Below are 140423 nucleotides of genomic sequence, written 5' to 3' on the forward strand. Positions count from 1 at the left end.
ATACTCCAGAAACTAAGCCTCGTGGATGTTCCACCTAATGCTGATTTGTCCAGCCTCAAACATCTCCACCTTTTATCAGTTAGGTTTTCATACGACGAATCTGTGAAAACGCTTCTAAGCATATGTCCACGTCTTGAAGAATTGGTTGTGAGACGAAGCTCCTATACAAATGTGAAGATATTTGCCATCAATGTCCCTACGCTGAGGAGTTTGTCTGTCGATAATTCGTCTGGGAAATCTAGGCCTAAAGGTGTCCACGGGTTTGAGATTAATGCACCTTCTTTGAGGTGTTTTAGCATTAGGGATAGCTTCAGCAACTATTTACGGTTTAGAAATATGCCAAAGCTGGTCAAGTCTACTGTCAACGTTGTTTGTGACATTATGATATGAACCTTTTTAAATATGGTAGGTTAAGTTTTCTCTCAATCCTAATCTCTTTCAGGTATTAGAGTTATTTTTTGAAAATTATTTTCTTATTAACTGATTCAAACAAGTTTTACCTTCAAAAGTATACTATAAAGGTACAGTGAACCACATTATTATGTCAAGATCGAATCCAAAAAGACGAAAGTTACATTACAAATCTAGAAGAAAAGAGTAGAGTTAAGACGTAAAAGAGCTTCGTTTGTTTACTAAACGAAAGTTACATTACATTACATTACTTTCTTGTTAAGCTAATAAACAAAGACGTTCCATTACTAAAGCTAAACAAGAAAGTAACTTGCAAAAAGTAAGAACGATCTCAGGAAATCTCAACAACAAATATTGACAGAAAATGTATCAAGGACCGTTATTAAATCATTAGACTAGATTAACAAGTTTGCGAGGTGTCCGAAACTTCTAAGTTCTAACAATCAATTCCCGTAAGCTAAGAGTAGCTCATATGTTTTAATTAGATTTTTTTTTTATAAATCGAATTGTATAAGATGTTAGCTTTAATATTTGTCCTTTTTTGGTTGGTCATTGACGGACAAGTACGAGTTCGGGAATGGTTACACTCTCCGTTTTGGTATGAATTGAGTTTTGTGTTGGTTCGCTGCAATTACATATACTAACAATTCAGATTATCTCTATGCTGAAGCTCCCTTATCTTCTGCCTGATTTAACTCCTTTTAAAGAATTAGATGCAACTAGGATCCAACATTTGTAAGGCAAGCTAGATGCTTTTGACTATCCTGAATGGCTTGCTCCCCTTTCACGTCTTCAATCTCTAGCAAAAGAGGTATCCAATGGACCGGTGCCTTTGTACCAACAAAAAACTAACGCTGCGCCGTCTGTCTATTAAATTAAGTTCTCTATGCCGTTTTCCCTTTAAAAAACCAGCACACATGTAATACAAAACGGCACACATGTTTAAACTTTACTATTCTAAAAAAGCACTTTACCATTTCGCTCAAAAAATCTAGGGCTCAAAACTGAAAAGCCAATGGAGAAGCCGAAGAAGAAGGAGATTCGATCAATGAGTGAGTTTCCAGATGAATTGCTGTTGAAGATGCTAAATCTTCTTCCTACTAAAGACGCCGTGGCCACGAGCGTCTTATCAAAACGATGGATATCACTCTGGAAAGAGATGAACGCATTCAGGTACGACGGCGACACAGTAGGCAGAGTGTACTGGGGATTCGCACTGTTCATCACCAAGCTCTTAAACCTAGATAGCTTGGATCTCAAGATCAGCCCCTACTCTACGAACAAATACATCAACTATCTGGTCAACATCGCGGTCGCTCGATCTCTACGAAAGCTCAGAGTCGAAATGGTTTGCGGCTCCTTTGAGTTCCCCAAAAGCTTGTTTATTCACTCGAATCTCGAGACGGTTATACTCGAGAAGGTGACTCTGGAGGATCCTCCGCTCGATGCTCGCTTTGTTTGCCTCAAAAGTCTCCACCTTTTGTCGGTTAGATTCTCGAGCGACGAGTCTGTGGAAACGCTTTTGAGTAGATGTCCTGTTCTTGAAGATTTGGTGGTGAGGAGAAGCTCGTTTACTAATGTGATGGTGTTCACTATTGATGTGCCTACGCTTAGGAGTTTGTGTGTTGATAACTCTGTTGGAGAGTCTCGCCCTGAAGGTGTTCATGGGTTTGTTATTAGAACACCGTTATTGAGATGGTTCAGTATTAAGGATCGGTTTAGTAATTATTTACGGTTTGAAGATATGCCTGAGCTGGTTAAGGCGAGTGTTAGTGTTGTTTGTGAGTCCCAACCTGAACTGTTTCTTGGGTCTCTTGCCTCCACTCAGTATCTTTCTCTGTGTTCTCAGGTATACAAGAAAAAAAAATTGTCTTTTTAATTTTTGGTAAAATATCTAACTCTCTCTTCTCTGTGTTCTGCTTTGATTGCAGACTACGTATCCTCCTGACGGTACTTCCTTCCTCTCTCTTGAACACCTGGAGCTGTGTTCATGCTCTTCAGAGTGGTGGAATCTACTTACCCTTATACTCAATGATGCTCCGAGGCTTCGAGTTCTTAAGCTCAATTTGGTATGTGGTTTTCCTTTTCTTTTGTATTGTGTCTCCACTTTTATTGTATAAAAATCACTAACAGAATGTATGTTATCTCTATCCTATAGTTTCAGGAGCACTGTGTCCAACACGACGGGATGGTTTCATGGAACAAACCAAGTTTTGTTCCTGAATGTTTGTCATCTCATCTTGAGATCTTTGAGTGGAGACAGTACAAGGGCACAGAGACAGAGAGAGAAGCGGCAAAGTACATTCTAGCCAATGGGAGTCATCTAAAGAAGGCAGCTTTTTACTCAGAATCGGCAGAGAAGCAGGGGATGTTGAAGGAATTGGAATGTGTGGCCAGAGATTCTTGCACGTTTGTGTTTGAGTAAGCGCTTCAGCTGGTAATAACTTGGAATGATGTGTCTAATATTAAATTTAGAGAAGAATGATAACAAATGAATGTGGTAAATTAATTACCTTTTGATGCGATGTAATATCTAACCTTCCTTTTTCCTTAGCCTTCCCTGTAAAATAATAACTCGGAATGTTATGTCTTATTTCTTCTTCTTCTTCTTCTTCTTCTTCTATGGTTCTCTATCTTATATATCAACAAAATGAAAAAAATTACTTAAAGAATGATCACATTAATGGTAAAATGTTTTCTGCATGACCTTGATTAAGAGCCTGCGCCAGACTGGTTCAGTCTTGTAGGTGGTTCATCTTCCTTACACGGCAAGGGTGAGGATTTGATCAAGTCCTATTTATTTAGTATCATCATCACACAACAAACACTCTCTGCAGAATTTAGACCTTTCCTTGTTGGTCACAATCATCACACAACCAAAACACTTGTATTTGTCAGCCAGCCACTCATGTACTCCACCTCCAGTTCTTCAAAATTATTTAGTGTTGTCTTCTTCTTCCTTGTTCAGGTGCTTCATCAGAGTTTCAACCATTGAACTATACTTCATCACATATCTGTTGATATCAAGACACTTTGGAAGCTCAACAGAAGACTTGTGAAGCACGTCTTTGATATTACCGCACAGAGTTTCAGTTTCTGCGACGCACATGTATGGAGCTTAAAACAGATTGGTGGCGATTGACTCTGCTCTTGAGGTTTGATGTGGTTTCTTGTTCATGGACCAGCATGTCGGTACACACATACGAGAGTAATCGTTTTTATGGTTTTGTGAAACTACTTAGCGAACCGGTGTTGGATTGAGAACCTGGTTTATATTAAGTTAAAATAGAATTAAATTAAGAGATAGAACACCAATTCGGACCCAGTATACATGGTAGAGACTCGGCATGAAGAGAGAGTCCCACCAGGGTTCGAGCAAGATATTGGTACAGACCCGAGAGAAGGAAAATAAGTTTCGCTTCTCCCTCTGGCGCGAGTGATTTCGCGGGAGGTTGATTACAGAGGAGAGTTCTGATCAAACTGTTGCCTCTGTTCCCAGATCTTCCCTGAAGTGAATGATCTGTGGTCGGGATTCGCTATCCTAGACAATCATGCTGTCTGAGTTTGGTAGCTGATATAAGGTAATCTTAATTACCTTTCTTTTTTCTATTGCTTTTTTATTTATTGATTTAAACATCTGATATGAAAAATCGATATAATTCAACCTAAATTAAAAAAATGCTGACATTACAAAATTAACCCAAATTTTTGTTTGTAATGATATTCTATATACTTTTTACAACATTTATTTCAAGAAGAAACTGTGACGACCTAGTTGAATTCTCGCAATCCCTGTAAAGATCCGAAATATATATTACCAGATTCCGGTGAAGATCCTTCGTGTGAGAAACGTAAACTAAAGAAACCTTCACATTCTCCTCTTATCTATGATGTTCTCGACGCTTCATCAAATCTCCGGCCCTTAAACACGTAGAAACCTCAAGAAGAGATTGATTTTCCCCGTAATATATGTACTTTTATAAATATTAAATAAAATAAAATATGGTATTCTTGTTTCTTTCTCGCCAAGTTCCTTAAAAGGTTTGTGGAACACTGATGATGGTATCAAAAGGTTTGTGGCTTGTGTGATTTTTTCATATTTTAAATAAGTTATCAGTTGATAATTAATGACTTGTTTGATTATTTACAGAGCTTACGTTTATGTCATTGGGGAAGACGATGTGGAGAAGGTGCTCGAATTTAGTGGACGTTCTGTGGGAGGATTCAACATTGTAGTTACCGAGGTTTTGCCACACCAACCGATCATGATTGACTTCTCTCCCGAAAGTAAGTTAATTTGGTTCTTGATTCTTTTTTTTGAACACATTTGGTTCTTGATTTTATTTTATCAACTTTAAACGCCTTTCATTCGTTCATTCATTCATTCGTCTGTTTGTTTGTTTTAGGTAACATGTCTCTCTTCGTTCGCTTGGCTGAGGAGGAGAGGAAGGAGAAGGAGACTACAGAGTAAGAGAGATGAGGAGAAGACATATGCTCTTTTGTGCTTTTAACTTGTGATGTAATGCAACCTTCTTTCTTTTCTTTTGTGTGGATGTTAAATGTTTTCTTGTGTTTCCATGTCTACAATATAACCGAATAATCATCGCAACTTTCGCTGTCCAACTTGAAAATCATTGAAAAAAACGAAATATAAATCTCATCATACCATTTATTCTTTAGTCTACATCTTGCAAGGTATAATGTGTGCTGATTACTCTGCTATATCTCGTTACACCAATCGATGTTGAAATCTGTGATGTTCTGAGTCTGTTAGGAATTATGAAGTTGCATGCAGCTAATAAATCTTGGACTGACCCTCTTTATTTTGTTTTTTTACTAAAAATGGTATTGGGGGATGTCCTATTTTGAATGCCTGTCTTTTAGTTCATCAAAGTACCAATGAGTCTATAAACTGGTTAAGTATTCACTGAGGAAGTGTAAAAGTTATATTAAATAGGATCAATGTAGCCTGAACTCCCCCTGCTTTTAAGAAAAGGAAACAATCGTGCTATAGTGATGATTCATATTATCATCTGTCGCTTTGCACTAGGAGTTATGAATTTGTGATTGTATTTGCTTTAATTTTGAGTCCAATACAGTCTAAAACAGAGTATCTGCAAGTAATTTTCAACATAATCAAGTTTTTGGTGTTGGAAAAGGTTAAGCAAACTGGAATAGGATCAGTTGTTCGTGTAAACAAATTCTGAGACTCTTGTCATAGTATCTCTCATGCGTTAGATTGGTTTGTCCCTTTTTTCTTGATGGTGAAATTGTGGATGTTTGCAGGTTCTGGACAGAGGAGAGAAGATAGAACTTCTGGCTGACAAAACGGAGAACCTTCAGTTTTAAGCGGATAGTTTCCAAAGACAAGGGAGGCATTTTCCTACATACATTTTTGTCGAGATTACGTCGGAATGTCTTAGCAAAATCCTGATCGATTTTCTTCTGACTAGATAGATTCAACAAAATGAGTTCGCTTATAGGACATCCACACGCTTGACATCTGTTCCTTTTTTCACAGCAGACTCTCTTCTTACTGTGTTCTGGTTTTTTATCTCCTAATAGATTTGGATCAACGATCTGACTTACGCCTAATGCAATTCCTAACACAAATAGAAATATAATATTATTAAAAATTAAAATTTAAGATCTTGCGATATAGTACATGTTAGAAACTATCAAAAGATCTTGCGATATAGTACATGTTAGAAACACAAATAGAAATATAATATTATTAAAAATTAAAATTTAAGATCTTGCGATATAGTACATGGATAGATTGATCAATTTTCATGTTTATATAGAAAACACATTAGACCCGTATCCTCTCAACCCTAAGAAGAAAAAAGAAGCGCCGTAGTGAATCTCGCCTCCTGCTCCGATGGTCGGTGTCTCTCACCGCCGCCGGGAGCGGGCCCGTTTCGTCTATTATTTAGCTTCTACGGCTTTTAATCACGGCATTTTGAACGATTTTGAGGAGTACAGCTTCGGATCCGGGTTGAGAAATGGAGAGGATGCGACGACTCTTGCGTCTGATCCTTGAGCGTCTCTACTTGGATGGAGAATCGATCTGTACCGGTAGCTTCGGACTCTGAGCAGTGCTCGTGAGCTTGGCTGTCGGGTTACGGAACCTGTGAAGGTTGGTAGCCTCGTACGGTCGTAAGTTTCTCCTGTTTATGGCGGTACCCTCAACGTTTAGTGTCTGGTTATGTTTTAGTTCTTTGTCCTTTGTAGTTGTTGGTAGTTGCTTTTGTGAATCCGAGGCGTTTGACGGTTGGGGATCTTGTGGAGAAGAGGCCAGGTTCTGTCCTAATTGTCTGGCCTTGCTTGGGTCGTTTCACTAGGTTCAATCTCTTTCTGGTGCGCGGTGCAAGTCTAAACCGGCTCTGATGTGGGTTGCTACTTCTTCCAACGAATTTGGTGAAGCTAATCTCAGATGGGTCAACAATGGTTCTTCGTATCTGGCCTTCTTCTCAATGCCCTGTCGTCTATGTTAAGGGTTTCTTAAGCTATGTCTTGTCTTGAGTGATTTCTTTGAGATACTGGAGTACCTAGGTCAGGAGGCATTGATGGTGATGGCTTCGTTGGTTCTCCGGAATTACCTTGCCTTGCTCTCGCTAATGCCTCGACCTGTGCTTTTAATGTTGAATGGTTCAGTGTGAAGTTGCGATGTTGCGAAGTGGTGCTGTCTCTTGGTTTTAAACCGACGGGTTTCTCCGGATTTTTTGGTAAGAGATTGTGGAGCTTTAGCTCAATAGCGTTCGGTCTTTGAGTAGTTGTCTGCCAACCGTCTTCTTCGTCGGCTACTCAGGTTGGAGATCCGTTATCTCATGCTTCCATAAGTTGAAGCTTGGTATTGAGTGCCGGTTGCTCGTGGTTCCCGGATGGAACTTGTTTTGGAGCTTTACTCTAACCTCAAATAATTTGACCTTCAACGCCTTCCCGCTTATTCTAGCTTCGATCATCGTCTTGCTTCACATGCTTATTGGTTGTTTGTGTGCTCCAAATATCTCAGGGATCATTTGTTTCCTTTGTTTTTATTTATTTCTTGTTGTTTTAAACCTGGCTCCGAGTGGTATTGTTTACCTCGTCGGCTTATGCTTTCGAAAGGGTGTTTCACCTTTGTCGGCTCTGTGTACTTCAAAATTTAAGTGAATGAAAATCCAACAGATGACAAAAAAAAAAAAAAAAAAAAATCAAAAGAGTCTTTGGAGTTCGTATTGAATAATATACATATCTAAACATTGAATATGTTTGACATCACAAAATAAAGTTTCAACTCTTATTTACAAATTAAAAAATCCAAGTATTTAAAAATATAATAAAAATGAAAAGAACATTTATTGTCACATCTAAATTTTAAAATACTAATTTAAATCAAAAATAAAATTATACACATGGATCTAATAAGAATATAGTACTCTGTTAAGCGTTTTTGTGTTAAAAAAAACCTTGGGGAGGAAGTGAAATCGTGTGATTGGAACCATGACACGTGAGAAAAAACTCACCGTCCGATTGAAAATGTATCCGTTGCAGTACATATCGGTTGCGATTATACATAGGTAAAAGCGTATATATGAGGCAATGTTTCCTCATTTCTCTAGGGCTTTCTCCGAAAAAAAAAATCTCGTTCTCGAAATTTCTGGCGATAAACTCTTCTGTCAAATATTTTTACAACCAGAGAAGTTCACGACATTCTTAAAAACAGTAAGTTCTTCCTCGATTTCTCTTGATCGGTGAATTGATTTCGCTGGGTTTCGTTTATATCTTATTTAATTAGGGCTTGGTGCGATCGATTGGGTTTTCACGATTTTTGTTTTAGGGTTTCATGTTTCCTTAACCACTCCATTCTTTTTTTTTAATTGTTGTTGTAGCGATCCTGGAAAGCGCTTGAATCGGAGTGGAACAATCGTTGAAGGTAACGTCTCGTCTCTGTCTACGCAAATTGTTTTTGTTTTTCTGTGCGATCTGACAAGTTTGCGTTGAGATGACTGTAGCAATTGACATGATAACTTAGAACTTGATCTTGCTTTAGATTTGGGCCACTTGATGCTATGTTATGGACAGGATGTTATCTTCTATATCTTTGACTTGAAATTGCTTATATACATATGTTCTTTCTTGTGGCGATTTCTTATATATTCTTTGCACAAGAGGAGAATTACAGGTCTCTCTGTTTTTGTTTTACAGAATGTGGAGAAATCATCATTGACAGATTGAAGACAAGTGTGAATCTTCGAGTTGAACGTACGGCTTAAGAAGTAGCAACACGAAACAGATAAGTTCTTTGACTTCTTTTATGTTTTTGTTTTTTAGTTTTATCAAACTCCAAAAAGATCATAGGCAGACACTTATCTAATAGTGTTTCTGCCAGATTCTTATTTTTGGGAACATTGTCTCGAGTCCCTGTTGCAGTGAAAGCTTAGTCCCAAAGGAAATTTAATTAAATCCATCTCCTTAGAAACTGTTGGTTGGTAGTGCATGAATGTCTTAAGAGATGTTTGGGGATGGAAAGTAAAACACAACCTTAGTACCCACGGCTTTAACAAAACAACCATCAGCTTAAAAGAAATGTCTTTAGACAGAAAACAGCTATTTCTATAGCTACGAAAATTGATGGATGTATAAACGACCATCAGCTTACAAGATAGTCTTAAGACAAAGGCTATGAGTTGGTTTTGTACTTGTTGGATGGAAAATAACGACCACGAGTCATGAAAACCAAGTGTCCTGAGTCCCTGTTGCGTTAAAGCTTAGTCCCAAAGGAAATTTAAATCCATCTTCTTAGAAACTGTTGGTTGGTAGTGCATGAATGTCTTAAGATATGTTTGGGGAAGGAAAGTAAAACACAACCTTATTACCCACGGCTTTAACAAAACAACCATCGGCTTAAAAGAAATGTCTTTAGACAGAAAACAACTATTTCTGTAGCTATGAAAATTGATGGATGTATAAACGACCATCAGCTTACAAGATAGTCTTAAGACAAAGGCTATGAGTTGGTTTTGTACTTGTTGGATGGAAAATAACGACCACGAGTCATGAAAACCAAGTGTCCTGAGTCCCTGTTGCGTTAAAGCTTAGTCCCAAAGGAAATTTAAATCCATCTTCTTAGAAACTGTTGGTTGGTAGTGCATGAATGTCTTAAGATATGTTTGGGGAAGGAAAGTAAAACACAACCTTATTACCCACGGCTTTAACAAAACAACCATCGGCTTAAAAGAAATGTCTTTAGACAGAAAACAACTATTTCTGTAGCTATGAAAATTGATGGATGTATAAACGACCATCAGCTTACAAGATAGTCTTAAGACAAAGGCTATGAGTTGGTTTTGTACTTGTTGGATGGAAAATAACGACCACGAGTCATGAAAACCAAGTGTCCTGAGTCCCTGTTGCGTTAAAGCTTAGTCCCAAAGGAAATTTAAATCTCTTCTTAGAAACTGTTGGTTGGTAGTGCATGAATGTCTTAAGATATGTTTAGGGATGGAAAGTAAAACACAACCTTATTACCCACGGCTTTAACAAAACAACCATCGGCTTAAAAGAAATGTCTTTAGACAGAAAACAACTATTTCTGTAGCTATGAAAATTGATGGATGTATAAACGACCATCAGCTTACAAAATAGTCTTAAGACAAAGGCTATGAGTTGGTTTTGTACTTGTTGGATGGAAAATAACACACACCTTAGTAGTACCCACGGCTTTACAAAATACAACCCTTGGCTTAAGAAAAAAAAAGAGTCCTTTAGACAGAAAATGGCTATGTCTATAGCTATGAAACTTGATGGATGGATAAACGACCATCAGCTTACGAAATAGTCTTAAGACAAAGGCTATGAGAGTTGGTTTTGTACTTGTTGGATGGAATATAACACACACTTTAGTAGTACCCACGGCTTTACAAAACACAACCATCGGCTTAAGAAAAAAAAGAGTTTTTTAGACGGAAATGACTATTTCTATAGCTATGAAACTTGATGGATAGATAAACGACCATCAGCTTACAAAATAGTCTTAAGACAAAGGCTATGAGAGTTGGTTTTGTACTTGTTGGATGGAAAATAACACACACCTTAGTAGTACCCACGGCTTTACAAAACACAACCATCGGCTTAAAAAAAAGAGTTTTTTAGACTGAAAATGGCTATGTCTATAGCTATGAAAATTGATGGATGGATAAACGACCATCAGCTTACGAAATAGTCTTAAGACAAAGGCTATGGGAGTTGGTTTTGTACTTGTTGGATGGAATATAACACACACTTTAGTAGTACCCACAGCTTTACAAAACACAACCATCGGCTTAAGAAAAAAAAAAGAGTTTTTAGACAGAAAATGACTATTTCTATAGCTATGAAACTTGATGGATAGATAAACGACCATCAGCTTACAAAATAGTCTTAAGACAAAGGCTATGAGAGTTGGTTTTGTACTTGTTGGATGGAATATAACACACACTTTAGTAGTACCCAAGGCTTTACAAAACACAACCATCGGCTTAAGAAAAAAAAAGTTTTTTAGACAGAAAACAGCTATTTCTGTAGTTATGAAAATTGATGGATGTATAAACGACCATCAGCTTACAAAATAGTCTTAAGACAAAGGCTATGAAAGTTGGTTTTGTACTTGTTGGATGGAAAATAACGACCACAAGTCATGAAAACTAAGTGTCACGAGTCCCGTTGCGTGAACTTGTTGGATGGAAAATAACGACCACAAGTCATGAAAAGTAATGTCCCGAGTCCCGTTGGTATTGTACGGTTTGAGAGAAGTCTTCAGACAAAGACTCTAAATCTAAACCCCAGGTCCATTGCTTAACCACAGCTCTATGAGCAAGGGATACTTGAGGATGCAAAGTGTGAGAAAATTTAGTACCAACGGCTTATTAAAAGACAGAGTTTGTGAATGAAAATGTCTTCATCACGTACGTTAGTACCCACGGCTTATGAACAAGCTTTAAGACAGAGTTTGTAAAACTACCAACGGCTTAAAGACAACTGTTTAGACAGAGAATGTGATTGTAAGACAGTCTTTAGACATAGACTATTCATCACATTAGTACCCATGGCTTGCAAGAAAGTCTTTTGATAAAGACATTGTAAAACTACCACTCGCTTAAAAAAGACAACTGTTTAGACAGAAAATGTGATTGTAAAAAAGTCTTTAGATAGAGACTGTATTCATAACATAGTACCCACGGCTTGCAAATGACTGAATCTGTTTTTGAATACATCATCAGATTTGTACCCACGGCTTGCAAAAAAGGTCTTCAGGCAAAGACTGTTTTTGAATACATCATCAGATTTCTACCCACGGCTTTGAAAAAAAAGTTATAGACAAAGGCTATGAGATCGTCATAATGGCTTTAAAGAATCATCAACCGTTTCTTTCTTTTTTTACCACAAGTTATCAATTTTCTCAATCTCTGAACTTTTTTTTTCTTTCCAGGTGAAACCGAGTCATGTTCTTTTAGCTGTCAGACTCTTAAAGCTTCAGTTATCAAAGGTAACTTTCAAACCTATTTTTCTTTACTTATCTCTTGAATCACATATTCATTAATTTCTGGTATCCAGTGTTGAAGGTTGCAACATGGACGACACATATGAAGTCTAGAATCCTTGTAGTGGAGATGCATATCAACAGAAGGGTGCAGCCGAGCCAGCTCCTGCTACAGCAGGTACTTAAGCACCGTTTAGGAGAAACATACATGAAGTGAACTAGTTATATTTGTTTAGGTATGGGCTTCACAAACTGTTCATATCCTCATTGACGCTTGTTCAGGTATATGTTTACCTTCACTTTTTTCTCTTACAAAATTATATTATTACGCCCCATTTTAAGATTATATATGTTTTATTAAGCTAGCTCGACAACGTTTCTCTCACTGATTTAGCATCCATGAGATTCTATACACTGACTGCTAACAAATCCACTGATGAGCAAGTAGATTCTTTTTTAATATTGGAACATTACATTGTGTTTCAGTGTTTAATCTCTATTCTTAATTTGGTGCTTGTACGTATGAGAAGGTCTTTTAATTTTATAAAAGTTGATGTATCTTAAAGTCTCTGGTAGAGAAACGTAGGTGAGAAATTCCTGCAAACTGTGCTAGTAGTTTCTTTGAATCTTGAATGTTTTTTATTTGGGTCATGCGTTTAACCCTCATTTGTCAGTCTAAACATGTTAGAATCTTATATTTTTGGTGCTTGTATGTATTATATGATCTCTCATTTTATGAAATCTATGTATCTTAGATTCTCTGATAGATCAACATAAGTGAGAGATTACATCATGTTGTTGTGCGTAGTAGTTATGTTTGAATCTTTATGAATGTTTCTATTTTGTGTTATGATCTTAGCCCTCAGTGATAAATAACTCTAAACGGTGCTTTTATATCTTTAGTTTGGTGCTTTTATATATTTTAGAGTCTCTTGTAGATCAAACAGGCGAAACTCCTACAGATTGTGTGAGTAGTTTCATTGAATTTTGAATGTTCTCTGTTTTTGTGTTATGCTCCTCCTACTCTCATTGATCATACTAAACTGTGTTGTTATCTGTATGTTGCTTAGAGAAAGGTTATTATTCTAAATTAGTTTGGTGCTTCTGTGTATTATAAAGTATCTTGTTTCTTATAAAGTCACTTCTAGATCAACGTATATGAGAGAGACTCCTGCAGAATGTGGTCGTAGATTCCTTTTTTCTTGAATGGTTCTGTTTTGTGTTATACACTTAACCCTCACAGACCATTGTAAACATGTGAAATGACATCTTCACAACTCTGCATAGTAGGCTAATGATTACTGTGTTAGATTCTATAAATTGTATATGTTGAATTGAGCTTTTACAGTGATTGAAAATTTCTCGTTATCAAGTCTATATCTTTGTCTCCGAGTCTTGGCAACATTTCTGTCGATCAACACAAAGGCATTATATAAATTATATACGTTGACTTGAGCTTTTACAGTGATTGAAAATTCCTCTGTTATCACTATATCTTTGTCTGCAAGTCTTAGCAACATTTGTGTCGATCAACACAAAGGCATTAACATGATAAATCAAACATAATTTTTAGATGCATAGACATGCTTCTTCTGGTCCTCCACGGACACAAATGCAGCTTTCAAAAAATATTAGATTGTTAGTATGAACAGAGGAATGTATGAGTAAACTAAATATACCTAATGAAGAGACTCTTAGGTCCTTGAATCATATAGACACTTTAGAGTTCTACTTACCAAGATGGGTTCTTCATTTTTTCGAGTGTGCAAGTCCTTGATGGATGTTCTAGTGTATTTCTTTGATCAATGCAAGATAGCTTATTACATCAAACACAAAGAATCAATCAAAAGCATATTTGGAAGTATAAATCAATCAAATAAGCAAAATGAACAATCATATTAAGTTCAAGGCTCACCTTCCCTGGTTTGAATTGGATTTAAAATTTAGTTTCTTTGGGGTTTCTTTAAAACTTTTTTGCATCCCTTAAGAACAGAACAGCTTTGCAAACAGATTCTGGTTCAATAATCTTGCACCAAACCTTCATTCAAGCAATGATATTTACATTTTTAGCAAAAAAAAAAAAATTACTTACCAAGATCAAAGAAACGTTTATATGTTTTGATGAAGCCCAATAGTTTCTATCGTAGTTTTACCAAGATCAAATAAACGTTTATATGTTGTGATGAAACCCAATAGTTTCTATCGTAGTTTATAAGTCGAAATACATAAGACAAAACTTTATTTAGTTTAGTTAGTAGACATAATACTAATCTATGTTATGACTTGGTTTTGTGTTTCTATGTTTCAAGGTGACTGCCCATGTTATGAGCCGAAGTACAAGGAAGGAAAATCTGTTCTTGAACTGCGCGAGACCTTTCTTGATTTTTTTTTATCAAGCAAATTACATTACAAAGTTATTACATAAACAGAGGTTTAATCCCATATGTTCATATTTATTATGTATTTTTTTTTGCCAAAATGTGAATTTTCATATTAAATGATGCATGATTGTAAAGATACAATAAGTTTTAGATATTTCTAGAGGTTGCCTTGGCAAAAATAATAAAAACAAGGCTAGTTCTAGGCAGGGCTTCCAAGTTCATGAAAGTTGTTGCAGTTGTCACTCAAAAATAATAAAAACAAGGCTAGTTCTAGTATTATGTATTTTTGTTTGCAACAGGTAAAAAAGATTGAGGGTCAACATGACAGCAATGACTTCGTTTTCCAACAAATTTCACGAATTTAATGATTACATCATTCAGATGATTCTTAAGCATCTATCATTTTCTTCTCAGATTTCTTTTAAAATTTACATGTCTTCAACCTTAGCTTATTGTCTTTCTATGGTTCTGATCATAAGTATATTTAGTACCCGATGCGATAGCTTAGTTTGATAGGTTTTATTATCAATACTTTAATCTACTTTATCATTGAATATTAAGTACTCTCTCCGTTTTGAATTATTTGTCGTTCTAGAGTAAAGTTTTTGTTTTAAAATAAATATCGTTTTCAGTTTTCAAGTGCAAAATTTATTGACAATAATTTCTATTCTATTTTTCTATGGGTTGATATATGTAAACCAAGAACATAAATCTGTTTTTTCTTTTCCTTTTTGTTTTCTCCATTAAGAATGGAAAAGGGAAAAACTGAAAAACATATTCCTAATAGGATTTTACAATGTGAATTCAACTCTATAAAAACAAACACAATTATACCGATAGAGAGAGTAGAGTCGTGAATCTGTGATAAGGTTAGTTCTTTCACTAATTGGATTTAGGGTTTCTTCTTTGATTTTGATAATCTGGCTATTGTCAAAACAATGGATGATAAAATTCAAAAGAGAGATTTAATTTGTGAACTTCCAGATGAGTTGCTGTTGAAGATACTATCTTCGCTTCCTAGTAAAGATGCTGTAACCACGAGTGTCTTGTCGAAACGGTGGCAATCTCTTTGGAAGGAGATGAAGACATTCAGATATGATGAGGAACTTCGATGTGGTAATGCTAGAATTGCTTCTAAGTTTACGCTATTTATAAGTAGAAGATCAAGAGTAGAGATCTTGCAGCTCAAGCTGACCCCATGTTATGAAAAAACAATCATCAAACGTTTGGTTAGCAATGCCCTTGCTCGCTCTTTGAGAGAGCTGAGAATTGAGATGGTTTACAATTCATTTGAGTTGCCTGTAAGCTTGTTTTCCTGTCCACAACTTGAAACCTTAATACTCCAGAAACTAAGCCTCGTGGATGTTCCACGTTATGCTGATTTGGCCTGCCTCAAACGTCTCCACCTTTTATCTGTTAGGTTTTCATGCGACGAATCTGTGAAAACGCTTCTAAGCGTATGCCCACGTCTTGAAGAATTGGTTGTGAGACGAAGCTCTTATACAGATGTGAAGATATTTTCCATCAATGTCCCTACGCTGAGGAGTTTGTATGTCGATAATTCGTCTGGGAAATCTAGGCCTAAAGGTGTCCACGGGTTTGTGATCAATGCACCTTCTTTGAGGTGTTTTAGCATTAGGGATAGCTTCAGCAACTATTTACGGTTTAGAAATATGCCAAAGCTGGTCAAGTCTACTGTCAACGTTGTTTGTGACATTATGATATGAACCTTTTTAAATATGATAGGTTAAGTTTTTTCTCAATCCTAATCTCTTTCATGTATTAGAGTTATTTTTTGAAAATTATTTTCTTATTAACTGATTAATTCAAACAAGTTTTACCTTCAAAAGTATACTATAAATGTATAGCGAACCACATTATTATGTCAAGATCGAATCCAAAAAGACGAAAGTTACATTACAAATCTTGAAGAAAAGAGCTTCGTTTGTTTACTAAAGCTAAACAAGAAAGTAAATAGCAAAAAAAGTAAAAACGATGTAAGCTAATGAATAAAGACGTTCCATTACTAAAGCTAAACAAGAAAGTAACTTGCAAAAAGTAAAAAACGATCTCAGGAAATCTCAACAACAAATATTGACAGAAAATGTATTCAGGACCGTTATAGAACTTAAATCATTAGACTAGATTAACAAGTTTGCGAGGTAATCGAAACTTCTAAGTTCTAACAATCAATTCCCGTAAGCTAATATTAGCTCATATGTTTTAATTAGATTTTTTTTTTATAAATCGAATTGTATAAGATGGTAGCTTTAATATTTGTCCCTTTTTGGTTGGTCATTGATGGACAATTACGAGTTCGGGAATGGTTACAGTACTCTCCGTTTGGTATGATTGAGTTTTGTGTTGGTTCGCTGCAATTACATATACTAACAATTCAGATTATCTCTATGCTGAAGCTCCCTTATCTTCTGCCTGATTTAACTCCTTTTAGAGAATTAGATGCAATTAGGATCCAACATTTGTAAGGCAAGATGCTTTTGACTATCCTGAATGGCTTGCTCCCCTTTCACGTCTTCAATCTCTAGCAAAAGAGGTATCCAATGGACCGGTGCCTTTGTAAGCCAAAAAAAGATAACTTGGAAAACGAACGCATACTGAAAGTAAAGCTTGATGGAATGGCTCATTTGTTTGTCATATGAAACTTTGGCAGTACGATGTAAAAAATAAATATCAGATGCCCAAAAACTGACATGAGGAAGATATATATATATATATATATATATATATATATATATATATATATATATATGTGTGTGTATACCTGGTACGCGGCAGTAGCCGCACCGAAAGTGAAGTTCTCTGGAAATCCAGTTCGGTTGAAGGTAAGAGAATTGTCGCAATTGAAGGGTTCTTTAGCCTTGTATTCTGGATTGCATACAGTTTGGCTATTCGAAACGACAAAGAAAATGACAAGGAAGGCTAGAGAGTAGTGAGCTTTTCGAATTGCCATTGTTGAGAGACTTTGTAGTTTGTGTATGGCTAATTTGATGATGACTGGATGATGAACTTGGAGGGGTTTATATAGTAGGGTTTGAGTGCATGGGACTTGCTTGGAATTCAAGTAAACTTGTTACGTAAATAGACATTCCTTCAATTTGATCTTCCATGCATGTTCTCCACCTCACGCTGTCCTGTTTTCTAATAAAAGAAATTAATTTATCCCTAATAAACAAATAGAAAAATGGAGTTCTACGGCATGCATATCATATATTTCTCTTATATGTGAATAATACGCATAGAGCTCCACCAGATATATACATGTACATATATGCTTCAGAATATATGTTTCTTAACTAATATATTATTTTAACCGGATCTAAAACCGAGCCGAACCCGACCCGAAAAAGTAGTACCGAATCCGAATCAAAATTTATTAAATATCCAAACGGATTCAAAATTTTGGTATTTATAGAATCGAACCGAACCCGACCCGAACCAAAATATTTTGGGTACCCGAATATATCCGAAATAGATATATATACCTAAATATATTAATTATTTTTAGATTTAATGTATATTAAAAATATCCAAAATATATAAGATACTTTTTATTTTTCCAAAATACTTGAAAATATATACAAATAGTCAAAAATAAATGTCCAAAATAGCTAAACTATACTCAAAACACCAAAAATACATGAATAATATATTGATTCCAAATGTTCAAGCAAAACTAATTTATATGTTAAATTTAGGTAGTCAACATGAGTCTGTATGTTTGATGACAAAAATGTTAAATTTAGGTATTTTGACATTTGTTATTCAAATTAATTTATAATATATTATTTTATCTATAGATTTTTAAAAATTTAAAGTATATAATGAATTTTAAAATTTTAAAAATTAATTTAAATGGGTTATCTGATCCCGAACTGAACCCGCAAAAATCCGAATCGAACCCGAATCGAAATTTAAAAATATCCGAATGGAGCTGAAATCTTTGGCCCCGAAACCCGAATAGATCTGAACCGAATCCGAATAGATACCCGAATCTCACCCCTAACATCTATTGTACAATTCGAATTACAAGATCTCTTAACCAAGTTTGGATTCAGTTTACGTTAATGTATTTATAGAAAAAAGTGTAATTTATAGTACTCATAAATGCACCAATCTTTAATTTTCCTAAGGAAAATATGAATTGTCAAATACAAAACTTTAAACCCTATTCTAAGGGACAGTTTTAGTAATTAACGTTTAACTATTATCATAACATCTACTAACAAAATATTCTGGTTTATTGTAAATAAATATCTTGATCAAATTTATTGCTAAAGTTAATTTTTTTTGTTTTAGAATTAAGTTTCAATAGAAATAAGTGAATTAAAATGTAATATTATTTTTGTTTATTTTGAGAGTATATTTCAAAATTTTGCACCATCTGTTTTAATCATCTATAAAGATATACATTTGCAATAGGAAAAAAAATGTTCATGTGTATTTAATCATCTATAAGATATCGTTTTCACATATACAAAGAAATCAAATGATTTATAGTTGAATAAATTACTGAATTGATATGAGATAATAATAATAGTGTATTCAAAATACGTTTTAAACTGAGTTTCACGTATAATTATTTTTATTAAATTTTTAGATTTTTTATTTTGTTATTTATACTAATATGCTATAAGAATAATTGACACAATACATGTTATAATAAAATTTTCATATGATACACAACATATAATATATATGTATTAGTTTGAACAGGTGAAATACAAGTTCATTAATTTGATCGGCTGAAGTCTAAAAAGTTATAATATGAAACTTTTAACCAATTAGGCTGCTTTTATAAATGGTTGTCGATTTCTCTTTGAAAATGTTTTTTTTTATTGCGGAACTGGTTAAAAACTAACATAATTATCTATTATAATTTTGTATTTTATTTGTTTTTAGATGTAAAATTTAATTTAGTGTAATTTTATTATCTTAACTTTTAGCCAAAGTTTCTAATTGGTGTTATTATTACAAAAACTAAAATTAAAAATTTTAAAATTTAAATTATACTTTACAAAGAAACTATTAATTTTATAATATCATATAGTTTTCAATAATAAGAATATTATATTTTATCTATAACTTTATAATACTTTTTATTAATTTACTGATCAGCAGTTTAACTATGGTCGATCCATAGACATGTTAATATTGATGAATCAATTTTATTCATATGATATGTAATATTATTTCCGAAATAATATTTTTATTTAAGCCCTCATATTAAAACTTAAGGTGTACAAATTTGTTAAGATATTTGTTTAGATATTGCAGTAAAAGTATTGCACTATTTAAATATATTTTATTTGATAACTTAGTCAAATAGTATAATTAAATAATTTTCATATATTTGCTTATGTAGACAAATGTGTAAATTAATAATATATTTAAATGTTTAAATTAAACGTTTTCAAAACAAACATCAATTGAAGTCAACCCATTTTGAATTCAAAAACATACATCGAAATAACAGAAATGTTTTTTTTTTTCAAAAAAAAATAACAGAAATGTTGACGTATGATATGGTTTTGTTATGATTATGAAGTTGCTAAAGTATATGCAAGCTGTGATTTTTCTATCATCATTCCCGAAATCTCATCGAAGGAATAATTTTTCTATTATGGTGGTCAGAAAAATATTTTAAAATGATATGTTTTGGGAATATTTCTTAAATGATAATACAAATTTTTCATAACATATGTTTAAAATTGAATAGTAGTAGCATGAAATTGTAAATACTATTGAAAAAAGGCAGCTAAAAAAAATATTCTGTTTTAATAGTATAGATTACAGTTCAAACAGATCAGTTTAAACTCTAAAAGATCGTTTATGCTGACGACAAAAAACAATAATAACTGAATCAAAAAAGAAAATTAATAAATTAAAAATTATTTAGATAATATTATAAATTCTTAAAACCTAATATATATATATATATATATAGAATTCGACTAAAGCTACAAAATATTATATTCTCGAACACGTACCTCTCAACACTTAGATTAGAATTTAAATTTTATTTTTGTCAAATAACACAGAATAACACAAAACAAATATTTCTTGTAAGAAAAACACAAAAATATTTGAGGAATCGTAAAAGATACCATATTTATAACACCATTTTTTCATGTTTACATTAAGTGTTATAACTTATAACCTTCAATTTTAAAAAGAAAAGGATATTTATGGCCTTATGGATAATTAATCTGAACCTATGATTGAAAGGTTAGATATGGTTTAGTGTTTACTGTTTATAATTTAAGGTTTAGAACTGAGGCATGGGTTTAAAGTTTAGAGTTTAGGGTTTAAAGTTGAGAGGTGTGGTTTATGGTTTAGAGTCAAGGATTTTACCTTTAATTTTAAAAAGAGAAAAAAAAATTTATAACAAAAAAAATTATGATTAACTAATCTAAACTTAGGTTTGAGAAGTGGGATATGGTTTAGTGTTTAGTGTTTAGATTTTAGGGTATGGATTTGAGGGGTGGGGTTTAGTGTTTAGGGTTTAGAGTTGAGGGATAGAGCTTATGGTTTAGATTTGAGGGTTTAGGATTTAGGGTTCAGAATTTAGGGTTTGAATTTCGAAAAATATAATTCGAAAACATAAAAGAAAAATTATTGTGGAAGCTTCTCTAGTCCAATGGTTTGATTAAAAGTCATTTAATGTTTCTACATCCAAAGGTCTCGAGTTTAAACCCTAAAAATACCAAATTATACATATTATGAAAAAATATGTTATAATAGATTTTTAGCTTGGTGCATGAAATACCATCAAAACATGGATTTTATAAGACAGCTCGGAACAGTGCATTGTGAGATGTGAATTCTTATAAAAGTTGTAGAATTGTCCGCTGTTGAATCATCTATATAATATTCTCATAGTTGTAATAGCATAACTAATCAAACTTAAAAAATTATATTTTACCTTTTAGATAATAATTTATTATATATATATATAGAACAAGAGTATATAAATCTTTTGTGTTCTAGTAAATAGTATACTTTTAAAAATGTCTCTTAGTAATGATAAAAATGAATAATGGTACAAACAAAATGGTAAAAAAAATTCACCAAAATATTTACAATTTTTTAAAAATTGTTAGAATATAAAAAATTAATATTTTTTTTAACAAATTAACTTTATTATTAGATTGTTAAGAGAGTACACAAATACATATAACATAATAAAACAACAAATAATGCAAATAAAATAAAAATGAAAACATAAAACTTGAAGAAATAACTTATGATGATGATTTTCATCATAAGTTTTAATAGAGTCCGAACTCTATTGATTTGCTTGCGATCTTCACATCTCTGTCGCATTAACACTGGCTCTCTTTGTTGTATTACATTGGCTTCATTCCAGTTTAGATACATATATATTCTTTGGTTAAGAATCCAACATATTGATTCAACCATAAAAAATAATAATTGAAATAGCCAATTCTCAACGATTGTAAAGATATCGCCATACAACGTACAAAGAGATTATCTCTTCCATGTGTTGACGTCTCCTACAGGATTTCCACGATCTAGATACCAAATATATTGTATCAAAATATAAATCATGAAAGTTTCTTTCCTAGACATCAATATTTTTTGCACCGGTTTCCTGATCATCTTCAGCATCTTGAGTCCATGGCGGCTTTTTTGGTGGACGTTGTTTCCATAACAAATCAGAAAAGATTTGTTTCAAACATCGAATAGTTATCACACAACGATGATAACTACCTGAAACTAACACAAAACTAACAATATATGTTAGGTTTATTAGAGATATTATATTCCACATCGGAAATTCTAAGAAATATTAAGTAATATATAAAGGGTTAGGGTCAATCCACTAATTACCAATTAGTTTTAAGTTGGAAGCCCATAATTTAATCTGAATATAACATGGTATAAGAGCAAAGATCCTAAAATACTCTAAACCCCTAATTAATCTTAATCCTACCCGACTGGATTTATAGATCAAACTAACCATTTTTCGACCAGGTATAAATGTCGTAATTAACTCGCTCGACCGAGTATAACTGTCTTAAAATTTCGAGATTTCTGGCCGATAAGAGCTATCATCTCGAGGAAGAGTATTAGAGATATTATATCCCACATCGGAAATTCTAAAGAATATTAAGTAATATATAAAACGTTAGGGTCAATCCATTAATTACTAATTGGTTTTAAGTTGGAAATCCTAATTAACCAGGCTCTAATACCATATTAACCTATATGGACTTCACACACAGAGGCAGATCCACACTATAACTAGTGGGATCACTTGACACCACAAAAATATGATAAAATGTTGTTTTGTTAAAAGAAATTGTCAAAAATCTAGTGGGAAAATTGGTAAAGAGTATGGTGTTTGACACCACAAAGACCAGGGTTCGACGTCCCTTTCATATTTTCGATGTGGGACTTCTCTCCAGTAAGATTTGACAAAGACTCGGCATAAAGTGCCGGAAGAATTCTGATATAATCTTCATAGACTCCACTTCGATAGACGTAGGAATAAACCAGACAGGAACGAAAAACCATGCTTTTGTTTAAATATTACTCTCACAACCACTTTTGGAAACTTTTCTGTGGGATTATAAGAACGAAAAGGAAAATCGAAGAAGGGGGAGAGCCACCGACAAAATGCCGGTGACCCTTAAGTGCTGTTCGTTTGGTTGCCGCAGGTCCGGCGTCTGCGTCTGCGGCAATGATTTTCGCAGCAAGCTTGTTCGTTTCATTGACGCCGGTACGTGCGTCTGCGTCTGCGTCTAAACGCCAGGATTTGCGTCAGACGCCCAAAAATCCTGCGGCCGCGACTAATAACCAGCGTCTATTTAATCTATTTACTATTTTACCCTTAACCTAATTCACTAATTACAAAAATACCTAAGCTATTTTTGACGCAGACGCCTTATCTTCTCCATTGACGCCACTGCCTTTTCTTCTCCATCTCTCTCGAATCTCGATCTCAGACCTATCTCTCTCGATCTCAAACCAGCTCTCTCTCTCTCTCGAACCCAGCTGTCTCTCTCTCTCTCTCTCTCTCTCTCTCTCTCTCTCTCTCTCTCTCTCTCTCTCTCTCTCTCTCTCTCTCTCTCTCTCTCTCTCTCTCTCTCTCTCTCTCTCTCTCTCTCTCTCTCTCTCTCTCTCTCTCTCTCTCTCTCTCTCTCTCTCTCTCTCTCTCTCTCTCTCTCTCTCTCTCTCTCTCTCTCTCTCTCTCTCTCTCTCTCTCTCTCTCTCTCTCTCTCTCTCTCTCTCTCTCTCTCTCTCTCTCTCTCTCTCTCTCTCTCTCTCTCTCTCTCTCTCTCTCTCTCTCTCTCTCTCTCTCTCTCTCTCTCTCTCTCTCTCTCTCTCTCTCTCTCTCTCTCTCTCTCTCTCTCTCTCTCTCTCTCTCTCTCTCTCTCTCTCTCTCTCTCTCTCTCTCTCTCTCTCTCTCTCTCTCTCTCTCTCGTTCTCTCTCTCTTGAAGCTCATCTCATCTCACTCTCTCGTTTAGACTCAAAGTACACAATCATTTGTCTGCTTTTCTGAGTTGTTTGTAATGGAACATAGAAACTTACATGTGTGTTTGCTTTGTCTCAGGCTCTCTCAGGCTTCTCCATAGCTTTCTGTGTGTGTGTCTCAAGCTCTCCTAAGCTTTGTCTGTCTTTCACTGTCTTGTAAGGTAATCAGATGATTTTTTTTTTAAATTCAGGTTTGAGACTCTTGCTGTTTATTTATATCCTATGGCGATACTAATTGTTGTCAATGATGTTTTCAGGTCAACAACACAGATGCTGATGCGAAGATTCGAGTCAATCTCCGTGAGTGTTTGATCGTCTCTCGTAGGTGACTTGAGTTTGTTGTGACTTAGCTTATCTGTTTTTTTCTTTATCAGAGGCGCAAGGCAAAGAGAGTCAGGAAGGCCAAGGATGAGAAGAAGAGCTCTGCCTCTAACAACAAGCCCAAGCGTCCTCTTACTGCTTTCTTCATTTTCATGTAATCTTCATCCTTGCATAGTCGTCTTGTTTTGGTTTTGTTTGCTGGCGCTTATGTACTGAGATTAAGCTGGCATTGTCTGTCTATTTTGCAGGAATGATTTCCGCAAAACTTTCAAAGAAGAGAATCCTTCTTCTAACGTTAAGGATGTAAGTTGTAACAAAGTTTGTTACTTTACATGAATTGGTCGGCTAGTGTTTGTGATGATTTAAGTGACTATGCTTTCTACGTGATCGTAGGTCTAGGTCGTAACCAAGTTTGTTACTTTACATGATTAGTATGCTACTGGTGATGAAGGTTTAATAGTGTATGCTTTCTTATATTATTGTAGGTTGCAAAGCAGGGTGGTGAAAATGGAAGTCTTTGATCATTGCTCTGTCCTTTGCTTCTTCCCTTAGTTTCATGGTGATTTGCTTATTGTGATCTTACTCTGTATTCTTTTGATCATTTAGGAAAAGAAAGTTTATTTGGATAAGGCTGCTGAACTAAAGGCAGAGTACAACAAGTCACTGGAGAGCAGTGATGCCGATGAGGAAGTATGTGTTTCGTCATTAATTGTTTTGTATGTACATTTTTCTCACTATAACATGGAATCTTGAATCTTAAGTTGATATGATGACTTATTTAGGAAGAGGATGAGGAGAAGCAGTCAGATGATGATGCCGATGAAAAACAATCTGACGCGGCTGATGTGTCTAAGCAGTCGACATTTATCGTATTAAATCATGTTTTAGTTAATGATTTGATTTTTTTTTAAGACTTGTTGTAATATTTTTTTTATCAACCAACTTCTTATTTGTTTGAATTTCAAAAATTAGATTTTATCATATTTACTTCAGTATAATTTTTTTTAATATGATTGATTATGATTATAAAGTAGTTTGATGTATTATTTTTATTTTTATTTAGCTTATGATTTATGACATCAAATATTTTTATATTTGACCAAAAATTTATTACCAATTAAACATAATATTCTTATGGATGTAAATATATTTAAACTACATTTTATTTATTTAAAATATAATTTTACAAATTTTTAAAAATAAAATATGAATAAATGAAAATAGTCGCAGCGTCAACCAAACGAACAACTCAAAACAGCGTCATGCGTCGGCGTCTTGCGGCTGCGTCAATTTCCTGCGTCTTCAAAACGAACAATAATCGGCGTCAGCGTCGGCGTCAACCAAACGAACATCAGATAAACGAGTTTGACGCAGCCGCTGACGCCGACGCCGACGCTGACGCTGAAACCGGCGGCAACCAAACGAACAGGCCTTTAAACGATCAATGAAACTGGAAAAAAATATACAGACGATTGTTGTTGGAAATCACCCTTGGGAGAAAAAACGGTTACGTTGTTTTTTCACTCTCACGTTTCTTTATCTTGCCTTGCATATATACGTATCTTTCTTTTTTGCAACTTTTTTTCTATTTACTTTAAATTTAATATTTTCTTATATGTGAAAATTATATTTTTATATATATGGAAAATATCCGAACGGATTAAGATGTTCTTGTACGACTTTTCACTTTTTAAGCCATATATGAAAGCAATATAGAAAATGAAACAAAAGCATCTTCCTCAACCACTGTTTTCCATTTTCTCACAAACCAGAACTAAAACAAATCTCATGGTGTTAAAACGCAATAACCCATATGCATACGATTACACAACGTTGCAAACAACCAAACCTACTTAACCCATTAAAGAAGAAGAGTCTAAACACTCGCTGACTTACAGATAAAGAATCCCAAATACAGAGAGAGATGTGGAGACAACTCTAAATCATACAATCAGAAACGTCTTCTCGGGCTTCGTGACCTCCCCGACCTGCAAACCCCAATAACAACGATCAACGGTCAAATAACTTATGAAACTTACATACTGAAGTTAGAAAGACTTGATATGATATACACAAATATTAAACTCTAAATATATTAAAATTTTACACTCACTCACTCAATCATGTCAGTAACTAATTAGTAACCTTTGATACTTGTAAAAACTCGACTTCAAAATAGCAAACAAAGTGTACAACTTTGTTCTGAAATAGATTAGTGTACAAACCTCATGTTCCTTCTCCTGTAAGATCCAGCATTGTTTGGTCCATTGCTGAAGGCCCAGTCCACGCAGACATTCTTTGTCAGAATCTCAGCACCATTCATTGCCTTAATAGCATTCTGCGCTTCTTCACTCTTCTCATATTCAATCAAAGCATAGCCCTGAACAAGAAGCGAGTAAAAATTACTAAAACTTACATAATATATATTCGCAAAACAGTAATGCACTCTTCAGACTCTCACAAGTCTAATATCCATCATGACAAGATTCTAACATAGCAAAAAAAAATTCAGCTTTACTACTGCAAACCCTACTAAACTACCACCATTAGGAACAAAAGGAGAAACTCCAAACCTTGACAAATCCAGTACGGCGATCGAGATTGAGATGCAAACTCTTAATCTCCCCAAAATCACCAAAGGCATTAGATATATCATCCTCCTGTGCCTCCTCATGAACTCCAGTAACCAAAACAATCCACCCCTCAATGGCTAAACAAAAAACCAAGACAACAAAGCATCAACTTTACACTTTCTATTACTTACAAAAACTATGTTAACTTAAAATTTACATAGGTTAACTAACTGTCGACAACACAGCAAGTAACAAACTTTCTAGGTCAAATCGAAGTATAGAGAACACATCAAGTAACAAACTTTCTGGGTCAAATCGAATCCTAGCCACATGGGTACTTAGAAAAAACCCTAAAAACAAAAAACAAATCAATTGTACGCTTACATCGCTGGGGGCCAGGACCGCCATCGGAGCCGAGAGATTCGAAGTCGCGGGAGGAGAGGCGGCGCTGGCGATCGGAGTCTTTCTCCTCGCGAAACCCGCGGCCTTTGGTCTTCCTATTCGCCGATCCGTCGTCTGCTCCGGAGATAGCTGACCTAAGCCTCGGATGCGCGGCGCGTGGGGAGACATCGGCTGCTCCGAGGTCTTCGTCCATGAGGTCGTCCTCCTCTGGCTCGAAATCGAAGGCTTCAGCTTCTAAGTTCGCCATTTACTTCCGCCGCGGCCGCCGTCGTCGATGCGATGTGATGCCGATTCGAATCGAATCTCTTCCCGTTTTTTTCTATCTTAATTATTTCTGCCAGTGGTTTATGGGGATGTTAACTGGGCCTTTAGTGGGTTTGTATTGGGCCTTAACCTTTGATTTGTTTCGCTAATCTGTTTCAGAGATTTTGGGTCTTTCAGGACTAAAAGAAACTTTTAACGCAAGAAATACAGCTGATCATTATGATTATGATGGAATGGAACCCAAGGAAGCAGAGTGTGTGGTCTATGAAGATCAGAGATTCAGTGACAAGGCAGATGATGAAAGACTGGAGCAGAAAAAACTTGGAATAATTAACCTAGCATTGAATCTAGAGACTAGAGGCACCTGCTGTTATGATGGTGGAGAAGAATTTGGCAAAACAGATGAAAAAATAGAGTTTCTGCCTTGGCTAATTAATAGTCTCTAAACTATATGATCTGAGACAAAAACAACAATGTATTTAGTGTGATTTCTTTTGTTCTTTTGCTTATGTAGACACAAATCTCTATGATCTTTTAAGTTAGTGTGTGTCTAGCTAAGTATTGAAAAGATCTATTTGATGTGGAATTCGTATTGGTGATTAGGGAGAATCCTCAAGAATAAAGTTTCTGTTTAGCTAGTTTGTGTGTTGCATTCTGTTCTTAAACTTTTCCAAGGGGATCTCATGGAAACTAAACAACAGTGTCACACATTATCAGATCAATAGGTGTGATTTCTTTAGCTCTTTTGCATATGTAGCGAACTTATCAGACACAGAAAGCTTAACTTATTATTGTTGGAAAGAAACATCAAAATGAGGTATCAAGATGAGTTAACAAAATAATTATAGCTTTTGCATTAGGTGCAAGTAAACTTTGAGAGGTCACAATATTCCAAAACAATAAACTTCAAGTGGCTTCATAGCATCTATCTTATTAAAACAGAAACATCACAACTTCTTTTAGGCGGATTTTTAATATGGACCTCATATTTTAATTAAACACATCATCCCTTATATATTAAGCGTACCATAACCAACCTCATAATTTATCTTATTAAACGTATCATAACTAAATATGGCATCTATCTATGTTTGACCATATTCCATATATTATTCTAGGTCGATTTATGTATGAATACATTATCATACATACTATATCATATATTTTTAATAATATAAATTTGACCATTTCCATTATCCTACATCGGTCAATAGAATAATAATATTACCCTATACTGTTTCATTTATAGTATATACTATATATTATACACACAAACTATTCATTTTCATTGGCTATATTCATTGTATTAGTACAAATAATATTAGATAGATTAATTATAGACACATACATGAGATAGATGAACCAACTAATATCGAGTAATTTTTAATAGAATAGATTTAACATTTGAAATTTATTTAAACAGATGCCATAATAATATTTTGTCCAAAAAGGTCCATTTTTGAACACGGTTTCATATCACAAGTTCATCTCGGTTACATCTTTATTAGTAATTTTTTTTCATTTCAAACTGATCCAGCACAATATTTCGATTTTAAAGTTCATATATTTCTGTTAATAATTGTTATCTATATATATAATTCCGGTAATTTACAAAACAAAAACCTTAATTTTTACTTAACAATAAAATATTTTATAGAAAAAATCCTTCTCCAAGTCATATCAATTATGCCTAATATCTCGGTGACCATATTGTGTGATTTGGTATTTATTATAGATTAGACAATTGGATTAGGGAATATTTGCGTAGTATATTCGTAAAATAAACATCTGGATTCAAATCTGAAGTAAAATAAATTATATTGAAAATCTTTCTATTCTTATAGAAATTTCAATGTATATTTTTATTTACATAACAAAAACCAAAAAAAAATTACTTTGCAATAAAATCTTTTATGGAAAAACCCTTTCTCCAAGTCATGTCAATTATGCATAATACCTCGATGAACATCTCGCGTGATTTGGTATTTATTATAGATTACTTATATGTTTATCGAAATATTTGGGTAGTAAAGTTTGTTCCTTTGCATTAAAATTAAACTGCAATTACTGGTTTTCATAATCATCTTCCACATCCACGATCGGCTCCAAAAAAAAAACTATAACGAAACAAAGCACTTTTCGATTACTAAATAGTGTCAAACCATTAAGAAACAATTGGTTAATTCGCGTTAAAGTACTTCATTCATGGAAATAAAGACCAGTTTTGGGGGCGATACAAAATTAATTTCGTAATGTACAAAAAATAATCAAAACACAAGTTTTATAGCAAATTTTGTGTTACCATAAACAAAACACAATCCATACTTACAAATGAATAAAAACCCGCCCGACCGGGCGGGTCATGATCTAGTTTGTTTTAAAAGAAGAAATAATAACTTTGAATCAGTTTGCTCAAAAGAAAAGCTTTGAATCAGTTCCAAAATTCAAATCCCATTTTACCTTTCAGTTTTCCTAAAACGTGTCACTTTTATAAAATGACTATTTTAGTATGGAATGCTCATAAGAGATAAGAAACACATACTGCCAAACAATGAAGCATTTTAAAATGATTCTTTAGAATATAAATATTTTTATTTTTCTGTTTGTTCTCTTAATTGATCAATTAGTTTCTTTCTGTTGCACTCCAGCTCTAGGCACCATCATCTCTGCAATTAACGTTACTTCTTTCTTCAGAAGTTAAATCAAAGAAGAAAGAATAAAACTTTATCTTCCATCTTCGTCTTCAACAGAGAAAGAGAGAAGATGCTTCCACGTCAAAACCGTTCACCACCGTCTCCTCCAGACTCAAAGTCTCTGTCTTTGAGCGTTTCCTTCAAAGGGTGGAGGCTCCCGAACACAAAGTTCAAGTCTTGGGCCATCAAAATGTCTTCTCTACACAAACCCACATGGATACAAGCCGGGATTTTCGAAGCAGTAATGGCCTCTACCAAAGCATTCACCAAAGACACAGATCTCCTTCTATGCCTCGCCGAGAGATGGTGTCCAGACACCAACACTTTCGTCTTCCCTTGGGGCGAAGCAACCGTAACACTCGAAGACGTTTTGATGCTCCTAGGCTTCTCTGTTCTTGGCTCACCTGTTTTCACCGCTCTCGATGGTTCAGGAGAGAGGGTCAAGGAGGAGCTCGTGAAAGAGAGTCTTAAGATCAAGAAAGATAACAGCTTTGTGTTTGTGAGTCAACTAGAATGGATGAGGAGATTCATGAACAGTGGTGATGATGATGATGAGCTTGAGCATGTTGCTTTCCTTGCGTTGTGGTTAAGTTACTTTGTGTTTCCGTCTGGTTATTATCATGTAGATGAATCTGTTTTCTCGGTTGCTGTTCATGTAGCAAGAGGCACTAGGATTTCTCTTGCTCCTGCTGTTCTTGCTCACCTCTACGCGGAGCTTACTATCTTGAAACAACACATTAGAGAGTTCACGGTAGAGGACAAGATTGAACTGAAGGCATTGTTTAAGTTGGTTCAGGTTTGGACGTGGGAGAGGTTCAAGGAGCTGCAACCGGGAAGGCCTAACCAGGTGCTGCTCAGAGGTGAGCCAAGATTGAGTATTTGGTATGATGATGATTCGAGGGAAAAGAGGAGTAGCAATAATGTGAGGGAGGCTCTTGAGAAGTCGAAAGTGGAGAGCTTTGAGTGGCGTCCTTACACGAAAGCTTTGGAGAACTGGAGGTTTCCTCTGTTTTACCCTGAGGATGCAATGTGGGTTCCTGTTGATGCTGATCTTGACGATGAGTTCATCACTTTTGCTCGGTGCGTCAAGGTGTCTAAGCTCGTTGGGATTGATTGTGTGGAGGACTACTTTCCCAATAGAGTGGCTGCACAGTTCGGTTTGCTTCAGGATGTTGTTACTTGTCATGTGGAGAGGAAGAGCCTCTCGAAAGAAGCAGCTTGGGATGAGTACAACAAGCCTCTTGATGAGTTGACATTGTACATCCCTGCTCGTTGTGCAATACCTTGGTGGAAGAAGTCGTCTTCTGAGTGGTGGAAGAAGTTTTCTCTTAAGGAGAATCAAGCTGTTGAATCTTTGACACCAAGAAACATCATAGGTGATGATGATGATGATACATCTGATTCTGTTCCTTCAGGTTGTAAGAGATGGAAGTCAATGAAGCAACTTTATGAGGATGATGAAGATGATAGACTCACCATTGGTCAAGTAATGAGACTTGGAAAGAAGAATATAGCTACGTGCTCATCTGATGAAAACTACTCTTCAGATTCTCCAAGGGTACTGCTATTAAGTGAAGTGCTTAAAAAGTTGGGAGATGGGTTTCCTGAAAAACTCAAAAGATCTAGAACAAGGAGAAATGTGAGGTCAGAGATAAAGAAAGGAGATTGTGAAGGATTAGCTGCTTCAAGAGAAGTGTCACTTGTTGACTTGTTTGACAAGGAACTAGTGAAGAGGAAGAGTGAGTATTTGGGAAAGAAGCGAGCTCTTGAGGATGATAATGAGAGTGGTATGGATTGTTATGATAACGTTACCAATGCTGAGAAGATGAGAGTTGAAACTTTTGTAGCACCACGAGAAATCAAGCAAAAGAGGGAAGAAACAGAAGAAACCAGAAGCAAAGCAGGTGAGAACAACTCCCTAGATCCTCCTCTCTTGGAAACTGTAGTGTCACCACCAGAGACTAGGAAAAACTGTGATGATGAGGTTGATATAACTGGAATCAGTGGTGAGAAGAAGACTATGGTTGGTGATGGAACCAAGGAAACAAAGTGTTTGCTCCATGAAGATGGAGATAAGCAGAATAAGATGGAAGATGATGAACGATTGAAGCAAAGAAACAATGCAATAGAGGAGGTAGCATTAACACTAGAGGCACGTATGATGAAGGTAGAGAAGACTTTGGCAAAGATTAGAGAATGGAAAACCATAGAAATAAAGGGGGCCAAATATGGAGTTTCTGCTTAGAAACATACACAATAATGTTTAAGCAAAAAAACAAAAAAAAAAACAAAACGCAAATATGTCACACATTATCAATCTTTGGTGTGATTTCTTTTGCTCTCTTTGTAAAATCTTGAAAACTTTCTTATTAGACACAGATCTTTTTTTTTGATGTTTTGTGTGTTTGGTATGTACTTAACATCTCTAAAAAAACATCTAGAAATAAGGCGCTTTTGATATATATGACCTGTTAGGTTCGGTTTAGGTTGACTAAGTTCTATTTAATTAATTTGTTTCTAAATGGTTTAATCACATCGTATACAAAATGTGTTGGTTATAAAAATTGTTCTAATAAATTGATTTTATCTCAAACGATTTTCTTAAAATCCGATTTATATAGTTTAAACAGGTTCAAAAATCATTCTAAATTGGTCTAAACCATTCTAAATCAGTTTGGATTGATCTAAATTAGTATAAATCTGTTAAACTAATTAATAATGTTACAATGAATCCACAACTTTATCTAATTTCTTTTGTTTAGTTTTGATAATTTACCAAATTAATTTTATAATTAAATTCAAAAACTAAAATATTTTATATAAATAATTTAAATAACTCAAATAAACCTTGTAGTCACTAATCTTTTATAGAATGCTTAGTTGCCGCCTACCATCTCTTGAACATTGCAAAGTGTTAATAAAAGAGTTCTTGTATTACTTTCACAAGTTCGTATCATTTTTGAACATCCATCAAAACTGAGGTCCTTTCTGCAAATTTGTGCAACTTTGGGAGATTTAAATAGACACTTTTTAAGTTATGCCTAAGATTTAACTCAAAACGGCACCGTTACGCTTCTTTAAATGGACTTCCCTTCCTCCAAGCGTCCGGCGACAGCTCCGGGAGCGGAGTCAGTACAGTTCCGCCTCCTATGCCCCGCCTCACGCACCGGCGCAATAATCGGAAAAGGCGGCTCCGTGATCCGCCACCTCCAGTCCCTCACCGGTTCCAAAATCCGCGTCATCGACGACATCCCCGTCCCTTCCGAAGAGCGCGTCGTCTTGATCACCGCACCGAACGCAACAAAGAAGGACGATTCGTCAGACGCAGAAAACCCTAGCGCGGATCAGACGAAGCCGGAGACAGATAAACCCGACGAGGAAGCTCCTCCGCCGCCGCCGTCGTCTTTGGCTTTGGTTAGGGTTTTGGAGAGGATAGTGTTCGGCGACGAGGCCGCGAACGCGGAGGGAGGGAGTAGTGAGTTGGAGAAAGGGGAGTTGGAGGGTTTGTGTAGGGTTCTCGTGAGAGGCAATCAAGTTGATTACTTAATGAGTCAAGGAGGGATGATGATGCAGAGGATAAGGGATGATAGTGGAGCTAGTGTCAGGATCGCATCTACTGATCAGATCCCTCCTTGTGCTTTCCCTGGAGACGTTGTGATTCAGGTGATGATGAATGATTCTTGTAATGGCTAATTCAAAGTTTGAGTCTTTTAACTGATTTTGGTTATGGTGATGATGTTTCTTGTAATGACTAATTCAAAGTTTGAGTCTTTAACTGATTTTGGGTTATGTTTCTTTTTTTAAAAGATAAATGGAAAGTTTTCGAGTGTAAAGAAGGCGCTTTTGATGATTACTAGCTCTCTTCAAGAGAGTGGTGCACCTCCAACAACATGGGAGGAGTGTTCGTTTCCGCAGCCTGATTATCACTCTATGGAGTATCATCAGTGGGATTATCCTCCTAACCCAATGCCTGAAGACGTTGGACCCTTTAACAGACCCATTGTCGAAGAGGAGGTTGCGTTCAGGCTCTTGTGTCCGGCTGATAAAGTTGGGTGCTTGATAGGGAAAGGTGGAGCCGTGGTTCGCGCTTTGCAGAACGAGACTGGTGCGTCTATTAAGGTGTCGGATCCTACTCATGAGACAGAGGAGAGGATCGTTGTGATATCTGCACGAGAGGTAATGTGAAGGAATGTGGTTTTGTTGCGTTGTTGGTTGGTTTATTGTGGCTTTTTACGTTTGTTGTTGTAGAACTTGGAGAGACGGCACTCTCTTGCTCAAGATGCTGTGATGTGTGTGCATAACAGAATCGTTGAGATTGGATTTGAACCCAGCGCCGCAGTTGTTGCCAGGCTTCTTGTGCATTCACCGTTTATAGGACGTTTGTTGGGGAAAGGAGGTCATGTTATAAGTGAAATGAGGAGAGCGACTGGTGCTAGCATCCGTGTCTTTGCAAAAGATCAAGCTACCAAGTATGAATCTCAACATGATGAGATTGTGCAGGTAATCTCAGTATAGGTTGGATAAGTTTTTTCAACTCGACAGTAACTGACAATAGTTTGCTGCATTGTCAGATCATTGGGAATGTGAAGACTGTTCAAGATGCTTTGTTCCAAATAACAAGTAGGCTTCGGGAAGCGATGTTTCCTGGAAGGATTCCTTTTCCAGGAATGGGTGGTCCTCCACCTCCGCCGTTCATGGGTCCGTATCCAGAACCGCCTCCTCCTTTTGGACCGAGGCCATATCCAGCTTCTCCAGATCGTTACCATTCTCCAGGAGGACCATACCATGGTATTTTCATCAGATCCCAACTCCTGATCAACAGTTGATACATGCATCTATCTCAGCTCTTTATTAATGTATATGATTATACAGAGAGGCATTGTCATGGTCCTGGATTTGACAGGCCACCTTCCCCAATGTCTTGGACTCCACAGGTATGTAAAAACAATGTGTATGGTTATAGAGCAGATGGTTACATTTCTCTAACTTAATATTTCTTAATTACTAGCCACCTATCGATGGCCATCCCGGTGGTATGGTTCCTGATGTGAACCACGGGTTTGCTTTAAGAAATGAACCCATTGGAAGCGAGAATCTGCCAATGACAAGCGCAAATGTGGAGATTGTGGTTCCTCAAGCATACATAGGCCATGTCTATGGTGAGAACTGCAGTAACCTGAATTACATCAAGCAGGTACATTGTAACTCATCCCGATAATGTATGCGTGCATAGATAGAAGGACGATTTGTTTTGAAAGGAATCATCTAAATGTAACCGAAACAAAACAGGTAACAGGCGCAAACGTGGTTGTGCATGATCCAAAGGCAGGGACAACAGAGGGACTAGTAGTAGTCTCAGGGACATCAGACCAAGCTCACTTTGCTCAAAGCCTTCTTCATGCTTTCATTCTTTGCGGTCAAAGTTGATTGCTCTCTTTTTAAAATCAGAAGAAAACAGTACTAATTGTTGTTACAAATGTTGTTCTTTATCTATTATCCAAACTAATACAACAATATGCCTCAAACGTCGCTGTATTATATAATAAGATATATCAAATTCCAGTTATATTAACCCTTAATAATCCCACCAAACCGCCTCTGCCGTAACGTTATAGTTGGCTTACGCTGCTCATTCCGTGCCACGATCTTAAGCGGATGAGCTTCTGTGTTGAAAACCCACTCGTCTAATGAAATAACCGATGAAGGCGAAAAGAGAAGATAAAGATACTTGAGAGTCTCAGCTAAGAAGAAGCTTTGCATCTTGTTGTCTTTAGCACCTGTATTGACCTGAAATGAAGTAAGGAAACGTTTGAATAATAATGCAAAAGACTTTTTTTTTAAATATGGTAATGGGTTTTCTGATAAAGAAGAAACTTACATCCTTCAAGCCAACATATCCAGATTCTATACGTGAATTCTTCTCAAATGCTTGGAATATATTCCATCCCCACTCCTGATATGTCTTGTTCCCAGTTAACCGCCAGAGGTAAAACAGAGATTCAACAGTTTCTGGTCTTAGGATGTTCCAAGATGTTCCAACACTCATGTCCTGAAACAATCATAACGTTTGTGGGTTTGACAAACCAAACAGATGCGTGAAACAAAACCTGTTCTTTACCAACCTGTCCTGCATTGAAGAAATAGTTCTCTCCAGCAAGTTTTGTTGGTGTTGATTGGTAAAAGTTATAACAAGTCCATGCAAGCTGTAGTGAAATGAAGGGGGAAAGAGAGTAATAAGCAGACAACAAAACTTCACTAAAAGCTCTAATAAGAACATGTAAGATTCTAATGTACCTCTTCAGCAAGTGTTAGAAACTTTTTTTCTTCATCAGGACCATAACCTGATGCTCCTAAAGCTATCATTCCAGGAGCAAAGCATGCCAATTCATCCATCTGAATCATAACAAGAAAGAAACAATGTCAAACCTGCAAAACACTCAGACCCAAAGCATTAGATAGACTTTACCTTGTCATTAAAACTATTTCCATTCTTCTCACGTATATATGTAAATGATGAAGGTGTTGATTTCTTGATCAAGCTTAGTAAACCTTTCATTGATTTCTCCCACATTTCCCTGATTCATTGCCACAAGAAAGAACTCAAGTCTTAAATCAATATTTTTGCTAATATTGAAATACAGCATCTAGTTTTACTTACCTATAGAGCTTCACTTCCGAGGTTTTGTTCCCTTGCACCCAAACTTTTAGCAAATACTCATAAAAGCTACAAAACCAATATATTAGTAACTGTTTCAGAGCAGAAAACCAAACCGACATCTGGTAGAGGAAATTACCTGTCTCCCATGGCACCAAATGTTGTGGTGGAGTAGGATGGATTGCCATTATCAGGATTTATATAGATGGGGAGTAAACCATCTGCAGGGAAGTTTTTATTCAGTTCCGTTATAACCTTCTCTACCTGAGAGACATAAGTTAACAAACGAATCAATCTTTAGCAGCAAATGCTTTCTTCAGAATTGAAAACAGTACTAGGGCAGACATGTACCTTCTCCTGATATTTTGGGTCCCCTGTCCTCTGGGAAAGGGCGATAAATTCAAGTTGCTCAGTGCCAGAATCTGCAAGGATACTGGCTCCCTAGAAGATAAAATAAATCTAACAATTAGCTAAAACTGACAGGCCAAATCTACTCATTTAATGATACATATCTAAATCCAATCACACTTGGTACTTACTCTAAAGACACAGATAAGACATAAAGTATAAGAAACCATCACCATACAAGAACAAGAAATGCAGCCTGGGTTAAAGGCTTTAGAAGGATCTAAGATGATATAACTAAGTAATATTAGGACTCACCCCAGCCGCCCAAGAAGGGTTGTGAGCATTTCCACTCCTCAAGTTGATGATATTGTAAGGTATGCCTGTTGGAGTGTTCCATGCAGGTAATAACCTGTCTGCGATATCCTTAGCCTTATCGAGGAAAAGTTTGTCCCCTGAAAGATCGTACGTGCTGAGAAGTCCCCCTACAACTCTGGAAGAAAATAAAGAGAAAGAACATTAGAAGATGCAATAAATCAATAGCCCCCACATCTTATGTCAATCAAGAACCAACTAATAACAACAGATGATCTGACTCTTCCTATGACAGATACAGAAAACAACAAGCACAGTAAACCTGTTAAAGCAACCTTATGGTTGTCTCAAACATACTGGCGTCATAATCCTTGTCGAAATCCAATGAGGTTGCAACCCACCTGCAATTTAAAGAGAATAAGCAAATGAAGATGAGCAATTCAAACCTTTAACATTGAAGAGCCTGCAGCTAGATACTTACTCTCTGGCTTTCTGAAACTGATCATCAAGACCCATTATATAGAGTGTATCTAAAGAATCTATCACAGTTGCTCCGAGGCCACCAAAGCTATCAGTGCCATCTTTAGTCCGAGGCTGACAAATAAACAATGAATGAAACAAGAATCACTTCAGACCAAAATATTTTTTTGCAGAGCAAGGAAGAAAATGATCTCAACAACAGTGTTTGCAGTCCTATGGAAACTGTGGTAACTTCAGATAGCTTCACAGAAAAAGGCTCACAACAAAATTGAAATAGGAAACACCAAACTTAATGACTAGTTTAGATTTGTAGAGCACATTGTCACTAGATTATCTATTGAACAACATGTTGGATTACAATAAATTTATACCTGAAGCTCATCTTTTCCCCAAGCATACTTCTCATATGAGCTCCAAGCATGGATCATTGCCTCTTTTACTTTCTGCCTTCGCTCAATATCAACTGGATTTTCTGGAACATCCTTCTGAGTCATCAATGTCTTACCACTGCCAACACCTTTAAGCTCTTCTAACTAGCACAATATATTACTTCGTTAGCTAATCAGTTGAATTAAAACAAAAAAAAAGGGCAAATATAATGAGAGGGGGAAACATCAATTTTACCATCTGCTCCAGCCGTGAAACTTCTTCATTTAACTTATAAACTTCAACCTGAAAGAAAGACATAAACTTTGTTAAACAGAGCACAAGGATGATCACAAGAGAGTGTCATTCACTTCCTTGAAACAAAAACAAGGTACCATCGTCCCTATGAAGTGGTTCTAAAAACATAAGCTACTTTATATGCTCACCAACAACCTGTTATAAATAAAACTGTCTCTTAGACAGAGAGATTCGGACAAAAACATACCTCATGTTCTCTGGAGAGATTGATACGATCCCAAACCACCATAGAAACAGAGACGAACACGAAGAAAAGCAAAGCCAAACGCTTTGGCCTTCTGAGGTAATAAGCTGGATTCAGATATCTACATATCCCAGAACCAGTTATCGATCTACCTCTCGCCATCTCCACAAACACACTCAGCAGAAACAGAGACGAATTGGGAAGTCAGATTCCATGAAACAGAGGAAGGAAGAAGAAGAAAGCGTAAAGGTTTGAACTTTCGAATCCGAGAATGAGATAGAGATAGAGATAGAGATGAGCTTCCTTTTAAGAGAATCCAAGTTATTATAGATCCGATTCGAGCTTAGCTGGTTGACGAAGACGAAGAAAAGAAACAACAAGAGAACACCAGACGGAAAATAATAAATTGTTTATTTATAATTGGTCCCTTAGCTTTCCTTATTTATTGTTCTGATGATACATTAGTAAATCGAGTCTCTTTGGCCCTATTGGTTTACTTTAAAAGTCTCTGCTTCGGTTTCTATTCTTATGTTTGTTTTTTTTTAATTTATTTTGATATTTATCTTTTATAAAAAAATTATGTTTTTAGTTTATATAATTTAAATTTAAAATTGAAAAAAACTTTAGTATTCTAGATTTTTTTTGTCAAGTATTCTAGATTTTAAATATAATGTTTCTCTTACTTAAATATTAAAAATAATTATTAAAAAAGTATTTATTTATTGGTCCGGTCCATAAGCTTTCTTTGTTTAATCGTTTTACTGATAAATTAATAAATTGAGTCTCTTTGGCCCCCAATTGGTTTGTTTTTCACCGCTCTCTCTCTCTCTCTCTAATCGCCGGTGTTCCGGTTCTTCGTCTCAGTTCTCCTTTCTCAGGCGTTGTTCATCACTTCCGAGCTCCCCCAAGTTGTCATCTTTCACCGTTTCTCGTTCGCGCTTGTTGGGTCTTCGGACATCTTCATTCTGCTGCTCTGTCTTGTTGTTGCTCCCACACGAATAGGTACCAAGTGCTGACATAGTGAGATTGTGGAACTTGTTTGAAACGGTCTGTGTCAGGCTTAACACGTGTAAAATGTAGAGTCTTTGGTCGGATCTGATTGATCCAAGTTTAGGTTTAGGTTTTTTCTTAGGTTTCTGTACCGTTAATATAGGAAAGTTCCAGTTTTAGTAATGTAAGTTTGTTTTGATTTCAGAGTGAAATTGATGAAAAGCAAGCATGGATGATGATGAACTTCATGGAAGCAATGGTCGGATGCACATTGGAGAAGCTCAAGAATCAATGCATCATGATCTCCACTATGGACATCATGCTTTGCAATTGCAACACATCCACAATGGAAGCGGTATGATCGATGATGACCAAGCTGATGGTGGTGGTATGAGTGATGGAGTTGAAATAGACGGTCCTTCTCACCCTGGCAATATAACTGACAATCGTGGTGAAGTGGTTGACCGTGGTAGTGAACAAGGAGATCAATTGACTTTGTCCTTTCAGGGCCAAGTCTACGTTTTCGACAGTGTCTTGCCTGAAAAGGTGATTCAACTTGTCACTGAGTTGGTTCTTTAATCTGTTTTTGACCATAAGTGACACACTGCAGCATGTGTCTGATGCGTGACCGTCACTCGCTGCAGGTTCAAGCTGTGCTTCTATTACTGGGTGGACGCGAAGTACCTCAGGCACCACCTACAAGCTTAGGAGCACCTCATCAGAACAATAGAGTATTGGTAAGAGTTTGGTACCATTGTTAGTGCATGATTCGAGCTTGAAGCTTAGCTTTGGCACTCGTGTCTAGACCTCTCCCTGTTGCAGTATACTAGAAACTGCTTGAACTTTAAGCTTCCTTTTAAACCCTAGTCTTTAAGAGCGAGCGCCTTAACATAGTCTGCATCATTGCGTTACTAATTAGTCAATGTAACAGGGTCTACCTGGTACTCCTCAAAGGTTTAGTATGCCACAGCGGTTAGCTTCTTTACTCAGATTCCGAGAGAAACGAAAAGAGAGGAACTTTGATAAGAAGATTCGGTATACAGTTCGCAAGGAGGTAGCTTTGAGGTAACATTCAACAACTTGGTCCACTTATACATTTGTTTGAGTTTGCACCTTCATTGCATTTTTTAATGGTAAACAGGATGCAACGCAATAAAGGTCAGTTCACATCTGCCAAGTCCAACAATGGTGAAGCTGCATCTGATGGATCTAACTGGGGGACTAATGAAACATGGGATATAGAAGAAGGTAGCGAGGCTCAGAATCAAGAAACCTCGTAAGTTGATCAATGCTTTTAAATTAGTTATTAACTTAACGTAGAGAGGTTGTCATGAACTAGTATTTGTTCCTTGGAATGGTTCTGGAAACTGTAAGATGTCGGCACTGTGGAATTGGGGAGAAGTCAACTCCAATGATGAGGCGTGGACCTGAAGGGCCAAGAACACTTTGCAATGCATGTGGACTTATGTGGGCAAACAAGGCAAGCTAATACTTGCTGCTTAACTGATCAACTCTCTCTCTTACTTGCTCATCTTGTAGCGCTTTTAGTTCATTGATGTTTCTGTCTAATGACAACACTTGGAATGTTTAGGGTGCTCTTAGAGATTTATCCAGAGGATCTCCTCAAACAGCCCAAAATCTTGCGATAAATAAGAATGAAGTAAGCAGAGATCTTTTGTTTTGACCAAATATATTTTTTTGCTTACAGTTTTGTCACAAGACATATGGATCTGTCTTTGCAGGATGCAAATCTTGAGGCTGGTCAGATGATGGTAACAGTAGCCAATGACATAAGCAACTCACAGTGAGAACACTTTCTCTTAAACGCAGAGAAAGATCTCAACAGAGTCTTTTATCATTTCCTTTTAGAGAATCTGATTCGATTTAGGTTTATCCGGATTTGATCAGTGAACAATGTAATATAGGTGATAATGATCTGCCGTGTTTGGTTATCTTTTTCTGATTCAGAATGCTTCTTGGTAAACTGTTGTTGGCATTGGTCTCTACTATTATAGTCTGATGTAATGTTGCTGGCTCTGTTAAATGAGTATCTTTATTTAACATGGTTCTTCACTTCACAAGTAACTTAACATGGCTGTTTAATCCGAAAATGTTCTTGTATTAGATTTAGACATTTTTTTTATGCTGGGTTTATAAGAAGTCTTCATAATGAAATCCAAATGAGAAAAAAGAACATAAAAAGATAAATTTTTTTTATAGATTATAGAAAAAGAACATAAGAATATGTTTTCTCTAAAAATGTAAAGTGAATCTAAAAATCTACATAATCTCCCTCTAGAAATGTGTTTCTAGATTTAAGAAAAAAAAATCCCTCACTAAAGAAAAGGTGTCTCTTTATTTATACAAAGTGAGTCCTAGGATTTTCTAGTGCTCTCATTGTTTAATTGGTCTTGTTCATTGTCTAATAAATCTTGTTGAGAGGTGTCAGACTCATCTCCAACAAAGAAAATTCATCAACTTAAATTATTATTTCTAAAAATGTTAATATTTCAAAAATAAAATTTTATAAAGGAGTTTAATATCTTATTATATAAAGCTTGGTTCTTCAAAGTTACTAATTAACATGATCATGACACTTGGAAGTTTTATATTTAAGATTATGACATGTGTTAATATCTTATACTTAAAATAAATATATATATAATAAAATAATAACAAAAGATTTTTTAAAAATATAATTATAAATATTATTTATAATAATTTTCCATTTTTAAATCATAAACAAAAGATAATTGCAAAATTTCTTTTAATATTATGACATGTGTTAACAAATATAATGATTAAAAATAAATAAAATAATATATAAGATAGTAAAAACAACTTTTCTATAAAAGAAAAATTTTCCATTTTCTAAATCCTAGACAAAAGATATTTGCAAAATAATATTTGATAGTAATTTTCCTTTTAATATTGTGACATGTGTTAAAATATATAATGATAATATATATATATATATACACACTAATATATAAGATATAAAACGATTTTATAAAAAAAAATACTTTAAAATTTATTTGATAGTAAAAGGGAAAATTAAAAAAATTATTTCGTAGTAAATTTTGTAGAAATTTTCCTTTTTAAAATATCATAAACAAAAAAGATCTGAAGATAGTTTATTTAATACTAAATTCCTTATCTAAAATCCTAATGGAGATATAATTGTAAAAGATTATATTGAGTTTGGTTCTCCAAAGTTGCTAATTAATATGATTAAACATATATAGTGAGAATTAAAATTGATGAAAATTTATGATAAAGATATATATTGATAACAATTCTTTTTTTCCGGAAATTCTAAAGAGAAGATAACTATAATAGGTTATATGTGACAGATTTTCCTTTTCAAAAAATTTAAACAAAAATGTAAAAGAGTTTTTTTTTTTAATTTTAATTTATACTATTATTTGGGAAGTAAATTTTCGCAACGGAGCTCTCACGTTAAAAGTTAGAGTGGTTAATATCGTTTTTACCCTTAATGAATAAAATTTATATAACAAAAATGAATTTAAATTATTTTTATTAGATAAATAATTAAAATAATAATAATCAGAATTATCTAAAACCTAAAAATATATTAAATAAAATATAATTCCTATATATTTGTATTGTTATCTTAAAATTATTTTTATTAGATAAATAATTAAAATAATAATAATCAGAATTATCCAAAACCTAAAAATATATTAAATAAAATATAATTCCTATATATTTGTATTGTTATCTTAAAATTATTTTAATAACAAAATAATAAAACAAAAAAATACATAACTAAATATTAATCAATTATTTTTTTAGTTTTATATAATTGAAAAGAGAATATTTATTGACTTTTAATATATATTTTTTAATGATGAATATATACTGTATGTATACAGAGATTTGTTTTAAAAAAATATACGTAATAATTTTAAATGATATATGATAATTTGTTAGAAAACATAAACAATTTCTTATTATAACCACAAAATACATAACTAAATATTAATCAAGTAAATGTTTTAGTTTTATATATTGAAAGATAATATTAAATGACTTCTAAGATTTTTTTTTTAAGAATGAATGTATATAAAAATAATTGTTTTAAAAATTATATGTAAGAATATTTAAATGAAAATATATATAATAATCTGTTATAAAACATAAATAATTTATCATTATAATCTTTTAATTAGTAATGGTTATATTAATAAATAATTATAAAATATTTAAGTCCGCATGCGCGGGCGAAACACCTAGTTGTAAATAAAAAGGACACATATAAAATAAAATGTCTCCTTTTTAAAATATCCTAGCATAATAAGCTTTTAAAAACTTATTTAATAAAACATTAAGATAGTACATAATAAAGTGTATAATGTTGTCATTGACTCGATTGATGTATTAAACTTTCATTTTTTTACTTTTCATTCAATTTCTTATTTTGAGTTGTGTTGAGTTAAAACGTTTATGTATAGTATATTATTTAATACAAAGTTTATAACATTTATCTATGTACCATGATTATAAAATATAAATATTAATTTGAATTTATGTGTGAAAACGGGTTTTAACTTATAAAATAAATCTCACATAATGTATGCAAAAAATCATAAAGTTACAATAATATTTATTATTTTATGTTTTCATATTAAACTAAAACACCAAACAAAACCCGTTGCGCAACGGGCTCATATCTTGTTACATATAAGTTAAACTAAAAAATGAATTTTTTTTTTTGAAAAACTCAATTTTTATATTTAGGTTTTTATGTAATCATATTTGTGTTTAATATTAATTTAATTTGAAATAATATTTTCTTAAATAAATGAAATACATTATTGAAACAAACATTCATCAGTTGAACATGATCCCATTTTAATAGAATATATGTGGTTTCAACTATAAATTTTTTCGTCTACAAAAAAGAACTATAAATTTTTACTATTCATTTTAGTATGTTGAGTTGTTATATTCTTGTAAATTGATGATGATTTTGTTTGGTTTAAATCATATCAAAATTGGCTTATTAGTAGGTGGTTCAGTTATCTTCTAATATTTGTAAATATCTTTTATATAATTTTTATAGTTTGATATATCTTGTTTTGGAAAATATAAAATATAAATATTAAATCAGATATGCATTAATTAACATAACTTGTGTTATGAAAATTCCTGCACATATATGAATATATATATATATATATATTAATTGATTAATTTAGTTGTTCATATTTTGATTGGTGTCATTATTTATATTTTGGTATATTTAGTTATATAATCTTTTTGAAATGAAACATAATTTTTGTTTATAATTGACTAAAATAAAAGTCTTGCTAATTAGATTTTGTTTAGTTTTTCTTGGGTTGGTAAATATATTTAAACATCACAGTGAGAGGCTTAAAAGCATCTATGTTGTTCTTGCCTGGGAATCTGACTCTATCTCTCTCACTCTCACAATCTCATGGCATTTTTGGGTTTCTGAATTTACTTCTTACTCACATTTGTATGGTATTATTCTATGATGCTTACTGATGTTTTTTTTAATGTTTTAGTTACTAGCCAGTTTGGTCTAGAATTGTAAGAATACTTTGATTGACAAGCGTTTAAAAAAATGATTATAGCAACAATTTTGAATTTTGGTGACTAAAATAGTATAATGTTTTAACAACACAAGGAAAATATAAATTATTATAAAAAAACTTGTCAACTGGTGACCGTCTCGGGAATAGTAGGAACAAAAAAGAAAAGAATTGATGAGAATAAAATTATGGGAATGATGGGGAACGGTTATTCCATATCAAATTTAGTGAGGAATAAATTTGTTCTTTAATTCTCTACAATAAAAGGAATGAGAAGGAATGAAAAGGAATGACTATTCCTAATGAATGGTAAAATTTGTTAGGAACATTAAGGAATGCATTATTCCTCTTCATTCCTTGGTCACCAGTTAGACCCTTAGTGACCTTGTGAAGAAACCTCATGTTCCAGTCCAAGCTCCTACCACCTTTAGGCGCATGGTGCAGCTATCTATCGAGCAGTGCACTAACTATGAAGAGTCATAAAACAATAAAACTCTCTTCATGATCATAGCAACAGCTTTTGATAGCGACTACGTTCGGGTGATAAATTTTAGCGGCTCTTTTAATCTCGGAATATAATTCTTTCTTTCTCTGAAAACTCAACCTGATCTCTTAACAGCCCCTTTTGTTAACCGGATAGCAAAAATACTCTATATAATCACTAACTTACCATGCTCTGGTTCATCTTTGAAAAGCGATGCGACATATTTTCTGACTTCTTTAAACGTGCATCATATTCATCATATAGATGTCCTGCTTAAGCAACATATATAATATGAAATTCACACATTTATATCTAAAAATGTGAGAGGGAAATTTTATCTTCAACAATACGCTAACTCTTGGAAAAATCCACTTCACTTGTGGAAGATCCAAAGCTCTCACAAAACCTCGTGAATTATTTGAAGTAGCATTCAGCCGGACTACTGCGGTTTGATACTTTGCATCAGGCATCACAACCACCTTTTTGTGGAAGGTAAATACATACAGAACTGCATATATAGAGAACAGAACTTGTAGGAATGAAAAAACATAATATTATGAATAGAACTCTAGTCGAGTCTTCACTTTGGAAACCCAGAAATCACAAATCTTGATAGCTTATTCGGAAAAAGTACCCACGTTTTAGAATCTAAGCGACAAGAAAGAAATTATTGGTTAACAAAAAAGAGACAAATCTTACTTTAATAATTTAATAAAAAACATAAAATAATAATTATTTTATTATAATTTTATGAATGATTTGCATATATTGTGTGAGATTTATTTTATAATTAAAAGGTTATTTTATGTTTTAATAATTATATATCTTTCTTATATGTACAAACACATATTCATCATATTCACAAATACTCATGTACGACGACAACCTCATAATTAAAAAAACTTATGTTAGCATCATAAAATGTAATAATGATAATAAAAAAAATTGAGTTGTATCAAGAAATTTAAATAAAATACTCATGTAATATTTTTCACATAAATACTTTTGTTTTGTAAAACTAATATATGAAAACTTAAACCTAAATATAGTGTGAAATATTTGTAGCTTCTTTTTCATGATTGCTTAACATACAATTATATATTAAAAAGGAAAGTTAGTTAATTATAAGAAATTAATAAGAATACTTTTCCAATTTTTCTTTTGTTTAGGTTTTGAAAAGGGAATATTATTTATTTAATAGTTAGTTTTTATTCATTATTTTTATTAAATAATTTATTGTACTTGTTGGATTTTATAATTCGTTTTTGTTTAATATTTTTTTCTTAAAAGATAATATTTATATTTTATAATTATCTTACTTTAGTATCTTTAAAAACAAAATTATAAATTATATTTAAAAAGATAATTAATTTCAAATATCTTTTTACAATTGTTTTTTGTTTAGACCTAAAGAAATTACTATCAATCTTTTTAACATATGTAATTGTAAAAAACTATATGATAGTATTTTTTTATAAATCCTAAAAAGAACCATAAAAGACTATTTTGTAATAAAAATTTTCTTTTCTAAATCTCTTTTATATCATAAACAAAAGAGAATTGTATCATTTTTTACACATGTCACAGTTTTTTTAGAAAACAAATTAACAAAGAAATAATTACTTTAAAATAGGTTTTTACAATTATTTTCTTGTTTAGAATTAAAAAATGAAAATTACTATCAAATATTTTAAACAATATATAGTGTAAAATACTAAAATGGTAATGTTTTAATTTTCCTTTTCTTAAAATACTAAATCCTAAAATATAAATTTTAAAGACTATTTCGTAATTAAATTTTCATTTTCTTAATCTCTTTTAAATCCTAAAAAGGGAGAATTGTATCTTATTTTTAAAACATGTCGCAATATAAAATATCAAATTACTATCAAATATTTTTAACAATATATAATGTAAAATACTAAAAAATGTTAATTTGTAATTTTTAACATTATTTTCATTTGATATTAAAAAATACGAACATATAAAAAGGATGAAAATATTTTTTAACATTAGTTCTTGGATTTTCCGTATATATTGGTGACATTTTAATAACAATAATATGTTTCTTACATAAATTTTGATTTGAATTTCTGTCTCAATAATTATGGTGTTTTAATAACATATTGATATTTTTTTTAAATAAATACATCACTTTAATTATTTTTCAAAATAATATTAGTTGTAGTTATTTGAAACATATAAAACTCTGAACTCTATATATTGTTTATATTCTGTAAGACAAATTAAAAACAATTCAATTCAAAATATTAATGTTACCCAACACCAATCAACATGTTTATTGATAGTCAGCTAAATATCAAATATACTGCTAGATAAAACATTATATTTGTTTACTTTAGCATTCATGGTGTGACTTTAACTATAGTTGCTATACTTTAAAAATAGAAAGCTCTCCAGTTGTAATGACTCTTGATAGTGCAACGTAAAATTGTAAGTTTGAACTTGGCAAATATACCAACTTTTTATACTTTAACCTTAACTATTGTTGATAGTTATTGCATAGAAAACTGTTTTAGGAAATTAAAATCTTTTCAGTTTAAAAGGTCATATTGCATCTGTTGGAATGAGACTTATTTTAAGAATAAAAATCAGTTTTTTTTACCTAACTTCCGGTTAGGATTTTACCTTCAATAGTCATGTTGCCACATAACCTCCGGTTAGGATTTCAGCTTCGATAATCATGTTTCATAGGCGAGTTATTAGTAACATTGTTCTATTGCAAAGTGTTTCTCTTTGATTTAAATTCTTTAATAGCATGAACTACAATATTTAATTGCAAAGTCGTTCTATTTGATTTAAATTCCATAGTAGCATCTACAACGGCATAACCAATTTTATATGTCGATAATAATAAGCACAGATATGCATAATAGTCACATTAACTTGGTCACAACAACATAAAATCTATATAGGGATGGACAAAATAACCGTAAATTTTGATTCGATTACTTATCCATTTCGATTTCACCCGAAATTCTGAATATCCGTAACTCTATGAAACAAATAAAATACTTATATGCAATATCCGAAAGAAACGAAGCAAATCACAAACACTAATATTTTAAAAAATGGATATCTGATCCATTATATGCATATATATACATGTATTAAAGAAGTATATATATAAGTTATACAAATATTATATTGTGTATAAGTTTTATAGTGCTTTTATCTACTAAATTTATTAAGTTATTATTAGAATTTTTAAAAGTAATAAATTTTAATTTTTGTAATAAAATATAATTATTATTTTATCTTTTTGGAATTTTTGATTTATTTATTAATTTTTAATTTATTTTTACGGATCAAATCGGATAACGTGTCAAATTCTAATATTTTCTGGATATACATAACACCGAATATCCGGATGGTCGAATAATTACTATTAAACACTCTGTCACAGTTTTATTTTCTTATGTTTAAGATTTAAGGAAAGGACAATTACTATCAAATAAATAATATCAAATAATTACCAAAATTAAAAATATTCACCAATTTATTCTACAATTAATAAAGATATTTAAAAAAATTATTATAGTAAACAAAACCATGATTTATAGCTCATTCTAATAATGTTTACATATTTTCAGATATGAAATCTAATGTCTTTATTCTTGAGATCCAAATCTATTCTATTAAAACTGAATTACAAATATGAATTTACCCTTAAACAACATTTTAATTACATTATATTTCCATTGAAAAACTACAATATCCTAACCTTTAGTATTTATTATCTTTTTGTCAAATAAAAATATACTAAATTGATTTACAAACTAATTAATGTTAAAATTTTCCAAATGTTTCTCAATTTAACAAAATATTCCGAAAATTTGATATTTAATTGTTATACCAAAAAAAATTTCTGTAAATTTTTTGTTGTTGTTACTGTATCAATCTGTTGCATATAAACAACAATTTTGTTTTGTGTATAAATTTCATACTATCCAAAATTTTATACAGGTAAATGTTAAAAATATATACTACCGAAACTACATAAAATATTAATTTATATAACTGTGAGACAAATACATATATAGATGCGTGCGTTAAACTCTAGTTTCACTTTGAATGTCAATCAGTAGAATCTCAAGAGCTAGTATATCCTCTAGTTTTACGGTTGTTAAGTTTCACAAATGTTTGAAATAGAACAATATCTCGCCATATCCTCTATGTTCCCCCTTCTGACTACAACTCTCATCATTTGACTATGGTGTTAAAATGAATGGGATGCAAAAGCTATAGTAAGCCCATAGATTCAAAATGTAACTTAACAACAGTTTTCACTAAAAATAAAATTGGTATCAAACTAATTGGCTTACACTTGGTGAGAAAAGACCCTTTTTATAGATTTTGTTGGCAAAACATTACGCTCATAAAATTTTACATCAGAAAAGTTTAGCAAAAGCATGAATAAGCCAAATGGTTCTTCTTTGAGATGTATGGAGAGATGTAATCAGTAGAAAGACCAGACGTTCCTGAGATCTCAGCTGGAACTAGAACTTGAGGCTTCCCTAAAGCTATCCTTTTCCCAACCGTATTAGCGTAAAACAAACCAGGAATGGCTGGCACAAACACATCACTCCTTGAACTTATGTAGAAGTCAATAACGTTTTCATACTCTGAGTTCTCTAACTCAAGGTACTTAGACTTCTTCTCTGCAGGCATTATCGCCTCCTGCCATGTATTCATTCAGAAGAAAAATCAAGATTAGCAAAAAGTATGTAACCTTTAGAGACTAATAGAATGAATAATCTCATCTCACACACCTTAGTAAACGTTTTAGGGAAGATGTCCTTAAGAATATTGAGGCTGCTATCCCATCTAGGCTGAGTCAGGTATATAGTTGTGTCACCATCAAATCCAAGCTTCCTCAAGAACACTGCGATCTCTTGCGCGTTGTAACATGTTTTGGACCCCCCTGCACCTGTCTCATGGCAGTTTTTCTTCTCAAGTATCTCAACTCTCAAGTCTATGGCTATGAAGCGTCCACCAGAGCTCTTGCTCTTCAGCCTCTGAACCATCGACTCCACCAGTTCATTCACTCCAGGTTGCAACTCCAAGGAACCAAACATCGCCAAACAAGAGACAGGGTCGGTCTCACCATCCAGAGAAGACTTCCTCAAGTTCACGGAAGGGAAGTAGGTTGTAACTCTGATGTTGCCTTTTGATTTGAAGATGGGGTTGATATGTTCCTTGATGTAGTCTTCCGCAACTCTGGTGGGAACCTTAACAATGGCGATGTCTCTTAGAGAAACGTGGCTTGGCAACTTCTTCACAACTTTGAGAACGCTTTCAAGGCTTTTAACGAGTTTATCTGCATCATAGATGTCTTCAAAGTTCCTGTATAAACATTCATAAACCACTAAGAGAAACAAACAAACAAACAAACAAAACCATAATGTTTTATGAAAATACAGAAACTAACTAACATTTCATCACCAGGTTTGCTTCCTCTTATGTCAGGGAGCACAAGCGTTGCTCCAAGATGCTTAGCCACCATCACAGCATCAGTTATCTGAAGAAAAATGATAAAAGTTAAACAAGAAAAGGCAAAAACTTTTTAGAGTAGGATATAAAGGATTACCTGAGAGACATGGTACTCAGGACCATTGGTTAAGGAGAATGTAACATAACCCTTTGAAGATACAGCTTCATCTACAACAAGAGTAACATTGAAGCAAACAAGAGAAGACTCAAAAAAAACAAAAACTGATCTGAGAGTAAGAAGGCAAGGCAGATTACCAGATTCAGATATTGACCAACAAGGTTTAAGATCATGGCTATCTTCCATCCAAGGCCCATGATTCCCTTCCCTGGATCTAACAAGTCCATCTTCCAGAGATACTTTTGATCCATGGAACTCAATATCATGTGCATCCCCTTGAACCTGCCAAAAGAACAAAAAGGTTGAAGCTTTCATAATCACTCCAAAAGTATGAGTCTTTAACATCAATGCAATATCCATATCCAACCCAGAACGAATAAAACCCTAAGAATTGTATAAACCAGATCTGTGATCCACAAATTACAGACAAAAATCGATCAGACCCCACTTAAATCAAGCTCAGACACTAACAGAGACATGTCGGGTTTAGATACCTGAGCATCAAAGTAATCTCTGTGAAGCATTTGTCCGAGCATGACGAACATGGTAATGGTGAGGATTCCAGCCACCACTTGTCTCAAATCCACACCCATTGTGGTTCTTCTTACACTCTCCTTCGATTGAGGAGAGATTAGGGGATGGTTTTAGAAGACAAAAGAGATAGAAAAAAAGAGACAAGATTTCACGAATCTGAGTCCCTTTTGATGATTGTGTCGAAAATATATTTTGTTTCTTTATGAGTGAGTGTTAAAGTCTTTGCCTTACGCTCTCTATCTACAGACCCACAACACAGCCACCGACACTTTCACCGTGGATTCTGGTATTTAAATCAACTAGTTGATTTTGTCTAAACCGGATGTGTACCGATTTTGATTTCATTTAAACCGGGTTTGTATCACATCAAACCAGAAGTGTAAACGAAAGCATATCTGTATTCTATCCTATGTTCAATTCTATCCATTTGTTATATTTCCTTAATTGTCCTATATAATTAACTATGATCTTCAGATGTCAAACAAATACTCAATTATGATAATAGAATCTTGCATTAATGGTATGTATAGAATCTTGCATTAACTTACTAATATACTCCTCTATATCACTATAAGTGTTTTTTAAAAAAATCTATTTTATTTTAAAATAAGATGTTTTTATTTTTCTAGACTAAACTTAATGCATCTTAAAATTTGTAACAAATTACAAAATACTACATTTTTTCATTAGTTGAGCCGACTACAGGTGCACCGTGCATTAATAAATAAATTATTTTTATTATATAATAATATATTAGCTATGAAAATAAATATATAAAAAACTAAACTTATGTATTTTCTAAATGTTTTATAAAACATAAAATAATAGTTTTTATATTTAGAAAACTAGAGTTTAGTTTTATATTTTATTTTCATTTGACATATAAAATATCAAAAAATAGTTTAAACTATTTAAATTTCTTTTGTAACAAGTTAAAAGTTACGAAAACTAAAAAACACATCAAAGCTTCAAATTTATAAATATTTAAATGTCTATTGTGAATAATAAAAGTCATCGTTAAACTAAAGTCATCGTAAAAAAATATCAAAAATTAGACTTCAAATTAAAAATAAAGTCATCGTAAAACATCATTAATAAATTGTTGATAACAAAAAATAAACTAACACCAAATTAAATCAACTAATTTTGGTTTTTTTACAATCGTTCATTTCATTTTTTTCAGGTAAAAATTATAAAATAATAAGTAAAAGTTATATATTGGTTTAACCGATAAAGGGGTGTCGGATTTTAGTGGGTTTTTACTAGTTTTATGAGGTTTTTAAATATTGATTTTTCACAAAACTACTCTTATTTTTAAAAGGCATTATTAACAATATTTTTTTATTTTCTATTTAGTTTAGTTAATTTTGATTTGATTGTGTTTTTATAATTTTTGTGTGTGTTTAGAGGTTTTCCGATTTGATATTGGATTTATTTTTCATAGTCACATGATCTTTTGACCATGCATTTAAGTTTTAGAACATATTTTTTTAGAACTCGAAAAAAACCGATTGAATTAAACTGAAACACAAACCAAACTAAATACAAACTGAACCGAAATCAATACAAACTGAATCGAAATCAATACAAACTATTTATGGTTTATTTCAGTTGAAAAAATTCTAGAACTGAATTATCCAAACCGAACCGATAAAATAACCGAAGTATCCACCCTTAGAGCCCGGCGAAGGTACCGATAATCTCTTTATGAATTTTAGTGGGCTGATTATATTATTTAACTAAAGCCCAATGGGCTCAGTACGAGTGAAAGGATTGTTACTAATGGGGCACAAGAACCAGTCCATCTCCACAAATTTCCCATAAACAGAAGGATCGGGAGGAAGAAAAGATAAAAGGAAGATCGGAGGAGATGGCATCTAGCGCGGCGGTTCCGTTCTGGAGAACGGCGGGGATGACTTACATAACGTATTCGAACATTTGTGCGAATCTGGTGAGGAATTGTCTGAAGGAGCCTTTCAAAGCGGAAGCTCTAAGTCGCGAGAAGGTTCACTTCTCTATCTCCAAATGGGCTGGTGGAAAGCCTGAGAAACCAAGTATGCCTCTTTTCTTTTCTAGTAGAATCGTGTTGTCTTGAGTACATATGCAATTTAGGAAAGAGGAATTGATCAATTCTTAAATTTTGAAACATTCATCGTGATCTGATCACAGGCTGTCTGATCAAATCCAATATTTGTTTGCATTTCTCAAATTTTCATTTGAGAAACGAAAACATGAAGCAGACTGTTGCGAATCTTGCATTTTAGATTGTCTCTCATGTATCAGAGCTTGAATGAAAGTTATGTTTTTATTGGAGACAATGGTTTTGTCAGTTGTGTACCATTTATGTCTATCTGAAAATGTATGGTTTCACAAGTTATTTGTGTTTGTATTCAACAAATCGATCTGCAAATGTAATCAGCTTTACCAGCTCTGTATAAGTCTATCCATCATTTCTCACATGTTTACTTTTTTTTTGACAGTTTTGCGTTCAGACACACCTGGAGTTTGAGATTTTTAACGTTTAAGGTTAATAACGGTGCGGGAGCAAGAAACTGTTGTGTTTACCTCTGCAGCAAAGATGATTTTTTTTCTATCTACTTTGAGATTGTTAGCAATGAAGGTTGAGTGAGACTCATTCCTATCTTAATAATCAAAGGACAATACCTTATGTTTATCCTTTTGTTTTGCCTCCAAAATTCTTTGCATATTTTAAAATAAAAATCCTACTCTTCTTATAGCTAAAAGGCAAGATGCTGAATGTTACAGAACCGTTAAAAGAGCGTAGGACTCACTCAGCACATGAGAGTTTAACCAATACACTGTTGTCATAAGTTAATAGAAAGAGGTGCTAGTGAACCACAATCAAGCATATATGTTTTGTTCTGTCCAAAAATATAATCATACGTTATAAATACTAATTCATACGATTATACTTTTATTTGATTTACCAAAAAGGCTCTCCAACGACTGTGTCTTTGGTCACGGGTCGATTTCATCCGGATATAAATTTTTGAAAGGTTTTAAAACGACGTCGTTTTGGATTTAACGGAAATTAAAAACGGTCATTAACTCCGTTTAATCATTCGTTACCTGAGTTAACGTCGTATTTAATTTGGTTTAATCAAATTAAATTGATGTTTAAAATGGCTAATCAAACTAAGTTAGTGCTTTAAATAGTCGAAGAAAAAATTCATGCTTTTTCAACCAAATTTAAAAGTTCGTGATTTAAATGACAACTTTTCCTTTAAATAATTGGTATAACATTTCATCCCTATATACTAAAGCGCAAGTCGCTTCTCCAATAAAATCTTGTCACGTAATTTCTATTTACAAAATAAATAAAAAAATCAATTGAAAAACAATAGTTACAAAAAAAACTATCTAACGGTTTCTAGATCAATCCCACAAATCCACTATCTCCATGATCTCTTTCTCCATACTTATATATTTCTAAGATCTGGAAACAAACATCTGAGACTCATCGATCAAAAATAAATAGAAAGGTATATATACTCTTTTTAGTTTCAAAACTCTAATCCATAATTTACCAGAAAAGAACAGATGCCAACAACCTATGTTCCGTTTCTTTGTACGGTTTCATTGGCTTCTGGAGAACACTACATTTCTTTATCAAAACCAGTTTAAGGCTTGGAACTTTTTTTTTTTTTTTTGCTAAAAAAGGCTTGGAACTTTCTAAAGGTAAATTTGTATTGCTGGAGATATTCAACCAAAAATACAGAGATTTTGAACAAAAATAAAAGGAGAAAGATGGAAATAAGAGGTGGTGGGATTAGAAGAAAGGCTTTGGATAAAAGGTAAATACCCTTCCACTAAATCACCACGAAAGGGTCGATTTGATGATATTGTTTTCTTCCTGTAAAATAGATTGAAAACATTCTTCAGACTATGGTCAGTACTTTGCTATTGCATTAAGAGTTTTAAGGCTTCAGACATTCAGTAAAAAAAAATTATGTACAACATGATGAAGTTGACAAAATCGGTAATCCATTGGAAAACTGATTAAATTCTAAGACAAAATTAACATAGGTATGTAGTAGCAGCTACGTGATAGTAGCAACTTTGATAACTCGATTATTTTACCTCTTATTTGCTTTCATGATATGATGTTTCTCTGTTGCATAAGATTTTTACTCTTCACAGATGGAGATGCTAAATAAATTACTAGATGTAATAAACTAAGAAGCATAGATTTCATGTTAAAAATTGGGAAAATATTGAAAGAAAACAAGATCTAAAAGTAAAACAGGAAACTTCAAAATAATATTTATACCCAACAAACTAATTAATATAAATTTAATAAAATTTAAAATCTAATTTATTTTATATATTTATAGTTAATTACTATAATGTGTTAGTACTTATCTCCTGATAAATCAAAGTTAACTATGTAAATGTCATTTTTATTTATATGTATTATAAGAAAAAAATACTCCATCTGACCAAAAAAAAAAAAATAATACTCCCATGCATAGCATGGGACCAATACTAGTTATATACTAAACTGGTATTACTTGTATTACTAGTATATTTTTTTAATTTAAAATTTGAGAAACACAATTAGGTATATCCAAATTGGTAAGTGATCAAAAAGTTCTCTCCTAATTTATATGAGATTTAGCAACTTTAAAAATTATTACATCACCATATAAATTTTTATAATCTACACTATACTTTCAAATTTCAACATTCGATTACTTGTCTAATCACGTTGTTTTTAGAATAACATACACCGAATGTATTAAGTGACACTCTGTGTTTAAATTCAACTAGTATATCTAAAAATGTATCAACTTTACCAATCTGCATTACTCTATCCATCATTCTCACATGTTTTTATATAATATACATAAATTGTTATTAAAAATTATTATTTACTGTTATAAATATTTGAATCTTAGATAATTCATAGTTATTATTTAAGAAAGAAGAAAGAACATTTTTGTAGATTTTATGAATCGTTGTAACGATGAAACATAGCATGATAAATTTTGCGCTATAATATTTCTCAATAAAACATATAAGGGATGTGACAAGGGTGTCCAAACCGAATATTCATTCGATTTTGGTTTGATTTCTTTGGTTTTTCGATATTTTGATTTATAAAAAAATAGGTACTATTTTAAAATCATATTTACTTTGATTTTGTCCGGTTTATATATTGTCGATTTTTGATTTATTAGGTGTCATATAAAAAATCATAAATGTATTTATTCTTTACAATATTTTGTGGTTTTTACTTTATATGATTATATATCAACTTTAATACAACACAACGAAATTTTGTTTTTTAAAATTTTTTAGTATTAAATAATTGGTAAACATATTTCTTTAATAATAGTAGTAGTTTTATTGAATAAAAATAAAAAATATTAGTAAACCATAGTATTATTAAATAACTAAATATTAACACACATATTTGTCAACAAAAAAAATAAAAATAACTAACTTTTAAATTAAAATAAAATATTAAACTACTAAAATCAACATCAAGATATGAAGATCATATCAATAAAATAAATTATGTATATATTATTAATTATATTATATAGTTTACATATATTTATATCACTATATTATAATTGATCGCTTTATATACCAAACCAGATATATGTATCTTGATTTCTTAAAAATGACATTTATTTGATATACTTTATATATTAAAATAAAAATAATAAAATATTTTTTGCATCCCGATGTCTTCACCACAATCATTCTTAGAATATTTTTTTAAAATATATTGGTCTATCTAAACATATAGTAAGGTTTCTATTAAAATAACCATAAATTAATTATTAATGTTCTTTATTGTTTTTTTTTAAATCATGGAATTAACTAATGTGACTTAAGTATATATGAAAATTAATGTTTTTGAATAATAAAAATTTGATTAAAATTAGTTTATTCTCTATCATTTCATAAAATTATAACTTACTAAAATAAATTAAACAACCACATAACTATATAATAAAATTTTAGATTTTTCTGTATATCTAAATTTTAAAAACAACTATAAATAACTATAAAAATTTCACATTGAATTTTTTGATTAATGGTTTAAAATTTATGTTATAACAAGATACAAAATATTTTAAAAATATATAAGTAGGAAGTCTTATTCAATATATAATATATATATTTAAAATAGACTATATACCATATAAAATACATAATTATTTTAATTTCAAAATTTGCTTTGGTTCTTTTTCGAGAAAAAATTGAACAAATGATTACAACTTAATATTTATATTTTAAACGTTGCATTAAATGTTTTTAAAAGTATAAATTACTTTTTATATCAACATTTTTTTTTGTTTCCAGTGATTCTGAATTTTTGTTATAAAAGATACAAATGATCAAAAATAGAAAAAATGTTTGTTTGGATTAATAAAATTTATTTATGTGTTTTCACCAATTTAATTATATATGTAGCAGTTAAATTTTTTATTATTCAATATATATTTATTATTTTATGATGTAAAAAATACTAGATTTTGACCCGCGCTTCGAAAGCGCGGATATTATTTTTTACTTTTATGAAATATATTATTTGTTTGTAATTATTGAACATATTTATTTTAGTAAAATTTTCTTTATAATAAATTTGACACACATAGTGTCTCTGGTAAACTATGTGTTTCTCTGACTTTGTTTTATTCCCTCTCCAATCAACATATCGAAGCGCGGATATTATTTTTTACTTTTATGAAATATATTATTTGTTTGTAATTATTGAATGTATTTATCTTAGTAAAATTTTCTTTATAATAAATTTGACATATAGAGTGTCTCTGGTAAACTATGTATTTATCTGGCTTTATTTTATTCCTTCTCCAATCAACATATTTATTTGGCTTGTTGTTAAAATAAATGATTTTAGAACGCAACTGTTTACTTTGATATTTTGTTTAAACAATGTGACATATTTCTGTATTAATTGTGTTCAATTAAATATTTACATTGTAATTTAAATTTGTATACAAATCAACATATTTGTGTAGTTTGTTATTAAAAAAAATGATTTGAATCCAAATGTAAATACTCTTATAGTGATTTTTTCAGTTCATATAATTTTTTAAAATATATTTATTTCAACTGAACCAATTAATATTTTGTTAAATTGGCCCGTGAAATATATTTTTATACATCGATATTCAAAAGATCTGGTAACTAACGATACTCAAAAGATCTGGACCGAATCAGGTTATATGGTTATTTTTGTTACAAATATTCGAACCCGTTTTAGATACATTGGTTATTTAGATATTTTTAGGTTCCTATACATCAGAACCGAATTCATCCAGATCTAGAATGATCCAACTCAAAATCCACACATAAGTTTATAATATTCAAGCGGAACTTGGTTACCAAAAAAAAAGAATACCCGAAAAGAACAACATGTACCTAAATAGACAGATAATGTTCATGTCTAAATGATTATATAAATTAATAAAAAACTGTTTTATGTGTTTTGCTAAATTAAGTGAAATAGAAAGAGTTTTTTTATCAAGTAAAATAATTATATGGAGTGGAAAATTAAGTGACAATAAATGTAGGACATTTTAAGTATTTTGATTTAAGTTATTATTTTATTCACAAAACATATTTTTGAACTATGTTTTGGGGTACGTAATTTTCCACCGATTGTAACTAAAATAAAAATATTTTAGTAAAATAAAATAAACCAAATGTTTAATCATATGTAAAACCTAATTATTTAGTATTTTTGATTTTATAATTGGTACAAAGTTAATATTGATTAACTAATAAATAAAAATATGCACTATTATTATTATGGTAATATAATTAATGATGTAATTTATTATTAAGGTAATATAATTAATTAAATTGTTAAACTAAGTGAAATATGGAAACACAATTAATAGATACTACTATTCAAGTTTCAAAACACTCCATTTTTTATAGCTATAACCAAACACACCAAATTTTTTTATTAATCTTATCTAAGTATCCAAACGCACCGAATTTGTACTTCACCTTTAATAAGATAGATAGATAATACATAAAAGTAATTTATATATAATATTCATTCCGCGTAAGTGTACGGATCTTAACCTAGCATTCGATATTACCAAATCTAAACAATTTTTTCTATTTCGATTTGATTTCGTTTTTATTGGATTGAATACTCCGGACGTGTATCATAATATATATATATATTCCCAAAATTGGTAGATTTATTTACTTATAATGAAATATATATAAGGGATGTGTATCATAATGGATATTCTCAAAATTGGTAGATTTATTTACTTATAATGCATGTACCAATAATGGAATGTCCATAATAAGTGATTTTATTTGAGAATTGCTTTTCTTTCAAAAATAAAAAATCATAAAACTAAGAGAAAAAAAAACAACGTGTCAGTAAAACTCAACAAAGCCAGTGGTCAGTGCTTACAAGTGTCTTACACGCGCTTGCACATCGCGTAGATGCCTTTTCGTCGATATCACTGTCTCTCGATTTTAACAAATTTATTATTATTATTTTCTTTTTTAATTTCTCGATATTTTTTTCTTATAATAAAACGTTCCTCTTTTCAGTGTCCTCTCACTTTCTTTCGACGAAGGAACCTTCACTTTTCGATTTTTTTGATCGCTGCTGCTGCTTCGAAGAATCAATCAAAACCCTAGAAAGACGACAACGACGACAAACACGACTCGTTCTACTCTAACCATAACTCCAAACCAATCTCCAGATCGTGAAAACCAGAAAGAGATCGAGCTTAAACCAAAAGCGATGAAACCGGTTCAATCCTTACCAGTTCCGGTTAAGAACCCTTCCCGCCGCCGCGTAGACCTCCGCTTACCTCTCCCTCAGCGCGACGTCTCCCTCGCCGTCCCTCTCCCCCTCCCACCGACATCCTCCGGCTCCTCCTCCTCCTCCTCCGGTCCCTCCGCTCCTCCCTCCTCGAATCCGAAAAACTACTCAGATCTAGAGCGCGGGAACCGGATCGGGAGCGGAGCGGGCGGGACGGTGTACAAAGTGATCCACCGCCCGACCTCCCGCGTCTACGCGCTCAAGGTGATCTACGGTAACCACGAGGAGAACGTCCGCCGCCAGATCTGCCGCGAGATCGAGATCCTCCGTGACGTTAGCCACCCGAACATCGTCAGGTGCCACGAGATGTTCGACCAGAACGGCGAGATCCAGGTCCTCCTCGAGTTCATGGACGAAGGATCCCTCGAAGGCCGCCACGTGTCCAACGAGCGTGATTTAGCTAAACTCTCGTTTCAGATCTTGAACGGTTTGGCGTATCTCCACGGACGTCACATAGTCCACAGAGACATTAAGCCTTCTAATCTGCTTGTTAACAAGGCGGCTAACGTCAAGATTGCTGATTTTGGAGTGAGTAGGATCTTGGCTCAGACCATGGATCCTTGTAACTCCTCTGTAGGGACGATTGCGTACATGAGTCCTGAGAGGATTAATACTGATTTGAATCAGGGGAGGTATGACGGTTACGCTGGGGATATATGGAGCTTAGGTGTTAGCATTCTTGAGTTTTTCTTGGGGAGGTTTCCTTTCAATGTGAGTAGGCAAGGGGATTGGGCGAGTCTCATGTGTGCTATCTGTATGTCTCAGCCGCCAGAAGCTCCGGCGAGTGCTTCACCGGAGTTTCGGCATTTTATTTCGTGTTGCTTGCAGAGGGAGCCGGGGAGGAGGATGACGGCGAGTCAGCTTTTGAGGCATCCTTTTATACTTAGAGGTGCGAGTCAGGGGCAGAACAGGTCTCCTCAGAATCTGCATCAGCTCTTGCCTCCTCCTCGTCCTCTCTCTTCCTCTTCTTCTTCTTCTTCTGCTGCTTCGTCCCCAATGACGTAGTGATTACTGGTTCTTGGGTCAGTCTCCTCCTTTGTACTTTTGAGTTCTTGGTTTACTCTTGTTGTCCGATTTTTGCGTAAGCTTTGCGTAACTTTATCAAGAAGGGCAAAATGACTTTGCTTTTGTAATCCCAAACTGTAGCTTTGTTGAATTTTCATAAAATGGTTATGCCTTTTTCTTTTTTCTTTTGCAATTTATTATGCTTCTTCGGATTGCATCTTAAGCCTCGTTAAAAAATGTTGGTTTCTATCCATTTATTGGCCAGTGGCTTGATTGATCAGGGCTTAAGTTTTGTCTGATAATGTTCTACACTAAAGCTTTGATTAGACAAATCCCACTCATGTTTTGATTTTATGTTTCCCTCTGTTTTTCCACTTGTCTCTTCTTGAGATTCCAAATGGTATTCCCTAGTAGTTTTGTTTCACCAAGTAGTTCAGTAGGAGTAATACAATGTTATAAGAAATCAAACTTGCATCTCTTGACCATCGGTCCATCCGAACTTTTCTTGTTTTGCTTATCTTTTCTTGTTTCACCAAACTCAATTGCTAACTTTGCTCTCAGATCTTACCTCAATATCTTATCTCTTTCTTACTGTGAACACTTGTTGATTTTCTTGGAAACCACAACCTGTGTGATAAGCAAGACGAGATTTGACAACAAACGAACAAGAACTTCACCCGCAGCCTCTTCTTTCATTCTTTCGTTCTGTTCAATCACACAGAACAAATGAAGAAGATAAACGTGTAAGGTGCCAACAATGGACTAAAAACGGCACAATCAACATACTTCACTCGAGCTAGTGAACCACTATCTAATAAGGCCAATGGATGGACACGAGTGTGAATGATCTGCGCTCGTTTTCGGTGCTTAGTGCGTAAGAGAGCCAAAGACGAGTGTATAAAGAGAGCGAAACATCTTCGTACTGTGTTACTTGTTAATGCATATAAGAGCAAAAGACCGTACGAGGTTGAGTTTTAATCAGATTGAATATTTTAAATCAAAAAATATTTCTATTGGCAATAAGCAAAACAAAAAAAAAAGAATTCAAAAGTATATATAGTTCCCAGACAATACACAAAACTCAGGTTATTAGAGTGTCTTTATATACTCCTACATTAACAAATGTGAAAATAACACTGTCGATTCATGCGAGTGAAAATGATGATGAGGCCATCGCAGCTTCGCCAGACTCGTCACCGCCTCTGGAATGGAGATTCTCTCAGGTCTTTGCTGAACGAATGATGTAGATAAATATTTGAGATATTTTCAAATATTTATTATTTATTTATTATTATTTAGATAATTATTTTTGTGTTTTAGGGTTTTTATGGCTTTTTTTTATATATAATCGTTTAGGCTTAACTTTGTAAGTTTATGATTTGATTAATAAAGTTAAGAGTTTTCTCTTTTATCCTTGTTTTCGGTAGATCATTGGTGATCTCAACGAATTTAAGAAGACATTGATCTTAGGTATTCTTAGATTAAATAAAATCCTTGTGATTATCCTAGTTTTCCGGGTATTCTCAGAATCAACGGATCACTAATTCTATCTTTTAAGGCTTCTGCTACATCAACGAAGAAGTTCACGAAGTTTGTATCTGTTATGCTTTGTGGCTAGATTCCATTTTGTTGGTTTATTATGAGCGGTGAGGATGCTATTCTGAATTGTAGTTGAAACCCTTTAAACGGTAGCTTGTGTTTTCCGCTGCAGTTGATGTAACTTCAGCAAATCCAGTTTGATATCTCTGGTGACCACCTTGCTACTGGGGGACCGTGGAGGACGGGTTGTTCTTTTCGAGAGAACAGATGCCAAGAATGTAATATCTCTGCTCTTGCCAGTTGTAAGCGGTTTCTAAATGATGGGGAAAAAAAACTTTGACATTTTTGTTGAATGCTATGGATTAAAGAGCAGTGGAGCTAGAAGGGATCTTGAAGAAACAGATTATCAATTGAGTTTTGTTATAAACACAGAGTTTCAGAGTCACGATCCTGAGGTATTATGATTTGCGTACTCTGTTTTCCTATTCATATTCACCCATTTAGAATTCTATTCTACTTGCTTCCTTCCTCCCCTGTGGCCAGATTGTAAATGTTTTTGCTCCTAATGATTTATCTGTTAAAATCAGTGACGGCAGAAACATTTATTTCTGCTGATGATGATTTGCGAATAAAATATTTGGAATCTGGACATTATTAGCAATCAGAGTTTCAATATTGTTGATGTCAAGCCTGAGAAAATGGAAGATCTATCTGGTAAACGATGGGTTCCCTGTCCAATATGATCCGTGCATGTTATGGTGTGATATATCTTGTGTAACTACTACTACTGAATTCTTTTTTGTATCAGCAGAGTTTCAACCTACGGCATTGCAATATGTTAGCTTATAGCAGTTCTAAAGGGCTCAATCCATCTGATTGATTTGCGCCCAATCAGCTCTTTATGTTCCAAATTGTAAGTTTTTGACGACTGGCTATTATTCTGAAGATTTTTGTCTAGCAGCAAAAAGGCTTTAACGTTGCTTTATCGTTCTTCACTGACAGATCATTGCTTCAGTGTCATACATATCAAATTTGCAAAAGAAGGAATATAATATCTACTTAGTCGTGTGATTACATGACACTTAAAGGTTCCCATTCACCTTCATTGTTTCCATTGGCCTTAGGTATATGATAATGCCCTTCCTTAAAGCTGTCTAAGGTTTTGTGTTTTTGCATTTCAGTTATGGGATCTTTATGGTTATGGATATCTCTTCCAGTATTGGTAATAATTGGGACACGAAAAGAAGTTGTTAAGGAATTTGGATCGAATAAACTAGAGGCATATGAGAGAGAGGAAAGCCCATAGGGAAATAAATATCAGATTTTCCTTGGATAATTGGAAAGCACAAGGCCCATATATATTATATACTCCCTCTGTTTCGAATTACTTGTCATTTTCGAGTAGAATTTTCGTTTCAAAATAAGTGTCGTTTTCGGTTTTCAATGCAAAATTTATTGACAATATTCTCTACTCTATTTTTCTATTGGTTGTATATGGTTAGGTGTATTGGTAATAATATTTTTATTTTGAATATATATAAAATTAAATGTTTTAATCTGCAATTTCAGTCTCTGGCTTATAATTTCAATCTATAGGTAGATTGTTCTCTGGTTTGACGTTTTTTTTTGTTGCTATATAAATTTTTAGAAAAGTCGAAAAAAAATTATAAATTTTTAGAAAGGATGCCTTTCGCTAGGTACGAGGAGGCGCCTGGGACAGATAAAACAATGACGGTGTGGTGGGACATCAAAAGGTGTCCGATTCCCGAATATTATAATTCTCTTTTTGTGAGTAGGAGTATAGTATCTGTGTTGAGGAGGAAAAAATACCGTCTTCCTATCACCATCATTGCCTTTGGCAACCTAAAAGACATCCATGTTGAAGTTCTGCGAGCCTACTCTTCCACAGGCATCGTTATGAAACATGACCCCTTCTTTGAGTCTGCTTGTGCAGATGTCCTACTATGTACATGTATCTCCTCGACCATTATGAAGGAAATTAAAAATTCAACCCCAGTGTTGTTCATATCCAATCCCGAATATGCTTCTTACTTACGTTTCCATATGAAGGTTCGTGGATCAATGAGTGGTCGTAACATTCTTCTCGCATATGATTATGATCCTGGCTTTTTTCCTCCATATTTTAACTGGAAAGACTTACTTCAAGGTTTGTTTGTTTGTTTGTTTGTTTTGTCTGGTGGTTTTTGTTTGTTTTTTGTGTTTCTAAACTATGCAATGTTTGTTTCTTTCAGATGCAAAGATGGATTGTGCTGGGAAGAGAATTGAGGATGAGTTCAAAGGTGAACCTGGCGGTATTTTTGGGGAAGTATGCATCTCTTATTGCAAAGGCGGCGCGTTGAAGATGGTGATTTAACCACGCATCTCAGGAGTGAAACACATGAAATTGAAGTAAGCATTATCCTTCTTACTTCCTATTCTTATTTGGTTTTTGTATCACAAACCAAACTTTATTTGTCAACAGATGTTTGGGAAGACCGCTAAGACTCTATTTGACGGCAAGTTGAGCTTAGCGTACAAGTGGAGTGCTCACCGAAATATACCTCTAGAAAAAATGACTTACTTTCTGAAGGATCACCCAGAGGCAAGTTTATTTTTTCTTTTTTTTTTCCTTCGAAACAATGAATTTATTCTCTAAACTTTGAATTTGATTGAACTTTTGAATTTGATTTTGGTTGGTGAAGAATAAGAGAAAGTCTAAGGAGGGGAAGATATGATTACAACCTAATGAGCCTCTCTACCCAAGACTACCTTTTTATCATGTCTCTTTTTTATCATGTGTTTTTGCAACCTTTTATGTTCTATTCTATGTTTGGTGGACATTAAGTCCAATACACTGGATGTATTATTGGGGGGTTTTTTTTTTGGTTCTCTATGATGTTCCTGTCTTTCACTGTTTTTTCAGCTTCCTTTTATCACACGAAAATGTCTAACCCTTATGTTTAGAGATTTAGAGAAAATGTTGTTTTTGTCGTTTGTTTGTTTTTGATCTCTTAAGTTATGCATGTGTTATAGATCAGGCTGAGTTGTGTCTTCTAGAAAGCTTAGAAAAGCATCTATGGCGAGCCTCTTTTTGCGCCTTGGTTTTAAATAGCATATGGCGTCTCGTGTCATGGTGCAGTAAGGCGCCTTTGGATCAAACCTTCAAATGACTTTAGCGAGTAAAAAGGTTTTGATAAACTTACAAAATGCTTCCACTTAGAATTCAATTAAAGAACAACAAAACAAATTTGAAAACCAAAAAAAGTAATCAAATTAGTATTTTTGCTTTCCTAAAATGTCTCATTACACCGGTTTTAAGCCCTAGGCAGATGATATATTGTTTGAAATTCTAAAGTCTTAAGAATTAATATAAATAAATATTTGAATTTTAAGTTATTAGAGACAAAAAAATTATTTAAATTCTTACTAAATTACTTATAGTCCAAAATGTCACAACCCTGGTATTTTCTGTTATTAGACTATGATTCCATGTATAATCATTCCTCTCTCTTTATCCAGCAATATGTTCCTTGTGTTTGGTGTTTCCCCGGGAAATACTGAGACTGCAACCTTAGAAGCAAGCAGAGATCCAATGAGGTAAACTTGGTAAAAGATCTGAAGAGTTAGTGTGCCTGAACTTCTCTTTCTACTCAATCCTAATGAAATGGTATTGTTTGTTGTGGTTTATCATAGGAGACATGTTCCAGTTCTCTTGAATCCATTCAAAGCACTAAGCCGAGTTGTAAGTAGAGGTCAGTATCTCTCTCTATCATTTCTCATTTTATTAATTGGAACCAAATTAGTAGTAAATAATTGAAATGGTCAAAGCAGGATCAGAGAGTCCTGGACTTGATGGGAATAGCAATACTCTTGATTACACAACAAAGTTGCTGCATCTTGCTTGGCATCCAAAGGAGAATTCCATTGCTTGAGCTGCTGGAAATAGCTTGTACATGTACTATGCTTAACACCACACTCAGCAAAAAGAAAAGGTAGATAGAGAAGGCTCATTTTCTCTGCTCTAGGCTCTGTTTTTCTAGGTTCATTATGGTGCTTGATGGGAAGTGCTATATGCATCATCATCGTCATCATGTTGGACTACTTGAAAAAAATGGCAAAGGGAGAGACATGTAGTGAAAGCCAATCTTTGAAGCGTAGAAATTCACTTGTACACCTTGGAAAAATCCGATTAGAAGAGATCGTGATTTTAGTAAAGCTAATCTAGTATGATTTTTGGATTAGATATAGATTATATTTTACAATATTTTCTGGTCTTGGTGTCGTAATTATTGTATATTGATTCTTTTTGTTAGACTTGTTTCTCCTTTGCTAACTTATTAAAAATGAAATACATTTCATTTGCTAAAGTTAGTAAACCCTCCAAAGTAACACTTTGCAATTTCATTTATTAACGTTATTTTCTTTTAAAAAAATATTTTTGCTTTTAAAATTGTGAATATATAAAACGAATTGTTTCGGTTTTCCTCCTAAACAAATATTAATTTCTATATAAACATGTGTGGGAAAAAAATACATTCAGAACGAGGACAAAGATCAAATGGATCCTGAAATAAAGTCTGAATCGAAAAAAGAAACAGTCGCTCTCTTCCTCCTCTAGAGTTAAAAAAAGGTTCAAGCTTTCGTCTCCGGTCCGGTGCTTTTCCGGTACCGGAGGACTCACCCCCTCCTTTATCCCTTTCCTTTTTTCTCTTTTGCCTCCTTTCCCCCCGGTTCTTCCTAGGTCGAGATACTTGCTGTTCTGGATCGTAGGTGTCTCCGGAGTTTTCTGTGGCCAAAGGCGGCTCCTTTTTGGCGATTTGGAGGAGCGGTGAGGCTTAGAAAGGCCGTAGGGGAGGGTGGTCGGTTTTTAGGGCCGAGGAGAGCAACCTGGATCAATTTTTCATTTTTAGATCTACGTTTATCTCCTCACGGCGAAGGCGCGTGACCCAGTGGGAACCTTCTCCACCTCGGATCTACCGTCATGAGTGGCGGTGAGACATTCAGAGAAGGAGTACATCGGTCGGCAGAAGATGGTGTTGTTACCTCGGTCTCCTTGGACGGCGCGTTGTAGGTCTAGCTTCAAAGGAGGATTCTTCTGGAGAGGCGAAGCTTAGCACAGACACGCGGTGAAGCTCCACATCCCAGCGTCGGCGTTTGAGCAGGGCTCGGCGTGTTCGGCGGTGGAGTTCTCACGCCATTGGAAGCTATGAATGCTGTTCCGGTCCCGATGTAGTCGCCAAGGTCCGACTTTTCATTCCGGGATCCTCTCGGCTTTTGGCTAAGGAGCGGACACTTGACTTCGATAGTGACCGCTGTACATCAGGATGCGCCGAAAGGTGTTGAAGTATTGGGCTGGGCTTGTTATTCTGATATGTGGCTCTCAATGCTTGGTTTTGTTTTAAGGAACTGGTGTTACAGTCTATCACTCTCGGGCTCTCAGTGAGGTCGTCTCGTTGTGTCTTAGTAGAGGTTGAGAGGCGCATAATCGTGTAAACAACTGCCGAGAGTCTTAAGCTGAGTCTGATATGCGCCCTGGTGCTGGTACTGCTGGTTATTGGGCTGAATTCCTATCATTCGGGAACAACAGTTTGCTCTTGAATTGATCCTCAGACTTAGTTTTCAGCTCTACTTGGTATTGGTTGCGGTTATCGTAGTCTTTTTTAGGGAGAAACCTATCCTGAAACCCTCAGATATTTGGAGAGGAGTATGCGTCGATTTGGCGATGAAGTGGCTGGCCGATACAATTCTTCTGATCTCTAATCCAGCTGCAAAGTTTCTCAAATGGAAATCCTCTCTCAATAACGAGAAGATTCTCCATTTCGGTGTTGAAGCAATGACTGAGCCTAAAAGTTAAATTAATAGATCCATTTGCTATGTATTCTCTTAGAATTCTCATTATTGGTCTGTTGGCAAAGGATAGGTTTTGTAATTAGTGGTAGAATTGAACGGTGTAAGAGACGGTTCATTCCGAGTAGTGGGATGTTCTTGTTCTCGTAGTGGTGAAAAATGCAACATCGGATTGATTCGGGTAGCGTAGGATCCTTCTAAGTGTTCCTGGGTGATACTAGATCCCGGTGTTGTATGTGGGGTAAAAATCTTGTGAGGTTGTAATCCCGTTACCATGTTTTGGATAATGAAAAGTTGAAGTTGAGCCAAAAAAAAAAAAAAAATGGATCCTGAAATGGCCATGCGTTGCACTAAAGTCTACACGAATCAGATTCTCATATACATTTTGTCGTTCAAGAGAGAGACAGACCTACCACCTACCATAAATCGTAGCCGTAGCAGTGACGTCAGTAACGGTCAGCGATAACGGCAGCTTAACGTGAGGACAAAGATGGTCAAAAACTGGTTTCAGACACTTGTGCGGCTCCTGTTCAGTGTATCACAATCAGGGGCTCAAGTCTAATGATTCTTTTTTTTCTTGATAATGATTCTTTTTTATCCTCCCTTTCAAAGTAAAAGAGAACTTTGCTTGTTAAACACGCTATCTGTGTTTTTCCCTTGTCTGTTAGTGGGCCAAGACTCAAGTTGCATCATCCTCTGAGTTTGTGTGTATTGTTATTTTTACTCCTAAATTAATAAAAGTAAATACGGTATAATATATAATAAATTTTTGAAGAGAAAATATGATAATCCTATTTAGCAAAACTATACGGCCTCCATTCTTATTAGCCAAGTCAACAAGTCAATAGCAAAGTCCAACGCGTGAATTTTTTTCAATGAAAGGGATTGGATGAAAGGAAATTTCGAAGAAAGTTCGCTTTGTTCCTACTTCCTAAGTTCCTAACCAGTTTTCTTTTTGCCAAAAATAGTGATGTTTACCCCATAACCACAAGGTCCACAACAGTTAAACTCAGCTAAAAGTTTGTGCTCAAAGAAAACATTTATAATCACAATACATATCTTCACCATTTAATATAATGGTGCGAATGATTTTTGTTTTATATACATAAATATTTGGATTGATGGTAAAGTAAAAAAATAAATGTTCAGAATTAGAATAATAGAATTATATTTAATAAAAATCAAATGATAATAAAAATTAAATATCGGTTTGTTAACCAATCCGGTTTTATCCGAGTATATGGTTATATAAGAAGTGATATATTATTAAGTTATATTATTAATAATAAATGAATAATAACTGATTTCTAATGAGGGTCTATTTTTTAATAAATCACACATGAATTATGGTTGTAACTTCTGTTTTAATATATAAGATACGAAGAGATACATATATCAAATTAACAAAACCATGACTTTGAAAGTTAAAAATGAAAAATTAGTCGCAAACTTACATAAAAAGAGACAAAATAAAGACAAAAAAACATTAAGATCAACATAAATTGATTTAAGAAAATCTAGAAAGTGTAACATAAACGCATCTCTCTCTATATAAATAAACCCACCAAATATCTCCACTCCCCATCCCTCTTTCACACTACCCATCTTTTCTTTATAAGGTCCAAGACCGACGTCGAAACTACAGTAACCAAACCCCAAAAAATGCAGGAGGATCTGACGTCAGCAGCGGCGTATTACCACCACCAATCGTTGATCATGGCAACGGCTAAGCAGCAGCAGCAGCAGCAACCGGGTTTACCGGAGCAAGAGCAGCTAAACTGCCCTCGCTGTGACTCACCCAACACCAAGTTCTGTTACTACAACAACTACAACCTGTTACAGCCACGTCACTTTTGCAAAAGCTGCCGTCGTTACTGGACCAAAGGCGGTTCCCTCCGTAACATCCCCGTCGGCGGCGGTTCTCGCAAGAACAGCAGTAAACGATCCTCTGTCGGATCGTCCTCTTCTTCTTCGGCTCCGTCGAGCAGCAGTCCCAAGAGTAAAACCGTCTCTCTTTTCGACCAAGAGAGGAGTGTCATGGGGAGTTCGGAAATGGATCCGACCCGGATGTTATACGGGTTGCCCGTTGGAGATCCGACTGGTGGGAGTTTCAGCTCGCTGCTGGCTTCGAATATGCAGCAGATAAGAGGGGTTAACTACCAAACCGGGTCGGGTTGGTATCCGGGTATGGAGTTGGGTTTGGGTTTTCGGATAAGTGATGATGATACAGTGGAGAAGAACTGAAGAATATGAAGGGTAATTTGGTAAATTTCGCATAGATGTATAGGATTTTTAGTCTTGGCGTAGTCAATATAAACGACAAATGATGTCGGCCCATTTAAGTAATATATATATTCTCTTATTTTTCTTTCATTTCCTGATTGGCTCTTGTGTGCGTTATATGATTATATGTTTAATGAAATTATAGCATGCGCCTGATAAACATTTTTTTTTGTTTTACGATTCGATCTGATTAATGCTGTCATCGGTTAGATATCTAATAAATGTGTCATTGTTATTTGCAGAAACCCAACTTCAATTTTCTCTATGAAATATGTTATTAATTTCTCTTGAATATATTAGTCCAATCAAATTCTAATTCAAAAAAAAAAATCAAATTCTATGGGAAATTCTAATGGTACGGGTTTATGTGTGCTTCAAGAATTTATTTTGATTTTCTGATGTGATATATTACGTCAATTTTTTGTTATCGTTTTGATAAATTTGATTAATAAATAAAAGAAGTTTCAGACCGAAAAGAAACTATTGGTCATCATTGAAGCTGAGAGAGTCGACATATTACTTATTGAAAAAGATCCACGCGTTTACACATGACGATCACAAAATCTATCCATAGATAGTCATTGATCACTCTCTTTTTTTTTTTTGTCCGTCTTGAAAATTTTATTAAACAAAGACAAATCTAAAAAGGAAAGCCCATCCGAAACATACAGAGCCCAAAGATCCAACGTACAACTAAGCCCGAAAAGGCAGAAAAAACAATGGGTCTACAAGCCCAATTAACCGAACGGCGCCAACCAACACCACGCGTCCAAGAACGATGCAAAGCAATCCACGTGTCCTGCATCTCCGACGAACGAAACACGCGTCATCGTCGTCACATCGAAACCGAGAAGACGCCGGTGAAGACTTCCGGTCACCGGTTCCCGTCATCCACTGGATCCAATCGGAGAACTCCTGTTTCCGTCAACATGCCGACGACAACCCACCACCAACAACAATATTGGAGATATAGGGTCCTCTCGGCCAATCATCCCGGCTAAAGACCACCGTTAAATGAACGGCGCTTCACCGGACCACCTCGTTGGCATGCGGCGAACCCGCATCCAACTTCATCATCACCACCCCTTCCACCGGAGAGCCTCATCGAGAAGAATGGAGATCGCATCCTGGAAGCGGGTCTTGGAGGATACCAGGGAACCACCGAGAGCCGGCCGTCAACACCAAAAAGAAAGTGGCGACGCCAGAAGCAGAGCCGGACGACCACCATAGGAGAGCGCGCCGCCGGAGACCAAAAGTCGGATCACCACCGATCCGAGATAAGTACTACGCTATATACTAGAGATAAAAAAACAAGAATCCGGACCGACGGTGGCTAAAGGAGCCCACTCCGTCGGCCGGCGTCATTGATCACTCTCATAATCATGTGAACAAAAGAATATTGAAAGAAAAAATCAGAAAATAAATGAAATTGTGGTCCAGACTAGATGACCAAGTCTCTTAACTCGCAAGAAATGAGAAGTCCACTTTTAGATAGGCTGTGTAATTTAGGTGAGAAATGATTTGAAATGATGACCGATGAGTTGTTATTATCAAACCAGGCTTAACTATAATTGTAAAAAGCTTGTCGTTTTACTGATGGGGCCATTCTATTTATATTCCTCATGGCTAGTTTTGATTTTACGGACCACATTATATAATGTTAAACGGTCCTTTAAAATATGCATGAGCTTAAAAAAAAAAGTGTCACAAGATGAAACATGTCTCATTGCTACAGGAACAAGTACATAAAGTCTGAACATTGTGAAAAAAAAAACATGAAAGGTTGGAACCACTTTGAATGTTTCAAGAACTTAAAAAATCAACATAAGAGAAGGAGATTACATGGAGACGAAGCGGGCTTTGTACATAATGATGTAAGCCATATGCCAATCACCTGTGTACCAACCAAAACACAAAATGAAACAATAAACGTATCAAACGAGAGAACCACAAAAGCATGCGAGTAAAAAGATTAAAGCTAATCTGGATTGTTACCTCCACCAGAGAGCTTTGTGATGTCTTCCTCCCGTTGTATACTCGGGTGGCTATCATCATACTGAATCCATTTGCCTGTTGTTGTCATCATGTCAAATGTTCTTCTAAATATTGAAACACAGAGTAAGAGAGAGAGAGGTAAGATTTTATTAGAGAATGGGGGAAACTAACCACTCTCTTGCTTGACCCAAGCAACGTAATGACCAGAGTCCGCACTCCTTCCCTTGTGAGTCAACACAGTGACCAGGTCATAGATTCCAGTCATGTGAGTTCCCTTCTCAGAAGAAGAAGACGCACCTGTGTTATAGCAAAACAAAAGAGTCTCAATTACACGAGAACATGGACAAACAAATACAAAGCAGAAAGATGTTTTTAAAACGGGTCTTAGATACAATACCTTCCTGTTGGGCAGCTGTGGATGATTCTCCACCTTCGTTTGATGGCGCCTGCAATCAAATTACAAAGCAAAAAAATCTTATTGAAAGATTGTCTACTTGAAACATATGATTTGCATGTGTACAAAAAATGATAGGATGTGGTGTACCTCTGCTGCATCCGTCATTTTCACATCGCTGTCCTTTGAGCTACTCTTTGGTTGCAGACCAAGCTTTTTACCTTCCTCATCTCTTAGTTTCTGGAAAAAGGCGCAACTTTCAGTTTGTTTTGTTACACCAGCTCATGTAATTTAAGCTCCATTACAATAGACAGTGCAAACCTGGCGAGGAGCTTCCAGCTTCTTACGGAGATCCTCAGAACAAAGGTCAAAGATATCCAACTCCAGCGGATAATCCACTTTCTGCCGAAAAGATCAATAAGTTGGTGTTTTGACCAATGGTTAAGATTTAAAAGCAGAAAGCAAAACGTACCCTGAGAATCTTTGCTTTCTGATTAGTCTCCCTTTTCCAGAAGAATCGCACAAACTGAACGGTCAAGTACCTTCCAGATCAGGAATAAGAGAAAGTTTCACTTAATAATTAGTAAGTTAGGTTCTCTGGGGCATGCCACAAGAAGATTACATAGTACTGAGATATACAATAAAAAATCAAACAAAAAAAAAAGAAAAAGACTCATCACCTTGGCAAGGAATCTATAAGGGACTCCTTGAGGTAAACAGCAGTACGACCCAGAGCAGGAGATGTTTTTTCAAGTTCTCCTTTCAGACCCTACAGTAAGAATTGGGGTTAGTCAATGTATGCAAGGTCTTATGAAAGCAGATTAATCGACAAGGTCTTCACTTGAATAATAAAAATGTACTCACATGTTTTAAACCTTCATGCAAGTGGTTCACCTCGTGTGATATATGACATTTTAGAGAATATACAGATTCAGTCTCTGAGCTTTCTTCGCCACTTTCTTGACAATGCACCCTACAGATCAGATTCCAGTTATAACACAACTTAATATATTATGCAAGGTGAAGAAAAATACTTCAGAAATTAACATCTTCAGTTGTCAATTTCACATGAACAAGTACATCAATAAAAATTTCACATATATATTATATGTCCCTATAACAAATATATGGAGTATGGAGCAGGAGTTATCCTGACAATGCACCCTACAGAACAGAAACCAGTTATAATGCAAGGCGAAGAACAAGCTCAGGAACTAACATCTTCAGTTGTTAATCCTAGTATATGGAGTATGGAGCAGGAGTTTATCCTAATGATACCAAGCAGATGCTTAGCAGGAGTTTAATCGTAAAACCAGAGGATGAAGACCTTTTATAGATTTTGCATTGTATGCAGAGACCCAAAACCAATTATATGGATGATCTACATAAATAAGTAAGCCATATATGACAACGAGGTATGATCATTTTTGGGATACCTGCTCCGAAGATTGACACCAAAGAGAGCTTTCACAGCGTCAGAGTCTTCGCTGGAAGCTGGTGCTTTTAGGGACTGAGAAAGAGTGTATAACAGTTGTGTCCAACACTCTTCAGCATCCTGTCAGACAATTTAACAGAAAAATGATTACAAACAGAAAAGGTTACAGGCTTAATGCAACCGAGTTTGCAGTAAGACACAAACCTGCTGCATGTGCATTCCATTCTGCAACTGACTAAACTGAGGAAATTTCTTTCGTAGTGTCTGCATCAAGACCAACGTCGATATATGAGGCAAGAACAAGAAACTTCCAAATCTTATTATGAAATATAGAAAACTAGGAAACTAACCATCCAGAACTGGGTAGGGGAAACAGCATTGACACTTCTATCAAGATCACCAAACAGCTCACGTGTGGCAACTGTGAGCATGTGAGAAGTCTGGTCCACATCATTGCTTCGTCCAGCAAGTGAATAACTGTTAAAAAAGAGGAAATTGTTATATGAGATAAAACGTTATTTTAAGTAAAAGACTGTGATTTTTCTGGGTGTTTTTTCGGTTAAAAACAGTAGAAGGATAAGATGAGATGAACTGACTTGGATAATGCAGATTTCAACTCTGGGACAGATTTTAAGCACTGAACCGTGGAGTTCATGTAACAGGTGTTTCCCAGATTGACAAGGCCTGCACTGTAACCCTGTAAATAATTATAATTGTTTAGTCTGGGTTAAAAAATAGCGCCTCAACAGTGTGCAGTGTCCAGGTTCCAAGCAATGTAAAGTTAGCAACAGCTCGAAAAACACTGAAAAGGTATGCCTGTTAGTACATTAACTCCAGAATTACTAGCCTAGGTATTATTTTGTTCTAGATTAAGCTACAAAGCTAAGAAACAGCAGACTTAAGGCGATAAGACTTGGGAGCCGGGGGGCAGTTAGGATAGGAGTTACGGTTTAGTTTTGTCATTCGATTGCCAAAGAGGGGGCTCATATCACACAGCTATAGTCAGCAATAAAAAATAAAGAGATTTACCAGATTAGTGGCTTGCTCTTCTTCAGGTAGATCCTCAGCAAAAACAATAGCCTTTTCAGGAGCTTTCACTATCTCATCAGCAGTTCCCATCATCATCAGTTTTTGACCCTAACCACCAAGAAAACAAACCAATAAGCATCTTTACAAACAAAAAAAAAATGAAGCAACTGAGTAAAGAAAAGAAGAGAGCTTTACATCTTTCACTCCAATGGCTGACCAATCAGCATCATCCTACACCCAAATAAAAACAACTGTCATCAATACTGAATAAAACAATCTGGTGAAGAAACACAGATCCTATACCTTCAAGAGGCCACCTTTGACCATGATCTTTTGCCTCTCGGGTGGGACTCCAGTCAAATCATACAGCTGAGCCTTGAAGACATAAGGAGGCAGAGTCACATCAATCTCGATCCCTTCAAACACCTTCTTCTGCCACTTCACGCTTACTGTTCAAATTCAACCCATTTACAAAATTAGGACAAAGCTTCCACCTTTTAACACTCTTTTAAATCACATTCCGTCTCACAAAAACAAAGATCCGATTCCAAACTAGAGTAGCACCGACAAGAGCAGATAACAATCATCGATTAAAGCATATGTACTTGTGGACTAAATCAAAAGAAAAGAGAGAAACCTGTAAGCATCTTTGCAGGGAGGAGGCTTCTTTGCTTTGATTGCTTGGAGAGACGGCAAAAGGAGACAACTTTGTTCTTCTACGGAGTTCGATGGTGGTGGTGGTCTTGAAATGAAATAGAGAGAGAGCATATGTCAGCGTCTCTTTCTTTTGGAAGGGGTCAGGTTTACAAACCTTCTGTTCGGGTCGGGTCGACTCGGTTCCTGCCGGGTTTTTATTTTTATATAGTTTCAACTAATAGTTTAAAAACCTTTTGTTTTCGTTTTCAAAATATTTTACACTTTGAAATATTATTTAAGTCTATTTTTATAAGACAAAAATATTAGGATAGCACCAAACTAATTTTTTGTTACAAAAATAGCATCACAAGCAGGATAATGACCAAAATAAGTTTTATTGAAGAGTAAATATGCTTTTATAATCTTTGGGTTAATTAATCTAAGACTTAGAGTTTAGAATTAAGAGATTGAGTTTTAGGAATGTGTTCAAATTTTTAAAAATAAAAAAAAATATTAAAATTTTCAAACAAAAAAGTGCTATTTTAGTCATTTTATTTTTTGAGTGTTATTTTTGTGACAAAAACTTAAAAATGCTATTTTAGAGAATTGCCTTTTATATAATCATACAATTTTTATTAATAAACAATGTTTTCAAAGTTGTATACAATCTTATAAAAAATATTATTTGCCAAATGATAGACAAATATTCTATTTACGGCTAAATGTAACATGGATAACTGCATTTAGTTGTTGACTTTTATTTTGGAGAATTTGTTAAATATGACTCAAATTTTGATTTTAACCCTCAAAATATATTCAAACTTGAACCAAATGCAAAATAACTTAAAAGACTAGTGAAATTACAATCAATATTTTATGACAAAAAAACAAAAACATTTTTACGAATATAACCCGTAAAATCTTCTAATGTTTTATAAGTCTTCTGAGGTTCGGTAAATCTTCTGAAAAACTTCCAAAAAGTCTTATCGTATACTTTTAAAACTACAGCAAAATACTAAAGCAATTTTTTTCTTATGTATTTTAGACAAAAACCGTATATCTTTGTTTTATATGCTGTAGAAACTGTAAAATAAAAAATAAATAAATAAATATATATATATATATAATATCAAATAAATTAGATAATCATAGTAAAAACATCTATAAATATTTTAATTTAATTCTGTGTGTTTTAAAAATTATTTGAATAACATAAATATTATTTGATAATTTATAAAAATCATTAATAAAAATTATTTTAGTTGATATAAAATAATTATTTTATATATACATCACATATTTTATTTTGAAATATCTACATCATATAGCTTACCAATACAATAAATTTAATTACAACAAAAGTTTCTGCAGAAAAATCTATAGTAATAACTCTACAGCTACAACCAACTTACCTACAGCTAAATTTTACAGCCACAGTCGAACCGATCATCACCAACTTGTTGTTTATGTTATTGGGTTATCATATTCTTCTCTATATTTACAAAATATTTAGTGTTTTGTTCATTCATGCGGACGTAATCTTCTAATATATTTATTAATATATTCATTATTAGTTCAATTATAATAAGTTGTTGTTTATGTTATGACAAAGTTTAAACCAAACATCAAATTATTTATATATTATCATTTTAATTGTGAAAGTATAAGTGTGTATTATTAATATTTAATTACACAACTTTGGTTTCCTTATTTTAACTTTTGTTATTGAAAAACACATTTTTAATTATGTGTAACTTATTTTTAAGTAAACAATAAAAAGAAGAAAGTACAAATGAAATTTGTGAGAATATACAGAAAATAGAAGTTGCAGTGGAAACCATTCAGTAGCGATATGAAAAACGGGAACACCAAATTCACACACAGGGAGGCAAATATCTGCCATGATCTTCATTCCAATCCTTTCAAATTCATACCACCTAATTTTAGCAGTGGCTTAGACGGAAATTGAGCTAACGGTAAAGTTATATCAGGCTTACCCATCAAGAAAGAGAGAAAATAAAGCCAAGAGCATAATAAAAAGAACGATATAAAAATAGTGTAGATAAAATATTTTAGGGACATTTGGAAACATGATGGTAGTTTCATATTGTCCCTAAAAAATTGAACACTCTAATTTACACTTTTTAACATTACACATTACTTTTTTCCATCTATTTATTCAACATTTATACAATTTTTACATCTACAATGATTTGTTTAATAGAATTCAACACTTTACATTTAGATGTTGAATTCAAAAAATTGTAGATGTAGTGACAATCTATAAAAAGAGAAATAATTAATACTAAATAAAGTTTAAAATAAATTGTGTTTTTATTCTATATTTTCCAAGCAATAAATATGAATTATAGAAACTATCATTTTGAATGTTTAAAAAGATGAACTTTTTAATTATCTAAATGAAATGAAATAAGTTTCTATTTGTAGAGTTTTTTTAAAGTAATTAATTTTGGTATAAAATAATAAATAAATAAAATATTTAGTAACAAATAACTCATCTCAAATAACTTAGGTGAAAAGAAATACTAAAAATCACTTCACCTAATAAGAAAACACCATAATTATATTTTAAGTTAAAGACATTTTTTCATCCATCCAGTTACTTCCATATGTCTTATTCTGTCCGCACTTTGGTTGATTCAACTAGTTGAATTGTTTCAACCAAGTTTAATACTTTCATATTTATTCAATTTACCATTACACTGTATTCAATAGTTTAATAACTTTATTCAATAACCATTGTAACTAGTTTAAGAAACTTATAAAGTGTCATAGAAAATAAATTTCTTGTTGCTTATCTTTGTTTGATGAATTAGACTATAAGTTTGTAAAATAAAAAATAGAATACATATAATACATTATCGCATGAACGAGATCATTGGCATATACACTAATTATAACTTTTCTAAACATGTTTTTTTTTTTGTTTTTTGGATGATTTTATGGTTAAAGAATGATTGATCTAATTATTTATTAAGGGTGTCAAAAACTTTAACTGCTCTAACTATTAACATGATATTTTGAATGCGAAAAAATCATTTTGCAAACAATAAACCTTTTTATTTATGAATTAAGAAAATAAGTTTGTAAAATAAACTATTATAATATATATATATATATATATAATATCACGAGAAATTGTTAAAATGATTTATTTGTTAAATAGTAAATCATTAAAGGTAAATTTGAAATTTGGTATCCCACTTGTGGTAAAATTGAAATTTCCCCTATAACTTGTCAACATTTGATAAAAAATAATAATCCAAATTAATATAATATATAACATTTTATCCAGAAACAAATAGCCATATGAAAAAAATCTTCAAAATAACATTCATTTAAAAATAGTTATTACATCTATATTTATAATTAAATAATTAAATAAATATTTTTAATAAAAATATAGAAATAAATAAAATAAAATATATTTTACATTTAATTTTATGGCTTAATAATTAAAATTTAGAGTTTTGTATTTAAAGAGTGAAATTAAAGTTTTTTCTAAAGTTTAGAGTAATATAGCTGTTTTTATTTTTAATTTTCCTATACGCTATCACGGAAATTTTAGTTTCACTTTCATTTGGTGCCATAATTCATACTTACCTTCGTTTTTTTTGTCTGTTCATATATACCTTCGTTAAAAAGAACATTTTCACAAATACCATCTTGGAAAAAGTCCTTTAACTTTTGCCTTATATATATAGATATAAATAATTATTTAAATAAATAATAAAATAATAATTTAAGGTATATGTTGTAGTCTCAGATAAGATCACACACTAAAAATACTAAAAGGACTTAAACAATATATAAGAAACTTGGTCGCCTGCTTATCGCAAGTTGGAAGCATAGAAAATTTATCACTATATTTTTTTAATTCAAACTTTTTTATAATTTTCCTATTTGAATTTTTTTCTTTCAAATTTTCCTTTTAAATTAGAAAATTCTTTTTTAAACTATTACTTTTTTTAAATTATTTAATAAAATCCAAAATTCCACCTTGTAAAACTCCATCCTTCAAATTTAAATAATAATCATATGGTTATAAATGTTTAATCAATACTATTAAAAGGGAAGGAATTTTAATAAATCTACTTAAAAGGTTGTTTGGATTATTTCATTATTAACTGAACCTTTATTGCACATAACAAGTCATTTTTATCTATTACACTATTTAAATAACTATGAAAGTATAATGTATATCTTCAAACTACGGGATCATGCCGTTATGGTTTTAGATATGTTCGTATTTATTAGATTTATTACTTTGGTCGTACAATTATTATATTAGATTTATTAGATCATGACCCGCTCGACCGAGCGGGAGTCAATTTTCTTTTTTATCTTTGTTTTTACTAAATGTTATATATGATCGCAATGTGTATTAATATAAAATTTTGATAAATAACAATGTGTACTAATGTGTTTAAATAAGCAATGTGTTTAATTACTAAATCTGATTTTTAAATTTTATGATAACGTAAAGTAGATTTTTTTATATTATTTAAAATATATAGTGCTATATATTTGTATTTTCAACATTTATCATACAAAACTTACATTGGGGTATTTTTTATATGAAAATATGTGTAACATAATATATTTATATATTATATAAACATATGCACATCCGCACAGGTTTTATTTTTAAAATATATTATATATTGTTTAGTTTTATGTAGTATCGAGTTTGTATAATTCAATTTTTTGTTTAAAGAACAATATCAAAACTGTCTTTTCGTATGTAAAAATAACATTTTGCAAGCGCGAGTTGTGTTTTTTTATTGTAACACAAAATTTTATATAAAACTTATGTTTTTTGTACATTACAAAATTTAATTTTTAAAAATAATTATTACGTAATTTCAAAGTGAATTTTATCTCTAAAGTCTAATATATTTTGTGTGTAATGGTTCAAAGCATTTTCGATATATATTATATTTCAGTTTGGTTTGTTTTTAGTATTATTGTATAAGTATAATACTATACAATATTACTATTTTCTATACAATATATGAAGCTATGTGTTATTTGTTTTAGAAAGTAGATTAGGCCCAACGTAGTTATAAGAATAGTCATATCTTTATGTATATGTTATATGTCTATGATTTATCTACCTAATGTTATTAGTACTAATAAAATTAATATGGCCAATGAAAGTATACTGATTAATTTAAAATGAATTGTATAGGGTAATTATAGTACAATTAATATTTTTAGTATTCTTAGTATATATCTTATCTAAATCGACATGTAATAAATGTAAAAATCATATATGGAATATAGACAAAAAGAAGAACTGTATTTAAGGAAATACATCAATGCAAAGTTAGACTATGGTACGTATTATATATAAAGAATGAGACATTTAATTTAAATATATGAGGTCCAACTTTAAAAATCCACCTAGAAAAAGTTGTAATGTTCCTGTTTTAATAAGATAGATAGATTACATTGGGTACATACAATTATTAATAGAGTTGTATATGTTGTTGTTCTCTTGACCTTACATGTCATGGAGCATTTACCCTCTACCAAATTATATATACTTTGTCTCATATTAAATAACATAATGTGTTTTATATAATATTGTTATATATGTGTTTTAATTTCTGGTATTTTCATACATAAATCGTATATAATGTTTTCAACAAATATAATAGTATACAATTCTTCTAACACATCAGGATGTATGTATGGATTTCTTTTAGATTATACACAATAGTATAAATGTTCTTTAATAAAATCTACAATTCTGTATTGACTTTTAGTTATAATTAAAATAGACAACCTATAACTTTTTAAATATGTACATACATTTTGGATTTTATAAAATGCATACAAAAATGTAGCTTTATAAAATGCATACAAAAAATATATGCATATATAATATGCTTTCATTAAAGAGGAAGTTTCACAAGATAGTAATATTCTATTTAAAACTATTTTTAAAAAAACATAAAATATACTTTTGAAGTAATAAATTAATTGCTTTTATATCTATTGTTTCTTAGATGAATATATATATTTGTATATAATGTGATTTTGTAAAAACAAATTCAGAAAGATAATCTTGATATTAGAAAAAAAATTATTTATTTTAAAACATAATTTTAAACAATACAAAATATATATTTTCAAAGTAATATAAATATTTTGATATATCTATCTAATTTCTTAGATGATTACATAAACTAATTAAGTAATATAAACTGATATATGTCTAATTGATCAAAAATAGTTTATAATTAGTATTGTTGAAATTTTTTATTTATTTTTCATATATTTAGTTGACTATAATATCTTTTGTTTACAGCAAAAATATCTATAAATTATATTTTACTTATATAATATGATTTCTCAAATACAATCACAATTTTTTACAGCTTATTTTTAAGAGATATATATTATAAATAACATAACACTAAATATTTTAACGAGGTAAATATTTTATATTTTTCATTATTACAATTATATGTTTTCCTGATATTAAATTTGCTTTTAAATTTTATGTTTTATGTTTGTGGAGTTTAATATAAAAATAATCAAAATACCAAAGTAAATATGAATTCTCATTTTTAGATTATATAAAATAAATTTTAGTTTACTTTTCAATAAACGTAAGACATAAAATTATTTAGATTTATAAAATATTTTAATTATTGTAAATATTGATATATGTTTATGAGCTTCAAAAGATGTATCAGTTAGTTATCTATGTAACTCAATATATAAAATATTTTAATTATTGTATATTATATATTAATTATCAATTGGATTTTGTTAAACGGAGTCTGGATACTTAATTTTATTAGTCCGGCCACATTAACCATAAAAAAATAATTATATGTAATTCAGTATACTCATAATATGAGTGATTCGAAATTTGATATAAGTTCATGAGTTTCAAAAAATGTATCAGTTACTTATGTATGTACCTCAGTACATTAAATATTTTAATTATTGTATATTATAAATTAATTATCAATTGAATTTTGTTAAACAGAGTCTGGATACTTAATTTTATTAGTCCGACTACGTAAACCATAAAAAAACAAATATATCTAACTCGCTATACTCACAATATGAGTGATTCGACTAATCAACCTTATATCTAAAATAATAGATTATATTAAAATTAAGGAAGACAACAACCAACCTAAATGCAAATAAGAAAACTAATCAAAATTTTAATATATTTCTCATAAAAGTATTATAGTTGAATTAATTCAGAGAATTAAATGCAATCCAATATACGGAAATGATAACTAAATCGACTGTAAAAAAATCGAATAGATATAACATATCTAAAACCATATGTATAATTAAAATATTGTAATATTATAATATAAATTATGCATAAAAACTATAAATGAATTTAAAATTAAATTATATAATGATCAATTATTATAGTATTATTTTAATAATTGATAAATCTAATTATTATATGTGTATATATACTACTAATTATAAAAATTAACTAATAAGAAAGAATAATGTAGATAAACATAAAACAAATACATGAAATTATCTTTTTCTTTTTTCAAACATGTTTTCCATTTATTTTCAGATAATTTTTGTTATATAAATTTGTAATTAGTTAAATATTGAATTATATAATTATTCATTAAAGATATTAGAAATTTAATAAGTTTAGTTAAAAGTATTTATTAAAAATAGTGAATAAGACTAAAATTATGGAGAACATAACAAAGTAATAAAATTCAGTTCTTAAATAATAGTATAGAAGATAGATAAATGTTTTAGATTATTGGACTTGATACAATAATAATATCGTAAAAATGAAAATATCATTTTTTTGTATATTGTAATAAAAATCAATGTTTTTTGTTTAATAAATTAAATCAGATTAAACTCTTAATTAGTAGTTTCCACTTTTTACGTATTAAGAAAATACTTTGATTTGGGAACTATATTGTGTTTCATTCATTTTGGTTTGGTATGTAATATAATCGCGTCTGCAAACAATCACTTTGGTCGCATCTCTTTATCTCGGCTCAAAGCCCTCCCACCTCCACCATCACAATCGGCGACGGAAAGTAAAGTTATCGTGACATAGTTGAAGAGCAGAGCATCTTCTTGTCTCTTTAGTGACAATTGTCTTTCTAGGTTTCACTCTTTCTCGGCGACTCGCCGCTACAGTCAAAAGTAAAGTTTCAATCTTTTTTTCTTTTTCTTTCTCAGCTTAGCTTTTTGGACTTGGAAATAGTATCTACTGCAGGGTATTGGGTTTTGAAATGCCAAAGTCAGCTTTTTGATTTTGTGATACATGTTAGATTTGCTTTGATTGAAGTATCTTGGAATTGGTTTCTGCGGAAAAATACACAAACTTTTCGAGTACTAAGTTATGTGTCTTGAATCTATTGATGTTTTGGACGATTCTTCAGTCCCTTATCTGGATTTGTAATTGATGAATATGTTCACAAGCTTATAGGAATATAACTAGCGATTCTGGTGGATGATCAAAAAGGGTTTAACAGATTGTGTATGGTCTTTATTTTCGCAGCAGTTTATATTGTTTAGGGAAAGTTCCAACTGTAATTTTCATGTTATTGCAGAGACTTGATTTGAGATTAGTCTGGATTTCCTTTTTATTTATTTTTGTTCTCATCCTGAGGCGTTTTTATTTGCTTGATGGATGAAGTCTAGTGTGCCATGAAACAACACATGTGGCTGGTGGTTTCTTGTATGTATGATAATTAGCCTTTTACATCTAAACTTATTTTTGGGACTTGTCCTAATTGTGGTATCCTTTGTCTCTGTTGCGGACTAGGTTGTCATCTCGGGTGTTGTATGCTTGCTGCTAGTCAGCAGAAGAGAAGCTAAGGTGGGGTTACAACTGTGATGCTGAATGTTTGGGCCAACAGGTGGGCTAGGGATGAATCCTTCAATGGATGATATTAACTTATTACAGCAGGCACAAAGGCATCAGCTTGTTGTAACCAATCTTGGGGAAGAGATTGATTTAGAAATTGGAACTGGAGAGGATGAAGCCGCTTTCGCCAGCAATTCTCTGATCGGAGGGACGCCAAGGGAGCCTTCCACTGGGGAACATGATGAGACAAAGCATATGGTTTTGGTATCTGATCTTCCGGGAGAGGATCAAGATATGTCAAAGGGGCAGACGTCGGCGAAGAGAAAGAAGAAAGTTGTCAAACGGTGGAGAGAGGAGTGGGCTGACACGTACAAGTGGGCTTATGTCGATATGAAAGAAGGAACGGCGAGGATATTCTGTTCTGTCTGCAGAGAGTATGGTAGGAAACATCGGAGAAACCCGTACGGGAATGAAGGAAGCAGAAACATGCAGATGAGTGCGTTGGAAGAACACAACAATAGTTTGCTACACAAAGAGGCTCTCCGTCTCCAAACGGCCTCCAAGGATAAGATTGTTGTTGACAAGCCCATCTATGTGAAGAGTAAGTTTATTTACAAGTATTGCTTCAAATGCATATTAGTGTCTTTCCTTGCTTATTGGTTTGTTAACTGTTTGTACATTTCTCTCTCAATGAAGCTCTTATGTCAAAGAGTGCTGGTTCAATTGTTGAGGGAGCCCTGAAACGAGATCCTAATGAGATTGAATTTATTCAGTCTGTACAAGAATCTGTGCATGCTCTAGAGCGGGTAATTGCAAAGAATTCTCAGTAAGTTTACGATATGCTTATCATCTTTTTATGAAATATATATATCAGCAGACTGTGTCCAACTCATTTTGATTTCATTTCAGTTATGTCAACATTATGGAGCGGCTATTAGAACCTGAACGTATGATAGTGTTCCGGGTTCCATGGATTGATGACCGAGGTGAAACACATGTAAACCGAGGCTTTAGAGTGCAGTTCAATCAAGCACTGGGCCCATGTAGAGGAGGTATAAGGTTTCATCCATCCATGAACTTGAGCATCGCCAAATTTCTTGGCTTTCAGCAGGTACAGTGTTTCTTTTTTGGTGGCTACCTTAACTCTCTGTTTGCATGATTTTGAATGGTTCTTGTGATGGTTTTGTAATCATCCTTCACAGACGTTGAAAAATGCTTTGTCACCTTATAAACTTGGAGGGGCTTCTGGTGGAAGCGACTTTGATCCTAAAGGAAGAAGTGACAACGAGGTGATACCTTGCCCCTTACTTTTCTGTCTCCACAAGTGGTTTTCTGGATCTGTTCTGATCTGTTATTTTGCTACATTAACAGATTATGAGATTTTGCCAAAGTTTCATGAATGAGATGTACAGATATATGGGTCCGGACAAAGTAAGTAGAATAGTCTTTTCCCATTAGAAAGTATATATTTTTACCGCAATGAGTTCTAATCTATTATGTATGTTAGGACCTTCCGTCAGAAGAGGTTGGTGTTGGTACTCGGGAAATGGGATATCTTTTCGGACAGTACAGACGGCTTGCTGGTCAGTTTCAGGTACTGAAAACTCTTGCACGCTGAGTCTTTTTTCTGATCTGTATATGTTTTCCTATCTTTTGGTAATATTCAGTGTTCAATGTCATCAGCTGTTACTTTCCCAGTAATCATTTGTTTGTTGGGAGATTATAAAGAGTCTTGGATGTTATATCTTTGTGTCAATTACTTATGCAGGGAAGTTTTACAGGACCACGGATATATTGGGCTGCTTCTAGCCTCAGAACTGAAGCTAGTGGCTATGGCGTGGTAAGGATCTTCTTCTTTTGTGCACACACTCTACAGTTTGACTGCAAATGAATTCACATTCATTTTTTGTCCTTCCAGGTGTACTTTGCACGACTAATGCTTGCAGATATGAATAAAGAAATAAAGGGATTAAGGTTTCTTTCTTGACCATTTTGAATATGTGTTCTTACATGGTATTCTACTAGTTACCGAGGTTAGAGTTTACCTAATCAGCAAGAAATTGATTTCAGATGTGTTGTGAGTGGTTGCGGGAAGATAGCGATGCATGTTGTAGAGAAGCTAATTGCCTGTGGGGCTCACCCTGTTACAGTTTCAGGTGATTCACTCACCTAATCGTTTCAGATACAAAGCAACCTTTTTAGTTGATTGATGCCGTTTTATATTTGTAATCAATCATCATCTCATGTTTTTTAGTTGAGGTAGTAGAAGCCTGGATCTGCCAGATGAACAGTTAGGCGATGTCTCAGGTTTTTTTACTGATGCAAACTTTTTACAGATTCAAAAGGATATTTGGTGGATGACGATGGATTTGATTATATGAAACTTGCCTTCTTGAGAGATATAAAATCCCAACAGAGAAGTCTGAGGTACATACTTCTCCACAAATATTATGTGGTATTATTTGTCACACTTGCCTAAAATTATTGAGAAACCAACTGTACACGCAGAGACTATTCAAAGACGTATGCAAGGGCGAAGTACTTTGATGAAGTAAAGCCGTGGAATGAAAGGTGTGATGTGGCGTTCCCCTGTGCTTCTCAGAATGAAGTTGATCAAGCAGATGCTATTAATCTGGTCAATGCAGGCTGTCGCTTACTGGTAGAAGGTAAGATTAAATTATTTGAGAAAATAGTTTTCAGAGCTTCTCAGTTCGTTCTAAGTAGTAGGAATGTGGCTTTTTTTTAACTGCAGGTTCAAACATGCCGTGTACAGCTGAAGCAGTTGATGTTTTCAGAAAGGCGAATGTTCTGATTGCTCCTGCCATTGCTGCTGGAGCTGGAGGAGTGAGTTCTTCATTTAACATATGTTTTATTGGTCTTTTCCACCAGTAAATCATCTTTAGATTATCCAATTGATGATAGATAAATTTGTTTTAACTCTGATGAAGGTTGCTGCCGGAGAAATTGAAGAACTCCGTGAATCTAATTCAATGCAATGGTCAGCAGAAGATTTTGAGTCTAGATTACAGGTAGCAACATTTCTTACGCTAGTTTTGGCCTCTGTGGAAATTAATTGGCCTATTAAGATAATTGCTCTGGTATTTGATGACAGGAAGCACTGAAGCAGACTTATGAGAAAGCTCTCAAAGCAGCTAATGATTTCGGTTATCAGAAAGAGAGTCCTGAGTAAGTTTATCTATAAGATGGTCTGTACTATTGTGAATTGGAAAGGTTAAAAAGGGGTCACTAAGAAATGGTCTTTTTCTTTGTCCAGGGCTCTTCTACACGGAGCAACAATTGCAGCATTTTTGAATATAGCTCAAGCTATGACAGACCAAGGTTGTGTCTAGCTATAAAATGATCCTGCATCTAAGAGTCCCAGCAGGGTTTGTCTTAAAGTTAAAATCCAAGCGAAGAAGGCGTATTGTACTCTCTGTGACATGTCATTATTTAGAAACTATATACTTTGATAGCATTAATGTTTATTAGCTATATAAACATAGCTTTCCATTGCTTATATGTTCTTTAACTTTATAGGTAATGAATGGAATACACTAATGACCCCTTCTTGTAAACAAGATTTAATTAATTGTCTTTTGAGATTTGATCATAAACAAAAGAAGTTACGAACTCGGCGACATTCTCTTATAATTTGTTCTTATAAACGAACAGAAGGTGAAGGTGATTAATATAAGATAAAAGACAAATGTAAATCTCCAGTACTCTTGAGCAGATCAAAGCTGGGAAAACTGTGGATGTGGAGACTGAATGCTACTCAATGTAAGGCCAGTCTCTTGCATCCTGATCTCTATCCAGAAAAGAGCTTTAAAACTCAGTATAATAAGGCTCCTCCCTAGCTTCAGGCCCTTGATGTGGGAGCAGAAGCATCAGATTTCTCAGCCAAATAGTGCTCAAGCATGTCTTCTTCATCATCTGTATTGAGCAAACGAATATTATGACCACTGAGAAACATTACTTTGTTTATGGAAAAATTGGCGTGTAAACCAAAATAGAAAGAGCATATTACCTTCAAAGTCATCGTCTTCAAAGTCAATGTCTTCATCATCTTCCTCCTCAGATTCTTGATCAGCAGTGACCACTACTCCTCTCTGAAAATTGGCACAAGACAGATAGATGGTTAACAGCGACTCTATCTGTTTAGAAAAAGTAGTTGCAACAAAGATTCTGAGGAGAATTACCGCTTTGCCACTCTCGAACCACTGTCTTCCTGTAAGCTTCTTCTCCTTGGGTGCCGTAAGAGCAGACTCTGGCATCAGTCTTTCAAGTTTATTCAAAAAGGCCACAACAGATTAAATGTTAATTACTCTGTGAAACCAATAGTAGTTGGTGTATAAAGCGCAAGGGAACAAGAATATGCAGGAGAAGTTACTCACTTGGCTCGCTCAAGTGCAAGCTCTGCCTCATATCTCTCTCTCCATGCCACAAATGTCTCCAGAGTAACAGGTTCTCCATGAGGAACAATTACCTGTATCGAAAAATTTAGACTGGAAGACAACAAAAGAGAAGAACGCATAGCTCATGAACAAAACAGTAGCCTGCAATACCTCATCCTCTTTGGCGGCTTCTTCCTCAGCATAGTCAGCCCCATCATCTTGCCCATAATGTTCAGACAACCAGTCCTTTGCTGATGAGACCAATGTATACATCATTGCCATACCAAGATTTTCAGTCGCCTGTTAAAACGGTACGATGAAGTTCTTAGTTCCAATTATAACCACGACATCAAAAAACTGAACAGCATAGAGGGTTTGTGATCCATGAAGCTAGCCATTAATTAGCGACCTTTCCAGTTTTCCTCTTAAGGAAAATAATTTTATAAACAAGCGGTAACAGTGTAAGAGAGAGAGTTTACCTCTTGTTCAAGCTTCTCTTTTAAGATGGTGAGGTCACCAACATGGATTCCTCTAATACTGGAAGAACACATTACCCACATGAGCGTCATCATCATTATATATCTGTATAAGTTGGGGTAAAAATGGTGTAAACAAGAATTACCTTTTAACATCCAAGAGAGGTGCCTCATCTGGGTAATTCTCTGTGTGCGAGAAAACCAAACCAAGCTGAACTGCAAAGACAAACTAAGAGCTCTAAGACATAGAAAAACCACAGAAGAGGCATATGGTAAGGGATGTTTTTTCTTAAAGAGTAGTAGTAGTAACCTGGTGGGATTGATGATGACTCATCTAGATCATCATCCTATTTGAGACAAAAGAAAGAAGCAGAGAATCAGGAGAGAATGGCAAACAACCCCCAAAAAAACAGAGGATACTTAATGTTGAACATAGAAATACTTGTCTACACTTATTACAACACACAAGCCTTTCCACATACAGCTAAAGATAAGAGATGAAGGGTGTGAGGTAATAATATATACCTGAGGAGTGACTGTAATCTGAAAGCATCGATTCGAAGTGTTAAGCCCACTTTCGCCAGTGTGAATCTCTGTCACAATATAAAGTAAGTAAAGAAATTCAGTTTCCTCAACGATGATGATGAAGAGATAATAAAAGCTAAAAGTCTTAGAAAAGACAAAACCTTTGAAGTCATCGGCAAGTATAGATTCAAGAGCTTCAATCTCCATCTCCTGTTCCTCCTTATACTCTTTACATAGATACAGACACATACCAATTAACAAATTCCCAATCTAATTTACAATAAATTAAGATCAATACGAATCCAATCGATCTTCCATGGGGAGAGTGAAGATTCGATCGAACTTACCCGTCATGATGACCAAATTTGAAAGCTTTGTCGTGAAAGCTTCGAGATTTTGTCTGAATATCCAAACTCCACAGTGAGTCGCCGTGACGAGACAGAGAGAGATGAAAGACCTAAAGGAGAGAACTTTACGATTCACGAAACGCCACCGTTTTTGTTTAATTTGAAAACGGCGTCGTTTTCTTGTTCCTTAAAACGCCATCGTTTCTCATTCCTTGAAACGGTGCCGTGTTTCTCGAAAACTGTGAAAAGAAAAGGAAAAGGCAAGACCTTTCTGTCTCTCCTCGTCTCCACGGTCTCTCTCACTCTCTGACCGAGAGACACTCTTCTCCGATTCAGATAGCCTTTCTTCTCCGATTCGCCGCAGCGAAAACCCTTCTTTGTAAGAGGTGAGAGGTCTCTCTTTCTCAACTTAAGTATCGTTATTCATAAGGGTTTTGCTTATGTTCTCAAAAGACGATTCCTTTTTGAGTCTTACTGTCTTGTTTTCTTGTGTTAGGGAAGACAAAGATCACAAGTAGTAACAGTGTACTTGAATTTCGTTAAGATAATGGGCAAGATCAGCGAGTTACCTGATGAGCTGCTGGTGAAGATACTATCCTCTGTTCCGACAAAGCTTGCCGTCTCCACCAGCGTCTTGTCTAAACGATGGAAGTTCCTTTGGATGTCTCTACCTAAACTCGAGTACAGTGACAACCAAGGCAAATCACTCCGAGACTTCATCAACAAGAACCTCCCCTTACACAGAGCTCCCGTCATAGAAAGGTTATGTCTTGAGCTATGGGAGTCTCACGATTCCAAAATCAACCCTGAAGAAGATATCAAACTCTGGCTCCAAACCGCGGTTTCTCGCCGTGTCCGTGACCCTGGAAGTTTCTTATTATTCAGAGAGTAATGCAAACATGTTTCCAAGTAGCTTGTTTACCTGTGAATCCCTCGTGGTCTTGAAACTCAGGTGTATGATTCTCAAGGATGTTCCTTCTACGGGTTGTCGTCTCCCTTCAGAGCCTTCTGTCTATGTGTCACGCGTTCTTGAAGATCTAGAGGTGCGTTTTATCGAAGACGAGTATCCGCAGATGTTCACTGCTGCCTTCCCGTTGCTGCGTGCGGAGGTTAACACTCTCTTTACCTGATTGTAATTGGCACTTTGATCAGTACGAGATAGACACTCCTTGTTTGCAGTATCTCAAACTCGAGGATTGGAATAAGAGTCTTTGGTTGTTTAAGAATATGCCTCATCTTAGGGAAGCGTATCTCGTTTTCTCTCAAGAGTGTTGTTGAATCGATCCCATCTGTCAAGCGTCTCACCGTATGCTCAGAAGTGGAGGAGGAGGGTTTTGTTTTGGATGAGCTTGAACATCTGGAGCTGTGCGTGTGCAAAGATGATTCTTTGGATCTCCTTGCTCAGTTCCTCAAAGATGCGCCTAACTTGCGAGTGTTGGACATCTCTATACTAGATGTAAGTTTCTCTTTCATAAACTTATCATTCTTTTTTTATTTCTAATTGTTCTTCTTCTGCTTTGGTCTTTAGTGCCATGGAGATATAAAGACTGATGATAAGTTTGCTTGGTACCAGCCGAGCTGTGTTCCTGAATGCATGCTGCCGAGTCTACGAGTTTTCAACTGGTCACGGTACGTTGGGAGACCGCGAGATAGAGACATTGCGGTTTACATCTTGAGAAACGCTCCCAACTTAAGGACAGCAACTTTCATGTTTGATGCAGATGTTCCAAACGTTGAGATACTCACAATGGAGTTGACGCTTGTTCCCCCAGCTTCAAGCACATGTGAACTCGTATTTGTTTAGTCAATCTGAGACTTGAAATAATCAAATCATTTTAGATGTTTCTTTTGCTATAATTGAATTCTTCTAGTTTCATCTGTTCTCCTGTGTTCAACAAAAGTCAGATGTTTTATTTGAAGTTGACTATGTATTTAATGAATGAATGTGTATGACAAAACCGAGTCATCTTTGAAGCTCACTTCGTACAAGCTTGGGAAGCAATGCTACAACAGCTGAACTTCCCAAACTTGTTGAACCTAGTAGAGGAGATAAAGAGATGTCTTAACCGGATCCAGCTTTTGTTTTTGGACCATGCAACCGTGATAGGAACCCAGCTGCTTTAGAGATTGCACTCATCGTTACTTAGGATCATAGACTCCAATGGGTACAATGCTAGGAAAGAGACCCTAGTTTGCTGCAGCAGCTATTGAATGAGTCATCCAGAGCCTGACCTGAAACAAACTTTCATGTTTAAGGCTCTGAGATTCAACTATCTCTCTCTCTTTTTTATACTCATTGGAGCTCAATATGTCAATGGTGTTTTGGTTTCTAAGATTTAATCTGCACTAACATAATTTGATAAAAAAATAAGAATTTTTTTTATTGAAACTCATAAATAAATATATAATCCTATTAAAATCATAAATTAATAATTATTATATATAAAACTAGAAAAGGTTTATATGAACATAAACAAAACATTGTATTATTTGTTTTCTTTTATAATGAAACTTATCAATATTTTTTTGTGTTTCAATATTTTAGTGTTATTTTATTGAATTATATATAAAATGCATTTATGTTATAAGATATGTAGTTTACTAGAAAAGACAAAATATAAATTTACTAAATTTAATTAGTATATAAAATCACGAAATCATGTTAAACACACACACAAAAAAAATATTTATAAATAAAAAAAATAAAATTTCGTTAAATTAGTAATTATATAGATTAATAAATTATCATAGTTTTAATATTATTAATTAATTTATAAAGTATTTATCTTCTTTATGGAACTGAAAAAGCAGTAAAAGAAAATAATAAAAAAAAAGTTAAATGAGACAACTGTACAACCATTGAAACGATGTCGTTGAGCTCTATTCTTACAAAACTGGAAGAAAGTAAAGAGTCTTTGTGTCTCTCTCTCCCCTCCTGAGTCCTCTGTTCTTGGATTCCGCTTGCGCTTCTTACACGGATCGAAAGTCTCATTCTTTTCTTTTCTACAGTCCAAAGAAACTGGTGCTTCTAATGCAATTGACTGACTGATTGATACGGAGGAAGGAAGCACTGATCGATAAGAATGTCGAGATTCAGAGACAGGGCAGAGGATTTCAAGGACTCTGTCCGGAAAGCCGCTGTTTCTGATGGCTATAACGAGGTGTGAGTCCCTCTTTTTCATCCTAAAGGTTGCTGCTTTATACATCACATTCATTTGCATTGTGTGTGTGTGTGTGTGTGTGGCAGTCTAACAATGGCTTCTTTCATCATACACAAACCAAAGGAGACATCTCCTTTCACCACAACTGCTTTCAAAACAGTAACCCTTATTAGCCGATTCAATCATTATTAGGGCTTGTGTGATGTTGTTGTCAATGAAGCTGGAAAGCATCAAGGAGTTGGATCAGTTCATGTTGAAACATCGAAAAGATTATGTTGATATGCACCGGACTACCGAACATGAAAAAGATAGCATTGAACAAGAAGTAAGTTAAGTCATCTGAGAGCTAAAGCATTGAACAAGATTGTTAGACTTTTGTGTATTTATTATCAAAACTTGGGCAGATTACAGCTTTTATTAAAGCTTGCAAAGAACAGATCGATATCTTGAAAAACAGCATTAGAAACGAAGAAGCGAACTCCAAAGGATGGCTCGGCCTCGCAGCTGATAGCTTCAATGCCGATACTATAGCACACAAACATGGAGTGGTTTTGATTCTGAGCGAGAAGCTTCATTCGGTTACTTCACAGTTTGACCAGCTCAGAGCTACTCGTTTCCAAGGTATCATTAACAGAGCTATGCCGAGAAGAAAACCTAAGAGGATCCGTAAGGAAGCTAGTCCAGTTAACGCAACTCCGGAGCCCATTGAAGCTGATGAAGTTCAGTCCCAGCCTCGTAGGGTACAACAGCAACTTGTAGAAGATGAAACACAAGCCCTTCAGGTAACAAGACTACAACAACTCTTTTATCTAAAAAACTTGCTTGAGTTAATGTATTTACGTTTTGTAATTTTTTTTGGTTAGATGGGGCTAGGCAGACGGAGACTAAGATGGTGGAGATGTCTGCGTTGAACCACTTGATGGCAACTCATATTCTGCAACAAGCCCAACAGATTGAGGTTTTATATGACCAGGTAAAGGACTTAGTTACTCCTACTCAGTCTCTCTTTTTGTGTGTGTGTGCCTTGTGTCCTGTTTCTCACTCAGCATGACACTAAAAACGTGGAGCTTGGAAACAGAGAGCTTTCTCAAGCAATCCAACGTAACAGTAGCAGCAGAACCTTTCTCTTACTGTTTTTCTTCGTGCTTACTTTCTCTGTTTTGTTCTTAGATTGGTACAGTTAAAGTAGAGACCCATTCAGTAAAAATTTGGAAAGTTGTTTGATTTTAGCTTTTCAACCTTCGAGTAAAACTTTTTTAATGTAAACTATTGATAGTCTTTACTCTTCAATGAGTAAAAAGAAGTAATAAATTAAACAGAACGACGACAACTTGGACAGATTGATTTCAGTTTAAGCCAAGAAACAATGCAAAAACGATGAAAAATATGTCTGCACTTCTTCAAACGACTAATCTCATGATCATCCTCGTACTCTTCCAAACAAATTGGACAACAACGTTTACCGCACCTTTCTTCTTGTTCGTCGTCTTTTTCTTTGATATCTTTGAACAGTAAGCCCTTTATCAATCCGGTTTCAATGTCTTGTTGAGTCTCTGGAGTTTGGTCGGGAGGTAACTCAACGGAACCATTACAACGGCAACGGCAACAGCAACAACAACATATGATCGTGAAGAAGAAGAAGATGGTGAACTCAAGGATAGCTTTGTCAATATCTTCCATCCTCTCTCGCTAAGTTTTTTTCTGTTACTACCAAAAGAAATATAGAAACATGTATTTTCAGTTATAAATAAAAACTATTTGGAATTTTATATCAAACTTCCTATACTAGGGTAGAGTTTTGTTTTCCTTTTTTCTTTGGATTCCTAATCATGTTGTTATATATATTTCCTTATGAGATTTAGCATTATCATATGCATATCATATAAACAAGTAACTAAATGTCTACGCAATATGTAATCAGGTTTACACAGGCCCGGTCCAACAAATTTGATGGTCAAACAATTAATAAACTTATTAACATCTAATCTATTAGAAACTGTGTCGTTTTCCCCGAAAACTGAAAGAAAAAGGGAAAAAGGCAACTCCTCGCTCTCCACTACTGTCTCTCTCTCTGACTGGAGGTAATTGCTACCGAGCCCCTAAATGTGAAAAGCAAAATATCTTATGGGCTTTGTCAATCGCTTATGCCCCTCTAGAGTTAATGAAGAGTAAAAAGACAAAAACGCCTTTCGTGGGCGAAATAAAAAAAAAATTGGAAAATCGAAATTGGTTTATTTGTTTGGGGTGGGTTTGGTCTGAAACTCGGGTTTGGTCGGATAGCTCTCGGTTGCGGTATGGAAATCGAATTGCAATTGCCTCAATTGATTGGATTGAAATCAAATAATAAATTAAATGAAAAATAAAGACCTCGAAATAGATCTTCGGGCTCTCCTCTCCCCCAGCTCAGCTGCTGCTCGTCCTCTCGTCGTCCCCGCCTCATCAAAGCTCTTCCCGAAATCTGATCCTCTTCGTCGATGCAGCCGGACGAAAACATTTCCACCGGCAAAGCTTCCTTCCGACTAGAGTAGTAGGACAAAATGCAGGTTCTCTTCTCTCTCTCCCTCGATCTGCATTGAGCATTGGATGATTAATTTGAGATTTGATATGTGGAGCAATTGTCTCATGTGAAACAATGCAAGCATATGGTTGAATGTATGGGATTGAGATGAATCACATATTGAGCTTATAGTACCCGAAACCTCAATTTCAATTGATTTGTAGAATTAGATAAAACTAGTATAACTGATTAAAACTAAGTAGAACAAAGAGCAACTGGTCTAACTATAACTTTATTTTGTTGTTTTGCAGGATGCTATCTCCAAACACATGTGCTTACATTTCAAATTCAGAGATCACATCTCTTGTATAACCATGAAGACAACAGTGGAGGCTATAACTTTGGCAATGATAGAAGAAAGGTTGTATAAAAAGCTGAGTTTGGATGAAAGGAATGTAAAACTGGCGTTGAGGTACAAGCCGATGGTGTTTGGATGTGAAGTATCAGAAGAGTGCAGAATTTGTGATGATGATGAGTTGTTCGGTTACCTTCTTTCCATTGACAAAGACAACCGTAGAAGTCTTTTGTTAGTGGAGGAGACGAGTAACTCGGATCACCACTTAGATAAGCTGTCGAGAGTGGGCGGAAGTTCGTTTGGTATGAATCACGAAGTGTTGCAGGGAAATGATAATGAAGAAGTCGGATCTAACGCCATAACTCTGTACGTTGAAAAGGGGCAAGAAAATCTACAGGCAGAGAATGGTGATGATACAACACATGATGATTTTATGGATACAGACGACACTGCAGCTGAGACGGAGACTGCAGCTGAGACGGAGACTGCAGCTGAGACGGAGACTGCAGCTGAGATGGATAGCAGTGCTAATATAGAAACCGTTATGAGAGTTACGTATATTGAGCAGCCACCTTTACTGAAATGTAGTCAAGTTATAGAGGAATGGGGAGACGGTTTGGGTCTGTTCAAGCTGCAGGAATTTCCAAACAAGAGATCACTTCAAGAGGTGGTGGATAGAGCTGCATTTGGTGAAAGCTTTCGTTATGTTATCAAAAAATCTGATCGTAAACGGTTGGTGTTAAAATGTTGTTATGAAAGCTGTAAATGGGGATTGCGAGCTGCGAGGATTGGAGTTACGGATATTTTTTCTGTTAGGAGGTACGTGGGTGTGCATACATGCTCTCGGACTAGTCAAAGTAATAGCTGCAACATCAAGAGGAAAGGCTCTGCAGAATTAGTTGCAACTTTTTTGAATGAGGAATATCCTGGAAAACTGAGGACTCCTCTCCCGAGAGATATCATGGATTTAATAAAGTTAAAATTGGGTGTATCAGTATCTTACTCTACAGCCTTGAGAGGGAAAAATCTAGCTATGCGTGAGTTGCGTGGTAATTCAGAAGACAGCTACAAGATGTTGTATAGCTACTTGCACATGCTAGAGCAGGTTAATTCCGGAACAACAACAAAGGTGGAGTTGGATGAGGCAGGAAAGTTCAAGTACCTTTTCATAGCTTTAGGAGCTTGCATTGAAGGGTTTAAGGTCATGAGGAAAGTGATTCTTGTGGATGCAACGTTTTTGAAGAACGGATATGGTGGTGTACTAGTATTTGCTAAAGCTCAAGATCCTAATCGTCACCATTATCCCCTCGCGTTTGGGGTACTGGACGGTGAGAATAATGCTAGTTGGACTTGGTTTTTTGAGATGCTGAAAACTGTTATACCAGACTCGTCTGAAATAGTATTTATGAGCGATAGGAATCAGAGCCTCATCACCGCTGTAGCAAATGTGTATCCACAATCTCACCATGGCCATTGTATATGGCATCTAGCTCAGAATGTGAGAAATCATGCTTGTAACACCATCAAAGCCGTAGTGGCATGGAGATTTATGGAGTTGGCTAGGTATTACACATTGCATGAGTTCGAGTCTGCTTATGCATCTTTTAAGGTGAGATATCCTTCAACCTTCAAATATTTGGAGGAAAACACTAAGAGAGAAACATGGGCTAGGGTGTATTTTCCAGGTTGTAGATACAACTTGGACACTAGCAACAGTGTGGAGTCGATGAATAGCGCGTTTAGGGATGCCTTGATACCACTGTTGGATACAATAATCAAGGAGAAAACGCCAGTGCGTGAGCTGAATAGTTATGATCTTGAGTACGAGGTAACCGACACTGACGATGGGAAGGTTTATTTGGTGAACTTGATAGCGAAGACATGTAGCTGTAAGGTATATGATTATGAAAAGTATCCTTGTCTTCACGGACTTGCTGCTTACTTATATTTCCTTGAGGTTCCTGCTGCTCATGGTCGTCGACGTGAGGTCAACATAGAGTATCATCAGTTGAGCTCACAGTATTACTGGACAGAACTTTGGGCAATGGCTTATTACAGGACCATTTATTCTGTGCCGGATAAGTCTGAATGGAATGTACCAGATCACATCAAACTGCTCCAGATCATACCTCCAAAAAAGCAAACGAGGAAGGGAAGGAAAAAGGTTAATAGGAATCCATCAGTTGGAGAACGGCGTAAAAGGACACAAAATGTAAGGCGACCGAGGACAAATTTCGGGTTTAGTTGGCTGTTGTTTGGAGTGCGTACTAATAATCCAAGTGAACCAAACAATCCAAGTGAACCGAACTAGAGCTTTTGGTATGTTGCTTTTGATATGTTGTTGCTTTTGGTATGTTGCTTTTGATATGTTATTGCTTTTGGTATGTTGAACTTGGTATGTTGCTTTTTGTATTTTGAACTTGGTATGTTGCTTTTTGTATTTTGAAGTTGGAGTGTTGCTTTGCTTTTTAATCGGATTGGTATAACTAGGTATAATTAAGTAGAACTAAGTATACCCGAATTTCTCCTTTATAAATCTATGTATGAGGACGAAATAGCGAAGAGTATAATTAAGAACCTACGTATGTATTCTCTGCTTTTACTTTATGTTTCTCTGTTTTGAAACTCTCAGCTATTTATTGGAAAACCACGGAAAACTAGTAAAACTAGGTGTTACTAAGTTAGTAGATAACTGATATTAACTTGACATAATCCCCTCTAATCCAACACACGTAATTGTTAATGAACAAGCACAATCACTTGACTAATTCATCAACATCACATTCATCGACAAGACTGGTGCAAAATAACAAATATTAACTAGCATTGATTCATCGATATCACATTTTCTCTTATGCATTATATAGTCTTTCCAAGATCACTTTCTTAATAAAGAGGACCTTATAAAGTAGTAATCTATAATTCTGGTTATTTTAACAATATTATTGCACTTATCGGTTATGGTTACATGGTAATGAGTAAAAATGACAAGTAAAACTTTATTCACAAATTTAAACTATACGTAAAACTAAAAATTGTATAAATCACGAAAAATAGAACTATGAAGATATTTGGTAACACTTTTACTAGCAAATATGTTTGGGGGGAAAATATTTTTTTTACTCGCGCCAAAACGAAAATTTTCCAAAATTTTCAATTATTTCGGTCAAAGACTCGATAGATTCCCTCTTCTATTTTTCTTCCTTTTCCTTTCTCGTGACTCTCTCTCTTGTCTCGTCAATTGTGCTCTGTCTACTCACTATTGTCACTTCCCAACCACTCTCTCTCTCTACTCTCTCCTCTCACCTCTCCAAAATCCATTATCTTTGATCTCTCATCTCTCCAAAATCCATTATCTTTGCTCTCATCTCTCCAAAATCCAATATCTTTCTCTCTCACGATTTTACTGTTTCCCTTCCCCTTTACTGACAATGACTCATCCTTACGAAGAGGCGAAGGAGATGAAGAAGCTGAAGAAACTCTACGACATGTTAGGCTAAATTTGCGATGCCCAATATAGAATTCCTACCCGTTGCCCATGTGGTGGTGAAATCCAGACGGATGTGTCTCCAAATCCGAAGTATCGGGGCTGCTGCTTTGCCTTGTGCTTCCTTGACAAACTCCTCAATAGGGGCCAATCTCCCATCCAACTGGTCCAGTCTCCCATCCAACTGGTCCACCTTCTTGTCAACTGTCTTCAACAGTTTCATTGTCTTTTTCACCAACGTCATAACATCTCCCAGTTGAACCGACTGCTCACCTATCTGTACTCCATCCCCTGCTGCATCTTCAATCAGTTCTGGCTGTTTTGAACGCCCAGCTACATCTTGGTCGAACATGTCTTTAAAAAATATCTTTTCACCTGCATCCAGACACTTCTCCCAACTGTCCACAGCTATATCGGATTGATCAACGTCGTCTTCATCTTCCAAAATCTCATCCAACAGTCTTTCTTCTTGTGGAGTTCTGGTGGGGATGATGCTGTCAATAACCTACCACAAACATAATTATTTTTAAAACTTATTCCATAGTTCGGTTTCTAGTACTACCTTAGTTCTACTACAGTTTCACAGGAATACTTTAGTTCACAGGAAGACTTACAGTTGTGTTACCCAGTTCCTTGTTTATCACAGTAAGTGACACCCCTGTGGATCCATTTCTTTTGAATGAGCTCTTGCACATCCTCGGACAGTTGGGAGAAGCTCCATCAACAGGCTGTCTGAACGCAACTCCTAGCTTGGGAATTGCCTCGAATGCAAGAAGCTGTTACACATAAAAAAATTTGCATCAGTTCACAACAATAACCACTAACTGGTTTAATGGGATTTTGCATACCTCTAGTGGAACACAAAATCCTGGAAGCGGCCATAATGTTTTCTCTTTCACCACTCCTCCAAAATGCTCCATTGTGTGAGATATCTCTTTCAGCATGTAATCATACGAAAATCTCCCCCACGGAAAGGACTTGCAGTAGTCAAGATCGTCCACTGCTCTCTGGAACACCTCCAACACATCATTAGCCTTGTGTCCAGCCTTGGTTTGCGCACAAACAACCGAAGCTAAGAAGAATAGAACCGCCATCTTCAGTCTGTCTTTGTGGGGTCCCATGTTCACCAGCTTCTTCTTAACATCCTCTAACCTTCTAGATTCTCCTTCCTTGAAATGACGATCAACAAACCTCGTCCCACCAAGTTGTTTGTAGCCGAGAGGATAGTTGTGGCAGAATAGGCCAGATATCAAACCATGCTCCCTCAGCCCGTAACGGATAGCAACCCCATTCACTATAAACCACCTCTCTCTCTGCCTCTCGCTACCAGCAGTACGCAACAACAACATCCACATCCCCTGTACCCTATGGTTATTCTCCGTCTTCATGTGGAAAATGTGTTTGAATTGGGGATGCTCCGTGAACCAGCTCCACTCCGCGTTAGACAGCTTGGGTCTCAGATCTTTTAGCGTCTTAATCGCGTTAGCTATCATACACTTTGTGCCAAGCTTTATTTTCTTGATGTACTCGCTGGGCTTGAAGAACATGCTCGTTGGTTTGACTATATCGAGTCCGACATTTCCATTCAAACCCTGCAAGTTATACCAAAGTTTTATATTCAAGTTATACTAAACTTATAACCAATTTTGCTACAAGTTATATCCAAGTTCCCCTACAGTTATATCCAAACAGGAGGCCTCTCCAAACAGTTATATCCAAGTTCCCCTACCTAAGGAGACTCCTACCTAAGTGATAATTTCTTACCTCGGGTTCTGGTGGATTCTCATTCTCGTTCTCTGGTGGATTCTCATTCTCATTCTCGTTTGCTTCTCTAGAGGCTTCTCTATTTCCATCTGCTAACTCTTCTTCTCCTTCTCCATTTTCTTCTTCAGAACCTCCATTATCATCATCCATTTCATCTTCACAAGCTTCATTTTCAGAAGCTTCATTTTCAGAAGCTTCATCTTCGGAACCTCCATTCTTATCATCCTTTCCTTCTTCAGCTCCATCTCCATCTCCATTTTCTTCTTCAGAACCTTCTCCGTCTTCATTTCCTTCTTCAGAACCTTCAATCTCATCATCTCCAGAATGAGTCCCAATCGCCGGAGTTGCTGGAGGAGCTGGAGGAGCTGGAGGAGCTGGAGGAGATGGGCCACCAACAACTGTCGTCGGAGCAGTCGGCTCAGTCGGCTTCGTTCCCGCCGTAGTCTCCCTCGAGTCCTCACTCGTCTTCTCCGCAGTCTCCGTCATCTCCGTCGTCTTCTCGATGTTATCGGAGGCCTCCGCCGCCGTCGTCTGACTCGTCTCCTTCGCAAACTTCACTCTCCGAGTCTCTTCCTTCGTTGGATTATCCTTCCTCTTACCTCCTCTCGTTTTAACCACCATCGCATTCGATTTCCTCTGAATTCTTCTTTCTCTCCGTTCGTTCTCACCGTTGATTTTGGGTACGTAGAAGAATTGGAGGTTCGAGGTTGAAAGAGTTCAAAGAGGCTTCAAATTAGGGTTTGAGTGAAAGGGGAAAAATGGAGAAAAGAGATGTCGAAATTCAGTATATTGAGGTTTAATTCGGTTTAATTAAATTGAGTTATTGAAAACCGACAGATTTGGTTTGGTTTTCCAGGGATTGGTTCGGTTTCGAGGATTGGGTTTGGTTTCGAGGGATTGGTTTGGTTTCGAGGGATGGGTTAGATGGTTAGACGATTCGGTTCAATTCAATTGACCATAAATCCAAGTCGGATCCAGGCGGATGGGTTATACCCTGGTAAAACTTGTAAATACTTCAACTATCCCACGGTTTTTATGTCATTTCTACCATTTCTGATTTTTTAAATAAATGTTTATCTTTATGTTTATATGGCTGTCTATGAAAGATTGACTTTTTCACATTTAGGGTTTCTACAACTTGAGTATCGTTAGATGGGAAGCTATATTTGTTGTATCTCAATTTTGATCGTTTCCCTAAGAGTTTTGCTTATGTTCCTAAAAAGACTAATCTTTTTTGAATCTTACTGTCTTTGTTTTCTCGTAAGATAATTAATGGACAAGATCAGCGAGTTACCTGATGAACTGTTGGTGAAGATACTATCCTATGTTCCGACAAAGCTTGATGTCTCCACCAGCGTCTTGTCCAAACGATGGAAGTTCCTTTGGATGTGGCTGACTAAACTCGAGTACAGTGATGATGAAGGCAACTCATTCCTTGTACTCCGAGACTTCATCAACAAGAACCTCCGCTTACACAGAGCTCCCCTCATAGAAAGGTTGTGTCTTGAGCTATGGGAGGAGGAGTCCACAAAAGTTAACCATGAAGAAGAAGATATCAAACTCTGGGTTGAAACTGCTGTTTCTCGCTGTGTCCGTTACCTGGAAGTTTCTTATAATGTAAACATGCTTCCAAGTAGCTTGTTTACTTGCGAATCGCTCATGGTTTTATTTGAAGTTTGACTATGTATTTAATGAATGAATGTGTATGACAAAACCGAGTCATCTTTGAAGCTCACTTAGAACAAGCTAGGGAAGCAATGCTACAACAGCTAAACTTGCAGAACCTAGTGGAGGAGATAAAGATATGTATAAACACCGATCCAGCTTTTGGTCTTTGGACCATATAACCGTGAATAGGAACTCAGCTGCTATGGAGATTGCACTCATTGTTACTTAGGACCATAGACTCCAATGGTACATCGCTAATTTGCTAAGAAAGGGCCCTACTGGCTGCAGCAACTATTGAATGAGGAAGCTAGAACCTGGCCTGAAACAAACTTTCATGTTTAAGGTCTCTGAGATTCAGCTTTCTCTCTGTTTTTGATACCCATTGGAGCTCACTATATCAACTATTGGTGATTTTGGTTTGTAGAATGTTTTCCTTTTTAAAAATAATCCTAACAAAAAGAAAAATTTAAAAGTTTATTTAATAAAATATTAAATTAGTAAATAAGAAAGTGTATAATATTGTTATTGAATTGATTGACATTATTTAACTTCCAATTTTTCTTATTTCATTTTAATTCTTAGTTCGAGTTGGTTTCAATTTAAATTTTTAAGTAAAGTGTTTTTTCTAGCCTAAAGTTGATAACAACTCATCTATGCATTATGATTATAAAATATAAACATTAACTTGAATTTATGTATAAAAAGTGAAAACAAATTTTATTTATAAAATAAACTTCCCACACAACATATGTAAAAAAAGTCATAAAACTATAATAAAATAATAAATGTTTTATTAAATTAAAATATCAAACAAAATTCGTTGTAATGTACGGAGTCATATCTTATGATTTATAATATACACGTGATATACATATATGCATGTGATGTGCAAGGTCGAATTAAGAAGTGATAATTATCACTTGGGCTTAGCCCATTAACTTCCTAAAAGTGTTTAGGTCATTTAATTATAAAAGTGTCACGTGACTTGATCAAGACATGCAAAAGAGTTTGTCAAGACTTTGAGATTTGCTTTCGATTCGATGGCACTAGCATCCAATACTGATCCAGTTTGTGTGTGGATATCAGTAGAGTTATGACGTTTGAAGTGCTAAATGATCTCGGTTTGTTCTTGGTATTTGTTCCGTTGCAAATAACCATGTATATTCGAAACTATAATATCTAAGTTTATTTCAGTAATGATATAATATTATAGGCAACTAAATTCATATATTGATTTATAAATGGTTAAAACCCGATATAAATTCCTACAAAAATAAACTCCAAAAGCATGGAAAAACAAGCTAAGCAAGATCTTCAAGGATTCGTAAAGTGTTCAAAAGAACCATCACTTTACCGAAAGAAGGAGAATGATTATCTTCTCATAGTTTTTGTGTACGTAGACAATTTGTTGGTCACCATGTCTAACATAAAAAACGATCAACGCGTTCAAGGTAGAGATGACTACAAATTTTGGGATAAGTGATCTTCCGAGACTACTAACATACTACCAAGCCCGTCTTTTTGCACATGCAACTGGACCAACCGAACATGATAATATTTAGAGAGTCCATAATTTTTTTTTGTTTTAGTAATAGCTATACATACAAAATCATATATTTTTAAAAAATCAGATAAATATATTTAAATTTAATTTTCGTATTTTTAACCAATAAATATAGATTACAAATTTGATTTTGTCAACACAATCAATTAAAAATGCAATAAGTTAGGAAGTAATTAGCATTTATATCGTTTATATATTTTGGAAAGTAAAAAATAATTTTTGGTGTTTGTTTTAATATTCAGTGTAACTCTAGAAAATTAATATTTTAATTTGATTCTATTTAGGAAACAATTATTAATTAGTATTATAAATAAGGAGAGAAATATATAACTTTTCACCAATATATCCAAATATTAATAAACATAAAGACGAAAGACTAGTCTAATCTTCTGTCGAGAAGGCAAAAAAGAAAGAAGAGTCTCCAACTTTTTGTGTAATCAAATCAAGATTCTGCAACTTTTTGTCTTACCACTATACGAATTCTATTTTTCTATTATTATTATAAAGATTTATACCTGCAGAGTCCTGATTCTGGATATAAAAGAACGTCAAGAAAAAGAAACTGAAAAAATCATATTCTCAAAGAGGTATTTCACAAGCTTTTAACTAAAAGACAAAAACAAAAGATGTTTCTTCCACTCAAACCAAAAAATTGGTCGATGATTTTGTACTAAAAAAAACTAGAAGAATAGTATTATTTAGATTAAAAAAATTAGATTGATATAATAATATTTTATGAAAACATAAATTATTTTAAGTCTTTAGAAAAGACCTTATTTTTCTCAACATAGTCTCTATAGAATTTGAGACGGTCCTGCATACTACCTTACATAGAAGTACTTCAAAACAAGGATAGTATAATGCTGAAGCAAGAAATCTATGCCTTGAAAATATTAGAAGAAGCCAGGATGGACGAATGTAATGCATCTAATGGACTTGAATATATAGCTTTCAAAAGGCCTCAAAGACAAACGCATTAGTGAGAAGGACTACATGAGAATTTCCGTATGCCTATGATATCTTCTTCATACTCGACCATATCTTTCGTTTAGTGTTGGTGTAGTCAGCCGATATATGCAAGAACCCAGGGAATCACAGGAGCAGCACTCAAACAAATGCTCAGGTACTTACGAGAGTTTGACAAAAAAAAAGATACTTACGAGAGGAACATATCACATGGTCTTGTATTCAAACACCCAAACGGAACCAGACTTGTAGGCTATAGAGACATCAGCCATAATGCTGATGAAGACGATGGGAAGAGAACGACCGGTCATGTGTTCTACTTCGATCAGTGTCCTATTACCTGGTGTTCACAAAATCAAGAGACAGTAGCCCTATCGTCTTGTGAAGGCGAATTTATCGCAGCTACGGAAGCAGAAAAATAAGCAATATGGTTACAAAAACTCTTTGCCGAGATAACTGAACGGAAGAGTAAAAAAGTGACTATTAAGATTGATAATAAATCTACAATATCACTTACTAAAAATCCAGTTTCCATGGCTGAAATAAACATATACACAAAATATATCATTTCATACGAGAGTGTGTAAAAACGAGCAAGTAGAGGTTTGACATGTTTCGGGAAGTGAACAAAAGGCTGCTATTTTGACGAAGTCACTTGAGAGAATCAAGCTCAAGGAAATGACCAATCTGATTGGCTTTCAAGATGGAAGAGAATGTGACTTCAACCATAAAGGACAGAATGTTGACTTAAATTTGAAGTAACTAAAGTTCCAAATTTCCTAATCATATTCGAGTTATGAGAGATTAGGAAATATACTTTATTTAAGAGATATTTTAAATGTGATAAGTTTAGGAATAATACATCTTAAGAAGATATTAAATTGTGACATTTATACTATTAAAGCAGAATCCTATTGTGTTTTTTTACTAAAAATACTATTTTCTTTACTATCATTTCATATTTTATTAAGGGCAATCAAGTAATATTAATAACACATCTATATTGGGTCTTTTTTTTTATCCAGCACACTGCCCACATCATATCTCTCTTGGGCCATTTGGGCCGATTAAGAAATCAGATCCAATTCTTATTTTTTCTCCAAGTTCAAATAATTTATTTTCAACCATTCTTAATATTTTGTGTAGTGAACAAAAATTAATCACTTAATTATTATGTTTTTTCCTTTTTAATATAATTTAAGCATTCATAAAAAAATTTGAATTTTTTCATTGAAAAGTATAAATCTTTATTAAAAGTATATAATTTTTATTTAAAAAATTAACCACATAATAAAATTAATTTAGAGAGTTATACCAACTTAATTCATTAAAATAAAGTTTAATTTTCTAAACATAAATACTCATTAGACCTGGACGTTCGGGTACCCATTCGGGTACGGGTCGGTTTTTTTGGGTATCGGGTTTTTCGGGTTTTGAAATTAAACCCCATTCGAATATTATAAAATGATGGGTCGGGTTCGAGTCGGGTGTTTCCGGGATCGGGTGGGTTCGGTTCTCATGCATGAGAACCTGAAAAATAACCAAATAACCAAAGTATCTAAAACGGGTTCGGTTATTTGTACTCAAAGTAACCAAAGTATCCGGTTCGGTTCAAATTTTTGCATCCAAATTACTCAAAAGTAACCAAAAGTGACCAGAAATGTCAATTCTATACAATTGTTTGGGTAAACTTTTATCCAAACTATCATATTTTATCCAAAAATACTCAAAAGTATCGAAAATAACTACTATAGTTAACTTATAATATTAATTTAAAATATTAAAATAATTATAAATATAATTATAACATATATTTTTAGATATATATTCACATTTCGGATATCTTCTGGTACTCATTCGGTTCTCGGTTCGGATCGAGTTCAGGACCGATTCTTCGGATATAGCAATTTAGAACTCATTCGAATATTTATCTCGAGTGTGATCGGGTTCGGAACCCTGGTTTTTGGGTTGGTTCTTCGGGTCTGGATATTGTGCTCAGGCCTATACTCATTTAAAATGAAACACGATAAATAAAGATAAAAAGCGTAAGTCTTTTATAAAAAAACAAATATATGAAAATATGATATTTACTAAATATTTGTCAATTTAAAAAAAATAAAGGAAAATAAATCCGCGCTTTGAAAGCGCGGATCAAAATCTAGCCCACTACCCACATCATCTCTTTTGGGTGATTTGGACCGATTAACAAATCAGATTCAATTTTTATTTTTTTTTCTCCAAGTTCGAATAATTTATTTTCAACCATTCTTAATATTTTGTGTAGTGAACAAAAATTAATCACTTAATTATTATGTTTTTCTTTTTAATATAATTTAAGCATTCATAAAAAATATGATTTTTTCATTGAAAAGTATAAATCTTTACTAAAAGTATATAATTTTTTATTAAAAAATTAACCACATAATAAAATTAATTTAACAGAGTTATACCAACTTAATTTACTAAAAATAAAGTTTATTTTTTCTAAACATAAATACTCATTAGACCTGGACGTTCGGGTACCCATTCGAGTACGGATCGGCTCTTTCGGGTATCGACTTTTTCGGGCTTTAAAACTAAACCCCATTCGGGTATTATAAAATTTTGGGTCGTGTTCGAATCGGGTCTTTCCGGGTCCGGGTGGTTCGGTTCTCATGCATAAGAACCTGAAAAATAACCAAATAACCAAAATATCTAAAACGGGTTCGGTTATTTATACTCAAAGTAACCAAAGTATCCGATTCGGTTCAAATTTTTATATCCAAATTACTCAAAAGTAACCAAAAATAACCAAAAATATTCATTCTATACAGTTTTTGGGTAAACTTTTATCCAAACTATCATATTTTATTCAAAAATACTCAAAAGTACTAAAAATGACTATTATAGTTAACTTATATTAATTTAAAATATTAAAATAATTATAAATATAATTATGACATATATTTTTAGATTTATATTCACAATTCGGGTATCTTCGGGTACTCATTTGGTTCTCGGTTCGGATCGGGTTCGGATCGGTTATTCGGATATAGCAATTTAGAATTCATTCGGATATTTACCCCGGGTCTGATCGGGTTCGGGACCCTGAGTTTTGAGTCGGTTTTGAGTTGGTTCTTCGGGTCCGGATATTGTGATCAGGCCTATACTCATTTAAAATAAAACACGATAAAGAAAGATAAAAAGCTTAAGTCTTTTATAAAAAAACAAATATATGAAAATATGACATTTACTAAATATTTGTCAATTTAAAAAAAAATTAAGAAAAATTAAAGTGCGGATCAAAATCTAGTCTATACTATTAAAGCAGGATCTTATTCTAAAAATTTAAGATTCTGCCCCTACATTTTAATATATTTACAAGTCTTCTTATTGTCATTTAATTTAAACTAAAAATAGAATATTCTCTATAACTATGGTAATTAATACTTTCCATATTTTGTGAATGATAATAATTTTAATTTTTATACAGATTATACTTTCCATTTAATTTGAAATGAATTTTTCATCTATAATATTATTTAAAAATCGGATATGAATATATACATGCAAATTAAAAAAATATTATTATGTCATTTTTACATAATAATGATATGCCAATTTTGAGTTTTCAATTTTTTTAAACTTATCTTAAAATTAAGTTTTAGATCTAAACATAAATAAAAATACAAACTTATCATAGTAACCAAAAAAAGAAAATAATATTTTCATATCAATAATAAAGTTTCTTATTACCATTATTTCATTTTCTTCAAATGACATAATACAAATCTCATTAAAGTCTAAATAATTACTTTTCAATTTTATATAATATTAAGAAGTATGAATTATTTAGTAAACATTTCAAAAATATTATTTTTTTTTGTTTTTAGCGGGTCATCTCATATCAGATCTTAGGTTAATAGCGGATTTTTAGATTTTTACCAAGTTTTCTAAGATTATAATTACAATTCTTTTTGTTATATTGAACTGAATTATATACATATCACTAAATTTATCAGTTCAATCATAGGTCTGGGTTAGGTATGAAACACCGCTTAAAAATTAATTATTATAATAGAATAATATTTTTGAAATACAAATAAAAAACTTTTAAATTATTTTTTCTCTAATCAAAATTACAAATTCAGTTAAATTTTATTAAAATAAAAATATACCCGTGCTTTAAAAACGCGGGTTAAAATCTAGTATAACTTATAAGTTTTACATATTGTTAATAGAACTTTAGTTTTGAGTTAATTTCTAAATGAATAAAGAAAAGTCGTTCTTTAATTATGTTCTTAGCAAACCGAGTTTCTATAATAGTGGCTAGAACTTGATCCCAGTAATAGGGGGATCTATGTGATGTTGAATAAAATGTATGGAGAGACTAATATGTGGGATGATGCAAAGGGAGCATGGAGGATGATGAATGAGAGAGCCGCATAGAAGACTCTGGGTAGCACCTTCCCTCGAGATAAAGATGCGTATACTGAATTTTCTATGGGCCATCAACTAATGAGATGATCAGACCACTTTTTAGACAGGGTTAATAAGTCAGGGTGTGAACCCGTTATGATACCATAATAATTTAGATGTGTTTCCCGCTTAAAATCAATGAAAAATTTCACTAATAATTTAACAAATATTTTGGTTATTTTTAAAGAGTGTGTATTTAAAATATTTTTGCATTTAAATCAGTATTTTTAAATTCAATCCGATTGTGATTATACCGGTTAATCCGGAGATCTGACAATTCAATTTATGTTTTTAAAATATTCATATTAAAAATCACTAAAACCCGAGACTAACCGATTGAACTGATGGATGACCGATATGTAATCTAATTGGATTTAAATTGTAATAGTTTCATAATTTGTAATCTTATAATCGAAATTTTAAAGTTCACTATTTTGCAATTTATGAAATTATGATGTTTCTACAAAATTTTAAAGAGAAAATGATAGATATAAAATAACTAAGATTAATTATTGTATTATTTGGAAACATTGATAGTAGTATAAAAAATATATTGTTTGGAAACATTGATAGTAGTATAAAGAAATAAGTATATTGTTTGGAAACATGGATAGTAGTATAAAGAAAGAAACATTAGTGACTTAATGTATGTTTAACTATAAAGTATAAAAGTGTATTTAATTTAAAAACTTACAAAATAAATGTTAGGTCCAACAGAATGTTTCTATTTTAATAAGATAGATGTACTGTAATATGTTAGTGGATGTGGTGTGGTTAATATAAGAATAACAAATAAGCAATATAAGGAAACAATAAACGACAATGAAGGTAGTTGTTATAAGGTGGATCTTTAAATGATGATTTAATGATTTAATAACCCTTGCGTTACAAAACGGACGCTTAATAATAGGTTGATATAATAGGTTGATTATAATAGTTGAGGTCCATCTTTAAAAATCCACCTAGAAAAAGTTATAATGTTTCTGTTTTAATAAGATAGATTGGTGGTAAGTAGAATGACCTAAATCTCTTTTATATTACTGAAGTCCCTTACATATTTCCAATATGGATCTTATTTCCCCAATCCGATATTATGGTGCCGGTATAGATCGAAGTCCCCTTATGATCCAATTCTGACTGGTAATAGATACCAGGACTTTGTAATATTTGATTGATCTTATCTCCAACAGAAGGTACTCTCCAACAGGTACTGGAGTTCATTTGAGTTCATCGTTAGGGATAAATCGAGAACTAGATATGAGAAGATCTATGATTGCTTGCATTGTCTTGGAAGACATATGGGGAGGGAGCTCGTAGAGTGTACTTTCGAGCCACACCAGTTCCTGACATGACATTGCATTAAATGAAACACCCAAAAGCTTGTTGACTGAAACTGCTAAAGTTTACATAAGGATGTCTTCTTATGTGACATTAAATACGTAACACACATGTGGGTTGTTCATTAGAAAAATAATCAAAGTCTCTGTCTGGAGGGGAGAGTTCTAGTAGAGGTTGTTAGGCACTGTGCCTCTTGATTGGGTGGATTGGATCAAAAGTCGCACTGTTAAAACTGCAACCATCAAGAAAAAGACAAAGAAACAGATGATATTCGCCATGGAGAACCACTGAAGTAGCTTGAAGCTGCCGTATATGAGGAGACAGAACCAAGTTAACAACACCTATTTACACAAAGAGAGACAGAGTGATAGTTTAGTTCTAGCAACAGTTTCATATAACCTGATAGTGTTTTTATGTGTCTTACGATCAATGGTTTGATTGGCCGGCCAATTTGGTGAAAGTCTAAGTCGCTGAACACATCATTTTTGAAGTAGTTTTCAAGTTGAACATCCTGCTTTTATAAATTAAAGAGATGAGAGACCAAATGAAAATAAAAGTTTGATAATGAGGACTTGTTTTGATTTGTTAAACCTTGGCGACAAACAAATCTTGGCACCACTGCGCAATGCCATCTGCAGTTTCTGGCAGTTGGCTCATTTGATAACGTCTCATCTGCAAATTCACCTTTAAAAAGAAAAAGAAGAAACAGAGAGCTTTCTTCTGATAAGTGAGAGTATATCAATCTAAAGAGCTATATAACTAACACATTGATGAAGTCCTTGTAACCTCAGATGATTGGCCACAGAACATCCTAAGCAGTGTTGGTATAGACTGTCTCTTATGAACTGTATATGTGCAGTCATAAATCGCTGGAACGAAGGAGCGCATGTTAGCTACCGCTGAAACGAATCCCTGATGTTGCAAACCTTTGTAAGTGAAGCAAAATCTCATAAAATTACCTGAAAGAAAGTAAAAGTCACCTTTGTACGAGGAATCATAACATTGCGAGGGGATGGTAAGCCTTTTAGAGATGCATAATCCTTGGCAGCTTCAAGATTTTCTTGAGTGAATCGAGTTCCTTCCACAAAAAGCGCCATCCAGAACGCTGTAGGAAAGTCCTTCAGTTGATTAAAACCTGTCTGCAAAAAATTTGATGTTAGATTCAGTTTCAGAAATCACAAAACAGTTTAAGCTCAAGAGAATAATCTTCAACCTTGAGGTTATTCTCATCCTTGGCCCAATTCTTTTCCACGAAGATGTATTCTGAAAACCACATTGACCAACCTATGATCTGTGTGATAGAGTTGCAGTGTTTCAGTAACTAAATAGTAAAATATGAATTAAGATAGACAGTAACCTAAACGGAACAAGCTCAAACCAAAGATAAACTGAGAGGTTTTGAGCGGGTTTGGGTTTTTGGGTTTAGCCTCCTAAGTTCCATTCGAGTTTTATATATGTTCAAGTAAGTTTCGGTTCATAATACTTTTGAGTTCGGGTACATTTTATAACTTTATCTAAGAACACATTTTCACTACCCAAAAACATATGCATTACAACTACAGTTGTCGAAGTTAATTCATTACTCGTTTTCGTCCCTATGTGAACGTAACTTCAAGTCGATTTTAGGACGAAATGATTTACTTGTAAGTTTAGGTCGATTTTACTACGAATTTTATTTCGACATAAAAACAAAGTTAACTTCTGGTAATTTTACGACTCAATATTATGCCAATGTTTTCTTGTAGTGTTTGGAACCAAACTCATTTTGGATTCGTTTAGTTCAGGTTCAGATATTCTTAGATATCATACCATAATAAAATTAGATTAAGTATACTAATTCGAATTTTATGTTTTTTTTGCAGACTTTTAGGTTCGTAGGTTTGGTTAATAATACTTTGCAATTGGATATATTTTATACTACTCTACATAATCCATTGGGATATGTTTTATAATTCGTATACAGATATAAATTTTTAGTTTGGGTTCGAGTATTATGCCACCCCTGGTTTTGCGTTGGCTTTAAAAAATTATTGAGAAACAAACTCACTGGAAGATACTTATTGTCTATGCTCATGATGGCTAGAGCGCTTCCAAGACAACCTGAACGCTGTCATCGTAATAATATACAATACTCAGAGACAGAAGAGTAATTTGCGCAAGAGTTAAAAAGAATAAAGAAATGTCATGAAGTTTTATTTCAAGACCTGAGCTATGACCCATCCGATGAGCCAGTCGATGTCACTTCGGTGATTGCATAAGACAAGTGCATGTTCTTTACCTGAACATGTTGTAATAATCATGAAAATTTAACATAATATCCTACTACTCCATGAGACTTATAAGAAGCCGAATCACATAATCATCCTACCAATTAGTTCAAGAGTCTCTGCATCAGCATACAAATTGATCTGCAGTATCAAAACATCACAATCACTACATTATCACTAAAGAACAGAAAAAGAAACTGAAACGAACCACCAAACCTTGATGCAAGCCCACCAATCAACGAGCCATATGAGCTGCAACCAAAGTAACTCCGCAACACTTGTGTTGATTCTTCTATGCAAACTTCTTGAGACAGGACGAACAAAGATGAATAACACAAGCTGTGTTCGGAAAGGAAACAAATGTATCAACCAGTCTCTTCCAATTTTGAGAAGACAATTAACTTAAAAACAAAGGTTTTTTTATGTAAGTAGTGAATGGACCTGAACGAGGTTGATGATGAGACCTGACACAAAGAAGAGCAAACAAAAAGGGACAATGACAAAAACCGCAAAGATCCCCATGAATGAGAAAGAGAAGAGACATAAAACAAACAAGAAGGAGATGGCAAACTTTCATAATCTTTTGGGTGAATCTGATCTATTAAAACATTAGTACATTTTGTAATTAACACTGAGTTTTCCACAAAAATTACATCCATATGCCATTGTATTTAAATTTAATTAAAACTTATGGAAACTATTTATAACTACCTAAGTATTTATATTGTTTTCCTTAAGTGAATATAGATTAGCATGTAACTAGTGGCGGAGCCGCATGGTCAAAGGGTGGGGCAGATGATTTTAAAAAATTCTATGTATAATTTTGATAGTGTTTTTTGTGTCCTGGTCGGTTCCTTAAACAATTTCGATAATGCACCCCATAATATTCGTCTCTAAATCCGCCCCTGCATGTAACGATAATGTAGGTATACGATGTCATTTTCTATTATTTTACCTATAATCTGTAATGATATTTAACATCTACTTGTGGAATATTAGACATCACATATATATTGTTAATGTATAAAATTCTAGCTAAAATTAAAATATAGTCTTGTTTTTTTCTGAAAATATTTTGGAGAAGTAATTCAAATACAATAATAGTGTTTGTTTTGTTATTTTGAAATATTACGAAACCCATCCTTATATTAAACACAATATAATTATCAAAAAAATTCATCTAACTAATTTACAAAACTTTGAAACAAATAAAAAAAAAATATCACCACTATTTTATAATTGGGTTTAATAAAATCTCAAGCTTTAAAAGATATGATATTATAATTATTACTTAAATATTTATTATTATCGTCAAAAAGATATACACCAAATAATATATTTATTATTTTCAAATTAAAAAGGAAATAAATCCCAGAATAATAGATATTGGATCAAATGTTTCTATCTCAAAAGATTTAAACTTATTCAACAATAATGATTTGCAAACTATTGAAAAAATTAGGAAAAGAGCTCGAAATATATTAATTTTTTGAAAATACTTTCTGCCGATAGTATATTATATCGTGTTTAAGAGAAGGTGTAAACTTATTTAACAAAAAGATCTTTAAATATATTTACGCTTTAGAATATTAATATATTCTTTATCAAAAAAATATTCTTAATATATGAACAACAAATTTGTTATTATGGTGGGCTTTGTCCCAAAAGTTTTACGCAGTTCAAATTTATTGTTTAATGTTATATATGATCGGTCATAAAGAAAATGATACAAAATACCATTTTTTACATATTTTGACCAAGAATTAGGTTTGAGCATTCGGGTACCCGTTTGGGTACGGTCAGTTTTTTCGAGTATTGGATCTTTTGGTTATTGAAATTAGATCCCATTCGGATATATATAAATTTTTAGATCGGATTCGAGCTAGGTCTTTCCAAATCTGGGTGAGTTAGTTCTAATTCATAGGAACTTGAAAAACAACCAAACAACCAAAATATCTAAACGGATTCGAATATTTGTACCCAAATTAACCAAAATATCCACTTCGGTTCAAATTTTTGTATCCAAATTACTCTAAAATATCCATTAGACACTGTTTTAGGTATATTTTATCCAAACCATCATATTTTATCCAAAATACTCAAGTACCGAAAATAACTACAGTAGTTAAGTTATAATTTTAATCAAAGTATTAAAATAATTATAAGGATAAATATAACAAATAATTTTAAATATATATTTACATTTCTGACGTATTCGGATATTCATTTGGTTCTCAGTTTGAGTCAGGTTCTGGACCGGTTCTTCAGGTATAATAGTTCAGGACCTATTTGGATATTTACACGGGTCCAATGGATTTGGTATTCTGATTTTCAGGTCGGTTTCAGGTCAGTTCTTTGTATCCGGATATTTTTACCGGGCTTACCAAGAATTGTAGTTTGTCGGCCTAAACTAATTTTAAACGCATAAAATTATTTTAATAAATCATAAAAGTATGTGGAAGAGAAGGATGGATTTACTGTGTGGTATGGTGGGTGCTCTTCTCTCTGAGATTTTTTTATCTAGAAGCGTTTCGACCGCCACACACCACACTTGATCCAACGGCTTCAATCGTATTCTCTCTTTTTCTCTACTCAATTGTTTTCTCCAACTCATTCTTTATGTTCTCTTATGCTTTTGTTTGCAGTTCTTTCGATGAGTGTCAATATCTAGTTGAGAAACAGAGGATGCAACTCAGCGGAGAACTGGGTTTAGCTCCAAAACAGATCAAGTTTAGTTTCAGAACCGAAAAATACAGAAGAAGGTTTTCAACTTTTTACTTATTCTCTTCCTCGCTTTGTCTCTTCTCCAATAAAAAAGAAAGAGAAGTCCTTAGTTTTGCTGATCCATCGTTTCTTCTTGCAGGCAGAACACGAAAGGGCTGATAATTGTGCACTCAAAGAAGAGCATGATAGGATTCACTGCGAAAACATTGGCTCACACACACCATTTGCCACAACTGTGGTGATTCTCATGTTCATGAAGACTCTTAGTTTGATTAACAGAAGCTTTGAATCTAAAATGCTTAGAGAAGAGGTTCTAGCTTTTTTCTTTATGAAACCTGTTTCGTGCATTGTGATTGATCTAAAAGATTAAACTTTCACTAACATTTTATTTTGTCAGCTAGAGAAGTTTTCAATCATTGCAGCTAAATTCATGGGGAGGCCACTTTCTCATTTCCCACCACAAATAAACCAGATGCACATTTCTCCATTTGAGTTACTCCACAGTTGTCCTTCGCTTGATTTTGATCTTCTTCCAAGAAATTGTTCTTCAATGGCTGCCTCGAGTTTACCATCTCAACAAACTTGGTTATCTCAGACATGGATAAGTCGCTGATGACCAACATTGTTGTGGCCGCTATGAAAGAATTTCTCAGACGTACCCAATATGTACCTAGTACTTTGACTACTTCAAACAAAAAACCAAAAAACTGATGACTTCAACAAATCGGTTATTACATATGACAGACTAAAATAGATAAATCTCTCGGCATCTTAAATCGACCATTCAAATCTGCCAGTTTAAAAAATCTGTCGGTAACTGAAAAGTCTGTCATCAAATACATGGCATATATAAATTTTACAACAGTTTAATTTAACAGATTAATATTTTGATTGATTTGTTTTTTTGTTATATAAATCTGTCGTCGATTTTTTTTTAATAATTTTAAATGGCACTTTTGTAATATTACTTTTTAATATAACTATAGTTAAGTGTATTTTCGACCATAAAATATTGTTCGTAATTTTAAACTTTTAAAAGTTATTCTAGTAATTTCTACACTAATTTGAGTTATTCTAGTAAATTTCCTTTTTAAATGGCTCTCATGTTAAATATTTTTTAAAATGTTTTAATTCATTTATATTTTTTTGTATATAATGTTCCAATTTATTAACTGTATACTATATGTTTATCAACTCTAAGCGTGAATCATAGGCTAGTTTAAAAAAAGGAAAAAAAAATCACAGGCTAGTTGCATCCAAGAAGGCTTAATAATAAGGGTTTATTTGTGTACTAGCCATATTTTGAAGAAAAATTAAGTGAACAACTATGATTTTGACATAATAAAGAAACTAGCATTTGTACCTTAATTTATCCGGTAATGCCCTTCTTCTTTGCCATTAACCGGTAAAGATGTGCTTTATGTGTCCACGTAACTCATGTAATATATGGTCAAGTATGTCTTAAACTATTTTACAGAAAAGAAGAATGAGCTATCCACGTCACACTTTATTGACCACATATAAATTAAATGTTCTATTCCACCTGACCGAAATAGTATATAATTATAAATTCATTCATAATTTCTAAATACTAAACACTATCATAAGCTCTAATCATTAAACCCAACACAAACTATATAATAAACCAAATTCTATCAACTAATCATTATTTTAGTGTACCCTAATCTAATGCCAATCCAAATCTTCCATAAACTAAATCTTAATTTTGAAATACCAGGAAGATACATTACTATTCTACAAGAGGCATATAGAATAGAAAATGTGGAAATATGGTTGAAATCTAAAATAACGTATCAATTAATCACTAAACCTAATGTCAACTACAATTGTACATAATATAAACATATCAATTAAACACTAAATCCTACACGAAAGTATAAACCATAACCCAATGTCAACCCTAATCTTCCATAAACTAAACCCTAGCCACTAATCACTAAACCCTACATGAAAAAATAAACCCTAATCCAATATCAATTAACCATAATCTTCCATAAACTAAACCTAAATTTCGAAATACCAATAAGATGCATTTTCATTCTACCTGAGCATATATAATAAAAAATGTGACAAACGAAACACCACAATACATATTTTTCAAATTTTGAAGTGTCTATGACTGTAGAGAAGGAGACAATGCTTACACCAAATTCAGATTGACGGCATTACAAAAAAGAGGTGGAAGAGACAACATTATATAAATATCATTCCATTCAACATCACATTGTATTATGTTTTATTTGATGTCATAATCAATGCTATTCCATTTACGCCCAATATAGTATTTCTCTTTACAAAATCATATACACACTAATGTAAAACATATATGTATACTGATACAAAACTCATATCAATAGAACATGAAATAAAAACGAATAAGATTGAACCCTCTTCCGGTTCCCTCGCGCAAGACCTTTTGTCTTTTCATGTTGGTGAAAATCAACTATTTCACCACAATTTAGTCCATGCCAAACTTGAAGAACAAAGTACGAGGGAATCATGGTTATAACAGAGTAATCCGTTGTATTTTATATAAACATGAACTTTTTATATTTCAAATATTACAATGATAAAGAACGATAGCGCATTCGTTACAAATCATGAAATTCCATCTCAAATAGAATAGCTTGTCAATCATTTCCATCTCAAATAGAATAGTTTGCGCATATAGTTTTTTCTATTCTATTTCAAATAGAATATTCATAAAAGATCCCACGCAAACAAGTTCTATTGCATATGCTATTCCATACAAAAAACTATATCAATATACTATTTACTATGTGTCTCCACTAAAATTCACAATTCAATGTAACAAATAATAAAAACAATCGGGGAAACCTAAATCCTAAATCAAATGATCAAATTCGCCCAAATAGAAAAGAAAATAACAACATATGAAGAGATTCGAAGGTAAACACCCGAGAATTTACCGTAGTTCCAGAGATCTGACAACAATTGACGGTTTGAGGTGGAACAAGAACGGTTTGATACTATATGCCGTTGCAAATTTAACGCCGTCGTGTGACCTGTGATTTCAGGAGAGAAGAAGAAATACACTTGCAAAGAATGAAGAAGAAGAAGTCAACACATTAAGATTCAAAGCGGTGCCATAGAAAATTCAACTGCTATGAAGTTACCAAAGAAATAAAAAGAGAAGATGGATGAAGTCTGTAAAGCCATGAGAATTACTTCACACAATTAATAATTATATTTTTTATTTTTTCTCTAGCAGGTACAACCGGTTGTTCTTGAGGACAAAATGGTAATATTACATAAAATAGAATGTATGTATAAAAAATGTAGGACATGTTATAAACTAAAGAGAATGTGGAGAGTGATTTGTGAGAAAGTTGTGTGTATTTCTCATTAGCCAACACCACAATATATAGTGGTTTGATACAAGGGTTTACAAATGCTTTACAAGGAATAAAATCTACACATTGATTACATTGACTACATTGATGTCATAGAGAAGACTTGGTCATGGTGATATCTCCAAGGTTGACTGAGTCTTCTGATCTCGGTCCGGTTTGTAGATGAACCGATGTAGACCGGATGTAAACCTCCTTGCACTTCCTCTTGTATATGTTGGACTTGTATAGTACTTGGTTAAGTACTTGGTTATGGTCCATCCACACAATGGATTTTATAACACTCCCCCTTGGATGCCATAACCATATGAGTTCATAATATGCTTAATGTTGCCTCATTAAAACCTTACTAGGAAAACTCATTGGGATAAAACCATAGTTAAGGAAAAAGAGTACAACACATACTACTCCCCCTGATTTGAACATCACTTGCTGAATAGATGTTCATGGATTCTTTACTTGAACAATCTTGTATTGTTCGGACATATCATGTCTCTTAGAATCCTGATGGTACTTTAGAAAATGTACCACTTTGATATCGACCACTTTAGTACTTTAGATAAAATGTACTATTTATACTCTGGTCGTTTTGATTATGGTCCTTGACCAAATCACTCTTATATGCCTTTCCATAATATTGGCTGGCTAGTACTTTAGATCCTTTGTATAATATGGATCATCATTATATCAAGTATGAGCTACTTAGCTCTCTAGGAGTTATGGATATGCCTTAGCTTTATGAGTATAATATTATTTGCCATAAACAACTTTAAACATAGGTCATGTCGGTTAGATCATGATCCTTATTTACATATGTCCATAGATGATCTATGATTGATCTGAGACATTGTCAATCTTAGTGTGCCGGCAATTCGTACACATATATATATATGGACGATTGGACTGATCTAGGCCGGACACGGTCATGACATAGAATTGATCTAATTGATCCTCAAATTTATGTCTAATGACATCCATGATCTACAGCTTTATCATGGACCAAATCTTATAATATGGTCGGACCCGTTGGGTCGCATATGGACGCATAATGCGGTCCTACACCTTTTGTTCAAAGATGAACTTTGATCTTATAGCTTATCTTTATGATAGCTTATTCATTCATACCACAGCTTGGTTGGTTCATGCTGAGAATTTTGACCAACCATAAGTATTACCAAAATTTGGCTAATTTGTGGTGATGGTCTATAACCTTTCTAAGGTTTGATGAATAACCATTTAACCTATCTTAGGCTGGTTAGTATATCACAAGAAATTTAAAAATTCCTCTATGGACTGATTTGAATTGTTCTTATAGAACCTTTTCATTTGCTTACATGTAGCAATTTAATTCAGTCCATGGACAACTTTAGGAAAATGCTGTTCATGAGAACTTCTTTTCTCATCTTATGATTCTGAGCTCAGTATATTTTGGTAAACCTTTTAGGTACCAATAATATTATCATCATCCAGTGAGTCATATATAACATACTACATCTTTTGAATTTCTTCCAGACATTATATGTAGTGACATATGTAGTATTATCCACCACTTTGGATTATATAGACCTCCCTTGGTCTGTCTCACGATTTTATCCTTCTTTCAGGATTTATCTATTCACTGGGCATCATATGGCGTTTACATATTCATGGCCAATTCAATACGCCTTTAATTTGTCACTTTAGAAACCCCACGTTTCTTTCTTTATTCATTATTATGAGTACTCTTGCGTGGGTTCATGATCCTCGATTCATTATTCATGTGCTACATATTCGCGCTTTTTCTTATGAATGTATTGTGTCGACACATTTATATATGTATGGTTTCCTTCCAGACATCAAATAATTCATTGAGATCTCATCATTATCAATGCCTTCAGTACCATGAGGCCCGGCGTCCCGAACCCCAAGTGTTGATACTGACGGCATAGCCATTTCGGCCTTGTCTGGAAAGTCTATGACCTCGGTTTCTTTTTGCACCTTTCTTTAATTTCCGAGGTTCCTTTTGGAACATATATTTGGTCTTATATTAGACTCTGTAGCAACTTGGTTGTGTCTTTAAGACATCAAAACCGTGTGGCGCTAAGCTGGGATGACATAGTCATTCTTTCTCGGGTCAATGTGTCTGGCATTTTATTTTGCTATCATTGTAGCATATGGACGTCTATAAATCTTTTCTAGTCCGAGGATCTTTGCCAAGACAATGATGGTTGATACCATTCTTTACCAGCTTACTACTTCTCCTTTCAAATGTTGGATATTGGGATTCATAAACCCTATGTAATCCTTGTTCCTTGGCCTATGATTAAATCACCCATTTTGGCTCAAGGTTTCTTTTAAACTTATGGAGAAAGTATATTCATAATATATATCCAACATATATTCCCAATCCTCCTTATGAGATTCTAAGATCATATGATCTTTAGATGGCACATATATTTGTGGTGGATTCATTCATAATATCTTAATTCATAATATCTTAATATGATATATGTCTGGACTCATGACCCGTATTAGTCTGAGGTGGGAATATTTATTATCACTTATATGGCCTGATATAATATCTATGGCCTGATGCAAGTTAATCTTTTATAACTCATGATGTCCCCAAGCATATGGACTTTTAGATTTTGAACCTTATAGGTAATGGTCATAATATCATAAATTCAACCAATATGTAATATGGTTGTGGACCATGTTTCACGGATTTTAGTATGGTCATGTATCATGGGATTTGTCCTCACTCCCCCTCATGAACATACTCTAATTCGTGGTGCTTGGGACAATAAATTCCCTTGTGCATAGATATAAATTGCACAAACGTGAGATCTTATGGGATAGCTTTTGTGCCTTTTTTTTTAAATCTTTGCATCATAATTCAGATGGCTAAGTATGGTAATGCCATCTAAGTGATAATTTTCGTGGGTCAATCAAACATGATTATGATTGCCCTGGCTATTTGCCTAATATCATATTGATCTCTAGATCAATAGAGAATGTAGTCTCGACCACTTAGGCTATTTTAAATTAGGTACTTTTATTCCTTTTTTGCCCATTCTTGGAAACCATATTTTCTTCTTAATTCAATGGGTCTTACAGGGTGAATATAATGCCTTTTAGGCAAAGCCTTGGTCGGACTTCTTTTCCTTTCTTTCAAGGAATGTCCAAATGAGTTCAAGAGTATTTTATGCATCATAATAGAGCCTGGATGGCCGAGCATGTCGTGCCATATGTTAAAGGCTTCTCTGAACTCTTTGGAAAGTGATTTGGGGTATTAACCCACAATCATATTTATCTTGGCTTAATGAAGGCCTATAGATATACTAGGTATAGTCTCTAGGACTTTCCTTTGGCCTTGGGCATTTTCATAAATCATAAGGAATCCTTTCTTTCCTTTGCCCATAGTTTCAATATGTAGACCATTCATATGAATGTCTTTGAAACTTTGATAAATTTTACTTTGATTTATGTGGAATGTAATGCATCTGAGATTTTTAGATGCGTGCCTTTAGGCATCATGAGGTTGGACTAGCCATGACCTTGAATAAAATATATTTTGTCTCATAATGTAATGTGGCTTGGTCCACAATAGAGAACAAAGACAAAGTAAAATGATGTCAAAATCTAATTGGCCTCTTTAAGGCAATATGAAGTCTCGTATTTAAGATGATCATCATTCTTATGGTCGAAATTATTCGCACCATCTAGATGGACCCAATGGGCCATAGGGTTCTATCCCTTTATGATCTCCTGGTAGAGTTCAATAAGGTGTTTGGGAGTTCTACATCGGTTGCCCCAATGATTATTCATCCCACACCGATGGCAAGCAAATTTTGTCGTGGCATGGGTATTAAAATCGGACTTATACCCACGGCTAGGTTGATAACCTTGGCCTCGGCCTCGACTATGGAGTGACTGTGGGTGATATCCACGCACACTCTTGCCATCTTCCATGGCCTTTCACATGGCTATGGTTTGACTCTTTCATATGGCTCTGTGGCCGTATATGCCTTAGGCAATGCCTTAAAATCCAGGAGGCCTCATCTCACTATTCCTCATGAGTAACTCATTGTTTTGCTTAGCAAGCAACAAACAAGAGATTAAATTTGCATATGTGGAGGAACCCTTTTCTCGGTATTATTGATGAAGCAAAACATTGCTTGTGGAATGTAGAGAATTTCTTCTCTAACATGTCAGCATATGTGATAGTCTCTCCACACAGTTTCAACTATGAGACTATCATGAATAGAGCCGAGTTATACTCATCCACAGACTTATAGTCTTGGGTCTTTAGGTCCCTCAAATCATATAGGACCTTTGGTAATAGCACCGTATTATGGTGATCATTTCTGGATTTAAGTTTTATCCAAAGGTCGAGAGGATTCTCAATAGTGAGATATTGATCATTGAGACTTTCAGTAAGGTGATGGCTTATGATTAAGAAAATCGCCTTGTATCTATCTCAAAAGTGAGAAATTTAGATATAGTCACCAAGATTTAGATTTCAAGATGATTTTCAACATCTGAATTAACATTGCTTTCAAGCATCAAGAATTTATGCAAGCAATAAAAGCCTTAATTTATATGATTTAATTTATATGATTTAATAATGATTTAATAAGGCTTCCCCCAAATCATATAATATATTTGCTTTAAGCATTTCTAGTATGACAATGATCAATTGATCACTGCATCTAGTGATCCTTTTAATTATAATTCATATTTGGATTGATTATATATATATGTATATAATTTCATATAGGGTTTCCAAGCCCTTTAGAATTTTGAATAAGGATCAATCATAATTTTAAATGAGATCAAGCAATATGGATGAAAATCAATCACAATGGTCGAATGATAAATGCATGGCTCAAGAACTAATCGGATGTTCTGTCCTAAGCATTGGACCAAAATAATATAAATGTGATTCTTAATGCATGAGGATATTTGGTTTTCAAAGATCATAAAATAATAACTGATTCCTTCCCCCCTTTACCGGGTAAACCAAGACAAGAAAATTTATAATTTTCAGGAAATGTCTAAACCAAATTCAATCAGATTTTTAAATCAATTGGTTTCAAGGAAGGTTTATATTTTAATAAAAGCAAGGATGCTTAATTCTTAATAAACTATATGACAAGAAGATGCATGGAAATGATCAGTTCATGATATGTGAATGATCTAACAATTTACTTATCCATGTTTGATCGGTTTGAACATGTTTATGATTTCAATCAAAGCAAACATGCTAAGTTTAAATGAAAACCGATTTGGTCTAATTATATGCAAGCAGTGTGAATCATTTAGATGCAAGCAATATGAACCAATTTAATTTATATGAACAATTATCAGGATTGTCAATGATATGCAAACATAAAATCAGTCTTAGCAATATGACAATTATGCATGGTCAGATTTTAAACAATATGACAATTGCATTCAAAGTTGGTTCAAGATGATTCAAATTTTTACTAAACTGATATATGCTTATGCAACATGATCAATATACAATTCAATCATCAGTTTCAAGCATGGTAAAAGATCAAGATTAACTATCAACTTATGTGATCAATATTCAATATGATATGAAATCTATTCAAGGTTGGTTCAATTATTTAGCTATCAACCTATATGATCAAATGATTTCATGCATATTTATTCTATCTTATTAAAATCAAGACTATATGTTATAAAAATTTTATAAACATTTTCAGTCAAAGATATGCATTTAATAAAATCAAATATGCATTTATAAAATCCGATTTTGCATTTATAAAAATCATAAAACTTTTAACAGTTACAAAGCAAACATCAATATTCAAAGATATGCAATGATGGGATTTAATTTCGATTTTATTTTTGGTTGACTGGATTCATGGTTTTGATCTTTGGATTTTCGATTTTGCTGGTTGAAAAACCAAGCAAGAGGTTTAAGGGTTTTGATGGTATTGATAAACGACTTATACAACCTGCTGGAACAGCTGGTGATGCGAATGAACAAAGGTTTGATTATTGGTTTCAATCCTTAGACAAATCTGGATTTAAGGCCGGATCATATAGGAGAAATGTAGAGCCGATTTATGGCTTACAAACCAAGAAGGGGATTTAGGATTTAACATTTTATTTTATAAGAATTTTATAATCAATATTCATATAGATTTTTAAATATTTTAATCTGATTTGAGATATTTAGAACCTTTAGAGAATTACAACTTTTATGGATTCAAAATAATTCAGAATCAAGTTTCTTATGGATCAATGGATCATAGAAACAAGTTTAATATTATGGATTCATATAGATCCTTAGATTTCTTTTCAAATATAATGGTGTTCTTAGATTTTATGGATAGATTAGTTTACCATTTTACACCACAAGAATCTGAATGGACCACCATGAGAGAGAGTTGATCCACAGATGAGCTGGTTGAGAGAGAGGTGGAGGAGCTGGCCGGAAAACCATGAGTCGGCGGCGCGGATTGTATATGCTATTCACGACGCGTCAGAGATCGGATCGACAAGCCGTCTTCGGTAACGGATTCCTCTCGTCTTGGGCTTCAGTTTGATAGGTGGATCGTCGTCTGGTTCCACATGGTTTGAGAGATACGGCGGTTTAAAGTTACGCCTGAATTTAAGATTTTCTGGCCGGAAAAGATGGCCGAAAAAGAGAGCTCAGGTGGAGAGAGACTTCTCAGGTGGAGAGCACTATCGTGCTGATAACGTGTTATAAACTAAAGAGAATGTGGAGAGTGATTTGTGAGAAAGTTGTGTGTATTTCTCATTAGCCAACACCACAATATATAGTGGTTTGATACAAGGGTTTACAAATGCTTTACAAGGAATAAAATCTACACATTGATTACATTGACTACATTGATGTCATAGAGAAGACTTGGTCATGGTGATATCTCCAAGGTTGACTGAGTCTTCTGATCTCGGTCCGGTTTGTAGATGAATCGATGTAGACCGGATGTAAACCTCCTTGCACTTCCTCTTGTATATGTTGGACTTGTATAGTACTTGGTTAAGTACTTGGTTATGGTCCATCCACACAATGGATTTTATAACAGGACATTTGATTACTTCTCTAATTATGATTTTTTTTCTTGTTATACAGTCCAATTTCCCTAATAATAAAAGACCGTTTAGAGAGATACCAAACAATGGTGATATTGGGAGATTAGACAACTTTGCATACCAGCAAACACGACTTCAGATCTTGTGAAGCCAACCAAAGCCAAACATATATTACATATTATATACATAACCCATATGTTTCATTGTTTTTGTAATCGTAAGGAACAATATCAAGTTTCAAACCAATAAGATTCTAAAAGAAAAAACAAACTATGAACAAATGACACAATGACAACAACCTAAGAAGTGAGGGAGAAACTCAGACCTCAATGCATGAAGGTAGGAACCGGGCTTTGGTGGCTTCATCCTCCCATTCAATACCTTCTAACCATTCTCTTCCTTTGTATTTTATGGCCATTCCCTTTTCACCACTTGGACAGCTTTCAGAATTAAGTGGAAGCTTTCTTAGTTTTGGGCATTCTTCTATGCAGATTTCCCTAAGAAAGGGAAAGCGCAGAGGTCTCCAGTAGATGTTCTTCAGCTCCCGTAAATTAATCAACTGTAGAGACTCTAGTCTTCGGAAAGGAACAAACCCTGATCCTTCACATGCGATAGTTTTCTCCTCCTGTATCAAGTCTTCTAGTTCATCTCCACCTTCAACATAAAGCACTCTGAGATTTGGAGCGAACATCAGCCACGTCAAATCTTTAAGGCCTTTGCTACGCAATATATAAATATTAGAGAGGGTCAAGAAGCATGCACGTATCGGATTGTGCAGAGGAGGCACCATCTTGCTTATTGCACTATCCATCTTTTTCTCATAAAAGGTGCATTCATTGAGGGTGACTAGAGAAAGTGTCTCCATACTTGCTAAGAGCGACACCTCCAATGAATCCAATTCCAAACAGTTTATCTGCAGAACTTTTGTACAACGGATCAGGTTGTGAGAGCATAAAAGTTGATCCAGGCCTGAATCATAACTGATACTTAGGGTTAGAGCTTCTAAATGTTCCAAGCCAAGTAACTCTTTCACTGTGTTGAGATCGTATGAAACTTTAGATTTCCATAATTTCACTACTTTCAGATTCAGCAGTGCTGATATCCCCACAATACTTGAAAGGTTCTCCGTGGCGTCCAAATTCAAGTGAGTTAGAACTTTCAGCTTTAGGAAACCAACAGGCAGACATTGTAGACCTGAGTTCGACATGTCGAGGTATTTCAATGAAACCAACTGTGATATTTCGTCTGGCAGTTCATAGAGATTTCTATTACCCGATAGATTCAAAACAACTAGTCTTGGCATGTTCATGAAGAATGAGCCAGAGATACTTGCCAATGTCTGGTTTTGATGCAAGAACAAAGTTTTGAGTTCAAGACAATCCAGGCTGCCAGATATACGATCAAACTTATTAGACATCAATGACATTCTCCTCACAATGTTCCAGTTCTGAACCTTCGGTATTTTGTTTAACCCAATGCCTGATTGCACGATGAAATAATCTTTTTTCTTTCTAAAGTCAGATGCGATCCACAGGGCCATCTCACGAACCACATCATGCATGTACACGTGATGTGGCCCATACTCCATCAACAAAGATGAACGAATAAGGCTACCGATTATTTCATAACCCTTCTTCACAGCCCTTACCATACCTATACTTTCATCTATGAACCCTTCACATATCCAGTATTCTATCAAATAAAGTTTATAAACTCTATAATTTTCTGGAAATAAGGCGCAATATAGGAAACATGATTTGACATGTTCATCCTTTAGATTCTCGTAACTAAACTTGAGAATTGTAAGAATCTCATTTTCCATGCCAGAAAACTCAGCAGCATACGTAGACAAAACATCAATGGCGTGCTCTGGTGCAGAGAGATATTTGGATATATTCCAAATATCTTAATTATCTAGTTTATTATTTGTTTTGATATTTATCTTAATTAGTTATAATTATCTTAAGGATTTTAATAGTTTTTAGGTTATTTAGTTTTCATATAAATAGGTGTTTTATGCTTAGACTTGTATTGAGGATTATTGATATTGATATTTTATAAAAAGATGTTTGAAATCCTTTTATTTCCTTGTTACGGCTAGAACTCGAGAGTTCTCAACGAATCAAGAAGACTTTGATCCTAGGTATTCTTAGACTAAATATGATTCATTGTGTTATCGTAGCTTGCGCTGCATCAGTTTGGTATCAGAGCCAACACTTTGGTTTTCTAAATCAAAGTCGATTCTGCTTCGTTCAATACCATGTCGTTTGGGTGTTTTTATCAAACGGATGAATATCCATTTAATTCGACAACAGATTTGTATGGAGAGTACAAAGAGATTATTGGTCCTGCAATATATGATCAATACGGTGAAGACGTGATTATTATCAAACCGGTCGATTTGATATTATACAAGGATGTGTTCAAGTCAACAAACAAGCACGTGAGAGACTTTTTTGGTGCTGTCAAAAGTCAAATATCAAGGTCTAAAGAAGGTAATTGGTCTACACTTTCTCCACCGCACGGTGTTGAAGACGTATTGGATTCTTTATCTAAATTTGCTGTGAAGTTCAAGAGGGCAAGGAGGCAATTGATTATGCCATGTGGCGTAATTGGTTTTTGGCAAACAAAAAGATTTTATACAAAGGATCAATATATTCGATGGCTTGAAGAATTTTACATATGGTATAAAAGAGGAAAATTAATCGAAGACCACGGTTAAGATTCGAGGACGAATCTTCTCCAACCCGGAAAGAATGGTGCAGAGAGATATTTGGATATATTCCAAATATCTTAATTATCTAGTTTATTATTTGTTTTGATATTTATCTTAATTAGTTATAATTATCTTAAGGATTTTAATAGTTTTTAGGTTATTTAGTTTTCATATAAATAGGTGTTTTATGCTTAGACTTGTATTGAGGATTATTGATATTGATATTTTATAAAGAGATGTTTGAAATCCTTTTATTTCCTTGTTACGGCTAGAACTCGAGAGTTCTCAACGAATCAAGAAGACTTTGATCCTAGGTATTCTCAGACTAAATAGGATTCATTGTGTTATCGTAGCTTGCGCTGCATCACAATGTTAAAAGCATCCTTTGTCTTGAGAAACTCATTGTTGATATGTGTGAGTAGTGTTGTTTTCCCAACTCCACCCATGCCAAACAGACCCATTATACTCACTCCATCTTCCATGAGACAGTTCCATACAATTTCAAGCCTTTTTCCCCGACCACCGAATGCCGGTTGAACAGGCCTCTCTACCACTTCAGACGCTTGAGCTTTGTCAACAACCACGTCCAAAAACCCATTAGCTTGTAGATTCTCAACTTCCTTCAACATCATGAAAACCCTTTTCCCATAACGAAGACTCAATTTTAAACTTTTCGTGCAAAACCCACAAAGGCATGCATAACCTTTGAAGTTCAGTTGTTCTAACATTTAATAGATCACTGACTTGGATTTCAATGGTCTCAACTCTAGTAAGCCATACCTGGACTTCCGCAAGCCTTTGTCCACCTTTATTCTCCTGATTCTCCACCCTTCTTGACAAATCATCTCGCTTTGCCTTCAGCACTTCCATAGTCGTCTCCAAAGCAGCAAGATTCTCCTTGAGGTTATGAACGAAACTCATTTTGACACATAAAAATGAAGTGACTTGATTCACAACTTGATCACATGGCAGTGATACAGAGAAGCAACTACCCATCGTTGCAGAGACAGAAAAGGAAAGAGAGTGAGTAAACAGAGAAAATTGTAAAGCTGTTAAGCAAATGAGTAATAATTATTAGGAGAGGAGAAGATAAGATAGGGTTTGTGTGAGTGCACTATGATTCAGCATTATGGATGGGGCCATCGAAAAATGTATAACAGAGAATACCACAATTATCAAATTATTTCTGATTACAACTTGCAGAATCTTTGTTCTAGTAGATGGGTCCATCTGAAAAAAAAAATCACTATTTGCATAGTAGAACACACTATGACCATAATTTCCTTTGTGCTCATAGAACTTTCATTAAGGAAATATTTACAACTTCACAGTTTTTCTAACCTCTGCCAGAGCAATTATGTGTATGCACACGTAGTGATACTCACTCTGCTCATGCCGGTCAGTCCAATACGTCTCTTTAGATGATAGTGCTCCCCGTAGATCAAAATGAATATACTCTAAAACCTCCTTAGATGTATGTTTTCCCTTTTTGAATCTCTGCTTGTGTGCCTTTCCTAACACACATTCCTCGCAAAACTTGAGTGAGTTAACATCCTTGCTTTCCAAGTAACCCTGCTTCTCTAGTGCTTACATGTTCTTCAAGCTTAGATGACCTAATCTAGAATGCCACTTCCTCGTAGGATCAACTCTAGATGCTGATGTATTAACTTCTCCTTCCAGTACTTTACCATAAAGATAGTATATTAACCCATCAGTGTAGTTTCCTGATATGACTTTGTTTCCATCCTTGTAGAACCTTACTTTTAACTTGTCACCAATGTAGTTACATTCAGCTTTCTCTAGACAGCCATAAGATATCAAATTCCTTCTACTGTAGTAAGTATGACATTAGAACCATAAGGTTTCTTTATCCTGATTTTCCCGGCTTCTTTGGTCTCTCTATATGTATCATTTTCCATTAACACCTTACCACCTTCACCTTCATGTAGATCAAATAGGGCTTCTTTGTTATGTGTGATGTGGAAACTTTCTCCTGAATCCATAGTCCATTCGCCTCTAGTGTCCTGAATACTCGCAGTTAAGATCAACGGCTCTTTCTTAACTGAAGCGATGTTTGCTGAATCAGCATTCCTATTCTTTCCTTTGTCGGGACACTCCCTCTTTCAGTGACCCTCCTTTTCACATATAAAGCTGCCTTTATCATTCTTATTGTTTCTGCTTGAATTCTGAAATCTTTTGTCTCTACTCTTTGATATATTCCTCGTGAAACGACTATCTTTCTTGTCTGACCTTCCCTTGTTGCAGATGTATAGGCCCTCTGCTTCACCTTTCTGTTTGTGCAGCAAACCTTTTCTCTTAGCTCCGTTTTCTTGGCATGAGCTGAGGTTATCACCTCATTAACATTGAGCAGCGTATCTTTCCACTTCAATACTTTAAAGTATGAACCAGTGGCTCGTATTTAGGTGGTAAACCTGTGAGAATCTTTATAGCTTGATCTTCATCTGAAATGTTGATATCGAGACTCTCCAAGTCACCAGTTTTAGAAATGCATTTAGATTCTGCTTTATTATCTTATGCTCATCCATTTTGTAACTTGCAAACCTTTGCTTGAGGTAAATCCCGTTTAAGAGCGATTTGGTATGATAATCCTTCTCCAAAGCCTTCCAAATACCAAAAGTCTTTCTTATAATTTTGACCACGCAAGCTCATCTTGATAAGACTCCTAACACGCTTATCTTTGGCAGCTCTCTTAAGATCAACATTAGACTTCGTAGCATCTTCCTCCTTGCTTGGATCGTCGGTCTTGATCACTTCTTCCTCTAGTACTGAGTCCGATCCGAGAATCTCCAAGACGCATAATCCAAATATCGAAGTCTCTTTGTTCATCAAACTTTACAACTTCAAATCTCCCTTGTGTTGGCTCCATCACTGACCTTATGTATCTTAATCTTCAATTTTTCAGGATGCAGTTGAAAGAACCCATAGCAGATCCATAACCAATAACCAGCTGATCAAGAAGTATGAACGATCTTGCGGAATCTTCAAAACAAGCAACACACACAGATAAACCAGATAAGTTTCGAACCTTGACCTGATCGATCTTCTTGCTTGCTTTGAATGTAGAGAATCGAACTTGCTTCTTGTGCTGACTCCGAATGAGAACTTGAGATGATTGTCTTGATACCAGCGCTCTAATGCCACTTGTTGCGATTGATCTTTGTATCTTGTTGAGTGTTTGAATGTTCTCTAAGCTAGAAAGACAATGAACACTTTGTTTGCCCAATCAACCTCTGGTGTGAGTACACTTCATGAATCTCACTACCTCTCTTGTGTTACAGGATTACAAAAAAAGATAGGCAAAGTGAAATACAAGAAAGCTATAGATCAAAGTCTCTCAGCTTTTGTTACTCTGTTTCGTTTGTTGTAACGAAATCTAACGGCTTCGGCTTCTGTTGCAGTGTTACAAAGAAGATGCAGCCCAACACCGCCTTTTAGCCCAGCAACTCCCAAAGCTCTCCAACCCGTAGCTTAATCTGGAATGGTGGATGACCCAATAGAAAAGAAACCCAAAAGAGTGAAGTAGCTTGAAGCCATACCATACATAAAAAAACATAACCAAACTATCAAATGTCACAACTTACAAGATGATCTCCCATGAGGCCACCACTGAGAGCCATTGAAGTAGCTTGAAGCCATACCATACATAAAAAGACATAACCAAACTATCAAATGTCACAACTTACAAGTCTTTTTCCTAAACAATATTAGTAATCTTATCCTCTAGCAACATCTGCTTCTCAATTTTTTCAGCTCTTCAAGTAGCTTCTTCAGACTACTACACCATTTCCTTTGTTACAAGCTTTTCTTCTCCTGGCACAGCCTCAACAGATGTGGTAACTGGCATGGTCATGATTTTGACAGGTTTCCCAAGTTTGGTTTTGTCTTCCACAGCTGCTAGTTGAAGAGCTTTTTCACAGACAGGGAAACACTGATCGTCCCATGATTCCAGGATAACGCCAGAACCAATGCAAATGGTTCCTTCATAGAAAGCTGCAAACTGTCCAGCAGCTAGACCTTGGTCGTCTTCCTCTAGATGTACAACCGCAACATCTCCTTCCATTTCAAAGCTGCAGCTGTAAAAGCCAGGCCCATGCCTTACCTATAAAACTCAACTTATCAGTAGCCATCGTGTGTTAGAAAAAGTAACCAATTATATTCGTTTTTACCTTGCAACGAAGCTGCCTAACATTGTCTAAAGGTTTCCCACTAAGCCATCTCAAGGAGCCAACACGGAAAACCCGCCTTCTCTTGTCGATTGAGTAGTAATCTCTCGAGACAAACACGACATTGTTCTTGGTGTCCTTTTCAACAACATACCTGCACAGAGGTAGAGAAGCATGATCTCATAGACTCAGCATTGGGATGACAAGTTAAGCTTAACATACCAGGGTCCACCGGGTAAACGCAAGCCTTGACGCTGTCCAATAGTGTAAAACCAAAATCCTCTATGGTTACCAAGAAAGTCTCCAGTTTCAGCTTCCAATATAATCCCTTCCTTCTCTCCTATGTGTCTTCCGACAAAGTCGCTGAACTTTATCTATTACAGAACACATGTTTCAGGCTTTGCACTAGGTTAAGCTGTTGTAAACTAGAAGAACAATATACCTTCCCAAGGAAACATATTCCTTGTGAATCTTTTCTGTCTTTATTTGGCAAATCAAATTCTGTGGCTAGTTTGCGAACTTCTTCCTGTACATCAATCAGATAACAAAGCATGACAATCACCACCAACAAATCAAAATTGTTTTTGGAAAGATATAACATCCTCCTCAAATACCTTCTTTACGCAACCAAGTGGGAACAGGAGTCGCTTAAGCTGGGTTTGAGAGAGATGTGAGAGGAAGTAGGTCTGATCCTTCACCTGGAGAATAAAAATAGAACAATAACGAGATTTTGTGGTAGAGATGCTAAACGCCAAAGCAATGTACTGAAGAAGCAATGTACTGAAGAAGCATTGTTACCCTATAACAATAATGCAAAATTTACACCTAGCAAGTGAGCGAAAAAAAGAAGCTAGATTAAGTAATGAGTGTTCATAGAAGTACCATGTCTTGTGAGAGCTCCAAAACAGATGGACCAGCAGGAGGATGGACAACTTTAGCATAATGACCTGAGGCTATGTAATCATACTCCATATCACTAATAGCATCCATGAATGCCCCTAAAAACATAAGATACAATCTCTAGCTGAGATTAGACAAAAGTAGCACATACACTTCCACTTAAAGCACAAGTCTTTTTCATGAGCTTACCAAACTTGATTCTAGTATTGCATAGAACATCCGGATTAGGAGTACGCCCACAACGGTACTCCTCAATAATGTAAGAAACCTAACTTATCATCGAAAATCCAATCAGAAACCCTAACCCATTAGACAACTAATGTAAAAAGAAGCATTCAAAAAAAAAAAAAGAACTTACAACTCTTTCCCAGTATTCATCAGTTAAATGCACAACCTCTAAAGGTACATCAACCTGTAAAATTTAACACCACAAGAAGCAGTAAACATCCTCCTTTCATTGCTCTTGTGTATATAAAGTATGAACCTTTTCGAATAAGCAGTAAACATATCTTCCAGTGAAGCATATAAATATGAACCTTTATGAACCTTTCATTGCTCTAAGTTTACAAAGTATGAACCTTTCCGAATAAGCAGTAAACATATGTTCCAAGTGAAGTATATAAAGTATGAACCTTTTCCAACAAGAAAGAATCTAAAAAAACAAGAACATAGTCTCAGGGTTTAAAGGTTTGATCAGGAGCACTACCTGCTCACAGACATGCTTTGCGTATTTCAAATCGTCTTCCCAGGGGCACTGGTTCCAGAAATTGTCAAAGCCTTCCTACAGAACATTAGAAACACATCACAAACTCCATGTTCTAGACAGAGAGACATGAGACTGAGAATCACAGACGCGAACCTGGAACCAGATTTTGAGGTAGAAAGCGGTACAGGAGTGTCCGGCGGCGTGGAGGAGGCGGAGGGCGACGCTGCTATCGACGCCGCCGCTGAGGAGGACGGCGACACGAAGAGGCTTCTCGGGAACGGAACATGAGAGGTGGTGGTCGGAGAGAGACGCGTGGCGGCGAGTGTAGTTGCGGCGGGAGGAACGGAGAGGCGTAAAGGGGTGAGGAGAGTGAAAGGGAAAGAAGAGTGAGAGAGAAGAGGAAAATGAAGAAAGGGGAGGAAGGCGAAACAGCGACGGTGACGGAGAGAGTAAGGGCTTCATAACAGCCGACAACATCGCCAAACCGATGATGAGTTCTTGTAGCCGGCGCTCTATTTCGCAATAAAATTATAAACACAAAACTGGACCGAAAACTGAACCGGTTCAAATAATTATTTGGTTCAGAATTTCGGTATATAGATCGACTGAATTGAACTTATATTTTGACTTGTACAATTGCATTATACTTATTTTACTATAATTTCATATAATTTTGTTTTATATCTGAAAGAACTCAATATTCACTTTTTACTTTAAAAAATTATTAATAATTTCATAATATAGTTATAACTTTATATAAACCATTGTATCCTATTTGTAAAAACTGAAATTACGTATATTACAAAGAAGGGCAATTTTCAAAAATACCACTTTTAAAGTATCACTATTCATCTTTACCACCACTAAATACACATTTTCAAAAATACCTTATTTATTAAAAGGTTAAAGGTTCTTATATCTTTGTTTTTATATACTTTTCAAAATTCTAATTATAAACTCTAAATCCTAAACCTCCAACTCTAAACCCTAAACCCTAAATCTTCAACAATAAACCCTAAACCCTAAACTATATACCCTAAATTCAATACTCTAAACCTTAAACCGTAAAACCTCAATTATAAACCTTAAATCATCAATTATAAACCTTAAATCTTCAACTCTAAACCCTAAACTATATACCCTAAACCCTAAAACATCAAATCTAAACCGTAAATCTTAAACCTTCAAATCTAAATCCTTCATTGAAAGTGGTGGTAAAAGTGGTTAGTGTAAACATGAAAAGTGGTACTATGAAAATGGTATTTTTGGTAATTTCTCATATTTAAAATATCACTTTAAATACCACTTTCAAGGTACCATTATTCATCTTTACCACCACTAAATACACATTTTCAAAAATACATTATTTATTGAAATGGTAAAAACTCTTATATCTTTGTTTTTATATGCGTTTCAAAATTCTAATCCCAAATTCTAAATCCTAAACCTCTAATTCTAAACCCTAAACCCAAAATCTTCAACTCTAAACCCTAAACCCTAAACTATATACCCTGAATTCAATATCCTAAACCCTAAACCCTAAAGTCTAAACTATAAACCCTAAATCCTCAACTCTAAACCCTAAATCCTCAACTCTAAACCCTAAACCCTAAACTATATACCTTAAACTCTAAAACATCAAATCTAAACCCTAAATCCTAAACTTTCAAATCTAAACCCTTCATTAAAAGTAGTGGTAAAAGTGGTTAGTGTAAACATGAAAAGTTGTACTATAAAAATGGTATTTTTGGCAATTTCTCTTTATATATATACATATATTTTGAATATTTTGCTCTTATCATAATTCAAGCAAGAGAGAAACGAAACAACGAAATAATATGTGTCTAGATTAAAAATTGAAGAGGTTAAGATATTTGCTCCTATTTTGATAAAAGAAACATCAAATACAAGTGAAACATAATGGCTTTGTTACACAGAGAAAATATAATAAATCACAATATTGATTGCTATATTTGAGCTTAACAACAAACAAGTCGAAGAGCTGAATAGAAAGTTGTCGGGAGAAGCCTATAAGTAGTTAAACCTCGACTCAGTGTGCCCATGAAAGTTGTCTTGACGCTTCTTGAGAAGTTATAAGATCGGTTGATCTTGGACTGGATCCATTGCACCAAGGGATGGATTTAGCAAATTTCACAATATGGGTAGACTTGATAAAATAACAAAATATAATCAAAGGTGTATGGAGGCATTGAAGATTATAAACCATTTAAGATCCTTGATTTTCAATGCAATTAATGGCAAAAAAAAACTTTTATGGCACTTGCTCCACCTAGGACTTGCCTAGGTCTACCCATGTTGCACCGGCTGTGAGGTTAGGAAGACGATTGACTTTGATTTCAATAATAGTTTTCTCGAAGGATGATGACCACAATGGGTTTGATAGAATCTTTTATGAAATGAGATAAAAAAAATGTCAAAATTTTTCAAAAACCAATTGTTTAAAATAAAATAAATTTTCATATACATTAATATAAACTTTTAAACTCATTACAAAGAATTAACTTTTCATATATAACACTTTTTGGAAACTTAATATAAAACTAACTAAAATATCTTTAAAAATATAAACTTCAAAAATTTAAATTATAAGAATTTAAAACACACTTATTTTAAAAGTTGATACTACATAATATTAAAAATTTACACAGAGAATTTAAAAAAGTCAAGATTTTCAGAATAACATATTTATTTTAAAAATATAGAGCAAATCGATATCAAATAATATAAACAAATATAGGGGAGTTAATTTAAAAATTAACATAACATACATGCTAATTATTGGTAAAGAACGTCAAAGAAATTAATAAAACATTGTGTTCTAAGTATGTTAAAGCATAAATTATTGTATATAATATAATAATATAATAATATAATTAATATAAAAATTTCAAGCATAATAAAAATAGAAGAAATTTAACATGAAATTTAATATAGATTTTTAAGTAGTTGTATAGAATATAAATAATTATCTAAATTTATAATAGGTTTTACATGGTTTTTAAACAATTTTAAAACAATGGCTGGTTTCAATTTTTTATATTTCTTTCTATGGAGCCAATTTATTATTTGACTTATAAAACATTTATTTTCAAAGAACCACATGTATGAATAATTCACTTGTGTGAAACACATATGGTAGAAAAATATTATTTAAGAATTTTAAACTTATTTGTTTCAATCAAAAGAAATTAACAAATCTATTTACTCATTAAATTTTGAAATTGTAATTAACACTATCATCTTATATAGATATTGTCATTAACAATAAAATAAACCACATGATGATTTCATATATATATATATATATATTACTGATAAAATTCTTGTATTGAGCTTATGATGATTTAATAAAAGGAGTTTTCCAGAAGAGGTTTCGATAAACCACTGAGAAGAGTATTCTCAAATCCTAAAAAGGTTTTTATAAACCACTGTGAAGAGTATTCACAACCCCTAAGAGCTTTTATTAAGCACTGTGAAGAGTATTCACAAACCCTAGATTCGTGTATTCTTGGAATAAACGGATCTAGTTCTATCCCTAGAAGCTTCCGCTACATCACAGTGGCTTATGGTGAGATGAGGCGCTAGCTTGGAGAATAAAGCAGAGGTGTAGCA

General features: G+C 33.9%; 20 protein-coding genes, 3 long non-coding RNA genes and 2 pseudogenes across 25 annotated transcripts in view; 17 read left to right on the plus strand and 8 right to left on the minus strand.

Moving 5' to 3' along the window:
* LOC130499114 (putative FBD-associated F-box protein At1g50980) overlaps positions 1 to 390 on the plus strand; it is an 852-nt gene extending 462 nt beyond the window's left edge. Inside the window, exon 1 of the mRNA XM_056993020.1 lies at positions 1 to 390. This exon is cut by the window's left edge and continues 462 nt beyond it. Within this exon, the coding sequence (XP_056849000.1) occupies positions 1 to 390 (390 nt within the window).
* Positions 391 to 1422: 1032 nt separating this feature from the next.
* LOC108838425 (putative FBD-associated F-box protein At1g50980) lies at positions 1423 to 3017 on the plus strand. The gene is made up of 3 exons (XM_018611364.2): positions 1423 to 2260; positions 2343 to 2480; positions 2570 to 3017. The coding sequence occupies exons 1-3, from the start codon at positions 1427 to 1429 to the stop codon at positions 2834 to 2836; spliced, it is 1239 nt and encodes a 412-aa protein (XP_018466866.2). The 5' UTR covers positions 1423 to 1426; the 3' UTR covers positions 2837 to 3017.
* A 4985-nt stretch (positions 3018 to 8002) lies between these two features.
* LOC108822962 (uncharacterized) lies at positions 8003 to 14501 on the plus strand. Its single transcript, XR_008937952.1, has 4 exons — positions 8003 to 8118; positions 8286 to 8329; positions 8602 to 11920; positions 11989 to 14501. It is a non-coding gene; the product is annotated as an uncharacterized LOC108822962 (long non-coding RNA).
* A 628-nt stretch (positions 14502 to 15129) lies between these two features.
* LOC108820393 (putative FBD-associated F-box protein At1g50980) lies at positions 15130 to 16019 on the plus strand. Its single transcript, XM_056992573.1, has 2 exons — positions 15130 to 15596; positions 15716 to 16019. The coding sequence occupies exons 1-2, from the start codon at positions 15234 to 15236 to the stop codon at positions 15767 to 15769; spliced, it is 417 nt and encodes a 138-aa protein (XP_056848553.1). The 5' UTR covers positions 15130 to 15233; the 3' UTR covers positions 15770 to 16019.
* Positions 16020 to 23647: 7628 nt separating this feature from the next.
* LOC130498869 (uncharacterized) lies at positions 23648 to 25110 on the plus strand. Its single transcript, XR_008937866.1, has 7 exons — positions 23648 to 23815; positions 23895 to 23976; positions 24073 to 24115; positions 24190 to 24290; positions 24385 to 24439; positions 24622 to 24826; positions 24919 to 25110. It is a non-coding gene; the product is annotated as an uncharacterized LOC130498869 (long non-coding RNA).
* Positions 25111 to 25856: 746 nt separating this feature from the next.
* LOC108820651 (RNA-binding protein Y14) lies at positions 25857 to 27444 on the minus strand. Its single transcript, XM_018593643.2, has 4 exons — positions 27094 to 27444; positions 26710 to 26846; positions 26362 to 26516; positions 25857 to 26124 (listed from the first exon to the last, which is right to left on the minus strand). Exons 1-4 carry the CDS (start codon positions 27356 to 27358, stop codon positions 26088 to 26090), a joined length of 594 nt encoding a protein of 197 aa, XP_018449145.2. The 5' UTR covers positions 27359 to 27444; the 3' UTR covers positions 25857 to 26087.
* Positions 27445 to 30028: 2584 nt separating this feature from the next.
* Positions 30029 to 32364, plus strand: LOC108820395 (uncharacterized). The gene has a single exon (XM_018593343.2). It carries the CDS (start codon positions 30139 to 30141, stop codon positions 32311 to 32313), a length of 2175 nt encoding a protein of 724 aa, XP_018448845.2. The 5' UTR covers positions 30029 to 30138; the 3' UTR covers positions 32314 to 32364.
* Positions 32365 to 33107: 743 nt separating this feature from the next.
* On the plus strand, positions 33108 to 35593 carry LOC108820643 (KH domain-containing protein HEN4). Its single transcript, XM_018593635.2, has 7 exons — positions 33108 to 33731; positions 33876 to 34244; positions 34317 to 34568; positions 34640 to 34856; positions 34941 to 35002; positions 35077 to 35262; positions 35358 to 35593. Exons 1-7 carry the CDS (start codon positions 33150 to 33152, stop codon positions 35493 to 35495), a joined length of 1806 nt encoding a protein of 601 aa, XP_018449137.2. The 5' UTR covers positions 33108 to 33149; the 3' UTR covers positions 35496 to 35593.
* LOC108820645 (mannosyl-oligosaccharide 1,2-alpha-mannosidase MNS1) lies at positions 35533 to 39102 on the minus strand. The gene is made up of 14 exons (XM_018593636.2): positions 38735 to 39102; positions 38488 to 38535; positions 38235 to 38396; positions 37865 to 37977; positions 37719 to 37784; positions 37387 to 37561; positions 37075 to 37164; positions 36863 to 36987; positions 36727 to 36792; positions 36535 to 36643; positions 36363 to 36461; positions 36191 to 36271; positions 35947 to 36117; positions 35533 to 35855 (listed from the first exon to the last, which is right to left on the minus strand). The coding sequence occupies exons 1-14, from the start codon at positions 38891 to 38893 to the stop codon at positions 35637 to 35639; spliced, it is 1683 nt and encodes a 560-aa protein (XP_018449138.1). The 5' UTR covers positions 38894 to 39102; the 3' UTR covers positions 35533 to 35636.
* Positions 39103 to 39511: 409 nt separating this feature from the next.
* On the plus strand, positions 39512 to 41789 carry LOC108820649 (GATA transcription factor 28). Its single transcript, XM_018593641.2, has 8 exons — positions 39512 to 39733; positions 39927 to 40267; positions 40366 to 40458; positions 40653 to 40786; positions 40863 to 40997; positions 41096 to 41201; positions 41313 to 41381; positions 41464 to 41789. Exons 2-8 carry the CDS (start codon positions 39950 to 39952, stop codon positions 41527 to 41529), a joined length of 921 nt encoding a protein of 306 aa, XP_018449143.1. The 5' UTR covers positions 39512 to 39733; positions 39927 to 39949; the 3' UTR covers positions 41530 to 41789.
* Positions 41790 to 50072: 8283 nt separating this feature from the next.
* LOC108820647 (protein MANNAN SYNTHESIS-RELATED 2) lies at positions 50073 to 52214 on the minus strand. Its single transcript, XM_018593638.2, has 6 exons — positions 51911 to 52214; positions 51554 to 51698; positions 51396 to 51466; positions 51241 to 51326; positions 50578 to 51151; positions 50073 to 50485 (listed from the first exon to the last, which is right to left on the minus strand). The coding sequence occupies exons 1-6, from the start codon at positions 52007 to 52009 to the stop codon at positions 50207 to 50209; spliced, it is 1254 nt and encodes a 417-aa protein (XP_018449140.1). The 5' UTR covers positions 52010 to 52214; the 3' UTR covers positions 50073 to 50206.
* A 1540-nt stretch (positions 52215 to 53754) lies between these two features.
* Positions 53755 to 54694, plus strand: LOC108820653 (ATP synthase subunit epsilon, mitochondrial). The gene is made up of 2 exons (XM_018593645.2): positions 53755 to 54004; positions 54431 to 54694. Exons 1-2 carry the CDS (start codon positions 53821 to 53823, stop codon positions 54457 to 54459), a joined length of 213 nt encoding a protein of 70 aa, XP_018449147.1. The 5' UTR covers positions 53755 to 53820; the 3' UTR covers positions 54460 to 54694.
* Positions 54695 to 60523: 5829 nt separating this feature from the next.
* LOC108837494 (mitogen-activated protein kinase kinase 4) lies at positions 60524 to 61995 on the plus strand. The gene has a single exon (XM_018610532.2). It carries the CDS (start codon positions 60730 to 60732, stop codon positions 61813 to 61815), a length of 1086 nt encoding a protein of 361 aa, XP_018466034.2. The 5' UTR covers positions 60524 to 60729; the 3' UTR covers positions 61816 to 61995.
* A 1249-nt stretch (positions 61996 to 63244) lies between these two features.
* On the plus strand, positions 63245 to 64062 carry LOC130498870 (uncharacterized). The gene is made up of 3 exons (XR_008937867.1): positions 63245 to 63632; positions 63723 to 63809; positions 63942 to 64062. It is a non-coding gene; the product is annotated as an uncharacterized LOC130498870 (long non-coding RNA).
* Positions 64063 to 70748: 6686 nt separating this feature from the next.
* On the plus strand, positions 70749 to 71664 carry LOC108820652 (dof zinc finger protein DOF1.7). The gene has a single exon (XM_018593644.2). It carries the CDS (start codon positions 70864 to 70866, stop codon positions 71443 to 71445), a length of 582 nt encoding a protein of 193 aa, XP_018449146.2. The 5' UTR covers positions 70749 to 70863; the 3' UTR covers positions 71446 to 71664.
* A 1522-nt stretch (positions 71665 to 73186) lies between these two features.
* On the minus strand, positions 73187 to 77165 carry LOC108820646 (ubiquitin carboxyl-terminal hydrolase 6). The gene is made up of 17 exons (XM_018593637.2): positions 76975 to 77165; positions 76641 to 76786; positions 76533 to 76568; positions 76338 to 76445; positions 75905 to 76005; positions 75659 to 75785; positions 75513 to 75572; positions 75310 to 75428; positions 74738 to 74846; positions 74554 to 74642; positions 74346 to 74415; positions 74195 to 74275; positions 74024 to 74113; positions 73877 to 73925; positions 73651 to 73776; positions 73480 to 73554; positions 73187 to 73378 (listed from the first exon to the last, which is right to left on the minus strand). The coding sequence occupies exons 1-17, from the start codon at positions 76982 to 76984 to the stop codon at positions 73323 to 73325; spliced, it is 1452 nt and encodes a 483-aa protein (XP_018449139.1). The 5' UTR covers positions 76985 to 77165; the 3' UTR covers positions 73187 to 73322.
* A 7809-nt stretch (positions 77166 to 84974) lies between these two features.
* Positions 84975 to 89432, plus strand: LOC108820642 (uncharacterized). The gene is made up of 16 exons (XM_018593634.2): positions 84975 to 85163; positions 85789 to 86431; positions 86527 to 86656; positions 86740 to 86941; positions 87033 to 87119; positions 87202 to 87261; positions 87338 to 87424; positions 87599 to 87670; positions 87749 to 87804; positions 87901 to 87986; positions 88167 to 88257; positions 88339 to 88496; positions 88583 to 88674; positions 88779 to 88859; positions 88943 to 89016; positions 89105 to 89432. The coding sequence occupies exons 2-16, from the start codon at positions 85867 to 85869 to the stop codon at positions 89178 to 89180; spliced, it is 1917 nt and encodes a 638-aa protein (XP_018449136.1). The 5' UTR covers positions 84975 to 85163; positions 85789 to 85866; the 3' UTR covers positions 89181 to 89432.
* On the minus strand, positions 89411 to 91731 carry LOC108820650 (uncharacterized). Its single transcript, XM_018593642.2, has 11 exons — positions 91573 to 91731; positions 91387 to 91452; positions 91226 to 91293; positions 91011 to 91047; positions 90847 to 90916; positions 90704 to 90761; positions 90396 to 90524; positions 90225 to 90316; positions 90030 to 90108; positions 89858 to 89939; positions 89411 to 89763 (listed from the first exon to the last, which is right to left on the minus strand). Exons 1-11 carry the CDS (start codon positions 91577 to 91579, stop codon positions 89690 to 89692), a joined length of 762 nt encoding a protein of 253 aa, XP_018449144.1. The 5' UTR covers positions 91580 to 91731; the 3' UTR covers positions 89411 to 89689.
* A 69-nt stretch (positions 91732 to 91800) lies between these two features.
* LOC108820654 (FBD-associated F-box protein At5g38590-like) lies at positions 91801 to 93551 on the plus strand (annotated as a pseudogene).
* Positions 93552 to 94463: 912 nt separating this feature from the next.
* LOC108822286 (syntaxin-81) lies at positions 94464 to 95995 on the plus strand. 3 transcript variants are annotated; one of them, XM_056992574.1, is made up of 4 exons: positions 94464 to 94735; positions 94926 to 95058; positions 95138 to 95515; positions 95597 to 95995. In XM_056992574.1, exons 1-4 carry the CDS (start codon positions 94656 to 94658, stop codon positions 95642 to 95644), a joined length of 639 nt encoding a protein of 212 aa, XP_056848554.1. In that variant the 5' UTR covers positions 94464 to 94655; the 3' UTR covers positions 95645 to 95995. The 3 variants fall into 3 exon arrangements, with proteins under 3 accessions (XP_056848554.1, XP_056848555.1, XP_018450828.1); XM_056992575.1 differs by having other exon boundaries at positions 94464 to 94733; positions 94954 to 95058; XM_018595326.2 differs by having other exon boundaries at positions 94468 to 94733; positions 94820 to 95058; positions 95597 to 95992.
* A 1609-nt stretch (positions 95996 to 97604) lies between these two features.
* On the plus strand, positions 97605 to 99896 carry LOC108820396 (uncharacterized). Its single transcript, XM_018593344.2, has one exon. The coding sequence runs from the start codon at positions 97605 to 97607 to the stop codon at positions 99894 to 99896; it is 2292 nt and encodes a 763-aa protein (XP_018448846.2).
* A 4212-nt stretch (positions 99897 to 104108) lies between these two features.
* Positions 104109 to 104516, plus strand: LOC108820397 (F-box protein At4g09920-like). Its single transcript, XM_018593345.1, has one exon. The coding sequence runs from the start codon at positions 104109 to 104111 to the stop codon at positions 104514 to 104516; it is 408 nt and encodes a 135-aa protein (XP_018448847.1).
* An 8340-nt stretch (positions 104517 to 112856) lies between these two features.
* Positions 112857 to 116089, minus strand: LOC108822287 (1-acyl-sn-glycerol-3-phosphate acyltransferase 3-like). Its single transcript, XM_018595328.2, has 11 exons — positions 115539 to 116089; positions 115314 to 115436; positions 115199 to 115238; positions 115035 to 115108; positions 114878 to 114937; positions 114044 to 114121; positions 113811 to 113969; positions 113617 to 113742; positions 113422 to 113514; positions 113255 to 113341; positions 112857 to 113171 (listed from the first exon to the last, which is right to left on the minus strand). The coding sequence occupies exons 1-11, from the start codon at positions 115617 to 115619 to the stop codon at positions 112995 to 112997; spliced, it is 1098 nt and encodes a 365-aa protein (XP_018450830.1). The 5' UTR covers positions 115620 to 116089; the 3' UTR covers positions 112857 to 112994.
* A 2040-nt stretch (positions 116090 to 118129) lies between these two features.
* Positions 118130 to 132115, minus strand: LOC108820399 (putative disease resistance protein At1g63350; annotated as a pseudogene).
* Positions 132116 to 134541: 2426 nt separating this feature from the next.
* LOC108818868 (uncharacterized) lies at positions 134542 to 137304 on the minus strand. Its single transcript, XM_018591819.2, has 10 exons — positions 136944 to 137304; positions 136791 to 136865; positions 136443 to 136496; positions 136274 to 136352; positions 136067 to 136182; positions 135799 to 135882; positions 135627 to 135710; positions 135407 to 135558; positions 135188 to 135338; positions 134542 to 135120 (listed from the first exon to the last, which is right to left on the minus strand). The coding sequence occupies exons 1-10, from the start codon at positions 137265 to 137267 to the stop codon at positions 134797 to 134799; spliced, it is 1443 nt and encodes a 480-aa protein (XP_018447321.1). The 5' UTR covers positions 137268 to 137304; the 3' UTR covers positions 134542 to 134796.
* Between the last annotated feature and the right edge of the window lie 3119 nt (positions 137305 to 140423).

Source organism: Raphanus sativus, chromosome 8, assembly GCF_000801105.2.
Source record: "Raphanus sativus cultivar WK10039 chromosome 8, ASM80110v3, whole genome shotgun sequence".
In the NCBI taxonomy this organism is placed as follows: Eukaryota; Viridiplantae; Streptophyta; class Magnoliopsida; order Brassicales; family Brassicaceae; genus Raphanus; species Raphanus sativus.

Coding starts and splice junctions, on each gene's coding strand:
- LOC108838425 (XM_018611364.2), top strand. CDS start 1,427: ATGGAGAAGCCGAAGAAGAAGGAGATTCGATCAATGAGTGAGTTTCCA. Junction 2,261..2,342: donor ATCTTTCTCTGTGTTCTCAG/GTATACAAGAAA, acceptor CTTTGATTGCAG/ACTACGTATCCTCCTGACGG. Junction 2,481..2,569: donor GAGTTCTTAAGCTCAATTTG/GTATGTGGTTTT, acceptor TCTATCCTATAG/TTTCAGGAGCACTGTGTCCA.
- LOC108820393 (XM_056992573.1), top strand. CDS start 15,234: ATGGATGATAAAATTCAAAAGAGAGATTTAATTTGTGAACTTCCAGAT. Junction 15,597..15,715: donor ACAATTCATTTGAGTTGCCT/GTAAGCTTGTTT, acceptor TTTATCTGTTAG/GTTTTCATGCGACGAATCTG.
- LOC108820651 (XM_018593643.2), bottom strand. CDS start 27,358: ATGGCGAACTTAGAAGCTGAAGCCTTCGATTTCGAGCCAGAGGAGGAC. Junction 26,517..26,709: donor GCCGTACTGGATTTGTCAAG/GTTTGGAGTTTC, acceptor CTTCTTGTTCAG/GGCTATGCTTTGATTGAATA. Junction 26,125..26,361: donor TACAGGAGAAGGAACATGAG/GTTTGTACACTA, acceptor TGGGGTTTGCAG/GTCGGGGAGGTCACGAAGCC.
- LOC108820395 (XM_018593343.2), top strand. CDS start 30,139: ATGCTTCCACGTCAAAACCGTTCACCACCGTCTCCTCCAGACTCAAAG.
- LOC108820643 (XM_018593635.2), top strand. CDS start 33,150: ATGGACTTCCCTTCCTCCAAGCGTCCGGCGACAGCTCCGGGAGCGGAG. Junction 34,245..34,316: donor TTGTGATATCTGCACGAGAG/GTAATGTGAAGG, acceptor TTGTTGTTGTAG/AACTTGGAGAGACGGCACTC. Junction 35,263..35,357: donor ACCTGAATTACATCAAGCAG/GTACATTGTAAC, acceptor GAAACAAAACAG/GTAACAGGCGCAAACGTGGT.
- LOC108820645 (XM_018593636.2), bottom strand. CDS start 38,893: ATGGCGAGAGGTAGATCGATAACTGGTTCTGGGATATGTAGATATCTG. Junction 38,397..38,487: donor TTTCACGGCTGGAGCAGATG/GTAAAATTGATG, acceptor ATATTGTGCTAG/TTAGAAGAGCTTAAAGGTGT. Junction 36,793..36,862: donor TTTGGTGCCATGGGAGACAG/GTAATTTCCTCT, acceptor TTGGTTTTGTAG/CTTTTATGAGTATTTGCTAA.
- LOC108820649 (XM_018593641.2), top strand. CDS start 39,950: ATGGATGATGATGAACTTCATGGAAGCAATGGTCGGATGCACATTGGA. Junction 40,998..41,095: donor GCTCAGAATCAAGAAACCTC/GTAAGTTGATCA, acceptor GGAAACTGTAAG/ATGTCGGCACTGTGGAATTG. Junction 41,382..41,463: donor TTGCGATAAATAAGAATGAA/GTAAGCAGAGAT, acceptor CTGTCTTTGCAG/GATGCAAATCTTGAGGCTGG.
- LOC108820647 (XM_018593638.2), bottom strand. CDS start 52,009: ATGGGTGTGGATTTGAGACAAGTGGTGGCTGGAATCCTCACCATTACC. Junction 51,152..51,240: donor AGCAAACCTGGTGATGAAAT/GTTAGTTAGTTT, acceptor ATGTTTATACAG/GAACTTTGAAGACATCTATG. Junction 50,486..50,577: donor TCCCTAAAACGTTTACTAAG/GTGTGTGAGATG, acceptor AATACATGGCAG/GAGGCGATAATGCCTGCAGA.
- LOC108820653 (XM_018593645.2), top strand. CDS start 53,821: ATGGCATCTAGCGCGGCGGTTCCGTTCTGGAGAACGGCGGGGATGACT. Junction 54,005..54,430: donor TGGAAAGCCTGAGAAACCAA/GTATGCCTCTTT, acceptor TTTTTTTGACAG/TTTTGCGTTCAGACACACCT.
- LOC108837494 (XM_018610532.2), top strand. CDS start 60,730: ATGAAACCGGTTCAATCCTTACCAGTTCCGGTTAAGAACCCTTCCCGC.
- LOC108820652 (XM_018593644.2), top strand. CDS start 70,864: ATGCAGGAGGATCTGACGTCAGCAGCGGCGTATTACCACCACCAATCG.
- LOC108820646 (XM_018593637.2), bottom strand. Junction 74,416..74,553: donor CTTATAGATTCCTTGCCAAG/GTGATGAGTCTT, acceptor CTGATCTGGAAG/GTACTTGACCGTTCAGTTTG. Junction 73,926..74,023: donor AAATGACGGATGCAGCAGAG/GTACACCACATC, acceptor ATTTGATTGCAG/GCGCCATCAAACGAAGGTGG.
- LOC108820642 (XM_018593634.2), top strand. CDS start 85,867: ATGTTTGGGCCAACAGGTGGGCTAGGGATGAATCCTTCAATGGATGAT. Junction 87,262..87,337: donor GATATATGGGTCCGGACAAA/GTAAGTAGAATA, acceptor TATGTATGTTAG/GACCTTCCGTCAGAAGAGGT. Junction 88,675..88,778: donor TTGCTGCTGGAGCTGGAGGA/GTGAGTTCTTCA, acceptor ACTCTGATGAAG/GTTGCTGCCGGAGAAATTGA.
- LOC108820650 (XM_018593642.2), bottom strand. Junction 91,294..91,386: donor ACTTGCCGATGACTTCAAAG/GTTTTGTCTTTT, acceptor ATATTGTGACAG/AGATTCACACTGGCGAAAGT. Junction 90,317..90,395: donor AAGCCGCCAAAGAGGATGAG/GTATTGCAGGCT, acceptor TTTTCGATACAG/GTAATTGTTCCTCATGGAGA.
- LOC108822286 (XM_056992574.1), top strand. CDS start 94,656: ATGTCGAGATTCAGAGACAGGGCAGAGGATTTCAAGGACTCTGTCCGG. Junction 95,059..95,137: donor AAGATAGCATTGAACAAGAA/GTAAGTTAAGTC, acceptor AAACTTGGGCAG/ATTACAGCTTTTATTAAAGC. Junction 95,516..95,596: donor ATGAAACACAAGCCCTTCAG/GTAACAAGACTA, acceptor TTTTTTGGTTAG/ATGGGGCTAGGCAGACGGAG.
- LOC108820396 (XM_018593344.2), top strand. CDS start 97,605: ATGAAGACAACAGTGGAGGCTATAACTTTGGCAATGATAGAAGAAAGG.
- LOC108820397 (XM_018593345.1), top strand. CDS start 104,109: ATGGACAAGATCAGCGAGTTACCTGATGAACTGTTGGTGAAGATACTA.
- LOC108822287 (XM_018595328.2), bottom strand. CDS start 115,619: ATGGGGATCTTTGCGGTTTTTGTCATTGTCCCTTTTTGTTTGCTCTTC. Junction 114,938..115,034: donor TCGGATGGGTCATAGCTCAG/GTCTTGAAATAA, acceptor TTACGATGACAG/CGTTCAGGTTGTCTTGGAAG. Junction 113,970..114,043: donor AGGATGAGAATAACCTCAAG/GTTGAAGATTAT, acceptor AATTTTTTGCAG/ACAGGTTTTAATCAACTGAA.
- LOC108818868 (XM_018591819.2), bottom strand. CDS start 137,267: ATGTTGTCGGCTGTTATGAAGCCCTTACTCTCTCCGTCACCGTCGCTG. Junction 136,497..136,790: donor CAAAGCATGTCTGTGAGCAG/GTAGTGCTCCTG, acceptor TAAATTTTACAG/GTTGATGTACCTTTAGAGGT. Junction 136,353..136,442: donor ATGAATACTGGGAAAGAGTT/GTAAGTTCTTTT, acceptor ATGATAAGTTAG/GTTTCTTACATTATTGAGGA.